The 113,412-nt window shown below is 39.6% G+C and overlaps 8 protein-coding genes across 14 annotated transcripts in view; 6 read left to right on the forward strand and 2 right to left on the reverse strand.

Moving 5' to 3' along the window:
* LOC117431245 (decapping and exoribonuclease protein) overlaps nt 1–6,304 on the forward strand; it is a 7,651-nt gene extending 1,347 nt beyond the window's left edge. Inside the window, exons 1-7 of one of the 3 annotated variants that reach the window (XM_034051997.3) lie at nt 1–111; nt 760–1,206; nt 1,663–1,889; nt 2,293–2,512; nt 3,043–3,178; nt 3,289–3,383; nt 3,500–6,304. The exon at nt 1–111 is cut by the window's left edge and continues 14 nt beyond it. In XM_034051997.3, the coding sequence (XP_033907888.2) occupies nt 785–1,206; nt 1,663–1,889; nt 2,293–2,512; nt 3,043–3,178; nt 3,289–3,383; nt 3,500–3,620 (1,221 nt within the window). In that variant the 5' untranslated portion in view covers nt 1–111; nt 760–784 and the 3' untranslated portion in view covers nt 3,621–6,304. Of the gene's footprint in view, nt 112–215; nt 357–759; nt 1,207–1,662; nt 1,890–2,292; nt 2,513–3,042; nt 3,179–3,288; nt 3,384–3,499 lie in introns of those variants that run through there. The other 2 variants (XM_058995890.1, XM_058995891.1) reach the window with 2 other exon arrangements.
* Nucleotides 6,305–9,063: 2,759 nt separating this feature from the next.
* On the forward strand, nt 9,064–14,166 carry anks4b (ankyrin repeat and sterile alpha motif domain containing 4B). Its single transcript, XM_034052096.3, has 2 exons — nt 9,064–9,380; nt 11,588–14,166. The coding sequence occupies exons 1-2, from the start codon at nt 9,217–9,219 to the stop codon at nt 12,732–12,734; spliced, it is 1,311 nt and encodes a 436-aa protein (XP_033907987.1). The 5' UTR covers nt 9,064–9,216; the 3' UTR covers nt 12,735–14,166.
* A 1,958-nt stretch (nt 14,167–16,124) lies between these two features.
* crym (crystallin, mu) lies at nt 16,125–20,634 on the reverse strand. Its single transcript, XM_034052158.3, has 9 exons — nt 20,565–20,634; nt 20,197–20,385; nt 19,356–19,506; nt 19,206–19,268; nt 18,037–18,138; nt 17,724–17,907; nt 17,357–17,478; nt 16,808–16,892; nt 16,125–16,596 (listed from the first exon to the last, which is right to left on the reverse strand). The coding sequence occupies exons 2-9, from the start codon at nt 20,355–20,357 to the stop codon at nt 16,532–16,534; spliced, it is 933 nt and encodes a 310-aa protein (XP_033908049.1). The 5' UTR covers nt 20,358–20,385; nt 20,565–20,634; the 3' UTR covers nt 16,125–16,531.
* A 13,532-nt stretch (nt 20,635–34,166) lies between these two features.
* Nucleotides 34,167–42,270, forward strand: si:ch211-256e16.3 (kelch-like protein diablo). 3 transcript variants are annotated; one of them, XM_034052396.3, is made up of 9 exons: nt 34,168–34,387; nt 35,533–36,282; nt 37,344–37,530; nt 37,865–38,011; nt 38,431–38,559; nt 38,696–38,872; nt 39,015–39,161; nt 39,425–39,590; nt 39,873–42,270. In XM_034052396.3, exons 1-9 carry the CDS (start codon nt 34,202–34,204, stop codon nt 40,033–40,035), a joined length of 2,052 nt encoding a protein of 683 aa, XP_033908287.2. In that variant the 5' UTR covers nt 34,168–34,201; the 3' UTR covers nt 40,036–42,270. The 3 variants fall into 3 exon arrangements, with proteins under 3 accessions (XP_033908288.2, XP_033908287.2, XP_033908286.2); XM_034052395.2 differs by having other exon boundaries at nt 34,168–34,336; XM_034052397.3 differs by lacking the exon at nt 37,865–38,011 and having other exon boundaries at nt 34,167–34,387.
* Nucleotides 42,271–42,651: 381 nt separating this feature from the next.
* On the reverse strand, nt 42,652–44,364 carry LOC117431470 (NHP2-like protein 1). Its single transcript, XM_034052400.3, has 3 exons — nt 44,217–44,364; nt 43,519–43,639; nt 42,652–43,148 (listed from the first exon to the last, which is right to left on the reverse strand). The coding sequence occupies exons 1-3, from the start codon at nt 44,217–44,219 to the stop codon at nt 42,886–42,888; spliced, it is 387 nt and encodes a 128-aa protein (XP_033908291.1). The 5' UTR covers nt 44,220–44,364; the 3' UTR covers nt 42,652–42,885.
* A 385-nt stretch (nt 44,365–44,749) lies between these two features.
* LOC117431469 (cytochrome b-c1 complex subunit 2, mitochondrial) lies at nt 44,750–50,384 on the forward strand. Of its 2 annotated transcripts, none has more exons than XM_034052399.3 (14): nt 44,750–44,877; nt 45,789–45,875; nt 46,478–46,627; nt 46,806–46,870; nt 47,088–47,144; nt 47,611–47,735; nt 48,175–48,272; nt 48,381–48,438; nt 48,586–48,681; nt 48,901–49,100; nt 49,189–49,269; nt 49,521–49,597; nt 49,770–49,923; nt 50,056–50,384. In XM_034052399.3, the coding sequence occupies exons 1-14, from the start codon at nt 44,845–44,847 to the stop codon at nt 50,137–50,139; spliced, it is 1,365 nt and encodes a 454-aa protein (XP_033908290.1). In that variant the 5' UTR covers nt 44,750–44,844; the 3' UTR covers nt 50,140–50,384. The 2 variants fall into 2 exon arrangements, with proteins under 2 accessions (XP_033908290.1, XP_033908289.2); XM_034052398.3 differs by lacking the exon at nt 45,789–45,875 and adding an exon at nt 45,910–46,008 and having other exon boundaries at nt 44,790–44,877.
* A 2,843-nt stretch (nt 50,385–53,227) lies between these two features.
* Nucleotides 53,228–73,915, forward strand: LOC117431495 (uncharacterized protein C16orf52 homolog B-like). Its single transcript, XM_034052450.3, has 3 exons — nt 53,228–54,218; nt 67,860–68,072; nt 73,518–73,915. The coding sequence occupies exons 1-3, from the start codon at nt 54,113–54,115 to the stop codon at nt 73,700–73,702; spliced, it is 504 nt and encodes a 167-aa protein (XP_033908341.1). The 5' UTR covers nt 53,228–54,112; the 3' UTR covers nt 73,703–73,915.
* A 9,021-nt stretch (nt 73,916–82,936) lies between these two features.
* Nucleotides 82,937–109,718, forward strand: vwa3a (von Willebrand factor A domain containing 3A). Of its 2 annotated transcripts, XM_058995893.1 has the most exons (34): nt 82,938–83,406; nt 84,846–84,958; nt 85,272–85,398; nt 91,842–91,966; nt 92,883–92,960; nt 93,490–93,544; nt 94,919–95,020; nt 95,139–95,245; nt 95,830–95,955; nt 96,274–96,382; nt 96,761–96,826; nt 97,508–97,639; nt 97,951–98,089; nt 98,590–98,693; nt 99,110–99,190; nt 99,475–99,569; nt 100,382–100,501; nt 101,423–101,497; nt 101,750–101,891; nt 101,973–102,168; nt 102,361–102,431; nt 102,576–102,737; nt 103,723–103,810; nt 103,956–104,060; nt 104,143–104,240; nt 104,461–104,613; nt 104,930–105,038; nt 106,311–106,455; nt 106,857–107,001; nt 107,170–107,321; nt 107,762–107,888; nt 108,222–108,319; nt 108,497–108,567; nt 109,337–109,718. In XM_058995893.1, the coding sequence occupies exons 2-34, from the start codon at nt 84,891–84,893 to the stop codon at nt 109,381–109,383; spliced, it is 3,618 nt and encodes a 1,205-aa protein (XP_058851876.1). In that variant the 5' UTR covers nt 82,938–83,406; nt 84,846–84,890; the 3' UTR covers nt 109,384–109,718. The 2 variants fall into 2 exon arrangements, with proteins under 2 accessions (XP_058851877.1, XP_058851876.1); XM_058995894.1 differs by lacking the exon at nt 108,497–108,567 and having other exon boundaries at nt 82,937–83,406.
* The last annotated feature ends 3,694 nt before the right edge of the window (nt 109,719–113,412 follow it).

The following is a 113,412-nucleotide window of genomic DNA, read 5'->3' on the forward strand; positions in this document are numbered from 1 at the left end:
TGTGTCGACGGTATTTGACGTCATATATTTACTCTGTCGCCAAAATGTTGTGCTTCCGGGTGTCCTAAATGCAGTCGGGGATAATCTGACCACAAGCAGCGTCAATCTGAGGTGTGTAATGATGTACATAACTGAACGAATAATAATATTTTAGAGTTGTTGTTGTTTGTTTTTTTGTCTTTTAGACTGAGTCAGTGCAGTGCTGAGTCACTGAGTCACGGATCTCGTTTGTATATGGCGCTCTGGGCTTGCAAAATGTTGATCAGTTTCCAGTTAGTGGAGTATATCTTGCTCAGACAGATCTCTGTGCAGGTCGGCGGTAAACAGACATACACTCGCTGTCTGTCCGAAGCTCAGTTAAGTACTGTATGTGTCTCCAATGTTTGTGTGAGAGTCTGCGTGTATATCTTTGCAATCTCTTTGGCCCTGGAGTTTCTTCTTTCTTTCTTTTTTTCTTATGGGTTAATTTGATTCAGATTTGAAGTTTGCACGTTGCAAGTTATATGTAGAGAATGCAGGTAGGGGCCAGACAGCACAATATATACGTAAAAGTCAAACTCACCAAAGAGATGAAGGTGGGGAATTAACCTGTTTTATACCATTGTGAAATGTGAAAAAAAAAAAAAAAAAACATGCCACATATTAGCAGGTTCATTTTCTGAGTCCCTTTTCCCCAGTACTTGTTGTTTGATGCTGGTAGTTTTGCCTTTTATATTTTTTCTTTGCTAACATATCGTTTCCTTGGTTTATTTTTTATAGATTGTTGAACTGATTCAGGAGGGAAATGGATCGTCATTCCAGATTTACAGGTCAGCCTCCATATAAAAGAAAAAAGGAAGGAAAGTACGTCAGGTCAAATTGTTCCAGTGATGTGTCTTCCAGTGTTGCCTTTTTACATTCTCCAGTGTTAAGTGTGAGGAGACACCTTTACGACATGGATTTTCCACTTTATAAGCAACCTGTAGAGGTAGGGTACTTTTCCCTGGACTCCAGCCGCAGGTTTTTCAATGACGCCAGAATGCTGAGGCATTACGTTGAAGCAGATCAGTGCCCCAACTTTAACCTGAGAGATGGCTACACTGACCGTTTCATAAAGCGGGACGATGGCATTAAGGAAAGACTGGATCATTTGCTGAGGTGGATTTTAGAAAACAGATCTAAACTTCAGAGGACACCTGTGGATGGCGATGCATCTGGCTCTTCATGGTATTAATACTTTTGAATGGTCTACTGTTTAGACGAATTTCTTTGTGTTTCCTAAGCTGTGACATAGATTGAGTAGAATTTTACACATTTCAATGGGTACCTACCTTCTCCAGCTAACTCCCCTATGTAAGACCATTTTATCTGTCCAAGTAAGATTACCCTCCGGCCATTGACTCCTCGATGGAAGTCCATCGAGCATTGGAATTTTGAAGATCGGGTCAGCCCTCTGATATGTACTCCATGTAATCACAATGTGCCTCAATGCCTGGCTTGTGATCATGGCAGTCAGTGGTCAATAAGCAGACAATATGATCTCAGAGGTTACAAATATAGGCAAAGGGTATTTTAGGAGAATCGTCTAACTGATGATGCAGTTGAATGTCCAAGTAGTCAAGGGTATGGAATTACTTTTACAGGGTTTGATTAATTATATTTCTTATTGTTATTATTATTCAGTCGGCTGAGTGCAGACTTTGTCACGTGGCGTGGACATCTGACCAAGCTCCTCACAACTCCCTATGAGACCCAGGAGGGCTGGCTGTTGGCAGTGACCCTGTTCAATGGGACCTATTACATCAGTGAGGTGGAGACTGAAGCAGCCAGGAGGAACAGGGAGAACCGCACCGAGAGGCATGCTGAAATGATGTACTGGGGATACAAGTTTGAGCAGTACATGTGTGCAGGTATACAAAGGGGGAGGTGGAGGGGGAGGAGGGCTGGGAATGTACATGTCATTGAATTAGTTGCCCACTGCTAACTAGTTCAAAGATGCAAGCAGAGGGCATTCTTGTTACTGTTACCTTTATGAACTGTATGCTTTTGTTTTCTGTATTATTCTGCAACATTAAGGGCCAAATTCTCAGAGCTATTTACTCCAAATTGTCATAAGCATGTTTTTTTCAGATAGCAAAAACACACACAATAAAATGTGAGTAGTCTAAAGCTGTATATTATTAATTTTAGAATTGTAAATGGTGGGGTGGGGGTTTCAGACAAAAATTGTGCTAATCACAATTTGGAGTAAATAGCTTTGGGAATCGAGCTCTAAGAGTCCTGTTTGAACGGTGTCGGTTTAATTGTTTTCAGATGAGCCCAGTGGCCTGCCAGATCCCAGTGGGGTGGTGAACACCAATGAAGCTTTCTGTACGGTTGTGCAGACCAAGCTGACTGATCACTCCCTGTTGTTTTCTGGAGAGGTTGACTGCAGAGACGACAGTTCCCGATTCAAGGCTGCGCCGGGTTATTACGTAGAGTTGAAAACATCTGCTGAAATCTGCACCCCAAAGCAACGCAGTAACTTGCACAGGTCAGCAGCCTCCTAGCCCTACGTCTGCACGTCTGCGGTGGAGCATTTCAATTTAAACCAGCTTTAGAAAGATGGAAAACAACAATACAAAAGTGTAGATCCAGAATACGTTTCCGTTCAGCTGCCATGGAGGCTTTTAAAAATTTGAATCCTTTCCCAACGAAGCAGGATAGTTCTTAAATAATATTTAAGGTAATAAAACCTGAGTCTTGCTGTCCTGTTTTCTATGAGGCAATAACATAGAATTGTCCCCACAGCTTTCCTGTAATCAGAACCTGTGAAATCCATTCCATGAGCAGAGTGTACTGGCAGCTGAATGTGACTTATGGTTTGGATTTTAGCCCATGGTCATGGGAATATGCGTATGACCAGAGGCTATTAACATTTACCTTCAGCTACATGTTGGAGGCAAAACTGTTAAAAACAAATATTGTTACAACAAAACTGTTTTAAGTTATTGTTGTAAACAGTTGTTCCTTCCAGTTTCTTTTAATATTAACAGCCTGTAAACGATTGCTTTTTCCTGTTAGGTACAAGCTATTGAAATGGTGGGCACAGTCCTTCCTACCTGGTGTGCCCCGAATCATTGCTGGCTTCAGAGATAACGATGGGCTTGTGGTCTCGCTTGAGACTTTTGAAACTGCCAAGATTTCTCAATTGATAAAGGTTAGTAGAGTTTGATCCATCAGCTTTGACTCGGTTCTTTCCATTTTGTGTGATGACTCTTAATATTGTTATGCTAAAACATTGGTTAACTGTCTATTTTTTCCATGCAGCATGAGCAAAATTGTTGGAAACCAAACGTTTGTATGAATCTCTGCAACGCCTTTCTGTCCTTTGTAAAGAAGGTTGTTACTCAGGATGATTACAGGTAAGGAATTACAGGAGTTCACAATGTGTTCCTATGATCATTCATCCATGCCGTTTCTCACTGGTTAGTATGTCCTGTGCCTTCTGATGCTAATGCTTATTATTTGTTGTCTTTAGGGTGGTGTATCTTTTCTCTTGGGAACCTTATAAGGATGTCTCTTATTCAGTTCACAAGGACTCTGAATATACTTTCTTGCATGATTGGTATGTGAGGGAAATGACAAAGCAGGGTTCCTGATTTCCAACAGTCTTTCTTTAGTAAAGTCACAGTTTGTACAGTAAGGTGTGCATTATTTTAATGTCCTGGAATTCCTAACAATTAAAAAAGCATTTTGTCTGGTATTTTTTGTCCACGTTTTTAATGTATTTCATTATTTGCTATTACTGTTGAATTGTGAACTTAAGGTGGTTTTACCTCACTTCAGGTGTGTGTGGAATAGAAGCAGGTATTCACAACCCCAGTTTATTTTATATGAATATTCAACAAGCCCTATACATACCAATCATGGTCAGTCTCATAGGCAAACACCACACATAGATATGCGCATGCTTCAGCGGTTCATTACTTACGCTATTATTAATATATTTTAAAAATGTGAACTTTCTGTATTATAAATGAGACGCAGTTTTAAAACATCAAAACGCTCAAAATAATGCAAAATTCAGTATGACACATGATATACAATTTTCATATCATTGCCCCCCCCCCCCCCAATGTATATTGCATACATTGGCTGTACAATAGTGTATTTTTGCAGGAACATCTACAGACCTCATTGTGCTCTTACATGTTACCATTTGTTTCATAAAGGCTGTTTGGTCAAAATCTGTAAAACCATTTTTGTAATTATTTTAATATGCAAAAAGAACCATCCGAACTGCATCATAATTAGCATGGGGAATATCGAGAATAAAATATACAAAGAAATCCAAGATACATATCTAGACTCGACGCAGTTTATTGTTACAGGGTAGGCACACAACTGAAACAATGCTCGCTTTACAATAAACTCCCCTCACTGTCCACCAACAGAAACACAAGGATGAAAAAATACTAGTTTAAAAACGTATTGTACGAGGAAATAACAATACTACCAGTACTAATACAAACATTAGAAGCGTGCTGTATTAACATTGGGAAAGCATTTGAATAATATCACAGTGTAAAATGACTGTGGTCATTTGTATAAAGGCTACAAGTTTAAACGTTTAATAAAATATACTTTTATTAACGATAATTTCCCTATAAACTTTGGTGTTTTACATAGAGAATAAAGTATAAGCTACTGTACATAACCACATTGTAAAAAGCCACCAAGGAGTTCCATGACATCACAAGGACGAGTCTCTGTAAGTCACCTTGGATAAAAGCGTCTGCTAAATAAACAAATAATAATAAAAATCACAAGTCAAACAAAAAATACATTTTATTAATAATTTGTTGCTGTCAGAATCAACTATAATTGTGTAGTTGCACATATAAATTGTGCCAGAATAGAGTCCAACTCGACGTGAGGGATCGTTTCCACCGGTAGCGGTTCATTGATCTCTGCCAAGTATGATCTGAGGATTATTATTATTATTTATTTCTTAGCAGACGCCCTTATCCAGGGCGACTTACAATCGCAAGCAAATACATTCAAGTGTTACAATACAAGTAATACAATAAGAGCAAGAAATACAATAATTTTAACAGAGATGGTCTTCCTCATAGTGTTGGCAATTTGCTGTGTGCTATGAAGTTCTGCATTGCCTATTTGAAACCGTCAAAGCACTTTGAAACCAGCAGATATTTCAAAGAAAATGCTGAAAATTCTCATTCCACTGACATCAGTAGTAGCCTGTAATCAGAGAATTAAACACAGGATTGTATAGGGAAATATCAGTCACTGGTATTATAGTAATAAATACTACATTTACTCCAATATATCTGATATGTTCTTTGCACCCCCATACATACAGCTGTTTACAGATGTGTCAGATTTGTATTATAATTGTCTTTAAAAAAAAAAACAGTAAAATAATAATAATAATGTGATATCTGTATAATGTGATATCTGTATAATGTGATATCTTGTAACTATTGTAAGTCACCCTGGATAAGGGTGTCTGCTAATAATAATAATAATAATAATAATAATAATAATAATAATAGGATGGTTGTAGTACTTCTTGTGTTTTATTTTATATGTGTTTGTATTGTTTTAACAAAGAAACTTGAGTTAATACATTAATGAAATTACAAACAAAAAAAAATTGAACAAAACAGCAGGCAACATTATGAGGGTTTAAGTGGGCAGCAGTGTGGAGTAGTGGTTAGGGCTCTGGGCTCTTGACTGGAGGGTCGTGGGTTCAATCCCAGGTGGGAGAGAGTGCTCCAGTAAAAACTCAACTGTATAAATGGGTAAGTGTGTGTAAAAAAATAATGTGATATCTGTATAATGTGATATCTTGTAACTATTGTAAGTCGCCCTGGATAAGGGCGTTTGCTAATAAATATAATAATAGGATGGTTGTAGTACTTCTTGTGTTTTATTTTATATGTGTTTGTATTGTTTTAACAAAGAAACTTGAGTTAATACATTAATGAAATTACAAAAAAAAAAATGGACAATACAGCAGGCAACATTATGAGGGTTTAAGTGGGCAGCAGTGTGGAGTAGTGGTTAGGGCTCTGGGCTCTTGACTGGAGGGTCGTGGCTTCAATCCCAGGTTGGAGAGATTGCTCCAGTAAAAACTCAACTGTATAAATGGTTAAGTGTGTGTAAAAAATAATGTGATATCTTGTAACAATTGTAAGTCGCCCTGGATAAGGGCGTCTGTTCAGAAATAAATGACGAGATAAACTGTTGTGCACTAACTGTAAGGCAGCTTTACAAATGTTTCTGCTAAAATAAATGTGTATATTGTGTTTTACTTTGACTATTCTCTGTTGGCCTGGTCATGTTTTATTTTGAGAAATAGCGTCTTGTTTCTGATTGGTTGCATCATGTTACTGGATCCCAGCTCAAGACTTTATAAACCGCAGAATATTGTGGATATCGCTTATTGAAATTCAAGCGTCGGACAAGACAGCATGGTAACCTTTAGCACAGAGGAGCGTGCCGCCATCACGTCTACATGGACCGATGTGAACCTCGAAGAATTGGGCCAACAGGGCTTGGCAAGGTAAAACATTGGATACTAAGATTTAAGAATTGGGTAGCGAGTAGCAAAATGTAGAAAAAGTAAACGAATGATGTGTACAAAGCATAGAAATGGTATGAGAAACCATAGGATGCGATGAGGGGGCCCAGGGATGTAGAGAGAGATATAGGGTGTAGAGAGAGAACAGGAGAGGACCCAAGACTGACCCTTGGGGGACTCCTGTTAAGAGGGTGAGGTGTGGAGGTTGCTCCACACCAGGTTACCTGGTAAGTGCGGTTGGAGAGGTAGGAGGAGAACCAGGCCAGAGCAGTGCCAGAGATCCCCAGGTCAGCGAGAGATGATAGTAGAATAGAGTGATCAACAGTGTCAAAGGCAGCAGAGAGGTCGAGGAGAATTAGGACAGAGGAGAGAGAGGCAGGGGAGACCGGGGACAGTTGTAACATTTTGACCTCTCTCTCCATTACACATAGATGATTTGAGCTAGTTTGACCAGACTTTGATACAAACAACTTACATCTGTTATCTACCAATCCCCATCATTATCCTGTTTTACGAGCGGATATACATATGGCAAGAGGGCTTGAAATGTAAGGTGTCCGATGTTACAATTGACCCCATGGCCAGGGTCAGTTGTAACATTCTGTGATAATAATTAAATAAATAACAACACCTTTCATTTAACTCAAGAATTGAATGTTTTATCAAATAAAATCAATATTGACATAAAGCAGATATGTTTGTTTGTATTTAACTCAAAAACAAAACATCTCTATTGAAAAATAAAAATGTTCACATAAGGTTTGTTAAAACATCCCTAAAATTATAGACCGTATCAAGCAAAAATATGTCACTCTGAGTCACAATTGTGATATATGAACATGTTGTTTCTTTCAGTGCAAGATTAATGTGCCCAAATATAGTTCAGCTAATGGGACCATATGAATATCCGCTCTTAATACAGGATAACGATGGGGATTGGTAGAGGACAGATGTAAGTTGTTTGTATCAAAGTCTGGTCAAACTATCTCAAATCATCTGTGCGTAATGGAGCGAAAGGTAAAAAAATGCCTTGTCTCCACTATTACCCCATGCTTTGTTTAACTACACATCTGGTGCACTTCTTTGATGTATTTGTTTTTTAAAGAGGAGGTTGTCCTTTGTGCTGTGCCGTGGAATTAAGGGCTGATGAATTATTGCATATTTTATTGCCCTGCCAGCTGAGCAGGAGCGGCTAGAGGGCTATTAAAATGGCCTTGTGGGTAATTTAATGTCATAAATATAAAACGACATCATTTAAATTGCATTGTAAAAAAAAAAAAAAAAAGGAATTGCATTGTAAAAGTTATATTTCAGTATTATCGGATTTTTTTTTGTATATGCTATGGACGAAAAGCAATTATAAATAATTCAGAGAGCTTCTGATTGTATTCTCTTGTAGGTTGGCAGCTATTGGCATTATGTGCTAATCCAATTAACAGCCATCTATTTTCTAAAAAGCAGTAACGGTTTCTTGTTAAAGAGAGTAGTAGGCTAAATGTGCATCTGGGATTCGGGTCTTTTGCTTGTTAAGAGTATAATGAACCAAACACAATTCTTCTTTAAAAAATAAAACCCCGACTCTCACCATGTCTATTATTTCAATCTACAGATGATCAATATATTTCATATGTATCTTTGTTCTTTCGGGTATCCTGAGTTGAAAGTATTTGATTCATGTAATTGATATGTCGTTCAATGACATACATATTGTCTGCAACAGTTTTACAGTCTAATATCGACCAATCTAAATGCAATCCTTTGTAGTTTCTTGACAGTACGCCCCTCCCTACGTTTTCAATCAATTCAAGGGTCTGGTTTCACAATGTCGTACCAGGCTATTACGACGTCGGGATCACAAATCTATATATAGGGCCTATAGTATGGTAACCCCATGGCTTCCAGATCCCTCGTCATTCTCATTTGAAATCCTGCAACACGTAAATGGAACCCATTGCTTATTTACAGTGCAGAATAACAGGAACATATTTACAATAGCCGTCATAAAACTATAACTGAACCAAGGCTGGAAAGCATTACCCAACCTCATTTAAGGCAGTCCTTATACACTATTAAAAAAATGACCGCGTAAAAAGAAAAAGACACCTAACTTTGGTTAACTGTGCACAAGTTTTCTACAGCAAAGGTAAGAACCTATGCAAACATGTACAGTTAGACGACACTTTTTTTTCCTGGGTATGGGTTCTGTCTAAATCTTTAATTCGCTCTATTCAAAATTGTTAATATAAAGTGAATGTAATGTGTTGAAAAAATAACCTATAGTTCATTGGCAAACATGACAAGTTCATTGGCTTTAAGTGCATTCACTTATACATGTCATTATTTAAAGTTTGTATTAAACCTTTTAGTCTACGTATTCAAGTGTTTCCTCCATTGAGGTATTTCTGAGCCACCTTAAATGAATTGGCGAGTTGAAGATGGACTTTGCCTCTAGACTGTTCCACCCAGCTCAGGGTGACGTCTCGTGTCATCTCGTCCCCATCTTCAGTGCAGGGACGTGTTCCACGTTTTCCATTTTGGAAAGGCGGTTATGCACATCAAGCTACAGAAGGGAAGGTGCTTCAGCTTCACAAGAGGGAGATAACACCACAGTATAAATATTATTAGAAACAACAACCGTAATAGTAATAATGTCAACCAGGTATCACAAAGCTGCCATTGATGGCTACCTGGAACTGTTAAAAGACGGTACCAGGAAAGACCTGAATACCCCAGATGAAGACGGCATGACCCCCACTCTCTGGGCGGCTTATCACGGGCACGCAGAGGCGCTTCAGCTCATCTGCAGCAGAGGGTGGGTATGGAATCAAAGCCTGATGACCTGTTAACTATATATGTAATAATATGCATCATTTCTTTAAATGTTTGCATTTGTTGCCAAGTTAAAATAATATAGAAACAATGTTGCCTTGTCTTTTATTCTAAATGTTTCTCTTCTTGTTGAAATAGTAACGAAGACAGTACTTATTTTCTGTTCATATATATATATATATATATATATATATATATATATATATATATATATATATATATATAATACAACAATGTATTGCTTTGCTTTTAATCAATTAAATTATACGTCTAAACTGCTACAATGTAAATGTAAAACAAACTTAACCAAATATTAATGTGTCTATGGTTGTATTTAACAAGCATATACATACACAGCATAATATTACAATGTTGGTATAACTGGAGCTGTTTTATTAAAGGAAGAGGAGTCTCCCGTGCAGCAATATAATATCACACACCCCACCCCTGAGCGTTTCATTACGTTTCCATTACAGTCGTTGCGTTGCAGTATTTGTGATGATTTTCAATAGTGGTTGAGTTAAATCTCCAAGAAAATCTACTCGTAATGTGTTGGGAACGCAACGGAATGCATGATGCTGTTATCCGAAATAAACCGAGACCTACAATACTGTGGTCTTATGAAGTACTGTATTATAAAACAACTTAAAAGTTATGCTAGCTCTACTCCCGATCTTTGACCTGAGGTGCGTTTGGCATTCCACAACCTTATAAAGCAATAATTGACCTTTACACGGCCGAATGAAATGCCTTCAGTTAATGTACTTTGTTATTGTAAGCGTAATGTGAACGTGTGCCCCCCCTCCCCGTTTTATTGTTGGATATAAACATCTACATATCTGAAAAGCATGCAAATATTCAAAAGATGTTGAACAAAAAAAAAGAACTCTTTATAAAGTTGTTAATGCAGGCAGGAAATTGATTTGAATGGATTTTAAAGCCTTATTTAGCATTCCTTTAAGTGTGAGTACAAAATCTGTTTGTAGGTTTTTAGAACTGATGCCAAATATTTAATCAGGCAAAGAAATTATGTAAATGCAAAACAATAAGTTATTTGTTGCCACAGAAATATGCACACAATTGCCCTGAATTTTGATGCCAGTGCATATTTGGCAGGACTGAGAGGGCTAAATTGCATCTTTGTTATTTTTTTATATATATATATATATATATATATATATATATATATATATATATATATATATATATATATATATATATATAGATAGATAGATAGATAGATAGATAGATAGCTAGCACAGCAGTGTGGCGTAGTGGTTAGCGCTCTGGACTCTTGACCGGGTCGTGGGTTCAATCCCAGGTGGGGGACACTGCTGCTGTACCCTTTGTACCCTTGAGCAAGGTACTAGACTGCTCCAGTAAAAACCCAACTGTATAAATGGGTAATTGTTTGTAAAAAAATAATGTGATATACTGTAAGTTGCCCTGGATAAGGGCATCTGCTAAGAAATAAATAATTATATATATATATTTTTTTTCTTTGAAAGACTAAAGACCATTTGGCAAGCTTCTGTCAAACCCTTGGCAACACATCTCAAACGTTATCTGAAGGGGTTTCCTTCACAATTTAATAACAAACTTTTCTGTAGCAACCAAAGCTGTATTTGTTATTATTTTTTTATTATTTGTTTATTTAGCAGACGCCTTTATCCAAGGCAACTTACAGAGACTAGGGTGTGTGAACTATGCATCAGCTGCAGAGTCACTTACAACTACATCTCACCCGAAAGACGGAGCACAAGGAGGTGAACTGACTTGCTAAGGGTCACACAATGAGTCAGTGGTTGAGGTGGGATTTGAACCGGGGACCTCCTGGTTATAAGCCCTTTTCTTTAACCACTGGACCACACAACCTCCTCCTAGTTACAACCGCACACCAAAAAGTGAGGACTTAATTCTTAACTAATTATACATTGTTACACAGAGAGTAACAGGCCTCCATGCATATCAACAGTGAGCCCTTTATATTCTGTACATATTTAACATTTACATATTTAATTATCACTACAGGGAGTTTTTGGCTATGACAATTACGCCAGAGTTTGATCAATCTTTGTAGATCACACAACAGGGTCATTTAATTTGATATAATGCTTTCTATTTGTTATTTATAGTGTTTACATTTTCTCTAAGGCAACTTTAATTGAATGCAATGTGTTTTGTTTCTAGTGGGGACCCTGACAGAAGTGACATTTGGGGGAACTCTCCTTTGCACCATGCTGCAGCTAATGGGCACATGCACATCATCACTTTCCTGGTGAACTTCGGCGCCAACATCTTCTCCCTGGACAATGACTTTCACACCCCGATGGACGTGGCCGCATCCAAGGACCGCATGGAGTGTGTTCGTTTTCTAGATGCCGCAGCAACCAAGCAGACTGCCCACAACCCCAAGAAGGTGGCCAAGCAGAAGGAACAGGCCAGCAAGGAGGCAACGAAGAAGGTCAAGATCTGTGAGAAGGTCCAGCAGAAGCACGAGAGCAAAATGAACAAGATCTACCATCGGGAACATCAATTGTCCCACTCTGGGTCCGTGAGGTCTTCCATTGAGACAGGGACGATAAACAGCATGGACGAGCAGTTCTCCAAACTCATCGCCGCCGATGCCTCTGGCACTTTGACCTCCAGGATCAAGGGGACCCTGCAGAAGAAGCTTGGGAAGAAGGGGAAGAACACAGTGGAGCGGCAGGTGGGAGACAACGTCATCTTCTTGAAGCAGGAGAACGGCACCCTGGGGCGGACCAACGTCATGGATGTCTTTAATGAGCTTGAAGAGAATGAAGCAGAGCAGGAAGGAGGATTCTCTGACCAGGACGGAGAGGATGACTCTCAGAACAGCACCACGGGGCACAAAGATTCAATTTTCAACCGACCTGGCTTGGGACACATGGTGTTCAGAAGAAACTTCACCATGGGTTTGACGGCACAGCACGAAGAGATTTCCTACAACACTGAGAATGAAGACATCGGCTTTCGGATACGGGATGAGCTCTTTCAGTCGGAAGCCAGAGGGGAAGCCGATGAGGGTTATGAAGAGAAGGACACAAACCTGCCCTGGAACGAGGACGAGATCGGACTGGAAGACGAGGAGGAGACATCCAACCTGGCTGCCTTCCTGGCCTCGCTCAACCTGGTGGAGTTCTCCCCTATCTTCAACCGGGAGCAACTGGACCTGGAGGCCCTCATGCTCTGCTCCGACGAGGATCTCAGGAGCATCCACATCCAGCTCGGGCCACGCAAGAAGATCTTGGAGGCAGCCGGGCGTAGGAAGAGAGCCCTGACCCAGCCCAGCACAATGGTGGACAGTCTGCTCTGAGGTGCGGAAATCACAGCTATCTCATTGATGGCACTCCACTCGGGGTGGTGTAGTCTAAATCAGGGATGGGCAACTCTGGCACTCCCAGATCCAGTATATGTTCCAACTATTTTTTATAATTGTTTAATCGAACCAATTAAACCTCCATCCACGTCTTGAAGCAGTTAATGATTCCTTTATACCTGTTAAAACTAGTCTAGCTGTGCTCTAGGCAGTGATAAGATAGCAAAGCTTCAAGCCTTGAAGAGGAAGAGGAGTAAAGGTGGAAGAGCATGCTTTTTTTCAAACTCCCAAGCTTGGCCACTCAGCTTCTGTCTTACCCTAGACAGTCCTTGTTTTAGCAGTAAGACTATGATGACTAAAGTGACTAAATTTGACAATTTGTTCTTTTGTAACATAGTAACACACCTTAAAAAAGAATCCAGGGCGACTTAACTTTATATTACCCATACTGATAAATAATTTACATTGTTATATTTAAATAGGTGGTTGTTGCAATCCAGGTGGGTTTGCTTGGTGCTGTAAAATGCTCTTAAAAACCCAGCAGTGTCTTTTCCCAAGATATATTCTGCAAGTTGTTCTATGGCATTTAGTTTCAATTTCTGAATTAGTTCCTCAGACACACAAAGCATAGGGTTGCCATGGCTAACGAGAAGGATCGTCATTCGTTTTATGCAGACTGCACATTAGACTTTGACCGGTTTAACTGCAGGTACTCATTTACAGTTGAATCACATTAGGATAGCAATTAACTGTATACTCCCATCTCAATCTTTCACAAAACTGTGACTAGAAAGCCACCCATAACTTTGTTTTGTAATGATCTGTTTTATATCAAGTATTTCTCCAACCTGTAACCTCAGTAATGAGTCACCTATACAAGGAAACAATGGGCCACATTCACCCCAAAGCAAAGTTTACAACCCTATTTGCAAAAAAGAAAATATGTTGCATACGTTACTTGACTAGCAAAAGAAAACTAATGATGTGTAAGGAACTTTACCTTAAAATATAAGGTTATTTATTTTGCAACAGAATTTTTCTTTTATAAAACAAAACAAACAAATGCCACACTGGAGCAAATGCTAAATCAACCAGGCTTAAAATACAGGTTTCCTGGTCACACACTTTTTACATCATTTTAATAAAAATATCAAGGGGAATTGTGTCTTTAGAAGCATCTTTTTAATAGTCATCTACAGCTTCTTTAGAAGGCTTCAGATAAAATGCATTTTATTCTCTTCTGTAGAATACTTCACAAATAATTTCCTCGCTATATGTAGTGTTCAAGTAATTCCTGTGTATTCACTGTTAGCAGTACTGTAAAGTCATTTAATTTGTTCCAATTGTTGTGTTTGGTACGTAAATGTGTAAACTTCTTTCAGTTGTGTATTGTCCGCAGGATTTAAAATAAAAGAAATTCTACAACTTCTATCATCAATTGCTTTATTTATTGCTGATTCACTTAATAAACGTGACAAATGTAGTTTATGAGAACATGTCTGATAATCTATGAAAAGATGAAAGTTAATCGAAAGCTAATTTACAAAGTTAATTTACATATAATAAACAGTAAACACAATAAGTTTAAACACCATAAATAAGATTTTTTTTTAAATGTCATGGTATTATATAACTTGATTCTAATGTAAAAGAATGTTAAAAACAAAGAGTTCTACAGTGCAATATTGATATATGAGAAACAAACAGTATGAGGTGTGTGATTAATTATTTGATTAAGGGGATAATGTTTCCTGTGCATACCTACAGCTGTAGGGTTAGCGAGGACTTGGAAGGATGTTTAAAGACCTTTAATAACCCTAAACAGAGAAGTGGGTGATGAGAGAGAGCTGACTGTTAACAAAAGGAGGAGTCACAGTCAAGGGCGTAGGTTTGGTTTGAACATTGGTGGGGACACAATTTTTTAGGGGGGCGGAGTCACGGTCGCTAGGGGGGTTCGGGGGCATGCCCCCCCCCCCGGGAAGAAATTTTTTAGGAGACAGCTGTTAAATGGTAACTTCTGGTGGCTTGAAATGAATGCTGGACATGAATCGAGGACAATCTGATTGACATGAAGTTGGCTGGTATACACTTAAAACACTAGGATAAAGTGGCCGTCCTGGAAGCTGGTTTGACATCCCTGCTATAGAATTACTAATAACCTGAATTATAACCTTACTGTAAGCTACCAATACCCCTGCCGCTACAAGCATGCGCACATGCACGCTCACGTGCTCTGCCTGTCTCTCCTGTGTCTGTGCTGCTGCTCCTACCTGGGTGCACTGCTTCATTCACCTGATAAAATAATAAATTAATGCATGCCATATAGAGAGAAAATATATGGCTATGCTAACTTTATTTGCTGAGTATTACTATACAGCATTAGCCTACTATCATATCACAATGTGCCTCAAACAATAATATATCTCAAAACTGAGTCTAACACTTTCCCTGTTATAATCACTAAGCCATTACAGACCTCACCTGCAACCCTGTTGCAGGTTGCACTGCTTCACTCGCCTGATAAAATGATAAATTGATGCATGCTGTTTAGAGAGAAAGTATGACTCTGCTAACTTCATTAGTAAATTATTTTTACATTTGCTATGAGAATCATTATCAATTGTGTTTATTACTTTAATAACATCTTCCTACTTACACTTTGACCTTATGTCCATCTTTCTTTTTTTGGCTGCTATTATGCTTTAGTCACCTAAAGCCAAATTAAAGTGATTAGCTAACGTTAGTTGGTTGACGATATCAAAACATGCTCACGCACACTCACACTCTCTCTCTGTCACACACACACACACATAATGATTAGCTGTGAAACAAGCTAGCTAGCCACCAAGGACGTTGGGTTAGCAGCTAGCAATGGGTTGCTAACGTAATAAACCTACTTACCTACCCATTAGGTAGGTAGGTAGGTAGGTTTATTCACTCAAACTATGTTGCTGACGAGCTGACAATACCTTCAGCCCCGGCACCTGGCTTTCATTCAGTCAGTGGCTCACACTTATATCAGACTGACCGGCAAGTGGCAACTTCAGATGAGCGTCTTTCCAGAGTCCAGCCCAAGCCAGCGGGTATCAACCTTTTTTTACTCACGCCCCACTGAAATTTATTTGTATATCTGTCGTGGTCCCCCCCCCCCCCCCCCCGTTTAATTAGACTTTTTTATATATATTTGTATTACTGCATACATAATATAGTGCATTTATTTAGCCGCCTGGATAGTCACACTGTCCGTTCAATCAAATATATAGTTCGTGTTCGCTTTATACACACACGATACAAAAATATCAAGCAAGGAGTAAGTTAGTTACAAAGGGAGGAAGGAGGAGGATAGAAATAATGTGACAACGCATTAACCAACAAACACAAACTAAATATCGAATTACACTGATTATATTTATTCTTATTTTTTAAAATAAATGTGAAAATTGTGGCACAATATACACCATTTAAGAATGACTAGAATTTTTTTTATTTTAAACCCGGATATTTACCTTTCAAATTAGCGGGGGTTTTTTTGTTTGTTTTTTGGAGGAGGGAGGAGTAACAAGGGGAGCGTGAGAGAGTTAACCCTTTGTGGAGCGGATAAAATGACTTGACAAAAGACGTTTCAGATTTATCAAAATTATTGGTAGGGACAATTCAACTGTCCCTTGACATTGGTAGGGACATGTCCCTACCGTCCCTAGCTAAAACTACGCCGGTGGTCACAGTCCTTCGGATGGGACGACCTCCAGGCAGGCCAGCAGGTGTACCCCTCCACCATTCACCAGCTTAGATCTTCACTGCTGAGCGTTCCAGGAGTCAAACACCAGTTTTGCAGCAACAGCATCTTGAATACCCATTCCTACAACACACAAACAACAGTAACTGCATGGTCAATACAGTAACATATTTGAGCCCTCTAAGCCAATACAGTTTTGCTATTTAATATAATGTACTCAAGCGCATCAACACTGGCCCTCAGAAGTGCCAGTGCTGGTGGTGCGAGCAGTGTGACAGAGCTGAGTTCTTTGTGCTCTCGTTAGAGCTGCTCACAAGAGTCTGATTGTTCTTACCCAGTGATTTAAACACCGTGGTTTTCTCATGCAGGGCAGGTTTGTCTCCATTCACCACCTCCCCCAGCTCAGCAAATATCTCTGCCTGGGAAACAACGGTTTGTTAGCACCGCCCCATAATTAGATGAACAGTAACAAATCACAGGATCATGACTCGGTGCAAGAGTTTCATCATTGTGTTGCCCGGGATCTGCAGACACTGAAATCACAAGAGCACTAATGAAATAAATAAACAAGCTAATCTCCTTTTTAATCTATGGTTGAGCTTGCAGATTACTTGAATAACTGCTTTTGCTAGCACTGTAGTAGAAGCAGGCCTCATTGGATCACAGAGTGACACAGAGGAGCGTAGTTTCAGGAGGCAGCTTAAAAAGTAAGTAGCAGGGTTCTGAAAATATAACGTAACATGTCCCCATGTGTTGCTACAGCTGTTTACGTTTTTCAGCACTCCACTACTTAATCTTTAAAACCTACAGCATTTTTTTAAATGAATTACAATAACCTGCATCATTATGACTGCGAGAGTGAACAGAAATAAGGCCCAAATACCCCCGAGAGAATGACATCCCCAGACTCCTTCATGGCTCCTTCTCGAGTGTCCACATACAGGACAGCGCTCTTCATCAGCGTATCGTCCAGCTCCCTCCAGTCCGGCCGACACGCCCCCACCGCTGGAAACGGAAGCCAACACAAAAGTCATTGTGGTCTTTTCCAGCTCACTCCCTAAATACTTTCCCATCTGTTTGTAACACCCCAGCAAAAAAGTGTCTAGAATTGTCATGCCAAGATTTGAGTTAACCGGTACTAGCATTGCAATTAATGTTCTGTTCAACAAAGAAAAATCCTTATGCACTTGAATAGTAACACTGAGGAGAGGGGCTCCTCTATAGCACCTGGAGTCCCTTATAGCACACACCATTAATATGTGCGCCAGGCTTCACCCATTCGGCAAACAGCACGGGTTCGGTTGCCATGGTGACTGTGACGATGACGTCAGCTCCCAACACTGCCTCTTTTACTGATGAGCAAACCCGGACTGGGCCTCGGACAGTTCGAGCAAACCTGTCGACATTTTCCTTCGTCCTGCCCCACACTCTTACCTAGAAAAACAAGAGATACCTACTGGTTATTATTCTTACAAGAAGAGCAAGCTAGCATAAGCACTGCTGGTTACCTGCATCCGTTCTGCAATAGCAGAGATGTTAGCTGTTCCATGTGACAGAGGTTACCTCTTTAAACGAGAACATCTCAGTGAAGATCTTGTAGTGGCTGACAGCTTGAGCTCCAGATCCCAGGATGCACAGCACATCTGCCTGGACAGGCTTTAGGAACTTAGTGGAAACAAATGCAAAGAGAAGGAAACTTTATTATTCCTTCTAGTCAAGTATTGCTAGACATGACATCTGATGGATTGAAATTATGGCGGTGCCATAAAACAAAAGTAAAGCAATGGCAGCGCCATAAACCTTGATTGAATTCAGACCCCATAGCCACATGAGATTATACTGCAGAAAGCAGGAACATTAAACCCTACAAAAAAATTTAAATAACGTGTTAAAAAAGCTATGAAATAGAAATGGAAATTGGAAAGTTGTATACAAAAAATAGGTTTTCTAATATATTGCAATATACAGTAGAACGTTTACCCATGCGCTTGGGGGGACACAGGATCCACAGATGTGTGGGATAAATTAGGTATTATTGTGTGTGACTTGAATGCATGGATAAAATACAGAAACTAGTAATGTAAACCAAATTAGCATTTACTGGAAATGTAAGCAATACAATATATTATAAGACTGAAGAATGTTTTAAAATTAGTTTATTTTGACAGTGATACTAAATCTTTTCAAAATGCAATACACCTCCAACATAATTTCCCTAGCTTCTTCTGTTACCAAATATATATATATATATATATATATATTATATATATATATATATATACTGTACTAATAAAAAACTAATATACTACAAAAAAATACTACAAAGCTACAAGATCATAATCCATTTTATGACAGGAAGAAGCTATTCAGTCCATCAGAGCACACAATGTTCCTGTAAACTAAGTAACTGCCTCAGGAGCACTAATGTTACAGAATCCTTCTGCTGTCATTTGTGTAAAAATATATATTTGACAATATCTAAGTTTTCTAATATATTTTTACAAAATATACTGTAAATATATTTTATATTATTATTATTATTATTATTATTATTATGTATTTCTTAGCAGACGCCCTTATCCAGGACGACTTACAGTTGTTACAAGATATCACTTTTTATTTATTTATTTATTTAATTTCCATAGAGGAGTGCTCCACTGGCTCACACAAGCGTTCCTTTTATTCGGATGTATCTGTGATCCACTGAAGCAGAATTATTTACCGTGTCTTACCTTCGTTGCAATCGCAGAGACGGCTGCAGTCCGTTTCTCAGTAATCACTGTGCCATCCATAACCTGGTCGTAAGAAACATACATTACATGATGGCATGTTTATCTCAATGGAGCAGCATGCTTTCTATAGAGACCACAGTGGCAACTCACAGCCTTCAGGGTGCCGTGCTCTGGGTCGAAGAGTAGGACACTGGCCTGATGCGCCGGGATAGAGGAAGGCTGATCCCGCTGGTAGAACGCAACTATCTTTGTAGCTAAAACGTCATCATGTGCACTGTAGGCAGGCATGACACCTAAGTAGCTTGGGGGAAGAAAAAGACAAGGAACGATTTGATTTATTATTTATTTATTTTGTCTTGATGGCTCAAAGTGGTCTTACGGCATATTTTACTAATATGTGTCTTCGTTATTTATTCTTTTTATAGGAAATACATCTGCTATTTATTTAGATAGTAATAGCTTACTAGCTGTATCAGTATCACTAACTCATATTGTCTCTGTAGTAATAGATAAATATTGTTAAGATAGATTAAAAATTAAATTTACAGCAAACCAGCCACCACAAACAAACTCGTTAAATTAACAAGTTACAAATGGCTATAAATGCTGTAAACAAACAAACAAAAACGGTCATATTTGCATGTGCACCTCAATTTAAAAGAAAAATGTAGTTATTTATACACCTTGAAGCTTTAAACACCTACTTCAATGTGACTAACGCGGAGGCCCGGGCCTGTAACACCATTGTGAGGTTAGGTAACCCTTACATCATCAAGCAGTTGTGCAATACACACGTGTGTGTGTGTGTTTCATGTGTCAACACATTTGTAATACTCTACATTTGTTTTTCTATTGCATTCTCCATTTACATGACACATATACACGATGTGGTTACTTTAGTACGAGTCGCTTGGACTTGTTAAAACATAACATACTGCGCTTCAGTGAGATCCGCTGTAGCATAAGGCGCAGGGCTATGCATGTATCTTACCCATTGTATTTCTCTATAGCAAGCACGGATCGGACAGGCTGCACAATTTCTCCTTTTCCACTGGAAAACTTTCCTAAGGCGACTTCCAAGCGGGGAACCAACTCCCCGTACCGTAGAAGCTTCTCCACCGTCTCAGCGCTGATCAACACCGGCATAGCCATACTGAAAGAAGCGATCAAACTCCAACCTCTGTGCCGTAAAAAAGAAAAAAAAAAACATTTTTCCCCAAGTTGAAAACAATACGTGCCTTACTTTCTGAGCATGCTGCTCCGCCCAGGCTACAGCGTGTTATATTAACCAGCAATTAAAAACCAGGGCTTATGCATTAGAAAACAGCTAATGTTTTTTTTTCAATCAGAACTGCTTACTGTTATTCAGAAGAGATCATGTGCTGTCATGGCAAATTTCGCCCCCCTGCCAAATTTGTCCCCCCCTGAGTCATGTGACATATTAGCGTACGAGTCACGTGACGATTAAGCTTCGCGATGCGAAGAGAGGATAGGGTAAAACATCTCCGCATTTTACTTACTGAAAGTTACGTTTGCTTTTTTATTGGCATTTATTCGTATTATATTTATTTTTATATTTATATTTATCAATGTTTTTTGTATCATAAAATTACGTTTGCGTGTTTTTTTACATTTATTCGTATTATTATTAGATTTATTTTTTAATATTTAACAATGTTTTTTGTATCATAAATGGTTGTATTGCATTTGATTGCTCTTCACGTGATTACATAATAGCTTTTACAGTAAATATAAAATACATTAAATATTGTTTAATTACATATATATGCTAATAAATAATAATAATAAAGTAGAACAGCTTAAATGATCACAACTGTAACGCAAACGTTATATTAAAATTGTAACTTTTCAAATAAACAAAATGTTTATAACAAACAATAAGTTAGAAGTATAGTCTGGTAATAATTTCTACACATTTGTGGGTAGTCATGTTGATGTTTAGTCTTGCTATACTTATGGATCACAATCAGGGAGTTGTCATGATTACATACAGTTGCAGACAAAATTATTGACACCCTTAACTAAAGATCATTCAAGACGCTTTTTATTTTTTTATTTGAATTGTTGTCAAATGTGGTTACCATTAAGGTCGCGTATAAGCCTTTTGTGTTTAGATGACTTTGTATAGTTATTTCATACACTGCTATACCAGATGTTTCTTTAAATCCTTGGCTGTTAATGGTGGATTTTTGCGAGCTGCTCGAACAATTCTTTATGCTATAGTCGTAATTTTCCTGAGACGTCCACTTCTTTCCATCGTTTCAGTTGAATTAGTCTTCAAATACTTCTTGATTATTGTAGATTTTTGTATTACGATTTTTTTTATCCACAACGCTCTTTATCGATTCCCCTTCTGCTGTAGTAGTTACTGTAACAAGTGGTTTTCTCACATCTAGAGCCAACTCCTTTGTTTTGACCATGCTGTGCTAAGTGCACAAACTATTTTGCTTCAGTTTCTGTGCATGTTTTACAGCTAATGTTTTTTTTTTTTTTTAATAATATTGCTAAATTGATAAGTAGCGGTTTCTAATTGATTAATAGTGACTAACTCAATTAAGACTAACCTTAACTTACAGACTTTAATTGAAAATGTGCCAATAAGTTTGTGATCAACAAATATTGTTATTTACTCCAATAAGGCAGTATGATTAATATAGGTTATACAGTAGCTTCAGTGTATATTGTGAGAAATATTTAGGGAATGTTAAAAATTAAAGGAATTAACAGGTCAAAAGGTTTAATATTTAGCATTATTCATGCATGGTCTTGCACTAAATCTGCAAACAAATTTCTCTTAGTTTAACCATATAACTTGTCATAAAAAAATGAAGTAATACACCCTCATTGTATGTGTTGCCACTTCCAAAGTGTTTGTCAGATCATTGGCATCATCTTGGAATGGAGCCTATCATTTCTCAAAGCAGGTCTGCAGATTGGTTGTTGTTCCTTTGTTATGAGTAATACTGTATATGCATTTGTTAAATATGTATGAAGCCAAATTATATCATATGCTATAAAATAAGAATGTTTCTTCCATCACTTCGAACACTCAAAAGTACAAATTTGGAACTAGAAGCAATGTGATTGTTAACCACTACATATTGTCCCTGACTTTAGTGTCTATAATTCAGGCTCTTAACTAATGAAGCATAGAGGATGTCAGATTTGTGTAAATGCTAGAGTAGAAGTCAGTCTAGATCCGAGTTGTCCAATCTTAGTGCTGGTGAACCCTTAACAGAGCACTGCATGGCGAGCAGAAATCTGAACTCAATCATTTAGTGAGTTGTGTATCAGGTGTAGTATTCAGAACCAGAAAGACATTCACAAAAAAGGCACAACATGTTGAAAAATGTAACAAACTTTATTTTCTGTATTCTTCACAATAAAACATGATCAGTACATGATCAGATTGGATATTTCCATTGTAAAGTGCTATCCAGGACTTAATGCGTAAGCAGTGGTGAAAAAAAAAAAAAAAAAAGCTATACTGTAGGTCAACTTTGGTAAAAAGCCCACTCACCACGTCAAGGTCCTGACCTATGGAGTGGGGTGTTAGGAGCAGGTTTAACAGAACTTTAAAATGCCTTCTCACATAACCCACAAAAAAAGAAAGACTTTAAAGAGGCTGTCTGTCTAAAAATGACATTTCATACTGTTAACTTGTATAGTATGTAATTGTCTAATATCATTTAATAGGAATGGAAATCGAATTTGAAATTGAAGCATTACATGTACTGTCTGAAACATGTACATGTAAAATGTGAAGTTGTTTATTACTTCAGAATTACATTTACTGTACTTTTATATCATATTCACTTCAATACAGTGAATCAACCCCTCCCCCAGCTGGTTCACAATAACTACATTAAACAAGGTGGGTATTAGAACTGACATCCAGTTTACTTTGGATATCTCTGCCCTGGAAATTGTGATAGAAGAATGATAGAATAATCGCACGAAGAGTTCTAATCTAATATGTTGGGGTGATCTCTGTGATTTGTATAACCTGAATAATGATATTATATGAAGTTTGATGTTAACAAAGTATTAGATTTACAATGTTGAACTAACACACTGGAATGTGGCCAAGGGTCAGCAGCCCTGTTTTCAGAGAAGTGCATGAGTCAGCGACATGAGAATAGGACACTGTCTCAAATGATAATATTTTGAGACAGCGATAGTTCCTCTTTTCTCCCCAGTCACTTAGCTAATATTCTTGTATTAGGGGAATCAACTTTGTGGGACCTGACAGACACTCTCTCCCTAGCAACTAGAAAAATCAACCAATCAGAAAAGTCGGTAGGCAACAGTGTCAAGAATACCACAAGGTTGGTTTGAGCTGACTGAGGAGGATAGGAATTACCACAAGTCATGAACTCTGTGCAAAAACTGATTATATAAGGAACTGTTTGACTTAGTGTATTTTGAGCTTTCTTTGCGGTTGCTTGCAGAGTCTGTGTTACTTTGTTGAATGCTCCAGTCTGCAGACTAATAAAATGTGAGTTGCTCCGACTTGTCTCTGTCTCAATCGTTCTCTCGGTACGGGACCGGTGCCTGCTCGGTTGTATGCAGAAAATTCCACCACATATATGGCGACGAGGATGGGATCCTAAACTCCGTCCGCTGATCGTCCCGGGAAACGGAGTAAATCACCGGTGAGACCTAATCCTTAAACTTGGGTCAGGACGCCCGCAACTAAGAGGGTTGGTGGAGTCCGCTCCGAATCTGGCTGGGGGCGTCAGTGAGGCGGATAAAGGATCCCGAACAAAACAGCCCTGCTGAGGCGGTGAGTAGAGACAATCTGGACCAGCGATTTGATTAGGAAAAGCCCCCAGAGAACTACAAGGCTGACCCTGTGAGTAGCATGGTTTATGGAAACTATTGCTCACACTACACAGGAGACCAAGTAGTCAGGGCAGGCCCCCAGAGAACTACAAGGCTGACCCTGTGCGATACACAGGAGACCGAGTGGTCAGGGCAGACCCCAGAGAACTACAAGGCTGACCCTGTGTGATACACGGGAGACCAAGTAGTCAGGGCAGGCCCCCAGAGAACTACAAGGCTGACCCTGTGTGATACACAGGAGACCGAGTGGTCAGGGCAGACCCCAGAGAACTACAAGGCTGACCCTGTGAGTAGCATAGTTTATGGAAACTATTGCTCACACTACACAGGAGACCAAGTAGTCAGGGCAGGCCCCCAGAGAACTACAAGGCTGACCCTGTGCGATACACAGGAGACCGAGTGGTCAGGGCAGACCCCAGAGAACTACAAGGCTGACCCTGTGAGCAGAGCAGTTTACGGAAGCTGTTGCTGGCACTACACAGGAGACCAAGTAGTCAGAGCACTGTGAGGCTGTGATCATTAACCCCCGTGACGGTGAGGCAGATTATGAGAGAACTGTCATAGCACTGCACGGGAGCGCGGGTTGTGATCTAACGAAGAAAGCCACAGTGGCTTGTACTAGTACAGGGTAGGGAACCAAAATTAAATAGACGTCTTATTGTGGAGTGCTCGGGATGATGATGAGATCTTGAGTGTTTCGCGTGTTTGTCTGAAAAGTTTTCGTATTAAGTGGACTAGAATGAATGGTAGATTCTTGTTTTAAAGGAAAATATTACAATAAATGGGCGATTTATATTGAGTTTGGAGGATTTGGTGCTACGTAAAATGCCAGGACAAGTTTCTCCTTGAGAGGAACATTAAGTGCAAGTAACGTAGCTCATATAGAAACGGACGGGGAGTTCTGTGTAAGGTAAATGGTTATTGAAATCCCAGGAATGATTATCGTTCATGAAGTGAATTGAAGTAATAACTTGTTCCTAAAAAAAGCTACTGAACTAATAGTCCATCTTTTGTGTTTGTTCCTTTCTGTTTGTTTATCTGTTTATGTGCACATGTGGTTTATATTGAGTGCGAATGTCAGAATTGTATTTTGAATGCACTTGCTGACTTCCTTCGCGCTGCGTATTAAAAGTTTATAAGATTGGCGCTACTGGCTGTCACGTTGAGTCCTTCCAAAAGACCCCACTACAGATTTAACATAATAAACAATTTGCAATTAATTGTCGCGCTGACTTGTCTGTTATTGACTGTCCAAGGAGGATGAGTATGTTTTAATTACCATCCCCAATATTTAGTGGATCCAGTCGCTAACAGTTGAGTTTGTACTTCGACTAAGCATTTAAAGCACTAGTGGGTGTTTGCTGGACCAAGACTTGAGACTTGACAGAGGGTAAATTAAGTCCTGGTAGACGGGCATGTAAGGTCTAGTGTTTTGCCGATTGCGGCATTGTTGTGTAACTGGAATTCCTTGTGAGATGTGATTGAGTGACCCGGGTCTGGTTGAGTGTGTGTGTGTGGATGTAAAAAGAAGGGGTATGGCTCAGAGGGAAAAAGTGCGATTGTAGAGACTAGGGTCCCTTAGCTAAAACGACCTGTAGTGTGAGAAGCCGAGTTTTCCTCTGAGCGACATATTAAGTATAAATAATTTGGAAACTGTTAGAGAAGAATAAATGGGGAACAGTCTGTGCAGTTTACCCAGATGCATGGGCGTCACATAAACAAGACAGTGGTTTACTGCAGCAGGAACCGATTGAAATTATACTGTAGAAAAAATAAAATAAAGTTGCAACATTAGTAAGACGCCGTGAGAAGCACAATGGGGAAAAGGAAATGACGGTTTATGCATTAACGGTGTTAGAAAAGCAGTCATTAGGAGCATGCCTGCCAAAGATTAAATGCAAAAATGCAACTAAAGATTATCTGACTAAGGTAGAGCAACAGGAAGGAAGTGTTGACCAAATGAGTCAGATCAAGTGTTTGTACAGGTATTAATTAGTGGACTGGGTCCACATTTGCAGAAGGCAATTGAGCTGGGGGTAAACTAAACCCAGGGAACGCATACGAAAGAGTAATGAATTGGGCAGTAGCAGTTGTAAACAGACAAAAGGAATATAAAAATGAAAATAAGTGCTGTACGATTTGATGGAGCATGTCAGAGCTGTGGTAAAGTGGGACATAAAAGGTCAGATTGCAAACAGGGGCAGAAGCCTAAATGTGACAATTGTGGTAATCTCGGGCATAGGCGCGGTGATTGTTTCGTTATAGGACCAAGTAAAAGAACTGGACAATCCACACAGTCAGCTAAAGTGAAAGCACACAGTCAAGGAACAGATTTTTTGTCTTTAGGCAACGAAAAAGTGAACAAGCCAGCTAAGGAAGCAGTGCGGTTTCCTGTTAACCACAAAACAGCAGCTGTGTCAGTAGATATATTTTGTTATACTTGCACAGATAGAAACGGAATGCATTGATAAAAAAAAAAAAAAAAAAAAAAAAAAAGGACAGACGAAAAAACAGGTTGAGTGCCGACGGGTCTATTAAGGATCCGGGCAAGAAACAGCAGTCTATTATAGACACACAAAATAGACACAAGGAGGGAAAAGAGATGTCAATGGTTTGGTTAATACATAGTGCTGATGGTGACACAAACTAGTGTAGCAGTGAAGCTCCTACATGGGGTTAAGTGAGTACATTGGACACAGACCAAACGGTACCATCGCGTGGATACATCTCAGTTTGAATTTGCTGACACTGAATGTCCTGAAACTAATGGTATATCTCTTTCCACAGACAGCGGGAGCAGCAACGGACAGTAACATGATTTGTGTTCCAGGTATTATGTCATTCCAGAGTCGGAGAGGATTCCACACCTCTGGGCGTGGAACGAGGCTGTACAGAGAGACAAGCTTTGGGGGCCCCCTGGAAGAACTGGACGTGAATCCTTAGACAACGACAGGGTAATGGATGGAAACAAAGACCACTTCCCTTCGAGAGTGACATAGAGGGAACGTGGCAACCTGTGCGTTTGATAAGCCAGAATAATGCAATGACTCCAGCACAGTTTGAACAATGTCCTACTTGTCCTACTTGTGATATAACAGTGGGAGGGGTCCAGTATGAGTCAATATGCAACTGAACTGTAAGCAGTAACGCGTCATTGGAGGTGGACTGTCTCTGGACGTGTGCCAAACAGTGACAACAGGAACAAACTAATGCAACAAGCAATTGGACATGTGTTAATGTGCACACAGTGTGTGTGATGGTACTTGTGAAAATACATGGTGTATGGGAGGTATGAGGCCACAGTTCCACTCCACTCAATGTCCCCCGTTAACGCCCTCTCCCCCAGACAGGTTGCTAGCTGTGGGGAGGGCAAAACCATTTGTGATGGGAGTAACCTGGTTGTAAACGTTGGTAAGAATAAACATTGAAGATATCAAACGACAATACACCAAAAGGTGTGGTGAGTTTAGACTATTAACTAAAATATTGAATAAAACCTTTAATCGTGAATTGGATACTTGCCAACGTAACACAGGTGGCCGTCAAAGGAGGGGTCTGATTGACGACATTGCTGGGTGGTTCGGGGCTGTGAATTCAGGCCTCAATTCCATATATAATATACAGCAGGACAATGAAAACCATGGCCAGTTTCTGAAACAGGCGATGCCATTCAGAGATTGGCCATGGCTGAACAAATGACTGGTGAAAGACGGTTGACGCAATAATTGAAGATGTAAATTTGACAGCTTGGAGAGAACAGATGTTACGTGGAATAGCTAAGACCGGATACCCAGCATATCCAGAGTTTCAGGATAATATGGTGATATGTACTGAACGCTGTGACAGAGATATTTGTTTTATTTTAATAGTGCCACATGCCACCAGTCGGGTCCACCACAGTACCGGGATAAATGTCAGTAACCTAGGGGTAGTAATTGGAACATGGGTTATCGTCCCACAAATAGACATGGGTTGGTCAGTGTGCCCAAAATGCCACCCTGCACTTCAAGGCCACTGAGTGTATTGAATTTGGTGATGCTGTTCTGTGTGACCATGCTGGCAGCCTTGACCTGTTAATGTAAATGATGGAAGCAATGGTACACCCAAAGCTAGGGTATGAAAGATGCACTCAGATGAGGAATGGAACATGGTGTGTAATCACCTCAAGCATGGGGGTGGGAAGTAGCGGCCAGGTAAGCCTCATGTCGCCGGCTGTGTGTTTTCACCCACAGGGTGTTGTGACTGTGGGACACCTGAGCATGCACCCCACTCCACCTATTAATATCACAGGCATTATTGAAGATGCTGAAGAATGGATGAAGACAATTAATCATACAGGTATGCTGATGGCATTGGCACACATTAAAGCAGCTTATGGACGTTCACTCAAGGGTTAGTAGAGTGCAGGCGTCGCTGGCGGGCAACGCTGGTCAACTGATATTAGCAGATGCCTGATCACATGGGTGGGGTATCCTATGTGGATTAGCTGGAGAAAGTGCTGGAGTGGACTGGGCTGACTAGTGGAATGTGGTGGGACATGCGTCCTCGCTTATTTCATTATTGGTACTGCTTATTGCTATGTTATTGTCTGTTATTTGAAATATGTGTTTAAAGAAACAAGAGATCACTTACAGGGCTAGCCAATGTTGTTTGTAATATGCATCAAGAAACTGTGCACCAAAGCATTGGACACCATCTAACTATGCCACTGCTTACTACTGAGAACCTGTGCAATGAAGATAATAACCCTTTCAGTGATATGGCTGACGATGTTGTATAATTATTCTATCTAACAATAGTTGTAATAATATTTACAAAAGGAGGGAATGTGATAGAAGAATGATAGAATAATCGCACGAAGAGTTCTAATCTAATATGTTGGGGTGATCTCTGTGATTTGTATAACCTGAATAATGATATTATATGAAGTTTGATGTTAACAAAGTATTAGATTTACAATGTTGAACTAACACACTGGAATGTGGCCAAGGGTCAGCAGCCCTGTTTTCAGAGAAGTGCATGAGTCAGCGACATGAGAATAGGACACTGTCTCAAATGATAATATTTTGAGACAGCGATAGTTCCTCTTTTCTCCCCAGTCACTCAGCTAATATTCTTGTATTGGGAGCAAGCAACTAGAAAAATCAACCAATCAGAAAAGTCGGTAGACAACAGTATCAAGAATACCACAAGGTTGGTTTGAGCTGACTGAGGAGGATAGGAATTACCACAAGTCATGAACTCTGTGCAAAAACTGATTATATAAGGAACTGTTTGACTTAGTGTATTTTGAGCTTTCTTTGCGGTTGCTTGCAGAGTCTGTGTTACTTTGTTGAATGCTTCAGTCTGCAGACTAATAAAATGTGAGTTGCTCCGACTTGTCTCTGTCTCAATCGTTCTCTCGGTACGGGACCGGTGCCTGCTCGGTTGTATGCAGAAAATTCCACCACAAAATACTCAAGTCAGGCAATAATTCAGTAGCTCAGAAACTAAGACTACCATACCAATTAAAAATGAAAGTGCAAAAGCATCTGCAATATTTCCCCAAATAAAAACGTCTCAATACAGAATCAAGGTCTCCTGAAAAAAAAAAGTCTTCAAAATAAGTAGTTGTGTGCTCATGAAAAATAAACACTGAAGACAATGAGCCTTATTAACAATGCCCTACTGTACATATGTAAATAGCTATAAATTATGGTAAAGTTGTTTGACAGGCATTACCAAATTTTAGTGTTAGTATAATATACTAAGCTGGAATGCTTAGTATAAAATGTTCAAAAAAACATATAGTAAAAAACAAAATAATAAATCTGTTTCACCTTTACTTACATGCTTACCCATGTGTGTAACTCTGCAAATGGAGCAAATATACTCCTCCATACTTATGAGGTCATCTGGCTGTAGATCTTCACACTGGCCATGGAGCCATTCGCCACACCTCCTGCATTCCACCATCAGCTCCAGTCCAATCCTGTATGGTCTCCTGCATGTGCAGTAGACCTCCACATCACAGAAATGTACCTCTGGGAGGGGAGTTCTCTCACAGCTCGGGAAAGGAGTAAGAGATCCAGCTACAAAACAAGAAAAAAGATGATCACGCATTTGCTTTTGATCATAACATAACTTACCTGGATCTCCACCCATGCAGAGTGTGAGGCTGTTTGCGATGGTAAACAGTCCACAGTCACTACATCCCTGCTGCTGCTGTACATGTGGCCACCCGATCCAAACTGTCTTTCCACTGTACTGCAGCAGTGATACGACCTGGGAACGGAAATCATGGTTATTATTAATTCCCAAAGAGTCAAACACATTTAAATGGGGCACCCTTTTTTTTTTTTTGGGCAGTCATTGTTGTCAATGGGTGTTGCATCTTTTTGTACTAGAAATTGTCCTGATGCACCTATCTGTACAAAACATAGCAGATTTCCACCCCCTGTGGATGACACATTAATCACATTACAGATGGATGTCATGTGACAATGTGACACTTGCTCTAATTAGTCTGTAAACTGCAACCTGTTGTCAAATGATGTTTTGCGAGCACATGCTTACAATCTGTTTAACTGGCTATCAAGAAAGTTTGTTACCAGACTAAGCTCTTAGTTTTCTACATACTACAGACTACATTTAAATTACGTATGTTCTTCCATTCTTTGTCTGACCTCACTATAAAAGTTTAATGATGTAATACTCACCGATCATGTACCATGGAGAAACAACTTTGATTGGCTTCAGTTCTGGGGCAACAGTCTTCACCCTCTCAAATCTCTGGCATGCTTCACAATTCAGGATCTTAAGGGAAACAGTAATGATGAAACAAGTAATACTTAAATCATGAATGGAAAAGCGACAAAAAGCCAAAAAATTAGGTTTTTAAAAAATAAAAAAGTACCCATTGCTCCACGTCCTTTATAATCCCTTTCCAGTAAAATCGTTGAATGATTTTCCCCATCATTCTCTTGATCCCAAAGTGTCCTGCGTGAACTTCATTGAGAATGGCAGTCTTCTCCTCTTCATCGGTCACAACCCTACAGAGACACTCTCCATTCTTCTCAAGGACATACAGGTACTTACCTGACAGATAAAACAAAAGGAAAGATAATACTACAGTAAATACTTTAATGAGTGGAGGTTTTTAAATGAATGTTTTTAAAAAGAATGAGCTAAAACCTATTCAAAAGAATGGTACTCACATTTCTGCTATTAGTTATATAGAGAGAGATGTTTTAATCTTTTTAACCTTTTCTTTCATATATAACACACACGTTTATCATTTATTTAAATGTCTATGTACATCTTCAAAAATACAGGACGGCTTCAATAACTTATAATGTATTAATATTAATTTTCGATATTTATTTATTTATTTTACCTTTCAAAACGAATGTACTGGCTTTCTTTCTGATACCCCTCTTCTCTTCTTTGGTGGCTTTTTCAGGATACTCACCTGTGCTGAGGTAGCGATATACCGCTCTTAAGTGATCCATATCGATTGATAAATGTAGTTTTCTGAGGGGGAAAAACACACACTATTACAAATTTGTACTGTAAAAAGAAAAATGATTTGATTACAATTGTATGACGGCACCAACGAACTCCAACTGTCAGTGTCAAGACCTGTGGAGCAAAAGCAGTGACGCGCATAGCAACAGAACGCTGACATGTCACATGACTCAGGGGGGGACAAATTTGGCAGGGGGGCAAAATTTGCCATGACACCCGCCAGTAAATTGAACTTGAAGCTTTTAACAAATTGTATGGCAAAGAATGAGCGCGGAGAAGCCAAATTTGGGTGTGATACCTTCGTCATCTTGTAACACTATAGAAGACTGTTGAAACATTTCTTACCATTTCATGTCATGTGTGTCCGAAGAAGTAAATAACTGTAGAACTTAAACAAATACATAGTTTTTAGCGTATCACTTTCTAACATTACACGGGTCACGTTTTGGTACGCATGCCACATTGTGACGATGTACCACTTATAAGACTACACCGGTGGTTAAAAATGTATCTACAAAGTGTTACCATTTATTTAATATAGCGTTGACAATGCTGCTCACCCATCTGTGCATAAAGATAACTTGTCATTCCCCTCCACTAACAAGGGGGCAGAAGTAGTTTTAGTAGCTATTTGAATTACAATTGGCAGGTCACTCGTGATCTCTGCATCGTCTCTTTGGTTCACAGCCGCAGCCAGCCTCCCGCAGCTACTTTTCAAACCTGCGCTGTTCTGGACCTGCACAGATTTCTGAGTGTGGAGCTTCGTGACGTCACGCAGCATCCCTCGCAGAACGGGATTCTGTGCAGGACTGCAGAAATCTGAGCAACAAGAACGCACCCTGTATCACAAGCACTGCGCCCACTGATCACAAGCACCTTTTGTTTAACACTTTGTTCTACTGCAAGCACTAAGATTCATTATTATGCTTTTCTACTTTTGTTTCGTTTCGCTGTTCAATTCTATTTATTGTAATTCTGCCACTTATATGCTTTGGTTCCCCATACTGTATTGTTTGCTTCATTTGTAAACTACTGCATTAGGTACTTAGTGTTGCACTGTGTGATTTATTTACAGTTACCTGTGAGTTTACAATGTTCCATTGTACGTAATGCAATTATATACAGAGTCAGAGTGGTCAGTATGCATGTTGCTACCTGCTAGCTTTCGTATATATATATATATATATATATATATATATATATATATATATATATATATATATATATATATATATATATATACACATATACATATATATATACACATATACATATATATACAGTACCAGTCAAAAGTTTGAGTACACCTGCTTGAAACCAGGTTTTTCATGATTATCTATGCTTTTAACTGTATAAACTTGTCTATAAACACTTAATATTTCATTATATGATACGTGTACTTATATAAGCTGATAATCATAAGTGAATTGCACTTGAAAAGCTCAGCTAAATGCTACTAGAAGTACAGATGTTTCAACATCAACTGTTCCGAGGAGATTGCGTGAAGCTGGCCTAACTGGAAGAATTGCTGCAAAGAAACAATTGTTAAGAGTGCAGAATAAGAGGAAGAGACTTGCCTGGGCTAAAAAACACAGAAACTGGACGTTTGAGGAGTGGAAGTCGGTCTAATGGACCGATGAGTCAAAATTTGAAATATTTGCTGGTGACAGAGTTGGTGATCTTTACCAAGTCCATGGCAAGCTCAACCAGCATGGCTATCATAGCATTCTTCAGAGGCATGCCATTCCATCAGGAGTACGGCTAGTTGGACAGTCCTTCATTCTTCAACAAAATAATGACCCGAAACACACCTCAATGTTGTGCAAGAACTATCTGGCGAAGAAGGAAAGTGAAGGACAACTCAATCTAATGACCTGGCCTGCCCAGTCTCCAGACCTCAATCCCATAGAACTTGTATGGGACAAACTGGACAGAAGAGTCAAAGTAAAGCTACCCACAAGTGCCCTACATCTCTGGGAATTGCTGCAGAAGAGCTGGGAAGACATGTCGGGTGATTTCCTGCTGAAACTTGTTAACCAAATGCCTCGTGTTTGTGAGGCTGTTATTAAGGCAAAGGGTGGCTATTTTGAGGAATCCAAGATTTAGAGATAATGTTCAATTTTCTTGAACATTGCTTTTATACTCCTTATGTTATGTTTTGTATATTGTAACATGTGTTTTCATTTTCAAGTATTTACAGAAACGTATACGACGTAAAACATTGTCAATTATGAAAAAAACCTAGTTTCCAGCAAGTGTACCCAAACTTTTGACTGGTATATATATATATGCCAACAGTCCCTATATGGTCGGGACAGTCCCGATTTCATAGCAAATGTCCCATGTCCCGATATTTACCCATAGAATAAAATGTATTGATTTTGCACAATTTAAGTTTTATTTTGTACTGTTATTTCCGTATGAATGTTAAATGTATCTAAACAAATGCAATTAATCACATGTGTTTGATTTTTTATTATTATTATTATTATTATTTTAATACACAGCATTTACAAACACTATATTTTCAAGACTTGTTGCTCCATCCTTTCTGTATAATCCACATGCAGCGTGGCTATTGATTCCTTATAGATGCGCTGACCATTCCCACGCAGCAGAGGGCGATGTCTCTCTTTCATCGCAGTTTTGCCCATCCATTTCAGAGAAAGAGGGGTCCTGGGACATGGCGTCATGATTGTGGATTCTGGAATAACGTTTACAAGAAAATTAAGAAGGCAATAACCAGAGAAAAACACCAGGTAACCCCGCTACATTATTTAGACACTACGGAGAGTGCACTTTACAAAGAGGTAAGCAGTCTGTGAAAAAGCACTCGACAGTGCGGCATTATGCGCATTATTTAGTATCAAAACCAGCACAGGTTTTGTAGTACTACTGCAAAATAAATCTCTGTCAGAATTGTAACGGTTGCGCGTATCCTCAAGTTGAATCGATCGAGGTTTAATTTACATCGTTTTTGTAAATCGTTGAATATTGTGGCGTGTGTATGTAGGCCTAGCCTGCAGTAACTGGTGCGTTATATTTCAAAACCCTGTGTGTACATTTTCAAAGTAGTCTAGCCATGGGGAATATAATATACACGTTTTGCAAATATTCTAGAAACAAATAAAATGTATTTGTGGGCTAGAGCTTGTTTACTAGTCCCAGTTTTGTGAGAGTGTTCTGTTTAATTGACAGGTACTAGACTAGATTATTATCACACGGTGAATAATAGTGGTAGTTCTGCGGTACTGTTTACTACTGTTTCCAGATAGGTTTTTCAGTGTTTGGTTCCAATTTTTGTTGAAGCAGTCTCTTGGAATTTTTAAATTTGGTATTCATTTGCAATTTCCAATAGACGCACCCAACAGTCTCTAGCTCAAATAGCTTGAATGAAAGATAGATTCGAGATTGGGGGTCCAAAATCCACCAACGTTTGACCTCTTGAGCCTTATTTCCATCATTGCAAATGGACATGGAATAAAGTGTCAGTGCAAAGCTGTCTATTTAAACACTTAAGATATGTAATGGTCTTGAAAGGGTAAGTGGGTTCATTTTATTTGCATGTTTACCTTTCCTTTTTCTTTTGGGACGTTTACAATCATGTTTACACAGTTGGCCCTGAGAAGATGGGCCTAGCAGAGTTGAAAGGTCACCATCATGTCATTTCTTTGGAATCACAAAGTACACCTGGCAACTAGAATTTTACAGGCATAGATTATCACAGGAGGATTCTGATACAGAGGGAAAAAAAAAATCAAAATAAATGTTGGAGTAACTCAGAACTACTCTTTTTAAATGATTGAACATCATACAATTGTTAGAAGAAAGGCTAAAATGATCAATAAAATGCATTTAACAAATGTGGGCGTGATTGTATGTAAAATAACTGAAACAAGAGTGTTCTTTTGTTTTTTGTGTGACTTGACCCGTTTCCCTTGTGTCCACTGCCCAGACTGCAGATGCCTTAGACAAGTGCTATGGGAAGATGGATCCGATGGCTGTTGCTGTTTCTGCTACCACCACCATCGAGCCAGAAGAAGCAGGGTTCCCACGGGGCACCCTGGACAGTGAGGACTATGTGTTTGTGGAGTCGAGGCACTGCAACAAAGTGCTGGCGGGTCTGAACAGCCTGAGGCTGAACAATGCCTTCTGTGACGTGATCCTGTGCTGCGGGGGCCAGGAGTTCCCCTGCCACCGGATAGTGCTGGCCTCTTTCAGCTCCTACTTCCAGGCCATGTTCTCCACGGACCTCATGGAGTCCAGGCAGGAGAGGGTGGCCATCAACGGGGTGGAGCCCCAGATGATCGGCATGCTGGTGAGCTACGCCTACACTGCCGAGGTGGTCATCACCAAGGCCAACGTCCAAGCGCTACTGGCTGCCGCCAACCTGCTGGACATCATGGCAGTGCGGGAGGCCTGCTGCAGGTTCATGGAGCGGCAGATGGACGAGATGAACTGCGTGGGGATCCACTGCTTTGCAGAGGCGCACTCCTGCGGGGAGCTGGAGCACCGGAGCATGGAGTTCATCCTACAGCACTTCAGCACGGTATGCAAGCAGGAGGAGTTCTTGTCTCTGTGCGCGGATAAGCTGACCGAGATAATCGCCAGCGACGAGCTCAACGTGCCCAAGGAGGAGACGGTGTTCGAGGCCGTCCTCCTGTGGCTGCAGAAGAGCGCCGCCCGCAAGCATGTCTTTGAAAAGGTAAAATACTGACCTGTGTATAGTAGTGGGATGTAGCTATGTTGCCACCATGGATTGAATTGTGAAACACACCACTATGTGACAAAAGCTTCTCAGTATCTCAAATGTTTTAACTTTGCTTATTTTGTTTTACATCCTGACTCCATTTTCCCATTGACTAAGAGGAAGATCACTTATCCTGCCAAAAACTTTACTTCCTCCCATTCACTTTCGGAGTTCCTGGATGACTCCTATAACCTTTTACAGATAAAGTGAACTTGTAGCATTGTGGTAAAAAAATGACGAAAATGCAACAAAAACAAAGCAAACGAGACAAGCTACGGTAATGTGAAAGTTAATCATTAAACAGTTTTAGATACAGTGACGCATTTTTTTTTTAAATCTGTGATCTTTTGCTAATTGCATTGCCTTTTACATTTTACGCAGTTCTGTGCATGGGTAACATTTTGATTTCATTTTGCTGTTGGGTTGTTAATGGGGAGTTTTACATACTGCTACAATACGTACCGGATTTAAAAGTATGTACTGTATTACAGTCCATGTCCACAGTCGTCTCTTTTGGCAAGTGATATTTTCAGAATCATATAGTTTTGAATTAAAATATTACTTCTGTTGGAAATATAGTACTGTATCAGCAAAACCAATACAGTACATCTAAGCGGAAGCCTACTTATTTTAAAACACAGTCCTTTCAGCTTTGGTTTTTGTTTTAACCAAGTCAAGATTAACATGTGTTCCAGGTCTTTAGCCACTGATGATGTAAAGACACCTATAAAACCTGCAGGATTGGGCCGGTTTGAGACCCTTGTCCTAATGCAGGGGTGTCCAAAGTTGGCTCTTCCTCTCCTGTTCTTTGTTCCAAACCTGTTCTAAATTGTTTAACTGGACCAATTAAGCCTTCCTCTAGACCTTGAAACAGTCAATGGTCTAATTTGACCTGTTACCTCTGGAGTGGCATGGCCCTCCAGGACTGTTGATTAGACACATAATACTCTGTAGCCATATAGCTGGCCTGTGTAATTTTAAAACCATGCAGTGGCTCTCATTTTGCACTGCCTTAGGTGTTGGAGCATATCCGCTTGCCTTTAATCAGCCCCTATTACATCCACGATGTCATTGAGTCGCAGTCCGTCATTCAGGAGTCCCTTCAGTGCCAAAGGCTCATCTCGGAGGCAAAGGATTACCTGCTGCTTCAGGATCGCCGAGGAGAGCTCTTCGGGCCTCGGACACGCCCCCGCAGGGCAACAGGTACGTCTCCATGGCAACAGCAACGCAGAGAAGTGAAAATAAGACCTTTCCCTGCAGATAACACTGGTCTAGTCTTCATGAATGTATCTTACATCTCATTGTTTTTAAGACATTGAAAAAGCCTTCTGATCAAAACATTATAATTGAGTGTTTAATATTTACGGATGGCATAATACTAACCTACCATTCAAATGAAATGAGTCGTTCGTCCCCCCCACCCCCTCCCCACCCAATAAAACATTTCAAATGAAATGAGGACCCAGGTAAAAGTATTTTTATTATGCTTTTCTCCCATTTGAAGATAACGTCTCTCTTCCCCCCTTGTTGTTCCCAGGAACTGCGGCAGTGATTGTCACTGTCGGGGGTGAAGATGATAAGGTTGTTCTGCGCAGTGTGGAGAGTTTTGACCCCATAACCACCCAGTGGAAGTCACTAGCATGCCTTCCCTTTGCAGTCAGTAAACATGGGCTTGTGGTTTCAGGTATGAGATTTACATCTCATGAAGTACTTGCGGGTAGGAGCCTAATTTGAATTCAGCGAAAGAATCAACATAGACTATGATCTATAATAATATCATTATGGAAGAATTGCGTTCTGTGTCCTTTCCCCGTCATCCTTAGCCTTGATGATCATCAGTGGCACATGGTTTCTACTGTGAGTGTGTATATATACTTAAAAACCCCGGAACCCAGAACAAATTACAGGACAAAATGAGAACGGAATGTTCAGAATGCCAGATGTGATGTTTGCACAATGTCCTAGCTGATAGGAATCAAAGAATTGCATATGCCAGGTTAATGGCTCAATTCAGATCTGATCTGTGATGACGATAAAAAAGCAACTGTGCTCTGGCTGGTGGTTCTAAGTGGAGTGCTTTCTTCTGTGTCTTCTCCCGCTCAGGGTCCACGCTGTACTTGGCTGGGGGGGAGTTTCCAGATGGCTCGGCCAGCAGGGAGATGTGGCGCTATGACCCCTGCTTTGACAGCTGGCTGGAGATGGCTCCCATGAACGTTGCACGCTCTGAGCTAGGTACGTGTCCCACAGAACAGAACATCGAGCACCCTGCCAAGACCGCTGAGGAGGGGGGTTCATATCCCTCTTGGTTTATAGTGTGGTTGAGGGAGGTTGCCTGCATGTTACTAAGGTGTGCTGTTCTGTACCGAAGGGCTGGCAATGCTGGATGGGTTTGTGTTCGCTGTGGGTGGCTGGGAAGGCCATTCCAGGCTCGATTCTGTGGAGTGCTATAACCCCCACACCAACAGCTGGCAGTTCGTGGAGCCTATGAAGATGGCGGTGACGAGCCCGGCCGTGGTCGCACTGGACGGATTGTTATACGTAACAGGTAAGTGGTCTGTACATGTGAGATTGTTGCTGTAGCTTGGAATAGCGCAAGCTGCTGTGAAATAGGAATCTTCTTTTGGTCATACTGGAATCATATGCACTCTCATTTAAAACTTGGGTTTCTTTTTGTATGTCTATTGTAGGCGGTGCTGTTCTGGAAGACGGTGATGGAATGGATCTTGCACAAGTTTACAACCCCAAAGCCTGCATGTGGACTGAAGTGGCTCCCATGCAGATTGCACGATCAGGCTCCGCTGCCTGCATACTCAAGGGAAAGATTTACGTTATCGGTAAAAAAAATTCTAAATTTTACTGAGGGATAAGCAAACTGACCAAGTGGTTTGGATTGCTTGGGATGGGGGTGTAAGGTTCTTTACCAAGCATGAAAAGAAAAAGTGTTAAGATGTAAAGAGCATTCTGCTATAACAAACAAGCTCAGCTGGGTGGCAGATGATTGCGAGCCTTGGGGACAGAGTAATAAAATCTAACATTTAACTCTTACCAAAAGAACTCTGGAACCACTCAAAGATGTGACTTTTTCCTCACTGGGCAGGTGGCTGGCACGCCTCAACAGAGAACACAGACAAGGTGGAGTGCTTCAACCCCAAGACGAACAAGTGGACGATGTGCGCCACCATGAAGGAACGTCGCTACCGGCCAGGCGTGGCTGTGGTGGATGGGAAAATCTACGTGCTGGGAGGGGAGGAAGGCTGGGACAGGTAGGGTTGAAGACCTATGTGCTGGGAGGGGAGGAAGGCTGAGACATGGAAGGTTGAAGATCTTTGTGCTGGGAGGGAAGGCTGTGACAGGCAGGGTTTGAAGATCTATGTGCTGGGAGGGGAGGAAGGCTGAGACAGGGAGGGTTGAAGATCTTTGTGCTGGGAGGGAAGGCTGAGACAGGGAGGGTTGAAGATCTATGTGCTAGGAGGAGAGGAAGGCTGAGACAGGCAGGGTTTGAAGATCTACTTCCCAGTCTTGACTGTGGGCTGCTTCCCCTGCAGGTACCACGACACCATCGAGCGGTATTGCGACGAGACGGACAGCTGGGAGATCATCGGGGAGATGCCCACGAGCCGCAGCTGGCTGAGCTGTGTGTCGCTGCAGGTGAGGAAGGATTCCCGCAGCAGCCACCCGGGCACTGACCAGGAGTACCCCGTGGACTGAGCTTCAAGCCTGGCACCGTCCACTACCCCACCGGTGTCTGCACAGGACTGCTCTGGAGAGGCTGTGTTAGCAGTGGCAATCGAGGAGTTGATATCTGATACTTGGTGGGGGGGGGGGGGGGCCTGAGGAGAGATCAGAGGTCCCATTAACAGGCTGTAAGGGTTTGGGGTCTGTGACTTTCATTTGGGATCTTAAGCTGGAGGAACATTGGAATCCTGTTTTCATGTTGGTGGACAAAGAAAAGGACAAAGCTGTATTGATTGGTTTTCAAATATCCACTGAAGATACCCTTCGATTTCTGAGGACCATAAGGACAAGGTTATGATCACTAAAATAATGGACTGGAGTCGGGGATGTAGTGGGACTGGAGTGTGACTCTGGTATTTTTTTTTTTTGTGGTGGGGTGCTGATCCACCACATATTTATTACCTAAAGGCAATATTTTATTTTGATATTTGCATTTACTAAGTACAGACACTTTTCATGGCTCCCGGACACTTTGAAGGGTGCGGAGCCTAATATTAACTGCTGTCAGTGTATGACAGCTCCCCGTGCATACACCTCCGTCACACAGCACAGGTGTCTGAGTGATGTAAATGAATGGCAGTTGAACAATAAAGTTTCCTTCTCTCTTGATTCCTATGAGGAGTTGTAGCTGCATGTCTGTGTAATTATATGTGTTCATACACATCCGCTCATTAAGAAAACAAATCAAACCGTTTTTAATATGCCCAAAGGCAGTGAAAAAAACCTTGTTTTGTTTTTACCTAAAAATAGCCTACAATCTGGAGAATTGTTTAACATTTCAGTTTCCACCGTCTTACTGTGTCACAGCTGGTGGGATAGCGACCCATAATTCATTGTATGTACTGTTAACACAGACTTACAAACGCAGGAGTACTTTAATATACATTGAAAAAAAAGCTGTTTTCCTGGTACTCTCCAATGAGGGCATTTGTATTTTACAATCTGACCAGAAAGAAATCTTGAGAGGCTATCGTTTGCTTTTGTACACGCATTGCATTAACTCTAGGATTTCTTTTGAAAAGTCTAAAACAGTAAATGTCCTTTCAAGTAACTGATTTAACTGTGCCACGTAAGTGAGTGTGAATATATATTTAGGCTATAGCTTGATTTTAATAATTGAACGTAACCCTTTAGTAAAGGTGAACTGTTTATAATGTGCCGTTATTGATTTTAGGACATATCCTACATCCTTGACTGTAATGTTGGTAAGGTTTTTAAGTTGCTGCTGGACATGCATTGAGCCCTCACTACAGACTATCATGCATATTACACACCCCTTTATACGTGTGTGTGTGTGAGTCACGGTTTGGGAGTGCAGTATTTCAGAGTAAACTGTAATAGCTTGGTAACTGTAATAATTAAGAAGCCGTTGCTTCTTGATGTGAATACCTTGCAAGATAATGCCATTATATATTTTATTCATTTCATTTAGTGTAGGTTAACATAATGTAACCCTGCTGCTGTTTTACATTTTTGTAATGGTGTTTGTTTTACAATTGAAAGTTGAACTGAATGTCTTTACTTTAATATTATGCAATACTGCATAGTACTACGTCTCGTCACACTTTTTTTAAACGCTTTAGAAATTTTCTATATCTAATTGCCTTGCTTATCAGTAAGAGCAGATTTGAAATGTGCTATTTTTAGTGCTGTATTTGATGCTCAATTTCCGCTGGTTTGATTTATTTCACGCAAGCTCTGGACAGTCTTTTCATTACAGCATTTTTATAAGCCAAAGTACGCATCAGTTAACAGCCAAAATCCCCTGGAGCTTATACCACTGGTGATGGCAAATGTAGAAGCAGGGATCTAATGCCTAACAACCTGTGTGTTGATATTCTTAATCAGAAATCTGTGCACTGGCCTTGTCTATCCATCTAGAAATCTAACCAGCAACTCTCCTCTGGTCTGCTGCTTTCTTGATTGGTTTAGTTGAACTTTTAAATATATGCCTTTGCTGAAAAGTTAACTTTGTCAAACATGACATCGCTATCCATTGCAAACATTTGTATTGAACTTTGTTTCAGTGTGTTTAATGAAGGAATTGTCTACTGACGGATAATGTGCTAAATACAAAAAAGGCTGTTCAGTGTGATTCATACTTTCTGCTGTGCCTGGTTGATTGATATTGAGTACTAAAAACAGAGTAATTGTTAACTATTAGATGTACTTATGTGTTCAAATAAAGTTTGTAATAAGTAAAATAAATTGCTCTTAATGTCATATGTACAGTTAATCAAGAGACTGAAACGATACTTTCCTTTGAAATAGTCTTAAGATTCTCACTAAAGGGTACCTCCATGACCAGTATCTTCATTTAGTGCATGTAAAAGTTAAGTAAAACACATACCCTACCTACCTAAATGCACTATCACTAAGCATAAAAGCCACACAATTACCATTGTGTCATTGCTCACTGCACATTATTTAAATTTCCTTTGACTTGGGTATTAGTTTACACTACAATGCCTTCAATGTTTCTTTATCACTCATCTTTTTAAATGAACTTTAGGCTGAGGAATAATGCAACACTTACATTCTGGAGTGCCTTAAACCATTGTACATTTAAACACTGCACCAGAAGAATGATTGAGAAACACAAATTAAACTTGTTTTAATAAAAAAAATTGAATGCTGAGCAATATGCAAAGAAATACATATTTGTACAGTGGAATGGGCATTGATCTATTCTGTGCAGGCAACTAAAACAAAGAAAATGGAAGAGAACAATAAGGATGAATTCAGACAAAAAGTCCTTTCTCAGTACTTGCCCAGGTAACTAAATTAATCTTATGCCTGCAGTTTTTTTTTTTTTTTTTTTTTTTAGACGAGCAGTCGTTCAATAGCCAGCTGAACGGACTGAATCTGCGGCTTCAGCTGAGATCCCTCCTTAATGGTGACCGACGTAGCGATGACAGGCCGGGACACCCCACACGCACGCCCAAGAGCCTGCTTGGAGCGCACGAACACGTAGGGCACGTTCTTATCTTCACAGAGTAGCGGGAGGTGCAGGATGATCTCCAGGGGCTCAGCATCAGCAGCCATCACAATGAACTCTGCAATTCCTCTGTTGAGTGTCTTAGTGGCTAGGAAAAAAGGTAATGTGGAATGTAGCACGTGTTTAGTTGCAATGCATGTACACACAACTCCTCCATGACTATTACAGTTTAATAGCAGAGATCACTACATATTGTTTATTACCAATTATCATGAGGTACTTTTAATCTCTAATGTACCAAATATTTTTTTCTTGGGAGAAAAATAATAAAATCAGAACACCAGCTGTATGTAATTGACACATTCTAAATCAAATATATCTTTGCAGATATTTACATTTAGACGTAACTTTTCGGCTTAATTTAAGTAAGCGGTCATAAGAGAAAAAGAGAAATCTTAACAAGTAGATGCCTGTCTTCAAGTGAGGACAATGGACCTTACGTGTTAAGCGAGCCTCACCTTCATTTGCACCTTTCCTGAGCTGCTTGTAGTTGGACGCTTGCTGGACCAGGTCCATTATGGTTTTGGTCAGCGTAGCATCGGCCAGGGGGTAAGCCTTGGGGTTCACTTCTGCATCAGTCTAAATAAAAAGAGATCACAGTACAGTTACCCGCATTAGCCACGTCGCTGCTAAACAAAACTACATATATACTGAGCATTACAAACTGTGCTGTACGCATCATTCACACGGCTAAAACACGTGGGCATTGAGAAAATGAATTTTTTTTTTTTTTTACTAACATTTTTACCTATCTAATTTAAAATTTCAAAAAACAAACCATGTGGTAGTGTATTTCAATCTTTCCATTCATTGCATGCATCCCTACCTACCAACAACACAGCGCACACGTGGTCGTGGTCTGAACGTGACATTTTGCGTGTTTAAGTCCCCTTTTCATCTTGCTGTTCATATAACGTATAATACTTACTGTTTACTACAAAACACGACATTCAACTAGAATCATTTCGTTATACAATATGGAGCTTTTTGCTTTGACAAGACTGGGTTACCGCAAGCGCCATTCCTACACAGTAAAAACGTTCAATGTACGACACAGAGTGGGGGAAGGGCAATCAACATTTGAAAAATTCCTTCAGCATTAATTTTACATATATTCCGTACTCATGTCATAAAAGGACCTGCTTTAATCACTCACCATGGTTCGGCTGTATGTCAAAAAGCAGTCCTCTCGGCGTGTGCTTCACGGAGGAACAATCAAATACTTGTTCACTCAATCAGCGTTGCAGCGAGTCTGAAAGCAAAACGCAACTATCTTCACCCACAATGCAACTAAAACATGTGCCTCTCCCCAAGAGGAAGTTACCTGTAGCGGAAACACACTTGTGAACTGGGAACTGAGTGCAACACCGAAAAAAAACATTAGTTCCAATCATTTGTAAATAGCAATACTACCCAGGGTTTTTTAATATTATATCTTTTTTATATATATTTTTAGGAGTTGTTTTTTGTAATATTTGGTACTGTTTTTGCCTTTTATTATACCGTTATTGATTAGCTCGGGGAAAGCGGATACAGAACCAAATGAAAGTAATGTCATTTTGGCTCCAGCGAAAAGTGAAGGTCGCGTAGTTACCCATACTGTATTTTGAGCCAAGATTGCGAACATGTGGCTGCAGTTTCACAGCAATCTGTAATCAGCCATGCTTTCCTCCGAAATGTCTTGCGTTTATCTGATTGGTCAAGGAGCGCGTTGCAGTCTGGGTAGGACGTCCGACGGCCATATTGTCTTCCGTCCTGCTGGTGGTTGAAGGAGAGAGGTGATCATGAAAGGGATGCGGAACATTAGTTACCTCTCTGTAAGTTCATAATAACAGCAGCTCGTGTGGTGTGGTTTGTAGATTTAATAATAATAATAATAATATTAAAACGCATATTTAATAAGCGGTTGATAGTGCCGAGTCTTGCTGGTTGTGTTGTAAGGCCTCGCTAAAGAGAATTCCTAGTGTCAACTTTAGTTTCGTTAATATCTGACCGAGAAGCATCTGAGAATTTAACAAGATAGAGACATCGTTCATTTGTGATACAGCAGTTGATGACGAAAACTAGGCTTGCCCTGGTTATTTACTTTATTTTAAGCGTTCATTACGATGTTATACAGTTTGCGATAGGAAACAGTAGTACAATGTTTTCCTAAGCAAGAGCACTAGCTGTGAAGGTCATTGTGTTTACTTGTGCATTCCTGAATTATCACGGAGCTTGCTTTATTCTCGAAAACACCGTAGACCGTCAGCATGAAGATGACATTTTGTGATCTTAATGGTTTAATTGACAGACAGATAGGCAAGCAAGCAATTAGCACGCCCCTGTATTGACGTAATTTGAACTATATCAAAACGATTGTGTGCAAATGTATCAACGGTAATACTGAGTAAACAAGTAAGAAGCATTTTTTGTTTTTTTGGTCAGAAGTCTGTTTTACTTCCAGTATAGGTTTGCAATGATTTATTTTTATTTTTTTTTTTTTTGAAAGAAATCAATTCAAGAGCGTTCTATACCAGGCCGATTACTTGATCTTTGATTTTTATTATTGTTGTATTGCATAATTGTTTAAATGTCTGTTGCCAGTTCGTTCTGTAGTAGCAGGAGTTATGTCAAATTATTTCATGGGAGTTGGAGGTGGAAATCAGTCTTGTCAAATTATTTTGTCTTACCGCTGTAATAAACCTGCTATATGTTAAACCTGTCTCTCCTTTGTTCTGATTTGCAGAGGAGGCTTTATTCAGCCCAAGCTGCCCCTAAGTTTGAAGCTGTGGCAGCTGCAGAGCGAGTAAGGCTTCCTGCGCAGGATCCCCAGGTCAGTGTGCACTAACTTATGTTTGTTTCTGCAGAGACGGTTATATGCAGTCAAGAGCAATCCTCCTTTGAGTGAACCGCTCAGTGGCTTCAAGGCCCCTCCTTGTGCAAGCCGTCCTCCGCAAGATGTCCACGTATGTGTTTTTTGTTGTAATTGGGAAGCTGACCTGCACTGGTGGCGTGTGTCCGTACACATGCATGCATTCTACAACTAAAAGTATGCAGTAAGCAGCATAACGCTTGCAGTGTTAGGCATGGGACACGTTATGCCTTGTAACCCAAGGGATGTGCCTCAGTGTTCTTGTCCCACAGTTTATGCTTATTCCAATGACAGTTTCCTTTGCTTCAGCCCTTGGGTGGTCATCTAGCACTGTGTGTCACTTAAAGGTTCCATTTCCACATTCTTGACATTTTGGCTTGTGTGGATTAGTTCTATATAATATTTGTCCCATCTTTTTCTCATTTGGTACAGTTAGGATTTCTTGCTGATAACCATTCACTTTTCTTCTCCCCAAGTATGTAGCATGTTGCTTCAATTACTAACTGTGTTTTACAGCATATTTCTTTACAGTGGGTTCTGATTGGTTTCTGATTTCTTTTTAGATCACCAAGCTGCCCAATGGGCTGGTTATTGCCTCCTTGGAGAACTACTCTCCTTCCTCCAAGATCGGTCTGTTTGTGAGGGCAGGCAGCAGGTACGAGAATGTGGGCAACCTCGGAGTCACCCATCTCCTCCGACTTGCGGCAAACCTGGTACGTGGTGCCATGCTCACGTATGTATAACAACTAGATTTGGCAAAAAAAAAAAATATATGTTTTAGAATGAAGTAAGTTTTGTCCTCTTATGACAACAGCACTGATTTCTGTTTTGCTGTTTTCCTCATTTCTAACTGTTTTTGTTTGCTTGTTTTTTCATCTCCCCACACCCCAGACTACAAAAGGAGCTTCTGCATTTAGGATCACTCGAGGTGTTGAAGCTGTTGGTGGTGGTCTGAGGTCAGTGAAAGTTTAGTTCCTCTAAATAAGAAAATAGTTTAAAATAACATTTTGTTCTCACGTGTGTTAAAATAACCAACTGAACATATTGGAGAATAAGAATTTGAAATGTTAGTTTTATTTATTGTTGTGTTTGTAATTTGATAAACAAATTATATCTTTTAAAATGGTCTTTTTGCATGATTATTTATTCATATGTTCACTGTTTTATTTTCAGTGTGACGTCTACCAAAGAGAATATGGTTTACTCTGTGGAATGCATGCGTGACTATGTGTGAGTATTGATTTAAATACTTCCGTAATGCTATTGAGGGATTACATTTATGTTTGCCACAGGGAGAGACAGCTTCATCGTTTAGCCTTTTTCATTGGCTTTGTTGGCTGAGAGATAATGGTTTTCATTCTACAAGTCCATAAATTCCATTATGTTTGATTCTTGGTTATGTATTTGAAAGCAATATTTGTAAAAATGACTTAATAGAGCCCTAAAGAGCATAACAATCGCTTGTTGCTTTCAGAGGCTGCAGGAAGAGTACATGGTCACATTATTTGTTTGCAGTAGCCTTTGGAACTTGCTTCCAGTATCTGATGTGATTATACAGCTCTCTCTGGTTTACTAGTTGGTGGAGTCATGACAAAGTTTCCTGTTGCTGTAAACTGATAATAGAACTTAAGAATTTGAGACAAGCATAGCAAAAACACTGCGTCCAAGGAATTAAAGTGTTCTGTTTGTTTTGCAGTGACACAGTAATGGAGTACCTGATCAATGTAACCACTGCACCTGAATTCAGGCATTGGGAGGTGGCTGACCTCACACCCAGGATAAATGTGGACAAAGCGCTTGCTTTCCAGAACCCTCAGATAAGTATGTTATCAATAACTCTCAAGAAAAGTACCCCACTTCACCAGCCCCAGCACTGAAGGGATTCGTTCTTTGCATGCTTTTGCAAAAAGAAACTCTGCTTGTGTACAGAATCCTTTTGAAGGAATTCCTAAGTAGGGGACTGCTTTAAGTTGGGCGATACACACATTTAGGGCATGTATGTAAAGTAATTGATCAGCATAGAGGGATAAATCAAGTGTTCATATGCCAGATGTTTTGTGATAAGTGATTTCACAGTCCAAGGCACAGCAGTATTTACATAACTTTCATTAATCGTGCAGAGTGCTTTTGAAATATTTAATCTGAATATCATTATGTAGTTAAATAAAACAATGTTGTTGTTTTTTTTAGTTTTCGGGATGAGAGATTCTTGATTGTTCTAAACCATTCTGAGAGCTGCTTTAACCTTTTATTTTTCTAGGTGTTCTTGAAAATCTGCACACTGCAGCCTATAAAAGTGCCCTCTGCAACGCACTCTACTGTCCAGATTATATGGTTGGCAAGATCACTTCAGAGCAGGTGAGAGGGAAAATGTTTACTGTAGTTTATAATATATCCTTTGAATAAAATGTAGTCATTTTTTAATCAATGCCTTTTTTCTTTTGAAATATGTTTTTTTTTGTACAGCTGCATGCGTTTGTCCAAAACAATTTTACAAGTGCAAGAATGGCATTGGTTGGACTAGGTAAGTGTTCATTTTAATATATAATATATATTTATTTATTTAGTAGATATTTAGTTTGCACATTTTTTGAATCAGGTAGAAGTAGAGCTGATTTAATCAAAAAAAGATTTTATGTCTAACAGTGAAACTCTTCATTTCTGCTCTCAGGGGTTGACCATGCTGTTCTGAAGCAAGTGGGAGAGCACTTTCTCAATATCAGGAGTGGACAGGGTGCTGCTGGAGCCAAGACAGTCTATCGCGGGGGTAACTATAGTCCTACAATATTACATTTTGAAGAATGGTAAATAACATAGCATCCTTGTCACGTAGCTCGGATTTATTTTAAATTGTTAGTAACTATATGAATGAGCATTTTTAATATTCTAATTTAGACCTGCAGCTAATTCTGGAATGCATTGAAGTCACATAGTAATTTGCTGTTGGGGTCCAGAGTTGAGCAGTGTCTGTTCGTGGGTGTTTCAGGTGAGGTCAGAGAGCAGAATGCAGACAGCCTAGTCCACGCTGCTGTGGTAGCTGAGGGGGCAGCAGCAGGAAGTGCTGAGGCCAACGCGTTTGCTGTCCTTCAGCACATGCTGGGGGCTGGGCCTTACATCAAGAGGGGAACCAACGTGACGAGCAAGCTCAGCCAGGGAGTAGCCAAGGCCACAACCCAGCCATTTGACGTGAGCGTTACTTTCAAATTGAGCTCAAATATGAAGCATAAAGTACTCTGAAAATCTCTTACTTGAATTGTTCTTCTCTGTTTCACAGACCACAGCATTCAACGTGAGTTACTCTGATTCTGGGCTGTTTGGTTTTTACACGATTTCCCAGGCGGGTGTAGCTGGTGATGTAAGTAGTACATTTTTCAAAACAGGTTTTCATTTAAAACTTGTTTGCATGACTATAAAATGATTCAGTAGGTTCATATAACATTTTATTACGTTCTTGGGGAATTCTCCTCTTTATTTTAAGTATTCTGTGCTTTTATTGTATTTTTTTCTGTGAATGTGTTTTGGGGCAGAGACTAAACCTTGTTCTGTTTGGTAAAAACCTTTTGGGTTTAATTCCTGATCCATTTTTTTTTTTTTTTTAACATGCAGGTCATCAAGGCAGCTATGGCCCAGATTAAAGCAGTTGCACAGGGAGGTGTCACTGCAGCTGATGTGACAAGAGCAAAGTACGTTTTTCACTTCATTCAGTACAAGTGCATTATAAATGTGATTACAAAGCAAAAAGTACTGGAATGCTGTATTTGCTTGGCACTTCATTTAAAGTAATAACAGACTAAAGCTAAACAAGTATTGCTGTTTTGTGACTGCATAATAAACCATTAATATTATAAACCACAGGAACCAGCTGAAGGCTAGATATCTGATGTCGATGGAAAGCACTGATGGGTTGTTGGATGAGATTGGTGCCCAAGCGCTTGCAAGTGGCACTTGTGTACAGCCAGAGTCTGCAGCCCAGAAAATTGATTCTGTGTCTGCGAATGATATTGTAAATGTAAGTGCAATTATACTGCTAGGACAATTCTCTGGGTGTTTTCTGTATTACACTATTCTTTTCATTCTTTTGTTTTTTTCAAACTTTGTTAAATAGCTTTTGTACAATAACCCTGTTTTATTATTTTCTTAGGCTGCCAAGAAGTTTGTTGCTGGCAAGAAGTCTATGGCAGCAAGTGGGAACTTGGGAAACACTCCCTTTGTGGATGAATTATAAAAGATAGACAAGAATATTTTATTTAGAACTTAAAGGAAAGTGTTTATTGCTGCTGATTTCAAGAATATTTGGATGGCCCAAATTAAATTTAATATTCTGTCCACACAACTTATTGGGTTCATTTCACTGGTTAATATTTATCGTTTAGAAGAATGTTTTCGTAATAAGAGTCAGGCTAAAAAGATTTTACTTTTGCCAGTTCCCTGTACATCGGATGTAAATTCATTAAAGCCTCTCTGTCTGGATATTTTGTGGGTTTTTTATTATTTATTTATATATACCTCCTAAGAGAACACCCTTGTGGTGAAACTGATTTTTCCCATTGTAAATGCTCGGCCTAAAGGAACAGGAAATTCACTTAAAAGAACACCTTTTTGGCACTGCTAGCAATTCATTAAAAACTGATACAGTACTGTTTTGTAACCTGATAACATCATCATAAAACTTAAATTCAGAGACATGGATGGTTTAGCAAAGACAGAAGAAAGGGATTGAGCAGGGAGAAAAGAGAATGGTAAAGTTAAGGATTGAGAAGGTACAAAGGAAAGTTTTGCAGGTAGAGAATTACTACACTAAAATGAAAGGGGTGAGAATTGGCCTACGGTAAATTCATGGGGTTAAAAGTTAGCCGGTGGTGAGCGTTAGGCAGTGACACCAGCACTACCCGTGTTACACAATATCAATTTGTATTTAATCAATATCAATAAATTAAATATTGCTTTTGCAAGTACTGTATTTATAACCATGTGTATAAGACATTGAGCTACGGAATTGTCTTAATCAGGTTTTTCATAAATTTGCAGTTTTCATAAATAAAAAAAGGGATTGTCTGGGCTCGCTGTCCTCTCCCACCCCCTCAGCGTGATTCCCAGTTTCCACATTTCCAGTTTTGATGAGAATGTCACCTGTGTGTCAAATTGTCATGAATGTCACTGTGTTTTAAACGTGTTTACAGGTGTCGTGAATATGTTCTATTCATTTGAAGGTTTTGGCAGACAGTATTGGTAGTAGAATGTATGACGTACTGTACTAATGATTAACTTAAAATAAACTTTACTGACCATATTATTAATTTACTTGTTAGTGTCTGGGATTATTCGTGCAGATTGTATCCAAGAGACACTTATTTTAAATGGTTGTATGTGTTATGCATAGGTTACCATAACTGTTGTTATTGTACATTGAATATAATCTTTGAACTAGAATCAGAGACGGGTATTAAGGGCGTTACCTTCAGTAGCGGCCTTCAGCTCAATCCATGTACCCACAAGAATTTCAAATGTAAACGTACCGATAGAATCCCAACAGAAGAAGACATCAGCTCAACATTTTTTATTTATTTTAAGTCGGCGGCGCGTTTCCTGTGAAATGAGCAGGGAACCGATGTCAGACAAATTAACACATTTATCTGTCCGGTAAACAAACAAAACCCAGCACATTTGTAATACAGGGTTAGGGTTTTATTGATTCAATAACTGCAGAACAGGGTCTGTTTTTTTTTTAAATGGTTTGTTTTCTTAAAACGAGGCTCACAGTTCCCGAATGATGGTGATTTGTACTGTAGTAAGCCCGTGCACTCCCGCACTGGTAGAAAACTTGTATAGACTTGTGATGTCTGCATTCATGTTTCAAGTATAGTCTGCAGAATGCTGAAAACGAAAACTAGAAATAACTATGCAATACATAACAGAATACGTTCGGTATATCGTTTGTTTAACCAATCAGGGTATTGCGTGTACCACATTTGACCTCCAGATGGTGCTGGATCACTGCGACACCACAAGTACTCCTTATGAATAATGGTTCATATAGGACCGAAATCTCTTTTTGTCATGTGATTTGTTCATCTGATGAACAGCAGACGACGCCGCCTCCACCCGACCGTCACACACAGACACCACTTTTGCAGTATAATTGTGTAGTTGCTCTGATAACATACAAGATAAATACAAGATATGTTAAATACAAGACTTACAACTTTTGGCCTGAGCTGTAAACTGTAATGACTAGGATTGCCTCACGTGACATTCCGGAATGAGGCAATCAGTTGGCAAGCATTCTACTGTGTTTGGTCAGATAATTTAGCTATAATTAGGAAGACTTATTGCTTCATACAAGGGAAAGGTAAAAAAAAAAAAAAAAAAAAGAGCCATACATAAGGTGCAATTTCAAGCCATTACTCTTTCCCATTGTTTTATGTAACAGAACAACGGTGGCGCGGTCCCCTGGCGGGGTGATGTTGTGTGCTGAGTGTTTGTGATGATTGCTTTCCATTGATCCCAGCAGGCTGGCACAGTTCAAAGAGGATTCCCCCAGCTGGCTGCAACAACCCTTGATCTCCTGTTGGAGATTCAATAGGGGAGAGGGGAGAGGGGAGGGGGGTTTGCTGCAGTGTTACCAGGTTTTACACTCTTCGTGGCTTGCTGGAAACAGACTGACCTGAACAGGACAAGGGTATGGGAATGTGGGGGTGGGGGTCTATTGTATTCTCATTTGTAAGTGTGAGATTTTAACAAAGGGAATTCACACCTGGGTGCACAAGAGTGACTTTAACACACAGCAACACTGGTTCTACAGCAAAATGCACCAGGTCATCTAGTGTGTTACTGAGGTTATCAATACACAATGCAGGGTACATCTTTAACCGTTTATTTTTAAAATGAAAACTACCGCCCGTAACTTTATCACACATGCAATATTGCTACATTTAGATGTGGCTCATTCTATACTCGTTTTCAGTTACAGAGTGACTCTGTCAATGCCGTCAGTTTATATACCCAGGAGAATTAACCATCCAGTTCGTGTAATGTACAGAGCATCAGCAAAAGTCTCACAAAAGCTAAAAAGCTGGTTTAACAGAAATAACCACATTCAAAATTTGTATTCAGACCAACTATACGACACGCGATTTCGATTGTCTTCCTCCTGGTTTTAGCTTTATTAACATCGGAAGAATAACTTTTATTTGGGGAGTAAAAAAAGTTCAGCCACACCACAATGGGCTACTTAGGAGCAGTATCCCATGTTATGAAACTTGGGTAGCACACCACAGTGGCTCCATAAGAGGGTTTTGCAGTCAGTACTTTTGGGGGACCAAAACAGCTAACTTTCCCATTCTCAGGCAAGAGTTTCTGAACCTCAGTTTATTCCCCCTCCCCCGCTCTCGCGATAGCAGATGTCCCCGGACGGAATGTTGCTTGGGCTGCTGCTCCGGCTGCTTGTGGTAGTAGCTGATGTCAATGAGCTCGTTCAAGGATAGAGTGTGGAATGGAGAAGGGACCAGCTCCAAAAGCAATAACTGCGATTATTTATTTTATTAAAAATGCATATATTCGAAAATATATAAAGCAATATTCGTAATCAACCCATTTTTGTCTACCACCAAAAATATCCGAGCGTCAAGCGAAAGGAGAGGGTGGTGGATAATTACAAAAAAAAAAAAAAAAAAACAGCAAGAAGGATAGCTACGGACAGTTTTAAAAAAAAAGACTAGGAATTACGAATATATATATATATTGATCGCTTTTGTTCATATGCGAATTATCCGGTGTTGACGGTCGCCAGAGCTACGGTTTGAGACTAATAGTAACGGCTGTTTAAATGGTGCTGCTGTGGGCTCGCTGGAGAGGGAGCCTGGCAGAGTTGGTACTATTAGCAGGCCCCTGCGTTAAATAACAAATTCGGGACTGCTGCCGTCGCCTGAGGGGAACGGAAGGAAATGTGAACACAACCCCACAGTTGTTGCATGTTCGCTCTCGAAATGGATCTCAAGGTTCTTGTTGCGGCAGTGTATATGAAATGAGCGAGAGCACCAAATGGAAGGAGTGATCCTTCCTTCTTGAGTCTCCGATTGGGGGGGATATCTGTGGTAGATTAAAAAAAGAAGAGCACACCCACTCCTTCCCTGGTTATCAGTATTATTGCTAGTTTATGTATCTCCCCTCGTTTAAAGCCGTATGGTTTTGACTGAGATATGGATAAATTGACTATCATTTCAGGATGTCTATTCCTGGCTGCTGATATATTCGCCATCGCCAGCATTGCAAACCCGGACTGGGTCAACACAGGGGAATCTGCAGGTAAGGAAATCCCAGTGCTGTCCTGCAACATGTATTATTATTATTATTATTATTATTATTATTATTATTATTATTATTATTATGCAAAACACGTACTGTACTTTACAGAGGACGGATAAATCGTGTGCCTGAATTTTTCATAGAAATGACCTTTGATTCGGTTATTTAACATCACACTAAAAAGTGTCACATTTTCGACCTTTTATTTTGCATGTTAGCTTTAGTAATGTTAAGCAAATGCGGATTGCTGGTCATAGCCTACTGTAACTAAATACTACAAATTGGAAACAAATGGAGCAATACTTAGCTTCCAGTTTAGCAAACAGAGCGTATAGTTGCACAATACGAGTCAAGTGTTGCTGCAGTGAAAACAGACATCTGTTGTACAGTTATCATTCTTGATTTAGGTTTGTAATCCAATATCGCTGTATAACATTTACCAGTTGAAAAATACGAATTCATAAAAAAAATAAAAAATAACAACAACCATGATACATTTTTTTTCAATTTTTCTTTTAGTAGCAGGCGTCTTTGGTAACTCTTTCCTTCATCTTCGCACATTTAAAAATAAATAAATAAATAAATAAATAAATAGATAAATAAAAGCATTCTAGTAACATACTGTACAGATCGAAAACCTCACAGCTCAGCGAATGAGGATATGAACGCTTCCCGTTCTAAACTCAAGTGCCGGATCGTGTGAATCGCCTGTTTTAAAAATAAAGACGAATTTTACTAAATTGTGATGGGACATTCTCCCATAGATAGCGTTTAGAAATTGATTAGTAGGACTTAATTTAAGGTATGTAGACAAACGTTAGGGCTACTGCCTTCATAATAATACAACAAAAAAACAACTGAAAAATATGACAGTAGCTTCTAAAGGTCTAACCTCAAATGTTTTGGATATGAAAAAATACACATAGGCATTTAATCTGTTAATATTGAGTTGACTTTCTGATACAGGCTGTAAAAGTGCCATAAACCTAAGTGCACTAATATACTAGCACGCTGTGCCTGCTTTAGACTAAACAAGATTACAGTGATGTGTGGATTATCAGACTGCTGCACATGCATTGTAAACGTTGGCGCTTCCATTCAGCACGATTCTTCTCTGTTAATCTTTATTCCTCTAAAGAGATACTGTAGATCTAATTGCTCAAACAATAGCCAGCTGTATACAGCAATAGGGTGATCATTGAATAATGTTTTGTTTCACTCGTTCTGATTCATTTGCAACACCCCCAGACTGTCATCCCATCACCAGTTGATAACGATGCGTCATTAGTAGGTGTAATGCAGTAGATTTATTGCTTGTTATGGTTATAGAAGTACTGAAAGCAGTTAATAATACAGTTATCTTCTTTATCAATTTGCTTTGGAAATGCAGATTCAGCAGGAGGACAAAAAACCTAAATGGTAATACAAGAAACGCCATTTGAGAATTTAAAAGAGTGTGATTAGGATCAGGTGACGTTTTTACAGCCACGGGCAGTTGCTGACTTGTGCTGCTGCATCCCCACTCTGAGAACCACAGAGAGCCTGTGAGCCTGGTCTTTTCCATAAGTGTTTAAGAGGCTGTAACGCCAAGTTTCACAGAGTGTAATACATTGATAAACTGATTAAATAATTGGATCTGTTCTGTAGATGTTTACTGTTCAAAATTTCTGCTGATTCAGTCACGCAGATCTGTGTCTCTTAAAGGAACAGTTAATTTTTGTCTTCGCGGCATGGCTTATACAGCCCGCTATAGTTTTATTAAAATCCATTCCTTATAGTAGATGCGTAATGTGAAATAATTAAGACATCAGATTATCCATAGAGAGATGAGTTACTTTTACCACTAGTGCCTTGAACTACAAATGTGTTAATCATTTTAAATCTAAATAACTCTAACCACTTTAAATTAGAATAATGGACGAAAATATATATATATATACACACATTAGGCAGAAGTAATGATTTTGTAAACAAAATTGTAGTCTTCCTGTCATTTTAAAGTCAGTTGTTAGCGTTTTGGTTTCAGACACAGTGATTAGTCAGGTTTTAAACTCTGATTTAGTTTCCTGTCTCTTAGGGTTTCTGCTAGATACATACATCACTTAAATAGCTTTAAGTGCAAGGGGGAGATCATTAATTGACCAGCCCTACCCACAGTGTCTGTAATATAAAAAGGCAGTGCTTGGCACTGCAGTTCAGTGTTATGTATAAAAAGTGCTGCACAATGATTTCATAATACTTGCTGCTTAAAACACTTCAGTCTGTTTGTTTTATATCTTATTGCCAGAGAATAGCTTTTCAGATTTAATTGGCTTGGGTTTCTACTTGAAATTAATTAAAACAAAGCCCTCTCTGTTTAATGTCTGTATCTATAAATGTTTTGATGTCCAATAATGTATTTGGTAGTTGGTAGTTTCAAAGTATTGCTTTGGTTAGTGTAGGCCAAACAGCGCAGTTAATGTTGCTGTAAATCTGTCCATTTTTTATTTATTTTTTCAGTATGAAGACACAAGCTATTTACTATTTCAGATTTTATTTCTGTTTAGTTCCTTCGTGCTGAAAGAGTTCAAATCTGTCCCATTGATCGGACAGACCTTCTTTATTCCATGTGTTGAAACCTGGACCACAAGCGCTAGGCTTAATGTTCTTGGGTAACGTTGCTTTTCTTTTTTTAATTGAGCAGTCTTGCATAAAAGTTTGCATCATTTACAAAATAAACTTTGGTCTGCGTTTGATGGTTAAACCAGTTTAGCATGTGTAAGCAAAGAGTTGACTGAAACCAAGTACAGTACCTTCATTAATCTGCAGGAAATGGATCCTTTTCTGAGTGCTGTAAGAAGTGTTTTGTGTGAATCTATACCACACTCAAAATGTAGTGACTTTTTAGTCTTACCCAGGTTATTTCCCTGTTTTCTGGAGCAAGGGTTACTGTATGGTTTGAACTTGCAGTGGTGTATCGTTTATGTGTATAACCTTGGAATATAATGAATATTGTTCATGTTGAATAGTCAATGAGGGAAAGCTGGCAAAGAGATTGTGCGTTAGTGCTGAGGGGGAGCTTTCCTTTCTCCAAGCCTATCACTGTGCTTTAAATCTTTCAAAGTGCGTGTTTTCTGTTACTCAATTGGCAGGTACAGTAGGTGGGTGTTTCAAGTTGCAATTTCTGTCTGAAACGATTCCTTTCCTCCTAAAGCCCTCTCGGCAGATTCACCGGTCACTGTGGAAGAAAAATCTCTGCTCCTGCCAGTCCGAGTTTAGCGGGCAGGTTTTTGTTTGGTTTAGGCGTTTGGTTCTCTGGAAGAACACAGCCTTTGACAATGCTGTTTTGTGAGTATTGTACCTTTATTTTAAGGGTAATTGATTAAGCTATTGTAATGTTACATGTACCAACCTATCTGTACTTAAAACTGGCAGTCCTTTTTCTGTTCTTGAATCTCTTACTGCATTCTCTTAACTTTCAGTCCCGTGTGTGTGCAGTTGTCTTGCTATTCAGTGTTAAACAGAGCAAGTTCAATTCAGAAGCATCTAACCAAGGAGCCAAATTATTTTCCCATTATAAGCATGACATTTTAACCCTCAAAGCAAATACGTCATATTCCAGTTGCATACGAAAGAAGGAATTCCTCTCTTGAAGCAAATAGTCAAGTAAGTTATGCTAGTGGCTATGCTTTTATCTGATCAAAAAAGAGACCCAGAGTCTCTGTCCAGGCTTTGAAGAATAAATATTTACAGCATGTTGTACTACTTTAACAGCTGCAGCTACCGTATGCAATAACAAAACACTGAGTGCAGTCTCATTATTCAAAGGTAAAAAGCCATGTATACAGTTAAGCATTGTTACTTTTTAATGGCAGTCGAATTAGGGCATTTTCAGAGAAGTATTTCAGTGTCAAGTAAAGTGTAGGACTGAACTTCTTAAAAGGCAATGTTCCCTGTTTACAACACAAATTCCTTGTATTGAAATGCACAAGCCTTTTATATTGTCCAGACTAAGATGAGAGGCCAGTTCAGCGTTTACAGTCGATACAATAATAAAACCCTTATTAGAGCTAGATGGATATAAGATTTTATGAAGTAAAACTAATGTACATGATTTATTGCAAATATACCCAATATATATATATATATTTTTGAGAACTGAAAAAATCAACTGCAGTCCTTGAAATTCAAAATATATGTTTTTTGGTGTTTTTTTTCTTCTCCAAGGTGAAGTTTTTTTGGTGCTGTGGGCCTGGAATGAGAGGCATCTTGCATTCTAGATAACAGCGTGATTTAAACATTGAATATTTCACATTGATTTAATGGAGCTGAGAAGGCTTAAGTGATTTTTTTCCTAGAAGGTAATTTACAGTGTTTACACAATATTCCAGTACAGTACGGCTTTACAAAGCACACATGTCCACACTACTGAATTAAAGAGAACAAAACAAGATGTTTGCGAAGTGGAAAGTGTGAATGTGTTGCACTGTGTACACTACAGTTTATACAAATTCATTCTCCTGTGTACATATCTACAGATACTCTGATGGTATTGGTTTGCCCAGAGATTAGCCCTCAATCTATTTCTAAGTCTCAATTGCATATGTTGAATATAGTCACGATAAGAAACACAAAATAAATCGGCATATGCCTTTAAACAAATCTGCCACACACGTATGGATAGCAGGCTTCTCCTAACCTTTGTAATGAATGAATCTTGAAAGGTGCTTTGAACTGTTAAACTACTCAGGTAAGGTTTTTTCATTGACATTGGATCAGCTCGTGATAGCCTTGACCAGTCCTATCAGAATGAGCTGTGCTGAGACTTGCCTCACCTATCAACGGATTATGACGGTTCCAGTTTAACTGTGTTTAATTTCTATGCAGTTTCCCATCTCTAAATAGGTATTAAAGTAATGTTATAGAAAGGTAAACCTCTGCAGACTGTTGAGTCTTTGTGTTTACTGTAAGTTTGCACTAAACGGTGCTTGTTTTGAGATAAGATAAGAAGCCATAGATAATGGTCACAACCACTAAACAATGTCTAAGTCACAGGTAAGACGTCGTGGCACTTCTTATCCGAGGTAACTGATGAAACAAGGCGGCTTGTTGTTTTTTTGTTTTATTGTTGTTGCAAGCTGACTCGTAACTTTTTTTTTTTTCTTCAAAACCAACTTTTGTTCCAGCTTTCAGCCGGTAGGGTTATCAGGGGGTTAAATGATGTTTTTAGATCCTGCGTTTTCACGAATATGCAGTGGTCAGAAACCAAAAACTATTCAGCACATTAAAAACTAGCAGGACATCAAGTGAGGTGGAAAGAGATGGACAATCCTTTCTGAAAGGATTTGCAAAGCACGACCATAAGCTCTATCAGCCATAGCTATTATAGACTCGGTAGTGCTGAGTTTAGAAATACGAAAAGAAGCTCAAATGCAGTGCCAAACGTTTAAACTTTAACGCGTTCTATACTATTTAAATCTGATTGCCATCGGTAAACAAAATACAGTATAACTTGTTTTCTTTTAATTATAGACTTGCATGGTTAGGTTTTAATAAAGAAAGGGTGCTTTACTGTTAGAAAATACTAAAATCGAAATGTTTCAGTACGACTTCCGTAGTAAGTGTAGCCGTTTCTTTCACTACCGATGTGATACGATGTAAAACACACCATTGAGTCACTTTATACATACAAACAAGGAGGCTGTGTGGTCCAGTGGTTAAAGAAAAGGGCTTGTAACCAGGAGGTCCCCGGTTCAAATCCCACCTCAGCTACTGACTCATTGTGTGACCCTGTGCAAGTCACTTCACCTCCTTGTGCTCCGTCTTTCGGGTGAGATGTAGTTGTAAGAGACTCTGCAGCTGATGCATAGTTCACACACCCTAGTCTCTGTAAGTCGCCTTGGATAAAGGCGTCTGCTAAATAAATTAATAATAATAAAATAATAATAAACAAGCAGTTCAAGATAACATCTGGCAAAGCAGGAACTACATGCTCTCAAGCCTCAATATTAATATGCTAATCTTTTTGTGATTGTCTCCGTCCTGTGATGGATACATCTTCAGTTTAAAATTCTAATTCAAATAGAAGTGAAAAAAATCATAATCCTAAATGGCTTTTTCATAGTAACTGATGGGCTACATATTTTGGATTAAGCGGGATAAATTAATTTGGGTGGAGGGGAGGGATTCAATTTTCATGATCTGTTTTGAAGTTACATTTTTTTTAAACTAATTTACAATTGTCTATGCATGACTGGTCTTCAGTGGGGGAGGTTAGACTCTGCATGGGCAGCACATCTGGGTTCTACCAGCTAGGATTTTGGGACCACTGCTTCTCAGGCAAGCACAAGGTCAGTAAGTCCTATCTCTTCTTGATCATAGTCCGCTTTATTTTTTTAAATTTTGTTTATGAAATCTTAGAAAATGCCATGACACCACTGGATAAGGAGTCAATACAGGGGGCATTGAGCCAAGAAAGTTTGGGACTCCTGCTTTGCTGTAGCTCAGTACAGTGTCTTCTGAGATCAAATGAATCATAACTATAAAAAGCTCTCTGATACTCGGGGCTCTGAAGTACTGAAAGGATATCAGTTTACAGATTAGCCCTGCAAAGTTAAACATGGTTTGCAGATGGAGGGGACGAAAGCACAAGAGGAAAGGTTAAGTACAGAACAGCTGTCCATATTTCAACATGTCTGTGTAACTGTATGAAAAACTACACTGCTGACAGCGAGCCAAAGAAAAATCAAAACCCAGTCTACTGAGGCTTCTTTATCCCCACAGTAGTCATGTAATAAATTCTCACACAAGCTTACTTTTACATTGTCTGTTTATTGTAATACACTCACGTGTTGTGTTTTTAATGATAGCTTGACTTCTTTTGCTGAAGGCCCAGTTAGTCCAGATTTAGCATGATGTAGCACCTAAATGTAGTCTGCTATTCGACTGGTGGTCTAAAAGTCCAGTATGTGAAAAATGAGTTGGCTGTGCATCTGTGGAACGTTTAAATGAGTCCAGCACTCTGTTTTTGTAATCTGAACTTTCACTTGATGCCTGCTTTTGTTTGTTGGAGAAAGCGATGCTCATGGGAGTTATTAGGTAAGAATGTTTAATTGACATTTCCTAATTGTCAGGTAACCAGGGAGCTAATTGGGAACAAGCAGCAGCTGCCGTGGAGCACTTTAATTCTGCAAGGAAACCATCTTTGTATAAACTGCTCACTTGAGATTAAGTGTGAGAATTGCTCTGTATGTTTCTGTGTCTTGTGATTATGACTGTAGATTTGTATTTTTTTTTTGCTGTACTGTAGAAAAACGGATTATGCTGAGCACTTGTTTTCTAATGTAGCTGATGGATTGGGCCAGTGTTCTGTTGGTTTCCTTTTGGGAAAACACATCCAGGTGTTTCAGATCAGAAAAGGTTTTTGCCATTTCAAAGTGGAACTACTGTACAGTATTTAATCATGTTGGGAATGTACTGTGTGCTTTGTTTACACTAGGTATCTTGAAGCCCTGTGACGTCATGGTTTTAATAGACAATGATCATGAACAGACAATTTGCAGTGGAAAGTGCAGAAAATATTGCATTATTATTATTTATTTCTTAGCAGACGCCCTTATCCAGGGCGACTTACAATTGTTATAAGATATCACATTATACACATTATACATTATTTCACATTATTCTTTACATACAATTACCCATTTATACAGTTGGGTTTTTACTGGAGCAATTTAGGTAAAGTACCTTGCTCAAGGGTACAGCAGCAGTGTCCCCCACCTGGGATTGAACCCACAACCCTCCGGTCAAGAGTCCGAGCCCTAACCATTACTCCACACTGCTGCCCCAGTAGCGGTAGTTGCATTTAAACTAGTGCTTGTATAAACAGCAGTTGATCTGTGTGGATTTGTTTTAAATTACGCCATCCTTAATCACTTAATTTGCATCACGGTTCTTCTGTTTAGACCCAAGAGTTACAGTACCAATCTGGAAATTCAATTACAGAAAATGTATACTCAAGCGCAGTACTGTAGCTACGTAATATCTTCCCTGCCCCCACCCTTCCGCTAGCTGGTATACAGTAGGTGCCAGTAGTAAATTATGTTCTTGTTCCTAAGAACTTGTTTTTAAAGTAATTTGGCTTTAACAGTTGCTAAGAAATGGGGCAAAGTGAAGAACTGTCCTTGTAACAGTGCAGCGCCTGCCAGTATCACTTCTTTGTTCTCCAGCAAATGATTTAAGTAAATCAGGCATGCTGATTTGCTTGTGCTTTTAGTGAGTGTTCCCAAAGCGTTTATCTTGTTGCGCAGTTTGTGAGGTCAGCCTAGCACACAGCTCCTCACAAGGCTTTGCAAAGTTCATGAGAGTGTGCCTGCTTGTCGTAACATCGGTATTCTGTTGTTGAACTTGTGAGCAGCAGGGGACTGACTGGTGTTGGGAAATACAGACATTAGCCTCTGTTAAACCCTGAAAACTTTGAGAGTCTAAAATGCTTTGGCTATTGTACACTCTTCTCCATCACATAGCAATTAGTTGTACAGCTGGTAAATAGCCTTGGGTGTAAACAATGTGATCTCTTTATTCATGGCATTGGGCACACAGCTGATAAAAGGTTACACACACACACACACACACACACACACACAAATTGCCTCCTGTTTATTTGGGGTAAAGACTAGGCCTACATTTTAAAAATAGAATTCACTATGGGTTCTGTAATTTGTAATCTAAATACTAACCTGCAGTACAGTATTTGTTGGCCCAGTGCTCCTTGCCATGCATTTTAAATCTTATTATTATAAAAAAATAAAAATAAAAGATTGAAGCATGAGTTTAACAGATGATGTCATTTATGTTTTAAAATGACCTCTTTTTCCGCTACACCTCCGATTGACGATGGGCTAGCAGCGCTGGCATGGTATGGCACCAGAAAAGCCTGGTACTGTTTCCACTGCAGAGCTTCATGACCGACATGAGTTACTACTATGGTATGTCAAGAACACACAGCACTGTTCGACGTAATGCATCAATATGGAAAGTTGACGACTGAATGGGACCTGACCAAAGGTCCATTCATTAAACTACATGGCAGGATACAGTACTAACAAAATATTTTGGAAGTCCAAGGGATGTTTATTCAGGACCAGGGTGTATAGTTTGTAGTAATGTTAGCTTTTTTCTTTCGACAGACTCCTCAGTGCTTACTGTGGGTACTTTTATTGCAATAGTGTCATAAACGGTCATGTTTCAGATTATTATTCTTTGCCACCTCTTATCAAACAACAGTTTTATGTTGTCTTTTATCAATGTTTTCTGTTATTTTCACATAGACCACAACTTTGGTCTGATATAGCCTTGTAAAAAGGTCGGTTAAAATATACTGCACCCTTGAGAGGAAATGCGATAAAGGATTTCCCTTTAACAGCCCAAGGCATTCTATTGTAGGGAACATGCTGTTTGAGAAGTGCCAAATGAACGCTCTCAGGCTGATAGCATTACAGCAACGCTTGCTTCCTTCTGAGGCCTGTTTGCAACAGCCTGAGTTACAGAGCTAGTGTTTAATTGCATGTTTACCTACTCCAGATGCAGGTGGTAAGAAGCTGAAATGATACAATTATTGTAATGCCTTCATTTCTCACATGTATCATTTTACAGCAGTCAGTCGTTTTTGAAAAGATCTACTGTACAATCGGTACACCGATGCTTTACACACAGAATCGCTTCTTGAAGGCTGCAAGCAGTAACAAGTGGCAATGATTTCCACTTTTAAATTTTATTTTCAGATTAACCCTTAAGGTACAAGGGGCATGTTTGTCCCACAAATAAAAATGATGCTAACTTCTTAGTTTTTGCAATGAGGTGCACAAAACAGGGTTTCAAATTTAGACAGGTTGGATCTGGTCCTCCCAAAAGGTCAGTTTTCTCGTATTTTAAGAAGAGACTGCACCTTGTGCACATTAAGGGGTTAAAACACTGCACAGTAAGCGTATATCTGGAGACAATCATTCCAAATACTAATAATCCTCCCACGAGTTCAGGTCATTATTATGTATTGGGGATGACTGCCATTGTATTACGTTTCCCCAGATTTTTTTTATTTGACCTCCAAAAAAACATTCTTGTTTCTGTTAAACTAAGTGTAAGCACTGGACAGGCTGGTGGTCTGTTTCTGGAAGTCAGGCTGGTGTCCTCCATGTTAATGTGAAGAGGTGCCCCTGAAACGCAGGAGGTGAACTGGGATCAGTACATCACATTGTTTAAAGGATTGCCTTGCCTTTGTATCAAGGAGGATGTTTGGCAGGTGTTCTTTTTGAGAGCTTGCTCTTTTCTTTCAAAGATTGTTTGTTTGGACTTCCTCCAGGATTCTCTGAATTTAATTTATTTAAGACTTTATTATTATTATTTTTTCACCTCCATCAAACCTGTGTGATGAACTACAAAAGATAGGTTGGTACAGGCTCTCTTGTTTACAAGGAAAAGGAACGAACCTGTCCAGCAAGATAAGCAGTGTCGGCAAGACCAGAACATCAAGGGAAGACTGAAACTAATAGCAATAATTCCACTGGGTAGTTGAAAAGCACTCGCAAACACAACGTCACAGAATTCCCAGTTGTGCTAACAATGTAAAACAAAATTGTTTTCTACAAATGTGGTGTTTTAGTTCCTAACAAACTTAATGGGTAAGGGCGTCTGCTAAGAAATAAATAATAATGTTGTTATTGTTGTGGAAAAAGTGAGTCATGGTATTAAACTTGGGGTTAAATGGGTTAAACTTTGTTCTCTTACTTCACTGAGCACTCTTTCCTCAGCTGCACCTTGTCCACATACTCCCCATGCTGGATAATTTACATTTTACACACATACACTTGTCTGATTGTTTGTATGAAGCCTGGCTTAAGGAATGGTGGGTGAGCAGCTTCCTGTACGGAAGATCTGGGTCACAGCAGTAGGTTTGTTATTTCTTTTCATTTAAAACATTTTCATAAATGACCATGAACCACAAGTTAATACTGGTTCCCTTTAAAATAATGTGCCTCCTGTTAAAGTAATTTATGGACATATTTGTGGTACAGGAGTAGGATATTGGGCTGTACCCAATCTATTTATTCTGCAAGTTAAGGATTTATAAAAAAACCAAAAAGTCTTGCTAGAAATGTAGCTCCATTTTTTTTTTAAATATTAGCTATTGCTGTTATAGATTGAGCTGTACCATTTTTAACCTAAATGTTTGTTTTTTACATTAAATTATACCCAACATTTGTAATTTTCTACTTTTATTTATGTCTATTTAAAATGTGAGTTTTTTCTGGTTCCACTGCAAGTCAAATGTGATACAGTAATACTCCCAACATTACGGCATCGACAAATAGGGTTGAGCGAGACAATAACAAACAGCCACGCCTGGGGGAAGGTTTCACTTCCACAAGGAACATTTCTGTTTATTCTGTTTAGCCAGAATTTTGTTGATTGAGACACAGCATGAGCCAGATTGCAGCAGGGATGTAGAAACATTTACTCTAATCAACATTTGGACCGACGACGGTTCAATCCAGAGATGCTTGGATGGAAGCGTCTGTAACAAGCTGCTTCCGGGGCATTGATATGCGTATTGTGTACTTTCATCTGTCACCCAGGTCAACCCCATGCGACTGTCCTTGGTAGAGGAATTATTAGGTACTATTACTGTACTAATAACTGTTATTTGCTCATTCAGCATGCAGCCCATTGTATTTACATATGATACATAGTGAAAACTAGTTAAAGGTTACATGTAAGCATGTGAGGTTAATCTTTTGGAACAGGGATGAACAAATCTGCCCACCAGCAGCAAATAGAACCTTAGACATAGTCAGAACATTGAATATGTCCAGAGGCCACCATTATTTATATTGTAATAGTAAATATGCTTTTACAGTATTTTCTTTGTTTCATATCAGGGATGGAACAAAAGCTACCATTGAATAGCAGTTTGATCCATTTTTACATGGTGCAAAGCAATGGAAGTATGTTTAATTACTTTTGTTTTTGGAATAAAGATGATGAACTGATTCCTAGAATAGTACTGCGTGGGTAAAACGTGAACCGAAGAGAAGTGATAAATCTGGCAGTTATGATAAACAGTATTATATATAAATTAAAAAAAAACACATTATGATATCTCTAAAAAGAGAAATGTGTCCTAGATTCATTGTCAGGAAAGAAACGCACACAGGCCGTTTTTGTAATCTCATGCCAATCAATTAAAAAAAACAAAAAAAAACAAAGAGGACTGTGTACAGAGAGGGGAGGGGAATAAACCTGGGTCTGGAATTTATTATTATATATATATATATTTTTTTAAATCCCTCATGTTATCTGGATCTGTCAAATTTGCAGTGATGGAATCCTTCCTGGGACAGTATCTTAAAACATACAGAAATTGAAACTGACAAGAAACTTAAGTAGACACAAGCTTTGGCAGGTGCCTTCATCAGTGTATAGTGAATAGTGTAATAGCCTATAGTCTAAACTTTTGTCACAGAAATCAAAGAATAGTTTTGCATAGAACCAGTACTGAGAATGAAAGCCAGTCTGACCAGGTTTCTGACCCTCACTATATAATAAGCAAGGTGGTTGAGTTTATCTTTTAGAAGTTCCTAGTCATCTATCAATGTAAATTCACCCAGGTTGATTGTAGGTGTTGGATTACGTCAATTGGAAGGGAGCACTCCTGATGGGATTCGAAAGCCGTTTGTTAATCCCACCTGGGATTCAGTGTGAATCATGAAGTATTAATCACTGGATCCGTAAGGACCAAATATAGTAGTTAATACCACATGTTGTGTTGTAGCTGCTTATGCTAATTACGTGTTACGTACGAGCCAAATGTTACCTTAATCCATATCCATGTGTTACCTTTTTTACAATCAATAACAAATGTAAGAAAGCTTAAAAAGACTAGATTCTGTGCTTTTAAATGAGTCGCCCCCCCCCCCCCCCCAGCAGGGGAGAATAGTGTGCTAACAAGGGACAAACTTTGATTGGCCGACGGGTCTTTTCTCGTTTCCAAACTTTTCTATGCTCTTAAGAATAGAAAATAACCTTTTTTGTTTTTTGTATTGGATAAATTGTGCGTTTGCCTGTTTTTATTTTTTGTGTAAAGTTACTAAACTCAGGGGCTCCCGAGTGGCACATCCAGTAAAGGCACTCTGCCCAGAGGGCAGGATGCGCCCTATAGTTCGATTCCAGGCTATGCCACTGCCGACCGTGGCCGGGAGTTCCCAGGGGGTGGCACACAATTGGCCAAGAGCTGCCGGGGGGGTGGGGGTGGGGGTGGGGAGGGTTTAGGACAGCTGGGGAGTCCTTGGCTCACTGCGCACCAGTGACCCCTGTGGCTGGCCGGGCGCCTGCAGGCCTGCCTGTGTGTAATTCAGAACTGCGTGGTCCTTCTCCGCTGTAGTTCTGTAATGGCTTCACAGTGAGCTTGCAGTGCGAAAAAAAGCGGACGGCTGACGGCACACGTTTCGGAGGACGCGTCTCTCCCGTGTTAGTGCGGGGGTTGCAGCAGTGAGCCGGGTTGAATAATTGGGCATTAGTTGTAACACCTACCAGGGTGTGGATGTGAGCTGGGAAATAATTCTACAAACAATACAATCACGCTTACTTATTCTTTTGTGATTCCAGGTGCACTCACGGTGGGTCTCGTTCGTCAGTGTCAGACCCTCCACGGACGCGACCGGACGTGTATCCCGCCCCGGCTTCCCCCAGAATGGGTCACAACACTTTTTTTTATCATCATGGGGATCATATCATTGACTGTCACATGTGGCTTGCTCGTGGCTTCACATTGGCGAAGGGAAGCCACAAAGTATGCACGTTGGATAGCATTCACTGGAAGTAAGTCTTATTGGTTCACATAATAACTGATGCTAGACTGACTTTTCACAGATCATGTGTTTCTTGACCCTCTGCTATGTAGAAGAATGTTTAGTGGGATATAAAAAGAATTAACATTAATTAAAGGGCAAATGTGCTGTATGCAGTTGATGCTGTGGTGTGGTAATATCAACTGGGTTAACCCTTTCGATACAGTCAACATTCTACCTGTTTGAGGTCTGACTGACATAACTGTCATCACCTACCTAAAAACTGTAACAGTATCCGTGGTAGCCGAAAACTCTCGGGAAGCAGGATCAGAAAGAATTTTATAAATACTGTGTCTGGTTTTCATTTTTCACCAAATTGTTTGACCCAAGATACTGAAATGCTGGATCTCTATTGGCCTGGGGCTTTAGTGAAATGCATTTTGATTAGAGAGTCATCCCTGAAGTTTATCCTATGAATATTTCACTACAGTTAATATTTTGTTTATTTATTTTTGGGTTTATAAACATTTTTGATGATTTTGTTTGATTTCTTGTGATCTCCGAAACTCCAGACAAAAAACAAAAACTCACTCATCTAGCTTTCTGTCTGTCTAACTTTACTTTCATTTTGAAAGTATATAAAACCATCCCTGACTGGTTGTTGGGGCCTTTGGAGATATCATTCATTTGGTAAGCAACCAGTTGTTGTTTAAAAAGGCTTAACTTCAGCATTACACCATTGCTCATATATGAACGATTTCTAGAGGCGCCACAACGAAAGGGTTAATGTAATTTGATTTTGCGTGAAGAAGGCAATATTGACTATTATTTGTGACAAGTGTTCCTTTTTAGAAATGTTTCGCTTTGGTTCTGCTCGCATTTACGATTAATTGAAACATGGTCTTTGGCCTTTTCATAAAAAAAAAAAAATCTGCTGTAGCACCCTTCAGAGTTTTTCCCTTATTTTCCATTGAGGGTTATCAATACCAACACTTCAGATTTACACAAATAGATTCCGTATACATATCCCTGTAGGGGAATATTACTGCTGGATTACATTATTTATTTATTTTGAAACAGGGGAACTTCTGTAGTACTGTACATCATCTTATTTTTAGTCGCTCTAACTAAAGTTCAACTGCTGCAATACATAATCCAAATCAGCCGAATTGTCTACAGGCAGGTAACATAAACGTTAATCAAGTCTTGACCTTTCCTGGTAAATTGATCCTCTCATAGTAGCCTGCACTGGTGCCCTACAAGGGTTTCCCATAATGGAGACTATTATACAATCAATCTTCTGTATTGAATAACTGTAGCTATGTGAGGCTGGATATGAATTTCCAAAGACAAAACACACAAATAAAATAAATAAATATGCTGATAGCAACCCAATACCCAGTTTAGGATTGCATTGTGCATGACTATTTTTCTTATTACCAAGAAAAATCAGATAATGAGCACAAAACCACTACTGCTTTTTTTTATGCCCATAAACATAGTGGGCAATAACAGTCTGGGGCAATAAGATGAAAGTAGTGGTATCTGTAGAAAACCACACACTACACCTCCAGATGAAAAGTTAGTTACAGTGTCCTAGCAATGTGATAAAATAGTTGATACGAGTAACAGATACCATGAGTCACCTCATTTTCATTTTTTTTTTCTTCTTGTGGGGGTGAGTGGTGCAATCATAAAGTAGGTCATACATTGTTTTAATTTTTGTTCATTTTGAGGATGTATGCACTATTCAGTACATCTTGTACGTTGTAAGCTTAAAGGTAACATAACATGCACCATGTAGTAAGTGTCTAGTTAACAATAAACTCTTAGATATAGGCTTAGGCTGTATATCATATCAAAACTAAAGCTTGTAGATTTCAAAAATACATTCAGGATAACACTTTCTAAATGTCATGTCATTTCAAACAACCTTATCATACATATATAAATATAGAACTACGCTTATTTTTGAGTAGCAGTTTCTAATAAGAGGTATTTTTCTGTATGAAATTGCAGTGAATTTGCTGCTTTTTAAACAGGGATTGGGAAGAGGTTGCTTGGCTAGCGGCCATGGTATATGAAAGGGGGCTCTGTGCCACGATGATAAGACCTCACTGTCCACAGGAGTGATACCCAGGCTACTGAACAGGTTCCTTATGCCTGTTCCAGGTGCCATTAGGCCACAGAACTGTAGCTCAGCGTGCTGCAACAGATGGCTTCTCAGCAGGACCAGACCATAATATTCGTTGCTGTCTGGATAGCTTGGTGGGCTAGCCAGACCACTTAAATCCAGCGGGCTTGAGGAGCACAATGGAGGATCACCTGGTGGGCTATTAAAATACAAAAGCCTTTGTGGCAGCACCTAGTGTGTATGGTGCAGGAGAAGGGCCGCTGGTCCAAATTTTGATGTACAGCCAAAGATCTGTGAATCTCTTCAAAATACAAGCTTCAGTGCTGTGTTCTTCATGGCCCAGACATATACAACAGCCACTACTTTTTGTATTTGTAGAAATTGGGCCCTTTTAGAATAAGTAAATATGTCTGACCTAGATAGTGCTGTGATGTAGTTTTCATGTAGGAAGTCCCCAAGCTGTTTTCTAGGCCATATCTGTGTACCATCCTACAGCAGGATGGACTGCAGAAGCTGCTGCTGCTGCTGCTGGTTGTAAAACAAAGGTTCAGTTGTTGTCCAGACAACAGTTTTACTACAGGTACTTTTTAAAGTACCAAAACACTTCAGGTTTGATCCAAACTTGGCTCATATTTGAAAGTAAACAGACTTGTTTCACAAAAATAAAATTAAAGTAAACTTTCAGTTTATTTGTCACTGGTTTGTCATGCAAGTACGCAGTTGCTGGGATGAATTTAGACACAGAGTCATTTAAAATTCCTGATACAGCGAAGTTATATTCCACACCTGTAAAAGGTTTGTCATCACGCTGGGTCGGAGACTGCCACAACATTCTTAATTAACAGGGTCTGCTTGTGTTACACACCATGCTAGTCTGACAGCTGACTGTGCTGAGCCAATTAACTTACTGGCATGTCTGGAAATATGTAGAGCCACCTGTTTTCCTGTCAAGTATTTGTAGCTATCTTGCTTGTTTTAAAAGACCTTGATAAAGTGATGAAACCCAAATTGTCAGATTTATTTAGACACCTGCCCGGGGACAGGTGCTTTAAGATCAAAGTTGGCGTAAAAAATAATAATTGGGATTTCACATTTAAAATAAGATATAAATGTTCTCAAGATTCCAGTTTAACAGATACTAGACTGTAGGCATTAGCCATGGTTTTTTTGCGGGTGTGCCGCCAAGCCATATTATTGCTTTGTTGTCTTTAATTTGGTAGGAGACTTGATACCCATTCTTTCAGTGCATACCATTTGTTTCCTTTTAATAGAAACACTTAAGCAACCAAAAAACAGATACTGTTTTGGATGGATGACTGTAATATCATTTGAGTACCGTATTTGGATAGCTGCCAAACAAGATATAGATAGATATATCAAAATATACAGCCGGAATACTATCCCTTCTGCTGATATTTTATATTTAAAAAGCCTTACAAGTCTTACAATTGCAGTTTGGAATCTCCTTTAAACACTCTCAGTGGGTTTCAAATGGCTTCATCTTATAGGTCAATGTGTGTTGGTAACATATGCAGTACTTTTATTTTTGATCGACACATTTAAGTTGAGATAGCAATAGAACAGTTTGCTGAATCTACACTTGTGATTGTTTGTGCTGCAGTTAAATGATTTTGCACTTGAGTATATTCACTTATCCCGCATTTATTGTACTGGCTGATTTAGAAATGCCCTACACCAAAGTCTCTAGTAGCTCCCATTGAGAAAGGCTGAGCCTGAATAATTAACGCTCATTGGTTTTTAAAGACCTGAACTGCGATTCTGTCTCCTGGTTTCATCTTACTTTTACAGCTGGGTGAGGTGGAAGATGAACGGATTACCTACCAGGCATGATGCTGCTTCTAAGTGTCAGAGCTGGGATTTGAAAATCTCCTAGTCTGTCAGCTCTTATCATCAAGGCTGCACACCCACTGACTTCTAGACTCTGTAAAGTAGAATGATAGGCATGCCAGTTTCACCTCTGCCAGTCCTGCGGTCACCATGTCCAAACCACAGGATTTGCTGTGTCTGCTCAGCTGGTCTAACCCATGGCAGATCTACATGAACAGGTTGATGTTTGATTTTTGTAGAATTGGATCACCAGATTTAATGGTAAATGGCGGCTGTATTTGCATATGCCCCTGTTTTAGGTCAATTGATCAGTCTCATTTCAGCGCCACCCTTTTGCTCTTTTGAATTTTTGTGGAGGGCAGCCTCTTGTCGAGTCTCACGTGTGTTATTGTGTTTGCATCTATGGTAGTTGCACTTGAGAGAAAAAAGAAAAAGCTTTCATACACTGAGCTGTTACATCAAGCCCTAACCCTACAAGCCTTATTCATGCTGTCCCAGTCGTGGTTCTGTTTTACTGCTGCTTGTTGGGTAGTTGTTTTTATCACAGAAGGGTTGACCGCTCTTGCTGTAAGCAAAGATGCATTTAGCTCGGTGACTAGCAAAACCAATTACAGTGTGCCCTCGTTATGAGACAGTCTGTTATTAGGCTGTCTCTGATATAAGGCTACTGCTACTTGGGTTCCAATTTAGTCTTATTAGGCAACACATAAAGGCAGCAGTGTGGAGTAGTGGTTAGGGCTCTGGACTCTTGACTGGAGGGTTGTGGGTTCAATCCCAGGTGGGGACACTGCTGCTGTACCCTTGAGCAAGGTACTTTACCTAGATTGCTCCAGTAAAAACCCAACTGTATAAATGGGTAATTGTATGTAAAAATAATGTGATAACTTGTAACAATTGTAAGTCGCCCTGGGTAAGGGCGTCTGCTAAGAAATAAATAATAATACTAATAATTATAACAGGAACCTTGGTATAATGCACACAGCATTGTAGCAGGAATATGCTACATAGAAAATGTTTGTGTTTTTAATAAATAAAAGAAATGCTGTTCTACTTGCACAAGCCAGAGCTGGGAAACAACATGCATATTAAACATTATGATTACTGTAAAGCCATATATATTTGCGACCAAAATATTTGGCCAATCATACCCATAAAACCTATTTTACGCAAACAACACACAATAAAAGGCTTGCAAATATTTATGGCTTTACAGTATTTTCTGTACCTTCACATTTTAGGTTGTTCTATTATTTATGAACTACAGCATATAACATGAAGTGATTGGGAAGACTGTGATTTAAATTGACTCCCTGTAAAAACTCTTGCAGCAAGTTGCACCTTTTATTCTGTGGAGTCTCTGTTTTTGACACAGATAAGGAGGCTGAACTTGAATAGTTAACCATGCAGATACCCAAGCTCCATTTGTGACAATCGCTGCTCGTACAGAGAATAATGAGCTTAAAAATGTCTCTTGTTTTTGTTTCCTCTCCACAGTGATCCTCTTCTGCTTGGCAGCCCTTATATTTCCAATAGGATTTTACATCAATGAAGTGGGAGGACAGCCATATAAGTTACCAAACAACACTGTAGTTGGGTCTTCATATGTACTGTTTGTCTTGTCCATATTCTTCACAATAGTGGGGCTACTGTTTGCTGGTAAAGTCTGCTTGCCTGGCTGACTCGCAATCCTGCTTCCTCTTCGTAAACTTGACATCAAAACAAAGTGCATCCTGCAGTTGGGTACAGTACTTGAAGAAAAAAAAGGGACTAATAATAATAAGCTATCTGCGCAAGGGAATTAAAAAAAAAAAAATAATAATTAAAACTTTTTCTCACTGTGCACTTTGGATGGAGAATTGAAGAGCCTTTTCCACAAACTAAACACAGGGCAGCATCATCCTGGACCTACTGATGCAGTTGCATCTGCACTGTGACACAAAACTGTTTGGAAAGACTGAAGAAAAGAACATCACCCTTTACTGTACCTGTTGCCCTTTTATCATGACGATGATGATTTATTATTATTGTTATATTTTTTATTTGTATTTTGTTCCTTTTATGAGCAGTGGACTTTCAAAAGTATTTAAAAAAAAAAAAAAAAAAAAAAAACTAAGCAAGAGGCTTGCAGGGCAAGTCGGAGTGGGGCTGGCCTCGTTCTTGAGAAGGTTAGCATGCTGTGAAAAAAACCATTTCCCAAATAGTGAAGTTTATTTCCTTTTAAAAAAAATGCACCAAATGGAGAACTCATTATGTAGTATATACATACAATACTAGAAATATTCTGGTTGCTTTGCTAGGGAAATCACTGTGGCGTGTACAAACAAAACAGGCCTCTTGTAGAAAAAACATTATTCTGAAGACGTCTTCAGTTACCTCATTCTTTCTAGTAGCCCCCTAACTAACAACATGTACCCCACAAGCTGGTACCCTTTCTCTGTGCAATTTTAGGTAAAAGAAAAATGTCCACTGTACGGTAACTTATTTGTGTATTAAGGGATGAAGAGAGATTATGTCATTTTATGTTCACTCCAGAAATATGAAGCTTAACCCCTTCAGTGTCACTGCATGTAGCAGCTGTGTCCTTGAAAGGTGCTTCCTAGTGCCACGTATGCCCACTTCAAAAATGTCTATTTTAAAGAAAGTCATGAACCCACTAACCTTTAACTGGGAGGTTATTATAAATGGCTCTGTTTCCACTGTTGTCATTCTAATATATTCTAAACCTTATGGAACAAAACGATGTGATCATTCATTTCCAGGAATGGACCGCTGTCCGTCCCAACCAACCACTGGAGTAGTCATACGGTTGTCTGTGATACAAAACATGCAGATGTGTGTTTTGTTGTGTGTTTTCCAATTTTGAATATAATATTTTGAGCATGATTTTCTTCGTTACAGAGTAGCAACGGCAACAGACAACACACCACACTGTCTAAAGTCTACCCCTAGTCATTTACTTTCTCTAAAAGCTGTGATCTAAGTTATATAGCACCCTCAATAATAATTGATGTAGCCAGCAGGTTAATATAGAACAGGTACCATAGCCTAAATCCCATCTGACCTCGCTCTGTACCTGAAGAAGAAACAGGGCTGTGTCTGTCTTTCTTTCTTGCTGCTGTAACGCACTGTTTATGTAGGTGGCTCAGCTAGGCTGCGTACAACTTGGCAAACGTGTGCAAGCCTTCATTGTGGTTATCGTTGGCATAGATCACCTCAATTCGGGAAAGCGTTTCCTAACAGTGCCAGAAGCTGCCATTTAGTAATGACGTTTTAATATATATTTTCAGTTTATAATGGCTTTATTACTGGATTATAACCAATAAGCAACTGCTGTACAGGCTTCTAACTTGATAAATTCTGCTGTCGAATGTGTAAGCATGCCCTATGTGTAGATGAATAGTACAGCAGCACCTTTCGAAAAGTGAGACAACAAGTATGATATGCATCTGCAATTGAAAAAAAATGTAGGTTCTCAAAACAATTTGTCACAGCTGGGGTTCTTTTTTTTTTGATGCATGAAGTGGAATCATTCGTTTTTATTTGATCTTAATACCTGAAATATTGAAGGATACTATTCTTGGTTTCATATAGAGTTTTGGGAACAGTATACAGAATCTTCTTTATGCTCATCCAATATGTCCAGGCTGTTTACAAATTACACTTATTTATTACAAGGTGGCTTTTGGTTCAGTGGTCAAAAAAAGTGTAGAAGGGGCAGCGTAGTAAAACAACACACCAGTTTCTGCAATCTGGAAATGCTGATGGAATGAGAGATCATGCAGTTTGTCATACGCATAATTTGTGTCATACCTGGTGTTTTGGGTAATGGAATTTTCAATTTTAAACTTAGTTTCTTAAGAATTCTCATTTTTTATCTGTAGTATTAATCTACAAGACTGTGGAAAGACTTCAATGATTAACCTTTTGAGCTCCGTTTTAATAAGAATTGCTGTTTCTAAAATACTGATATTTTGGATGCTTAAATTAGTTATTTTAAAGATGATATCATAACACTGTAGAGACATTAACAAGATCTTAAGAAGTGGCACGCCAGCTTTTCCAAAGTGAACGGATCCCAAGTCGTTTCAGGATCTGATAGACCAAATATTGTTACTGAGCCACCTTTTGAATTACTACAAGTAGAAATGCCTCTTGCGTTTTATACAGCATATGTCTCTTTAAATCTTGAAATATTTTGCTATTTATAGTTTCTATACGCAAATGATGTATATGATTAAATTGCTTCAAAACTAGATGTTTTGTTTTAAATACTCAATCCTTGGATCAAATTTTATGTTACACAATCCTGGAAGTATTAAACTCCTAACTTGTAAATTCAAGAACAAATGCCAAACGTTTAAGACCGTCTGCTACCAATTTTGTGGCTAGTTGTTGCCCTTTGTACCTAAGAAACCGACTGCAGCAGTTTCATTATGAAACATCATCATGCTTGAACATTCATTTAACACTTTGGACAGGACGTAGAAATGTCTGGAGTTTACCAGCAGACACACTCAAACCGGCAATTAAGTATGTCCAGAGAGTTTTGGGAATCGCGTGACATTGTGTCTTTTAGCGTGTATATAACTATGTGTTGTATGGTGCAATAACGTCTTTTACTTTAATTGGTGTTTCCCTTACATAACAAAGTGTGTAACTACAAAATAAGCAAAACATTTACTCGTAATCCAGTTTTGAAAAAATAATTAAAATCCGTCTGCATTAAAATAAACAAACAAACAGAAAAAAGATGTGTGTTGTCAACATTTCTACAGTTTGCACATGCAGATTAACACTACAGACTGCCTTGCTCCAGTTAGCTTTACACAAATGTGGTGATCCTTATTCTTTATTATTTGGATATCAATGTTTACATAATATGCTTCTGTGTAAATTAGCAACTGTCATTTAAAAGGTCATATAAAAAGCACTATCCTGGCTTCAGTTTCTCTCATTTCTCAATTTTGACGATACAGCTGTTTCTTGCAAAACCCACTTCAAAGAACCAAGGGTACTGTTGTCCCCCCCTAACTTCCTGGCAAGTTATCAAGCAATGAAATCCGGACATGTGGCCTCCTGGGTTATCCCCACCAGTTGAAGAATTAATTAAATTCACCTGCCATACCTTCACATCACGTAACTGTTCATACTTTCTTTTCCTGCTAAATGCTACTCGCTGTTGACTAAATCTTACATGCAATGTGTTAAAACCCAACTGCTGCCTTAAAATCAAATCTGTTTTTTTTTCTTTTGTCAAACATGTTTTAGAAATACAGTCTTCACAATTATTTATTAATCAGTTCTGTGTTTTTCTTTGAATGCAGCTTTTGTTTCGTAGCAGTGCAGTATTTATCCAAGTGGATATACCATAGATGTCATGTCTGTGCTAAGATTGAAATTGAACTCTGTTCCGCTCTTCTCTTTATAGTGAGATTTGTGATTCATTTTGGGGAGGCAGGGATCATGCCAATCTGCATATGAACAGCATCAGCAAATTGACCAATTGTATCCATTTAAACTTTGAAGCTGGCTGCATTAAAAAAAAATATCAAGAAAAAAAAATCCCAGCAGTTGTATGCTACAGTTAAATTAATTTAGACATTCATGTAAGAAAAAACAGTGTGTTGTTTTTGCTGAACAAGTAGTTTATTCCCTGAGCTTAGACAGTCTTACCTGATCTTCTGTCCAGTGACCTTTTTTGTAAGATACCAGCAACTCAGATAAAAATGCGATGATCCTTCAAAATAAAATATGGGTAAAAGTGAAGGATCTCGGTTTCTTTAAATGATTGGCATTTCTTACAAGAAATATGAACTAGTTATTATATAACCACATGTAAGGAATTATATGGTTTTGTGGCATGGCCTGTACAATATCCCAGGCTATATTATTGATGTTTTCTATCGGTTGTGACATTTTTAATCCAGTTATTTCGAAACTGAATTTATTGATATAACTGTACAAAATGAACATAATTTTTTCTTCACCTGTATTTTTGTTATTGAGCAACGTTACCAAAATAAATCGTCTACTATATGACTGAAAGACTCCTTTGTTTAAATACATTCGCGTTCGAATTCCTGAATGTGTCCCAGAAGTGAATGTTTTCTTTTGAAGGCATTTTACCAGCAAATTACACATTGCTTACAGATTGGTCTTAAATATCCCTAAATGCAGGTGCATTAACAAAATGAAAAAGTGAAAAGCACTGCATCGTTTGAATCACTACAGCAGGAAAACTGCAGAAACATGTGTTCTGTTATGTGTCTGTTTGTGATGCAAAGCTGTGTATGCTGTGCTGATTTTCTGTTTTGTTTTCATCCCAGCAAATGTTATCTTCTAATATTTCATTGTTTGAAGGCATAGCAAGGTTATTGATATCTTAGTCAATGTGCTTCCCTGCATTTTGGAACATTTGACACCACATTACCTTATCAGAGTACACTTTTTTGTATATGTATGTATTGTTCACTACTCTTGCTAAATCCATGAGTGTCTATGCATACTTGTTATTGAGTATTATCCTCTGTAACCATTGTAAAGAAAGGTACATTTTAAGAATGTGCATGTTTTAGATGTTGTTTTTCATGGCAATCAACATTTAAAACAAAAAATAACCTTATTTTATAAATAATCGTCCAACACTAGTAAAATGACAGACTGCAGTGGAAAAGGTAGCAATACTAATACACAAAACTGATTTGTGTGTCAATACGTCGTTTTCTACACAGTCTTGCCAGTTCTGATCACTGCGTTTACCTGTTGGTGGCCAGTGCATTTCCCTTAAAAAATAAAATAAGCACAATCTGTCAATATTTTAAAACAAAACCTCTTCTACTGGAGACCTTTTAAATATGTTTAATACCAAATCAGGTAAACTAACTGTGGAGGGTCATTTAAATGGTTAACCTTCGTTAAACTTGATTTTTGCTAAGTGTTTGCACATTTTATATATTGGTTTGTTGCTGTTCTACTGCTTCCTGGTGTGAGATCTTGAAGGATGCCAGTGAAAATGAGACAGATCTCCACAATGAGGTTCTGCTGGTGAAACACTGCGTTTAATTGCAAGAATAAATAAAACTGTCAGTAAGAATAATCTAGCCACCACTACAATGACCTTGCAAAGCCTGTTGCTGTGAATAATGGTCCTGATAGGAAACCATGTCTTGATAACAGCAGTAGAGAGTGTGTGTGCACAGCATCAAGTAGGCCCTACTGTATTTCTCTGTGTTGATAAACCCCCAGCACCTGCTTTCTATCCTCTTGAAAATCAATTGACAAAGTACTTATTGACAGTCTGTCAAATATAATAATCTGTTGTTACCCATCCCCCACCCCAGTCTGTCTAAAACTCCGCCTGAGATGAAAGCCGTGGGCCATGTTTGTGGCCATTAGACTAATGCAGTGGAGTTCATGGGTTATAAATCACTAGTAGTTTCAAACAAAAGACTTGCTCTAAAGTTAAGAGATGAAAAGGATTTGCAAAAAAAAAAAGCAGTGTTGTGGTGAAAATCAAGTTAAGAAATGCAAATACCAGAGTATTCAGAGTAAACAGGATTACGCTATTTTTTTTTCTCCATTTGATACATCAGTGTTCAAGGGGCTAGATTACAGACATTGAAAGGCTTTTAGTTTTGTTTCAATTTAGGAATTTATTTTCTTTGAAGTGTGATGATGATCACCAAGTAAACATAGCAATACTATTTAAATATACAGGTTGATTTGTGAACAATGTACCGTGTGAAAATAAACATTTTCACAGAACATATTCATATGGAGCTTCATTATCTGCTCGGCCCATGATAATTTGTGTACAGATTGCACTCTATATATTTAGGGGGTGATGTAAGTATAGGCGCAGTGCAAATAACTGCGGATGCAAAACTCAAGTCGCATTGCGGACAGTAAATTATTTTGCACTGTGCCCTAGTTTAAGAGCAATGCAAATTGCTCAAAACACACAAATAATAATCCACAATTATGATAATGAGGGTCTCAATGAGCGCATCGGTCTATTTAGCGGCCACACTTGCAGAGTTAGGATTACAGAGGGCAGTAGGCGCTGTATGACATTTGTGGAGCATGAGAATACAAACCAAAAAAAAAATGTCAAAGGAAAGGCAGCAAAGTCCTCTTGGCACACAGAAAATAGAAGAAAAGTTTTCTGAGAAGGAGCTGAGAGTCCTTACAGCTGAGGCCACTCAGCATGAAACTGAGTTGTTTGGAAAAGCCTCAGCCAACATCAGTTATGTTAGTATCCTTAGGAAATGATATGTATTGGCCTGCCCTTTTAAGCATAACAGCCAGAAATGTGCCTAGCACTGTGGAGGTGGATTGGGCTATCCCTCCAGACATTCCAACTGTGGTCTGAAAGGAACCAGAGGGTAAGTAGTGCAGAGAACACAGCAGTTTCACATGTGCAGGGATAGCGGCCCCTAGATTGACACTGGGGTCTAGCTTATCCCTCAATTCTGTTAGGTCTAGGATGACCTGCTGAGTGAGACAATAACACTTTAACACCACATCCTCCGGGATCCCAAACAAAGTGACTCTGGTATTGAATATGCAGGGTCTTCTTCATCTTGCCCTTCTCCCCCGAACGTGTTCCTGTCTCTCCTCAACAATAGCAAAGTGTCGCCGCATGAGGAAGTGTACTACAGCAGTCATCCTGAAGCCAATGGCAGGTCTCTGCAGGTGTGTGCTTTTATACAGCTCTTAATTACCTGCTTCTACAATGGTTTGCACCTTGTAAGAAGAGGTGTAACGTTTTTGGAGGGTCAGCAATTGCCTAAGTGTAAGGCAAAATCCTTACATCTCATTATAATGTTTGCGCCCACTTAGTATTTCAGATCCCCGCCCAATTCCATGAGCTTTCTTGAATGCATTTAAATATAATGGATTACTGATGGCAAAGTGAAAATTTGATAGCGGGTGCAGAACGCCAGATGAACACCATTCTTTACATACACCGCATTTTAGCACTGCTAAACATGGTTTTGCAGTATTATGGGGGATTTACACCAATAAATCACTTTGCGTGTATCCTTACATCACCCCCTAAATGTATAACATCAGGTGTATATCCACAACTCCAAACATAATCAGGTAGACTTTGCTTTTAAACGGATGCTTTTTATACAGTATTGTATTATCCAGTTGGACTCATGTATTTCAAAGGGGGCATGATCTTCCTCTCACCCTGAGAAAAGTGGCAACTTTATCCCAACTCATTTCCGGGATTAATTAATAAAAATAAATCTTAAATTGTTACATTTATATACAAATTTATATACACATTTATGTAACATTTATATACACAACTATATACAAATATAATACAACATTAAAAATATTATCTATAACAACTGGAGAGCCTTGTTTTTAAATAAAGAAAGAATTTTAATGGCAGTGTTTGCACTTCCCTCACTTTTCCGGAAAGCACCCCCTATGAGCAATAACACGCTGTAATGCTGAGAGCAGTGGTAATCAATTCAGTGTATCTAATTTACCAGGTCTATAACTAATACGATCCTGGCACCTAAGGGTGGCTTGACAGGATATGCGTTCTGATGTGCATTACAATCAATACATACTGTCCAGTTAAGAAATGTCATTACACAATACTTTTTTTATCATAACTATTCTAGCACAGAATTTTTGGAGGGCCGGTATAAATGGCAACATCATTCTGTCACCCAGGCCTTTTTGCGTTGTCTGTTTCTGCTGTGAATATAATAATAACAACACAAAATCAATAGGGAATTTTGGCTTTTTAATATCAGTTTGAGTGCATGGGCTGTATGTTGGGTCGAAGAAACTTGCTATGCAATCCATCATGGCCTTAAGTGAAATAAAACAAGATCAGAAAATGTAATTAAAAAAAAGCATTTTAAGACGCCTTGATCCTTTTTCCATTTTTGCCCCAGCCCTTTCCCATCTTGTCAGGGAGCCTCTGACACAATGATCTTGGTTCTCTCTGGCTGCAGTGGGGGCTTTTGCTGCAGTGACTGCCTTGCTTCTCTAGCAAGCTGAATGAACAGATCTACCAGCAGCATCCTCCTACAGTGACTCACCAATTAGCACTGTATTGTGCTGCAAACCCCAGCATCCAATTGCGTTGTTTATTCGTTATACAGTCTATTTGCTGACGTGTTGAGACCTAAAGAAAGAAAGAAAAAAAAACAAGATGAAGGCGTTCAATTTGTAAGAGTGCCAGTAATGTGATTTACTCACAGCTCTTGGAGGAGCAAATTGAAAAGTTACAAAACAACTTAGAAAACCACGTGCAGCTAAACATTCCCAGTTGTTTGCCTGCAGCTTACAAGTAAAACTTTGTGATGCTTGTCCCCATAAAGGCACGTTTATCAGAACCTTTACAGATATATACAGTGCAGGTTTTACAGTAAAACGTTTTTCAATCCGTGCTGTAATGGCTGAAGTCGACAACATCATCTTGAATGAAACACGAATTCTTTGAATTCCAGACATTACAAATGACATTTTCTTTTCTGTTCAAAGTAATTACATGTGACATGTTCTTACTGAGACCGAAATGGCCCTCCCCAGACATAGCATTGCTTCTGCACCTCTGATTAATCGAACCGGTGTCCCTCTTTTTTGTAATAAAAAATAAACTGCTACTATTTTACTTTATAATTCAATTAATATTCAGTGGCAATATTTGTGAGTTTAGTACATATCTGGTCAATTGTGTGTGTGTGTGTGTATATATATATATATATATATATATATATATATATATATATATATATATATATATATATATATATATATATATATATATATATATATATTTAAAAATGAACACATTTACTTAAACAGTGTTTGTTTTGCAAAGTATGACGGTATTAGTTTACCACAATGCACCAAGACAGGGGAAACGGCGCTAATGAGATAACTCGTTGTGAAAAACAAGGAAGCTATTCACAGCCCTTGTTTGCACAGGCAGTACCATTGCTAGAACTTTATAAATTACATTTGCTTTACATTTGCACGGTCGCTAGCTCAGAAAACAAGTGTGTTTTGCAATTATTGAGCAAAAAAAGAACGTGAAATGTTGCTTTTCAGTGTGTCTCTGAGCTTTTATGTTTGTATTTGAAGTGGACTCTTCCGTAACCTTGGAGACAGACACACGCGAACTGAGACGCTGTGTAGGTGTAGAGAGTGGGACAATATACCACGGCTTTTACTTTTCAGAAAAAAACTTTAATAAACACTCAACTTCAGCAAATAAAAACGGGAAAATCCTACATTTGAAAGATACAGGAGCAGAGAATGAATGCTAAAGAGGCAACGCATGGACTTTAACGTAGCACCTAACAAACATGCAAAGTTCTGAGCACAGTTAATAACGGACAACCGGGTAAGTAAATGTAGTGCTTTATATAACTGTTACAATACACATGTAATGTAATTGTTTTAGCATCCCTTAACAAGATAACGACAAGGGTTATCAATAGTGGTAGCTATTTGAATCATATTGAGGTGTTGTGAGTGTTGTGTGTTGCTGAACATGCACTTTTTGTCGTGTCTCCTCATCAGCCTGGGAAGTATTGTTTTATAGTGTATTATATATTCATAAGGTCTTTCTACAAACCAGAAAATCTAATAATGTTGTGCTGAAACTGCAGTTTTGAGTCAGCTACGCTTTCCATCATGTTGCAGCAGTGGTACCCATTAACTGGACATGCAGTTCCAGCGGTTCAGAAAGGAGTGCTGTGGTTGTTATGATGTCATAGTGATAGACAGTACATTAAGAGCCTGTTTTCAAAGTGTTTGCGTTACTACAATGCTCCTTGGAGCCTTAAAAACACGTATTTGTAAACATGATCCATTTTGAGGTCAGACAAAAATAAATAAATAAATAAAATGAAATAAAAAATTGCACATTTTTAACTGGGCCAAAGGTATAAACAGCAACAACCGAAAACTGTTAGAGTGGTAATCTAAGTCTGACGCATTGATTTCACCCGTGTGAGTGCACTGCACACCAAAGAAGATAACCATTTATCACAACAGCGATTGAATATTTTAAAAACCAAGCAGTCGTAGTAGAACAGAAAGAGCGAATGCCTGGTTATCCCCTTGTAGCCTGCTGACCCGCAGCATCGATTTTTACTTGTGATAACACAACGTAAAGAGCCCTAACCAATGCTGCAGTTCTCGGTAGGTGTCCCAGGCTGTTCGCATGTGCAACCCGGTTAAAACGCAACCTTGATGGAGTGCAGTAATTAGCAACACAAAACAGTAGCCTGACAGTCATTCCAGGCCAGAGTTATCAACTGATATTTCATATACTATAAGAACACAAACAGCGAAAGCTGCTATTCAAGGCTGGCGATGTCAGCAAAGCCATTTATAAGTCTCTATGAAATGGCACTACCGCTTTGTTTTTTACAATGCCTCCCATGAATTGATCATGCTGTATTTTTAGCGTTTAACCATGTTATATAAACTGCAATAAGGGACAAAAGTGTGCTGAAGAAATACCAGCTGTGCATGCCTTGCATCAGTCGTGGATAAGGGATTTAACCTAGTTTAAAACTATTCAAGGCATCCTCCAGGATTTGAGGTTTTTTTCCGTGACATCGCTACTGTTTAAAGATCTTTAAAACCTCATATAATTTAGAACCGAATCTGAAACTTCCCTAGCCAGTTTTCTAAACCTCTGGCTACTGATCAGGAGCTGACCGATCACTGTCGGGTTGCCATTACTCTTTATAAATCAATAAATATTCATTACACAAGCAATAAGTCGATAACCCGCTCTCGTTTTTCCTTCTTCCATGTTCTTCTCTCCAGTTTGAATACCAAATAGGAACGAGGAAGTCGACAGCGTTGTCCACAATGAGCGGGCACAGCAACGCTAGAATCGCTCAGATTCTTGACAATGAGCAGTTATCTGCAACAGAAACGTAAGTACTGTAGATATAGAGTGGTGCACATCACATCCCCCTGAGTAGCACACAACATAATGTTGATTTTGATTGAACGATTTGACACTGTTGTGGAAACACCAAGCTTCATGGTAAGTAGCCCAGACTCCAGTACTGAGCAGATTCTTTAAGTATTGAAAACTGATCAGAGCAGGAGAGTGACCAGATGTAAACCTCCACACTTACACCCGTGATAAATTCAAAGGAGTCTCGTAATTACAGGACCAGTTTCAATGCCAGTTGAATTTTGTAGTTTTTTTCTTTTCTGTGAATGTTCTTGTATCCTTTCCAGGTCAGACCCAGATTCTGCAGGAGTTGCAGTGAGAAGCAAGCCCTTGTGGCAGGATGAGACCGTCTTGAACCTGGAACCAGACACCGGCTTGCTGGTGACACACGTCAATCAAACCCAAGATCTGCTGGTAATGCTTTACAACACAACCCCGTCATTACAGTGTAGGGAGGTCAAATACCCAATGCATCGCAAGAGGCATTCATTAGGCAGCCAGTCACTCACTGCTACTTACCGGAATAATTATTATTATTATTATTATTTATTTCTTAGCAGACGCCCTTATCCAGGGCGACTTACAATCGCAAGCAAATACATTCAAGTGTTACAATATAAGTCATACAATAAGAACAAGAAATACAATAATTCTCAAGTGTGACAAACCACAATTCAATAATACAGCAGATAATAGTGAAAGTTACATCAGGATATGATTAAGTAGTGATAGTTACATCAGGATATGATTAAGTACAAAATACTACAGATTAAACACTTGGGAGATTACAATATTCTGAGGTACAGGATTAAATGCAGTAAAATAGGGGGCAGATAAGAGCAAAATAAAGCATATTTAAATGAAGGGTGATAGTGTCCCAGGATACAACAGAGGAGTTCTACAGGTGCTGTTTGAAGAGGTGAGTCTTAAGGAGGCGCCGGAATGTGGTCAGGGACTGGGCAGTCCTGACATCTGTAGGAAGGTCGTTCCACCACTGCGGAGCAAGGGTGGAGAAGGAGCGGGCTCGGGAGGCAGGGGAGCGTAGCGGAGGTAGAGCCAGTCTTCTAGTGCAGGCGGAGCGGAGAGGTCGAGTGGGGGTGTAGGGAGAGATGAGGGTCTGGAGGTAGCTGGGTGCAGTCTGATCAAGGCATCTGTAGGCTAGTACAAGAGTCTTGAACTGGATGCGAGCGGTGATCGGGAGCCAGTGGAGCGAGCGGAGTAGTGGAGTAGCGTGGGCGAAGCGAGGTAGAGAGAACACCAGGCGAGCAGCAGAGTTCTGGATGAGCTGGAGCGGACGGGTGGCGGACGCAGGGAGGCCAGCCAGGAGGGAGTTGCAGTAGTCTAGGCGGGAGAGTACCAGGGCCTGGACCAGGAGCTGGGTAGCATAGTTGGTGAGGAAGGGTCGGATTCTTCGGATGTTGCTCAGGAAGAATCTGCAAGTGCGTGCCAGAGTGGAGATGTGCTGGGAATAAGAGAGGCAGGGGTCCAGGGTGACTCCAAGGTTTTTAGCTGAGGAAGAGGGAGAGAGTGTGGTAGATTCCAGAGGAACAGAGATAGAGAGATCAGAGGAGGGGGAGGAGGAGGGAAAGAAAAGGAGGTCAGATTTAGAGAGGTTGAGTTTGAGGTGATGCGAGTGCATCCAGGAGGAAATAGCAGACAGACAGGTAGAGATACGGGAGGAGATGGTGGAGTCAGAGGTGGGGAAGGAGAGGAAAATCTGAGCATCATCAGCATAGAAATGGTATGAGAAACCATAGGATGCGATGAGGGGGCCCAGGGAGCGGGTGTAGAGAGAGAACAGGAGAGGACCCAAGACTGACCCTTGGGGGACTCCAGTCAAGAGAGGGTGAGGTGTGGAGGTTGCTCCACGCCAGGTTACCTGGTAAGTGCGGTTGGAGAGGTAGGAGGAGAACCAGGCCAGAGCAGTGCCAGAGATCCCCAGGTCAGCAAGAGATGATAGTAGAATAGAGTGATCAACAGTGTCAAAGGCAGCAGAGAGGTCGAGGAGAATTAGGACAGAGGAGAGAGAGGCAGCTCGGGCACACTTAAGTGAGTTGGTGACAGAGAGAAGGGCGGTTTCAGTGGAGTGAGCAGAGCGGAAGCCAGATTGGAGAGGGTCAAGCAGAGAGTGGTTGGACAGGAAAGCAGAGAGCTGGCGGTGTACAGTCCGCTCGAGGGTTTTGGAGAGGAAGGGTAGGAGGGAGACAGGACGGTAGCTCTGGAGGGAGGTGGGGTCGAGGGTAGGTTTTTTGAGGAGGGGAGTGATAGAGGCTTTTTTGAAGGCAGAGGGGAAGATGCCAGAAAGTAGAGAGGTGTTGAGGAGGGAGGAGATGAAGGGGAGTAGAGCAGGAGCAGCAGCTTGAAAGAGGTGAGTGGGGAGGGGGTCCAAGGCACACGTGGTGGGTTTGTGACCCTGGAGCAGGGAGGAGAGGTCAGAGTCTGAGAGGGGCAAGAAGGTGGAGAGGGAGGGCGAGTTAGTAGGGGATGTAGTGGGTGTAGGGGTTGGAGCAGGAGGGGGTGCGGGGGAGGGAGAGGTGTTAAAGAGTTTGCGGATATCTGAGATTTTAGAAGAGAAGAAGGAGGCAAAGTCGTCAGGGGAGATAGAGGAGGGAGGAGGAGGGGGGGGAGGGTTTAGGAGGGAGGAGAAGGTAGAGAATAGTTTACGTGGGTTGTTAGTGGAGGCTTGGATTACAGATTGGAAATAAGCACATTTAGCAGAGGAGAGAGTAGAGGAGAAGGAGGAGAGAAGAGTGCGGTAAAGGTCTAGGGCAGCAGGGAGTTTGGTTCTCTTCCATTTCTTTTCAGCAGATCGCAGTGTGATTCTTGCCGAGCGGAGCACAGAGGAGAGCCAGGGATGGGGAGGGGAGGGGCGAGCGGGTCGGGAGGTGAGGGGACAGAGGGAGTCGAGGGAGGAGGTGAGTGAGGAGAAGAGGGTGGAGGTAGCAGAGTCTACGGAGAGTTGTGAAAAGGAGTCGATAGGAGGGAGGTGAGAGAGAGCAGTGGAGGCAAGGACAGAGGGGGAGAGAGAGCGGAGGTTACGGCGAGAGGTGACAGTGGGGGTAGGAGGAGCAGGGAGAGGGGGGAGAGACAGAGAAAAAGAGATGAAATAGTGATCAGAGAGGTCCAGGGGGGTGACAGAGAGGTTGGAGGGGCAGCAGGCCCTGGAGAAGGTGAGGTCCAGTTGACGGCCAGCTTTGTGGGTAGGAGGGGACGGAGAGAGACAGAAGTCGAAGGAGTGAAGGAGAGGGAGGAATCCAGCAGAGTGGCTGGGGTTGGAGAGATGGATGTTGAAGTCACCCAACAGGACAGTCGGGGTAGACAGAGAGGGGAGGGAGGAGAGTAGATAGTCGAGTTCATCCAGAAAGTGAGTGAGAGGCCCAGGGGGGCGGTACAAAACAATGAGCAGGAGTTGACAGGGAGAGGTTAGTTGGACTGCATGAAATTCAAAGGTAGTGACAGAGAGGGAGGTGAGATCAGAGGGGACAGAAAAGAGTAAGGAGGGAGAGAGGAGAAGACCCGTCCCACCTCCCCGTCCGGTGAGACGCGGGGTATGGGACAGGACGTAGAGAGAGGACAGGGCAGCAGGAGTAACAGTGTTATCAGGGGACAGCCAGGTTTCAGTGAGAGCAAGGAAATCGAGCGAGAGGTGGGAGGCAAAGGCAGATATGAAATCAGCTTTGTTAGCAGAAGAGTGACAGTTCCAGAGTGCACCAGAGAGTGTGCGGGAGGGGGGGAGAGGCAGAGAAATGAGGTTAGAGGGGTTGGAGGAGCAACAGCGGAGGGAGGGCAGAGGACGAGGACGGGAGGACAGAACAGGGATGTGAGAGACAGTCATAGCAGGACAAGCAAGACAAAAGGCACAGTAGGAGCAGTGGGGTGGAGGATACAGACCTGACTAGTAGATGGCTTCTTCCAGAGCGCTGGTAGGTTCGGATCTAGTCGAACAGCGTCTCAGCGCAGGCCTCCCCTCGCTGGACTCCCACAGCTAGACTCCCGGCTCTTTTGTTGAGGCGCTTCTGTTGGCTGGCGCTTCGTGCTGGCGCTAAAATAAGCTGCTTGAATAAATGTTGTTACCCCTGCTTGGCAAAAGAACCAACTAAACTGTGTGGAAACCAATCAAATAGCAAAATCAACTGCTAATCAATTTAGCCACTCACCTGGTACTAATCACACACAAACTCAGCCAATTCAAACACCACCTTACAATGTCACCAAATGTAGTAGTTACAATTACAAAAAGCAGGAACTTATCTATCTGCCTCTCTCCCTGGTTCCCTGAAGACTGAACTAATTACCAGATGCCCACTCTTAAATAACTCCCTTCACTTAGCAAGGGAACTAGCTGCTAACTGCTCTGGAGACAATAGTTTCACACACTTTGATGGGATCACACAACTGCAGGAGCTGTGTGGAGACCAATTCAAATGCAAACTGCTCTAATCAAGTTAACCCACCCTGATTCAAATTTACAAATTACAAATTAAGTACTCAAAATAAGCACACTGCCTGGGATAAAATCACACACTCCTCCCCAATTAGAAACACCAGGTAATACTATATAGTTAATGGAAAAATTACTAGGAGCAGGATCAAATACCTATCTTGCTTCAAATGCTGGTTACCTGGTTACCTGTCGACTCCCACAGCTAGACTCCCGGCTCTTTTGTTGAGGCGCTTCTGTTGGCTGGCGCTTCGTGCTGGCGCTAAAATAAGCTGCTTGAATAAATGTTGTTACCCCTGCTTGGCAAAAGAACCAACTAAACTGTGTGGAAACCAATCAAATAGCAAAATCAACTGCTAATCAATTTAGCCACTCACCTGGTACTAATCACACACAAACTCAGCCAATTCAAACACCACCTTACAATGTCACCAAATGTAGTAGTTACAATTACAAAAAGCAGGAACTTATCTATCTGCCTCTCTCCCTGGTTCCCTGAAGACTGAACTAATTACCAGATGCCCACTCTTAAATAACTCCCTTCACTTAGCAAGGGAACTAGCTGCTAACTGCTCTGGAGACAATAGTTTCACACACTTTGATGGGATCACACAACTGCAGGAGCTGTGTGGAGACCAATTCAAATGCAAACTGCTCTAATCAAGTTAACCCACCCTGATTCAAATTTACAAATTACAAATTAAGTACTCAAAATAAGCACACTGCCTGGGATAAAATCACACACTCCTCCCCAATTAGAAACACCAGGTAATACTATATAGTTAATGGAAAAATTACTAGGAGCAGGATCAAATACCTATCTTGCTTCAAATGCTGGTTACCTGGTTACCTGTCGACTCCCACAGCTAGACTCCCGGCTCTTTTGTTGAGGCTCTTCTGTTGGCTGGCGCTTCGTGCTGGCGCTAAAATAAGCTGCTTGAATAAATGTTGTTACCCCTGCTTGGCAAAAGAACCAACTAAACTGTGTGGAAACCAATCAAATAGCAAAATCAACTGCTAATCAATTTAGCCACTCACCTGGTACTAATCACACACAAACTCAGCCAATTCAAACACCACCTTACAATGTCACCAAATGTAGTAGTTACAATTACAAAAAGCAGGAACTTATCTATCTGCCTCTCTCCCTGGTTCCCTGAAGACTGAACTAATTACCAGATGCCCACTCTTAAATAACTCCCTTCACTTAGCAAGGGAACTAGCTGCTAACTGCTCTGGAGACAATAGTTTCACACACTTTGATGGGATCACACAACTGCAGGAGCTGTGTGGAGACCAATTCAAATGCAAACTGCTCTAATCAAGTTAACCCACCCTGATTCAAATTTACAAATTACAAATTAAGTACTCAAAATAAGCACACTGCCTGGGATAAAATCACACACTCCTCCCCAATTAGAAACACCAGGTAATACTATATAGTTAATGGAAAAATTACTAGGAGCAGGATCAAATACCTATCTTGCTTCAAATGCTGGTTACCTGGTTACCTGTCGACTCCCACAGCTAGACTCCCGGCTCTTTTGTTGAGGCGCTTCTGTTGGCTGGCGCTTCGTGCTGGCGCTAAAATAAGCTGCTTGAATAAATGTTGTTACCCCTGCTTGGCAAAAGAACCAACTAAACTGTGTGGAAACCAATCAAATAGCAAAATCAACTGCTAATCAATTTAGCCACTCACCTGGTACTAATCACACACAAACTCAGCCAATTCAAACACCACCTTACAATGTCACCAAATGTAGTAGTTACAATTACAAAAAGCAGGAACTTATCTATCTGCCTCTCTCCCTGGTTCCCTGAAGAACAGGTTAAGTGGTTAAGAATTAACAGGTTAAGTGGCCTGGATCAGGTTCTAAATTTAATAAGCTTTTGTTGCAACAATTATGATTCAAGAGGGAAACAATCCTGTTAAATCCATTGATGGTGCATTGGATTTTTAAATAAATATACAATTGAATTATTATTATTGGTAGTAGTACACTAGTAGCAATAGTAGTAGTAATAGTTTTGTTGCTGTTTTTCCTTTAAAATAATATTCAGTGTCAAAGCCAATAAATCTGGGCAAAGACATTTTTAGAAAAATATTAGTCCATGCAATAAGCATCAAAGCTGTTTGTGGAGGTGTGTTTATAATAATAAGCAATAATACTGTAAATGCACTACAGTCACTGTTATTGTATTTAAATTGGTGTTTCCATGGAACAGTTTTCACAGCTCACATCTAACAGTTTTGTTGCTAGGTTATAGCAGGCAGTGTTGTATTGTCATTTCTGTTAGATAGGATTTCTGTTGTAATTGAAACCGCTGCAGAGAAACACGTTATATACAGAGTGTAACTGAGTTTACAGGCCAAGGCAAGGCATCATTACAGCGTCTCGTTTCATTGGCTGTCCAGAGAATCCAAGGCCAGAACGCGAGCGCCAGTGACAGCCAGACCTCAGAAGAGTGGCTCGGCAACCACAGCTTGGATTCCATGAAGCTGTCAATCACACACCTCCTCAGTCAAGGCAGGGTCGTTATGTAAGTGTTCACCGACGTGTTCCCATTATACAAAGGGTTATATACTGTACATGTTTAATATAAAAGTTATACAAAGTTCCTCGAAGTGAACAGTGGGCCTTATTTACAAAACATGTACCCTGTTTAAGGGACTCTACTGTGCATAAAGCCTGGTTTGCTGCAATGTAGAGGATTTGCTATTCAGTAAGCTCTTCTCAACCGTTTTGGCTGTATTTTTGTACTATGTAACCTTAGAGAACAGTTTTGAAATATGGTCAAGCTATGCAAATGAAGTCAACTGCACATGCCATTCATAAGCAGAGAAACACATTGAGCTGTGTTTATATTGGTGTAGAAAACACAACATACAAGTTACAGGCATGATTAGGCCACGGTGACGGTACATTTTACATGTAGTATGCTTTACTGTGTAATGGTCCTTCGCTAATCCTCTACCCTCAATATTTCACTGTTTTTTATGAGTAGGTCAGATAGCAAAATAATAAGGGGGCCCTGTACTGGTAACATGATTGCCGTAACCTCATGATTGCAGTAACCTGTTCATGATAGAATAACGATTGCGTGGTAAAAACTTACTCCACACAAGTGTGCCTATTTTGAGAGGAAGAATGCAAACAACTGTTTTAGAATGAAGGAAAGACGACACATACAATCCAACACAACGTGAGATCCCAGTAGTGGTTTTCCTCTGGTTCATATGTTTGTACTGGACTGCAAGTGCTCTACCACCACGAAAAGATTCAATGATCGTTTCAGTGAATTCAAATGTCAATGCTGTTTTGTGGCTTAGGATGGTAACCAATCACACTTCCAAGCAATTGTGCTCACTGTAATTACGTGGTTGGGCTGTGTTTGCATTCTAGGGGAGCTGATGGAGTCGTAATAAGTATCATATCTGTTAATTTGTTCTTTACAGGGCCAAAGGAGACTGTATGAGGAAAGAAATGGAGTTCAGTGCTGATACGGTTAACGCATTTGAATCAAGACTTTATGAGTGAGTATCATAGCATCCATGGTTATACAGTACGGTCTGTACGATGGTCCAGTTTAGTAGTTTTGCCTGTACCAGTATATCCAGTACAGGAGGCGAGCCACTGGTTTGTATGCTGATTGTAAATCAATAACTAAGACTTCAAATTTCCATTTTCTCACCTCTGTGTATCACAGGATAACAGCAGTCTAGTCCTTTTGTTCCTGGACTTGAATGTAATGCTTAGTCAAGTGAATTGCTTCATCCTGCTATGGCGCTACAAGGCATATCTTTGAACCAGGGGTACAAACATTTGTAATGGTATAAAACTAAAAAGAAGAACAATTAAATCATTGCTCTTGTTAGTTTTGCACCATGAAAATGGTTTTATTCTGAACCCACTTAATTTCCTCAGACATCACATAGAAACAGGTGAAGCCTCAGGTGGAATACAGAACAGACTGTTTTGCTGGGTTTTTTTTGTTTTTTTGTTTGTTTTTTTACCAGTAATTCTTCTGGTATTTCAAGATCTTATTCTCTGAATGAATTTCAGAATCCTTGAACTTTATCACCGGCGGATAAGGTGGCTCATGGAAGGGAGCAGGAAGGTATTTTATTTTATTTTGCTTGAAACACATTTGGTATTTTTCCATATAAGATTGTGTCCTTTGCATTCAGTTTACAGTTTTATACTGTTTTTAACCAAAAAAAAAAAATCCCTGTGTGATTCAGTTAAGACTTCCAGAAATACTGTAACTGTAAAAGATAAACTATAAAGCAAAGCAAAGGCTTTCCAAACGATGCAACTTTATTAGAAAAACAGCACTTAAAAATTAATTAAGCTATTTTATTTGGCAATCCCTGGATCACTTGGCAAAAAAAAAAAACATGAAGAAACACATGTTCATTAATGCTTTTAGTTGACCTCAGTTTGATTGATGAAATCTGATGCACTCAATAAAAAGCTGAGAGGCAGGATTTGCCTAATGCACTGAAGACAGAGGCAGGACTTTCATGTTTCTGCAGTGTATTGCAGCATGGAGCAGACCTAGGGACAGGAATACTGAAGCCCTGACAGGCTGCTAGCCACATCACTTTCTTCTGTCTCTCTGAACTTCACTAAGTGTTTCTCTTAGCCCATAATATCATGGTCATTAAAAGACAGAGGCAGAAAGGCTGTGTCTCCAGGACTCACCCAGGCATGGTAATGACAGAAATAAAAACTATGCAACCATACTCAGTACAACAAAATAATGTGTACATTACATTTTTGTATGCCATTAAATATTTTCTTATTTAAATTACAAATTGCGCAGCGCCATTTTTCCCCCCCAAACTAAACCATTATGGAAAAACTAATTTATAAATATATACAGATGAACCCGTTTTATATCACCTCGCTTAATATCGTACCTCGTTTTATTATTACAATTTTTCAAAAACCGCTCGCCATGCACCATAGGTTCTTTGAGAAATTACCTCTTAATTATTATTATTTATTTCTTAGCAGACGCCCTTATCCAGGGCGACTTACAATTGTTACAAGATATCACATTATACATTATTTCACATTATATAGATATCACATTATACATTATTTCACATTATACAGATATCACATTATTTTTACATACAATTACCCATTTATACAGTTTTTACTGGAGCAATCTAGGTAAAGTACCTTGCTCAAGGATACAACAGCAGTGTCCCCCACTGGGGATTGAACCCACAACCCTTGGTCAAGAGTCCAGAGCCCTAACAACTACTCCACACTGCTGCCCTAATATCACCTCACAAACCCACTTATTGTCACGTTTTATGCTGCTTGGCTGGGCTTTACAGGATATAATTAATTTCCAACACAACTAACAAATAATCATCTCTTTTACTTTTGTTTTCCCATGAAAGAAAAAACACATGGCAGGTAATTTATAACGTTTACTGCATATTTTTGTCAGTAGCAAGTGCTCATTTATTTGCAGATGTTTGGGCTGGTTAAAGGGACCAGAGTGGGACTTGCTATCGATGCTTCTGATGCTAACTTCGAAGCTGGACGATCAGATGGTTTTCAAAGAAGCCTCTTGGTAAGTGATTAAAAACACAAGAAGTTAACCTCATCTCATCACACAGTCTGTTACACTAAGCAGTAGCAGCATTAGGATTGTGTGCCTCCTCGAATCATGTTCATTGGTGTCGTTCCAGTATCTGCTAGATGAACAGTTGTGTTACAAGAAGCAGCTTTATTTGATGTCCATCGGCACTGATGACTCACCACTGTGGAGAACACTCAGAGACGTGAACATTCGCACGTGAGCGGCTTAAAAATATATATATTTTATCCCTGATTTTCTTCACTTTAGAATGTCTAATTATGTTCAATCACTGCAGCAATTCCCCACAATAGCTCAGGAGAACTGAAGGTTCAGCGGGCGCCTTCCAAACCCACAACCAAGCCAATTTCACACCCAAGAGCTCAAGAACGGCCCCTGGAGGACAAAGTCCAGCCCTGCGGGTGTCTGCCTTAGCTCACCAGGTGCCTGGCCAGTAGGGTACCCTGTAACGCAGTGAAAAGAAATAGTCCCTGGTGGTTTTGCCTCCTCGACCCACAGGCGGACCGGAGCCAACAAAAAATCCAGTCAGATAAAAAAACATTATAATAATGTACACATTTCAAACCGGGTTAGGGAGCATATGCACGCAGATTGTTTTTTAACATATATATATGTGTGTGTTTGTGTGTGTGTGTGTGTGTGTGTGTGTGTGTGTGTGTGTGTGGAGGTAGCAAACACCCTATAGTGCCTCTCCTAAATCTGATAACAGAAGACTTGAAGCATAGTGCTCATCTGCTATAATAACAAACCAATAAAACCAGTTCTCATTCTCTTTCCTTCAGCCTGCATGAAGCCAGGCAGTGGGTTCAGCAGCTGCGGCCCAGTGGAGGCTGCAACGTGCTGCAAGCCATGAAGAAGATGCTTGCAGTGAAGGAGCTGAACTCACTGGTTATCATCCTGGGAAGCTGGTAATATGATTCTCTTCACTGAGCAGTGGCCATGAAGGAAAGGAAGAAGCCAGGCAGACGCACAGCACAAGAGGATAGAATTTGGGAATAGGGATTACTGAATTGAACATTACAACTGGATTCTCTAGTATTCCTGTCTAACTTTTCCTGTTTCTAATCTGTGATTCAGCAAAAAGCTTGACCCAATAAGCAGTTAAATATTTGCTTGTTATTTAGCATATTTTTCTATATACAGTATTTATTCAAATATAAAATCTGGGTGTCCATGTAGAAAATTCTGCACATACAATGAAATCAATTTTGCTTTTAATTTTCCAGCCCTGATCAGACTTCGGATGTTTTGTTTGACTATATTGCACAGTGCATGATAGGAAGGAATTTACCTGTACACACTGTAGCATATGACTGCAGCAATCCCATGACCCATGTAAGTGCTGATTTTAATTATGCCTATGTATGTACGTATGTATATATGTATGTATGTATGTAAAGAAGAAACTATGTATGACTTTAAGTAAGTGAAGATTTTCAATCACAGCTCCAGTGTCATACTGTCTCCATTGAGAGTTTGTGCTGATGGAGGTGAAATTCAAGAGCTCACATGAAATGAGATCAAACAGAACAACAAAAAGACAGTTAAAAGTCTATTACTGTAACTAAAAACAGGAAGAGATTTTTAAGAATTTCCAGTATGTTGAAACAGACTTGTAGAATCCAGGGACTAAAGATGCTTGCTCGCTGTGTTGAGTCATGAAGTTCTGCCTCGTGCAGGAAGTAACCACCCTGTAATTCCTTCTCATCCCAGACTGCACTGAAGAAACTAGCCAAGGCCTCCGGGGGACGTTTCCACTGCTACAGCTCAGATAGCCAGGTGATTAGCCTGACTTCTCGTCACTACACAGTGAAAACTACACAGCCTCAAGAGGTGGATGAGGGAGAATACACTCAGTAACACTGGGATCCAGAGACCTGCAGTGAATTCATGTCCTGTAATCCCCTCTTCTCCCCAGTGTTTTCATCCTATGCACAACATGCCATTAGAAAATGGTGTGAATTAAAGGGTTCCATTGTACTTGATACCTTGTGGGTGCCCAAAATGCCATTGTTCAGTGGCTCAGAGGCTTTCTTCATTGCAACATTGAAGTTATATGTCAGAATAATAGTTCAGTTATGGTATTCAGCCACCAAGTTGTGATAAGCACCTAGGGGTGGGGGTGGAAGTCAGTCAAAAAATACTGCATATGCATTATTTGCTTGTCCTAAAAACACTATACACATATTGTAAATGACGCCTATAGCATGTAGTCTGTATTACAATCTATATTCTACTGTTGGTACATTAGTATAAAGGCTAATCTAATGGCCTCTAGATAAGTATGGCAGGTGTGTGTACAGTAGCTTCTGATGCTCTTCCTGCTTTGTGCTATTAACAGAGGCACTTAGTCTCCAGTGCTGTCTATCCAGCCCCTTGCTTGCATGTCAGATTGAGCACAGTTAAAAGATCAGCCCTGCATTTAATGCTGTATTATTTATCAATCTCCTGGTGACTCAGGATCTGACTTACAGCAGCTGTGATGTTCACCTCCTGTGGAGAGAGTCCCAGAGAGCGGTGGATCTGCTGAACAAGATAAAAGGAATGCGTCAGGGGATGATGGGGGACGCACTTATCAGTATTATGCAAGAGGTAACGGAAACAATTATACACAAGGTTAACATGATACACTGAAAGCTCTTACATAAGAAGACAAATCAGGATGTCTTGACAATCCAGTTTGTGAATTTTGTCACATTCCTTTTTTGCTTGACACTCAAAAGGACAAAGTGTTATTGTCAATGCAACTGAAAGTACAGACTGTTATGCAGAATACATTAACCACACACCCACAAGACCAATGCAAGACACATCCTTTGGCATTACCTATTACATTTTGAATAAGGCTATGAGAGATAATCTGTTTGTTTTTTATAAATGCTTTTTGGCGTACTGTTTTATAGATTTCTACTGAAGTAGCAAAGTTACCACCGACTCGCTTTCTCCCGAGACCTCCTAATCACGACAGACCCCTTTGTATTGAAATGCCAAACTTCTTACCTAAAACTTCTGGAGAGTGGATTAAGAGCAACGGGCTAAAAGGTACTCTAGTATAATCATTAATAGTTTTAGGAGAATAATAATAATAATAATAATAATAATAATAATGATAATGATAATGATAATAATAATAATAGGGTTAACCCTAACCCTAACCCAGATATTTCCCTGCTCATTCCTGTTTATAGAATGGTGTTACCTTTGCATTTTTATGAAATTAATAATTGGTGTATGCATATACTGTTGGCATAATAATGAGGTGTGATTACTACAATAGTTCCAGAAAATTTAGTAGGAATAGGTAGTGAGGAACTGTTGCCTTAGTGAGCCATTTAATTAGTTTGCAAATCACATATGGACTCCTTATCAGAACCGTGATTATAACAACTAATAACTGTGCTTCTGGGTAGGGGGTTTATTTTTGTTTCTAGTTTGAATTAAATGGTAAATGAAAACACAACTGCATATCCCTCTATCCCATTTTAAAAGAATCATTTAAGGAAAGCTTCTGTACAATATTAAAACTGCATTTATATTTACAGCAAAGAGACTCAGCCTGTACCAGGTACTTGCCCCCAATGCCTTCTCCCTGGTAGAGGAGTTTGTGCCCATTCTCAGAAAGACTGTGTGTTCGACTCTACACGAGGTACAAGTGAAAACAGGATTTTTTTTTTTATTGTCCTTCTCCTTTGACTTCCTGTTGCACGCCTTCCAGTTGAATGCTAATGTTTGTTTTTAGCAGGGAGGATGGAAACCCTTCCTTCTTCAAATCAAAGTTAGTTACTGTTGTTCAACTATGCTGGAAAGCATTTTAAAGTTTGTTTGTAAAAATATTAGTATTAACGGTGGTTCTGAAAAATGGTACAATTACCCCCATTTCGTTCCAGCACATTTATGACCCACCTCATCAGCTAAAAATTTAAGACAGGCCTCTATGTGCACACTTCCCTGAGCACATCCTGTGGTATGAATGATTCATACCAAGTTTGTGTGTACAGTCTCGCTAGTACGCCAGATTTAAAAGACATGTATTCTAATTGTCGTTGTTTTTCATCTCAATAGAAAGCTATGATGCAGTTTGAGTGGCACGATGGGACGGTAAAAAATATCCACGTGGATCCACCCTTATTATACAACTACCAGGTACTTTTGTTTTTAATTAAATATAAAAAATATGAAACCTTAGAATAGATAGATTACATGTTAAAGGACAACTTTAAATATCAGCGTTTGCATACTATTTAAGGGTGGAAAGGGGGTCATTTTAGACTGCCCTCATTAAGAAATGACCTCGCTCCAGTAAAAAGTAAAATGTAGTGTTGACTTTATTAACCATGCTAAACATCCATCAGTGCTGAAACAGTAATAAATTATGATTAAGAACAACGTTGACCTACTAAGTGATGTTCGCTTTGTACTTGATACAGAAACAGCTCGGTCAAACTGTGAAGATGTATGAGAGGAGAGTTGAGTGGCTTACCAGCGGCAGTAGGCAGATATGGGGAACGGTCTGTGAGCAGAGGCAAGTAGACCCTATGCTCTTTTGCCCTCATAATTATAGGGTGTGATAAACCACCATAGCAAGCTGAATCCCCACTATAACACAACGCTTTCCCATAAAACCCTGATAAAAACCTCCCTCACAAGAAAGGGGTCGGACATTTTTTCATGCATCAGTTTGTTTCAGTGTAATGTGGGCCGATTTAGGACTAAATGTATTCGTTCCCAGTATGGGGTTTAAATTTCAAAATTTTAATCAATTAGGTGAAGAAGATTGTGCTGGAAATAAGCACTTGGGGTGGGAAAAAAAAAGCAGGTAGAAGGAAGGTCAATATGAAAGCAAGGCTGGGGGTCTCAGAGTGGCTCACCTGTTAGAAGCGCAGCACGTGGTGCGCAGGGTGAGTCGTACAGCGCAGGTTCCCGGCTGTGCGAGGTAGGCCGGTCTTTGTTGTGATGCTTGCTTGCCCACCCATTCCTTTAATAATAGGGCAGCAGTGTGGAGTAGTGGTTAGGGCTCTGGACTCTTGACCGGAGGGTCGTGGGTTCAATCCCCAGTGGGGGACACTGCTGTTGTACCCTTGAGCAAGGTACTTTACCTAGATTGCTCCAGTAAAAACCCAACTGTATAAATGGGTAATTGTATGTAAAGTAATGTGATGTCTGTATAATGTGAAATAATGTATAATGTGATATCTTGTAACAATTGTAAGTCGCCCTGGATAAGGGCGTCTGCTAAGAAATAAATAATAATAATAATAATAATAATAATAATAATAAGACTCATAGCTAGTAATTAGCCCATTGTAAATTACACCTCCTTCCCTCTCTCTCCAGGGTGATAATACTGGTGGACGTGTCTGAGACTAACTCCATGTACATCATCCACATCCAGCATTCCCTGCGGCTGCTCCTGGAGCAGCAGATGACCAATAAGGAGTGCTTCAACATCATAGCGTAGGTTTGGGACCCGCAGTACAACCATCTATTCTTGTTATTTATTACTCCAGACCCCTGATGCTGGCTCCGCTGCTGTATTATCACGTGTATAAGCGTGTGCGCCTTTTCCCAAGATTATTTTCTGCTGGTTTTTGTTCACAGATTTGCACATAAGCTGAATTTTTTTTTAATGCTTTTGTATGTTTTCTACACATGCGCATATATCATCACATGAATGCACCCTCTATAACAGACACATGAGATTATATTCACCATAATCCTGGATTTATTATTTTGCAATAGAAATAAAGATGTAGAATGAAAGTTGTAGCTACTCCAGTTTTTATTTTATTTATTTATTTATTTATTTTACCAAAGATAAATACACTCTACCAAAGCTGCATACTTCTCACAAAAATAACCTTGAGAAGCTGACATTACAGTATAGTCTATAAAAAAAAGCTAATAAATCCTGATCAAGCAGGGTAGATACTGGATCTGTGGGGTTTTTTTTTCTATTCCTAGCTTGGAACAATCTATTCTTAGCTCTGCTGATCAGTACATTAATCAGCAATTTAAAGAAACCCAGCTACTGTATGTAATGTAGAATTACCAGTAGATAAATGACATCTTTATCTAGAATAACTCAACTGTGCTTGAAATTTGTTACAGCACCTCATATCATGCTAGTAAGTAAACAGGGATCATATAACCAGGGAGGTACTTTGGAAACATAGAAATGACAGAACTTATAACATAAATAAATAAATGCTGTATAACTAACAGTGCCTTTTGCACTGTTTTCTTATAACCAAATGCATACATCAACATATGACCAGCCAAAAGAGGTACTTTACTTGTGCACTAGTTTTGGTGACTTATGTTTTGTTAGTTCTAAAACTTATTTAGTAAATGTTGATATTTTGCCATTTTTGACAGTTATGGCTCAGAAATGAAACCCTGGAACACGGAAATGGTTCCCCCAACTCCTGAGAACCTGCAAGATGCCTGGAAGTAAGATCAGTATCCTAACTCAAAAGAAAACATCTGTTAATCTATCACAATGAATAGAAAATGATTGAAAAAGAGACTTCTAAAGAGGATAAATAACACTTTATAGATATGAATTATGTAGACAGTGCAATTCGCTCATAGCATTAGTGGTTAAAGCTTTTACCGGTTCCCATCTGGATGTTATTTTTCGCAATACCCTGTTTATCAGATATGATAACTGGAGAGCACTGTATCAACAATGTCTGTTTCTAGATGGGTTCAGAGCTTGCAGTGTGAAGGGAGCCGGAATTTGATGGGTGCCCTTAAACACGCCCTAGAGGTGGATCTACTGGATGAACAGATTGGCTGTCAGGGGATTTACCTGTTCACCAGCGGAGTGCCAGATCAGGACGGGGTGTGTAACAGCTGTGTTTTAATCAATCTGGAGGGCTGCAGTGTACTGCTGAAAGGTCATGCTAAGGTGTCTCTGTTTCAGGCCCTGGTGAGCAGCTACGTAGCTGAGCGGTGTGGCGGGTGTGACCTGCGGCTGCACGTCTGTCTCTTCAGTTTGGACAAGTTTGACCTGCAGGGCTCCATCCCTGCCCGCTTCGCCACGGCCAGCGACACCGCCAATTTGCTCAGGGACCTGGCGCTAAGCGGCATGGGCCGCTTCCACTGGTTTAAGGAGACCGGTAATACAAAAATGGGGTTCCATTCTGTGCACACGGAAAGGAATGCTTATCATCCATAACTTTTTGTCCAAGTTTATCTGCTGAGATGCAACCACCACAGGGCAGCAGCAGGCAGCCCAGCGTACTAAATAGTACATTATAGTGATTCAGGCGCTACCAACATAATGGTTCTAATTTGCACATCTTTTATAGGCATCATAGAAAGTGATGACATTAACATCATAATGGCAGAAATGGAAAAAGCAGTCAATTACTCTCAGAAGGTGAGTTTATTTTTGAAATGCATTTCATTGTGGCCCATTATACAAACACGCAGGGCAATTATACTGCAGATTCCTCGTTTGCACTCCTTCAGTAGCTGTGTTGCCTGTTAACACCTGTCGGATATCTCTGTCTACCTTGTGCAGTGTGCCATGCTGGTGAAGTCTCTTAAGCAGAGGTCTGATAATAAGCAGCCGGACGACGACCCAGAAAGCGAAGAGAGCCAGAGAGCGCAGATTAAGAGAGAGAAGCGCAACCCGCTGAAACTGTCTGCACCGAAACCCACAGCGCTCACGCTGGCCAGGATGGTTAGAGGCGCTTTTAATTTTAATTTAAACGTGCTAGATAGACTCGCTGCAAACATGTTGACTTCCATTTAGTATCATTTTCATTCCTGTTATGTATAGGCTTTACCAGGGGTGGCCAACCCTGGTCCTGGAGAGCCACAGGGTCTTCTGGTTTTCGTTCCACCTGAGCTCTTAATTACTTAATTGAACCAATTGTTTTCTTAATTGGTCAATGCTAACATGTTTCCTAGCTCTTTGGCCATTGAGGATATAAAGAGACCCAGAAAACCTGCACGATTGTGGCTCTGCAGGACCAGGGTTGGCCACCCCTGGCCTATATCATATAGATCTCAAAATGCTTCATTTAGACCACTGCACAATAATTCTAGCTAACTACATTTGGCATTATACAAATATGCTTAATACCTGCATTACTTTGCACAATATTAGTTTTTCATACATAAACAGGTAGTTACAGCAATATGATCATATTAAGGATGAAAAAAACGTTTACATTTTTGCTCAGGAGGCAAGAACTGGAGCCCTGAGGCATGCATATGCAAAAAGTTCAAATCATTATTAGCTGTGTAATTACAGGGCTTGACCTGTAGAAAGGACCAAGATTTCGGTTTAACAAAAAGAAAGTCCCCTACAATCTTCTGTCGAGGTTAGTTAGGGTTTATGTCAGCATGAAAAGATGATATTGATGATGATGTGTTATTTTAATTAGCAGTGCAATATGCATGATTATGCTGCTGGTTCAGTACCGCTGAGAAGAAGGTCAGTGATGCTGTTTGAGCCGAGTCCTTTTGTGGAGACACACGTAATGTAATTGAAATATAATTTTGTGCCACTCCTACTGTAAGGCTTATGAAAGGTGTTGCATCTTCTGTGTAAATTTAGATGAGTGCTCTACTAATTTATGTATGTTTTCTGTTATTATTGTACAAACGGTTATTAAGAATGTGCTCATGAAGAGGGGATGAAATGTGGTTTGCCTTTGCAGCAAGCTAGAGAAGACAGCCTGGAGGACAGTCCACCTTCCAGAGCTTTGACCTGGCGTCCAAGCAGTGTTAAAGCCAGTATTCCTCCAGGTGAGAAGATTTAGCCACATCTTTCCCATGGAATTCTATAATATTTAGATGCAGTGTTTGGGATACACATAACTTGCGGAACACAGATCTGAAAGTCAGTGGGTCTTTTACAGTAATAAAGTTACAGTCCTGTGGTTTAATGCAGCACAACCCATGAAGAGCTGGAGCCCGAGTGAAAACGAAGTCAAACAGAAGAAAAAAATCGAAGTCTCTCAGTCTGTGTTTTATACAGAAGAAGGGAACAGCGTGGGTAAGAGAATTACATTTTATTGTATTAGCTTCTCTTAAAACATATGTTCTGGTCATTTTTATATGTGTTTTCATTGCCATAGGTTTGGTGTTTAAAAAGTACCCAAAAGCAAAAAGTGTAAGAAAATCCATTCCCTTTGCTGCGCTGCCAAAAGAAGAGGCGATCAGTTCAACTAAACAGGTGACGTACTTTAACACAAGCGTAAACATTTTCAACTGAGATGGAACCATTTAAAATAAAATATTTCCTGCATTGATTAGTACAGTGCCAGTTAGACGATTATTTGTAACTGAATGTATCATTTTGTTTTACCGGAAATTATTTAAACAAGCAATTAAAAACTACACATACCGTATGTGTTGTAATTTTTATAATTCTTTCTCCCCCTGCTTGTGAGCAGTGGCTAAAAAAGTTCAGCATTAAAAGGTTAAAGTTAGATCTTCACCGACTCCTGTCTGGCCCAGACTGCACCCACCAGAAGAAGCTGGTGCCTGCCATGCAAAAGAAAGTATCTGCAAAATACTGCACCATCTTCCCCAGTGTCGAAGTGAATGTAAGTGTGATTTAATCTGTGTTACAGATGGCTACAAAAGCATATGACAAGTATACACAATGAAGTGTGCATGTGAATATAAAGCATACATGATTGTTTCAAAAGCACCACAGAGGATGGAGCTGGTTCTAGATAAATGGTCTCTTTAATGTTTTGATTGCCCATGGAAACAGGTGAAACTCTGTTCAACAGGCGTGATCCTTTCCGTTGAGTTTATTCAAAACTATTAGGATGTATTTTCAGTGTACACTGTGCATTGTCCCTACTTAACAAGAAGCACAACTGAAAATAATAACACGGTGTTTGCTGTTTTCAGGGTGTTGTGAAGCACTTGCAGTTTCAGCCCCCTGAACTGGAGGAGTACATCGATCAGACAGAGAGAGTGCTTCGCCGCTACATACAGAGGATGCAGTGGCTGCTCTCAGGTCGGTCTGTCTCTCATTCACACAATGTAATACAGGCAGTGTGTAGGGGTCTCTTACTGTGTAAGAACTGCGAAGCCCAGCTATCACGGTTTAGATCAATTTAATAGACGCCACTGCCTTCTTCTGAGCCAATACATTTCATGCAGAATATAATTAGGTTTCCCAGGAGCCTTGCACTGACGTCTCTTAAAATTAAGTTACTGCTACTAGTGACTGGAGAAGGAGAAGAGTGTGCTTTAAAATGAAGGAAAAATTAATACCACCTGCCATTCTGTCATATAACAGCTAAGAATAAGATGCAAAGGGTCTAAAAAGGCAGATGTATGTTAGATTACAGTACACAGCTATGGCCAAAAGTTTGCATGACGTAGAATTTTAGGATTGAGATGTGCTTAAAAAAAAACAAAAAAAAAAAACTATATGGACATAATTTAGATCTTTTACTTAACATCATGTAATCATATAAACTACTAAATGATCTTGCCAGAATAGAAGTACAGAATTTCATTTTAGATTTCGAACTGTCACCGTTATTTTTTTGTCAGTTTTTTCGTTAAGTAGATGGAAAACCACAAATCATTATGTAATTCAACATGTTAACGTAACATTTTCCAGCAAGTTTCTTTTGTTAATTCTATAGGGTGGTGCAAAACTTTTGTATATTTCAATCAAGTTCAATCTAATTTGGTAATGTCACTCGGCTCCCAGTTTATAACATTTACATAGTTTTGAATGAAACATCTGTGTAAATCTTTTTGTACAAATCTGTCACGTACAGCAATGAGGGCAATGGATTTGATTTCCCCTATTTGCCTTCATTAAGTCATGTTCATTTCTCTTGTCATTAGAGCCTCAAGCATCTTCAAAGGGTGACCAGAACACTGCAGTGTATTAGGCTGTGTTCACACTGGGTCCGTTTAGAGGGTTTGGTCCACACTGTGGTTCGATACGTTTGGTGTGATGTGTGAACAACAAAGTCCACTTGTAAAATAAACCGTACTCAGCCATGCTATAAACAACTGGAGCAATATTTCATAGCTGCCATCTTTCAAGATATCTTGCAGGATATTGTAAACATATGGGTCACAGACCATATAAACGAACTGCATCTTGGGATACATTCATCTGTAATTTCAAAATGTGTTTGAAATCAACAGCATATCAGATTGCTGTCCGCAAGACCTATGTGAGGACTGGTGACTATAGACTAACAGACACAATCAACCCTAAAAATATCAGGATTTGCATATGTTTATGTTTCTTTCTACATAGGCAGTAGACGCTTGTTTGGAACAGTACTGGAAAAGAGTGTCTGTATTCTTCTGGATACTTCAGGCTCCATGGATCCCTACCTATCAGAAGTTAAAAAGGAAATGACTTCCCTGATATGGGAACAGCTACATAAGAACGGTGTAAGGTGGGTGCTGAAGTTGCTGTATCCATTGAAATGTTGAAAATAACATATAATTCCAGAAAACCAAATGTACCAGCAGGGATTTCTGTCCAAATCACAAGCATCATAATGAACTATACCTTGGGAGTTGGTTATGGTAAAACAATTTACCCAGCACACCAGCAATTTACTGAAGGGTCCACATACCATATCCCTCATTAGTAAATGTCTGTAATCAGATAGCTTTGAGTTATTGTACAGCATGTATTTCAGTGATATGCAATACGCTTTTGTCCAGTACAGCATGCAGACACTTCACACTCATGAAAGCCACCTGCAGGCGATTCTGTTGGGTTTTGACAAAAGTTGACCTCGGACTTGAACCGTACATCTCCTCTCATGTGAGAGACTGCTTCTGTTCACAGCTTCAACCTGCTGAGCTTCTCGGACAGCGTGCAGGTCTGGAAGGACAGGCTGATGGATGCCACGGAGGAAGCCTGTCACGAGGCAGTTCAGTGGGTGTCGATGGTCAAAGCCCACGGCAGCACCTGCACTCTGGAAGCCTTACAGGTGAGACTCATAAACACTGAACATTAAGGGTAACAGCAGCCTAGCGAAGTGAACTGTTTAATTGAGTTAGTATTGAAATGATGGTTCTCTCACCTAACTGTGAGGGAAGGTGCCAGGGCTTAAACTCCAGTTGCCGTACCACGTGTATTATTCTGTGTTTTTTCACAGGCTGCCTTTCAGTTTGAGGATGCTCAGGGCTTCTATCTGCTCACAGATGGGAAACCAGATACCAGCTGCAACTTCGTTCTGAAGGAAACAGAGAAGTTGATGCAAGGGAAGCAAATAGCAGTTCATGCGATTTCCTTTAACTGTTCGGACAGGTATTGAAAAAGACTGTGAACTCTGAAGAGGAAAGATAGACACATACAATGCCTGTCCAGTACTGGCACAGTTCATGTTGGAGGGTATAGATTGCTGTATGTGTATTTTACGCTGTGAAGATTTGATTTGCAGGCTATATTCATTAAGCATTTCACTAAATGTACGGGATTGGCAGAAGAAAGGCAAATGATATTCTACAAATGATCTAAGACATTTTACAAAATATCTTCCTTTACCTACTCTATATATAGAATCAAAAGCAACAATAAATGGCATTAAAGTCTTGTAACACTGCCTAACCCTTTTTAACAATTGATTTCAGTGTGGGATTAAATAATTTTGTGAACAGAGCATTCGGTCTCTGTCTTGAGCGTTGGTATGTGAATGTGCATTATTTGTATTTATCGGATGCATGTGGTGCTGCCCTCCTTCTTCACAGCACTGCGAATGAGTTCCTGAAGAAGCTGGCATCCCAGACAGGTGGCCGTTATCATCGCTGCCACGGAGAACTGGACGGACATTTGGTGGCACACAGGATGTTGACTGAAGGGTTTACAGATGAAGATGTATGTCCTTAATTAAGGTTTTTATGTTTGCCCTGACGATGTAAAGTATACCAGTGAACAAGAGTTACTGAAATATTACTAACCTGGAAAGTACTACAGTACCTCTCATTTAGAGATAAATAACCCGGTGTTGCAACTTTAGGTATTAAAAATGTCCTGCATTTTTTTTTTGTTTAGTTTTTACACAGGAATGTAGTTTCAGAAACCACTAATATAACTGCAGTATGCAAACTAACAAGCTGCTCCCTCATGATTTAATTGTATTTGGGATTAGAAAAATAACCACAATAAATCAGCAAATTGGGTTGATGTGAAGAATATTTTTTTCCATAGGATCCTGTTCTTCCAGCTTTTGAAGGGGATGATTTAAGGAGACTTGCTTTGGAAATTGGGAAAGCCAGACGCTTCTTAACACAAGCCAGGACTTTTCGGTCAGTATATTTATAAGCAATTGTGTATTTGTGATAAAACTTATAATAATTCTACTACTACTACGGTAATAATGTTCATACAATACACTGCAAAAAGACAATGCAATCATTTCAGCATATTACGTGCTTCATTTTGAATCTTGTTTCTTGTCAAAATCCGTTTTGTTCTCTAAACAGAGCACTGCTTTTGGACAAACAGATGAAATCCAATAAACTGGATGCATTTTCTACAAGCCCTGTGTACTCAGGTAATCAAACCAAGAAGCATCTTAAAGGACTATTTTATACTCTCTGAATCTACAAAGGTGAAACTCACTGTTTCAGAGGGGAGATGGGGGGGTGGAGATAAGAACATAAGAAAGTTTACAAACGAGAGGAGGCCATTCAGCCCATCTTGCTCGTTTGGTTGTTAGTGGCTTATTGATCCCAGAATATCATCAAGCAGCTTCTTGAAGGATCCCAGGGTGTCGGCTTCAACAACATTACTGGGGAGTTGGTTCCAGACCCTCACAATTCTCTGTGTAAAAAAGTGCCTGTTCTTTTCTGTTCTGAATACCCCTTTATCTAATCTCCATTTGTGCACACCACATGTAGTCATTTTTATACTGGCCACATTAAAGAAATTCTACCTTGCTCAGATATGCCAAATATGATGATTATGGACACATATTAAGGGATAATAAGCAGATGCAAGAATATATTATTACTTTAAATGTTGTTGATATATGGCGGGTTTCACAGAAAATGATTAGCACTAGTCTTGGGCTGCCTTGTCTAAGGTAACATTAGGTAGTCCAAGATTAGTGTTAATCAGGGTATGTGAATCCAGTCTTAGTGGTGTAAGTGGGTTATAAGTGGACCTGCATTAGGCTGAATCTGGATCAAGGCAGGTCTGACCTCTTACCTAGATGTCTTGCTGTAATCCTTCATGCAATATTGTAGTGGCTGTTTTCTGCCAGCTGTGCAGCCACAGCTTTTTAACTTGTTTTTCTGTTTTTTTTTGTTTGTTTTTTCCAGAAAAGTCAAAGTCGAATCTTCCTGTATCCAAAAGCACAATAAGCTGAAGAACTAAAGCCAGTAATATACTGTATATAGAATATCTATAGAGTGCTGTACGATACCAGCTAATATTCACCCCACAAGAGGCGAGAGAGCCAGCCCATAAGTGACTTAGCCACCTAATACAAAGACATTTCAGATGGCTGTGTCATCAATATCAGGGTCTACTTTATAGAATATGTCTATGCATAAACCAATACACTATTACTATATACTTTACATATCTTTTGTACTGTTTATTTTTTATTTGCTTTTTAATCAGTCGCTTTGATAATGTCAATTAAAACAAGACGTGTATTTTTCTGTTCATTAAAATATATATGTAAAAAAAAAAAAAAAATGTTCACAGTGTTTGGAGAAGTTTGAAACATTTCCAAGGGATTCTTAATGCAGACAGGCAAGTTTTTTTTTTTTAATTTGTTTTGTCACATTGAAATGAAGATGAAACTAACCAGGGCAGCAGTGTGGTGTATCGGTTAGGGCTCTGGACTCTTGACCGGAGGGTTGTGGTTTCAATCCCCAGTGGAGGACACTGCTGTTGTACCCTTGAGCAAGGTACTTTACCTAGATTGCTCCAGTAAAAACCCAACTGTATAAATGGGTAATTGTATGTAAAAATAATGTGATATCTGTATAATGTGAAATAATGTATAATGTGATATCTTGTAACAATTGTAAGTCGCCCTGGATAAGGGCGTCTGCTAAGAAATAAATAATAATAATAATAATAATAATAACCAGGACTGGAGACCGTCTTAACAAGAATACTTGATATTCTGTTAAATAGAAATCCATCAGACACGTCAAGGTTCAGTATGAATTAGGCATGAATGAATAAAAAGCAATACTTATACAGAATAAAAGAAAATAATAACCTTTAGCGGATGTAAAATGATAATAAAATGTATTTCAGATACATCCGACCTACAAACACTTTAAACAGGATATAAAATGCATACCTCAATAAATTTTCAAAAGTTTACAGTTGAAAAATTCCTGTGGTCATCGCTGAAGTTGTAATTGCTTTAGAAGTCCTTATTGTATAGTGGCAAATATTACTGAAATAGGCAGAACTAGCAAATAAAGCGGTTTTGCGTGCCATCTGTTACATGTGTTTGTAGGCGTAGGTGTGAATGTGTCTGGATGCTGTGTACCATGCTAGTGTGCTGCTGTACCCTCTTGACGCAGGTGTAACATTTAAATGCGTATCAAGTAAGTTACCAAAATTCTGTTTTCCTTTTTTTATTACAATGAATTTCATGATTTTAAATTTCATTTTTAGAACATTTTAAAAACTGTTCATGTGAGCTGTATGAGATACGAGAAGTTGCCTTTGAAGACATATATGCATTAAAAAAGTATGCAAAAACAGAACACTATACATAAATGATGGGTCCATGACAGTGCATCCCCTTTGCAGTTTGTCCCCACGACAATTTATAGAGTCTGTGACGGGGTAGAACACGTTTTCCATGTCGCCTCTTATGGCATGTCATGGCCAGAGCAGGTTAATTCATGTTTCTTTTTTTAATTTTTTTTATAAAATCAAGTTAAGCTACAGACCAAAAATACCATCATCTCATCAATCCCTAATGTTCTGCTGAAGATCAGGTCCCAGTAGACAACAGTGTCTCACACCTGGAGTTGGACTGCCACCTTTTTCACATGGTCAGTTTAGAGCTTTAGCAGCAGGAGTTAAACCTTATTACTGTAAATTAGGTGTCACTGAGGTACATTGACTTTGTATTTTTCTTTTATGTGCTATTCCATAGAACAGCCAAGACCATGTCTATTTTTTTATATTACAGCTGGACTGTATCTAAAATAGGAAATACAAATGCAGCTATGTGTCTCAGTGCTATTTAAATAAGGAGAGCATTGTTATGTGTGTAATTTACATAGTTTTATTTGGTTTCTTAAGAAAGCGCAGATTGAATCTGTGAACGTTGGTGGGACTGACAATGTCATTGGAGGTAAGAGCTTTGCGATCCCTTTGCAGCTCACACTAACTTGTATATCAGGACCATACTCTGTTTGACACTGATCCCAAAACATAATGTGTTACCTGTATTGACTAATCTCCCTGCCTGGTACTTCAGAGAAGACTAATCTATCATGAAGAACATGTGCAATACTTGGCTAACCCTGTGTAACCCAGAAAGATCACTACACTAATATATTCTATATATATATAATCATAGCCAACCCCCAGCAGCCTTGTTAAGAGTGGAAACATCTCTGTTAACAGTACAACACAGCTAATACTCATTAAGACGCTTTTTGATTATCATTTGTCCATGCAGCCTAGTATAAGAATAGGTGGCTGAGTGCTCAGAGCACAGTCAGTATTTCCTTAAGACTTGTATTCAGTATTACTGTGTTCATGTGAACAAACCATTGTTGTTTTATTTGTAGTGCAGAAAAAATGACCTTATGTTCTATGTTGCCATGGAATTTAAACACCATATTGAGAAAAAGACATCTTTGTAATCTTCATGTACATACATAGGTATGTGCAGAAAAACTATTCCTCTAAAATGATATACCTATTAGTTACTCTATTTGAATCACTTTGCCTCCCTGCAGTGTGCACACAGCAATATTGCCAGATTGATATACACAAGTACTGTCAATGTAGTGTTTGGAGCAGGTCCTGTTGAACAAGGGGATGAAAAATGATGCATCAAACATATCACTTGTAAAGTCTGATATAAAGAAATAAAGTGGTGAGGAATGGAAACACATAGGAAATGAAAGTGTCAGTGTTCGAAAGGTCCAGTATAAGAATAAAGTGATGCATGCTTTTATTTTATAATAGTTGTCTTTTTCTTACAGAGAGGTGGTGCCTACCAGTGGAACACAAATGAGCCTGAATACAACTCAATACAACAGGACCCTGTGACACTGGTTTATATTTAGCTCTAGACAGTATAATGAATCCCTACAGTATATCAACTTGACACCAGCGTGCACATTCAGAACAATGGGAATATATGTGCAGATGTCAGTCCCTAATGGGATGGTTGCATGAACAGCGAGAGAGCAAATTGAACTGCTTTGTGGCGATCAGTTACATGTATAGACCTTAGTACAGAAACATGCCATTATTATGAATATTATTTATTTGGCAGACCCCTTTATCCGTTGCACATTGTACATTGCCACTGAAGATTATTCAGTAAGCATTTTTGTTCTGTAGAGCTTGATTCTGATGTTGGGATGTTTTAATGGGATAAAGCATCATATCACAAATGATTTTATTGGCTTTCCCTAACTATGTGCTTGCCTGTGTTGCCTTTCCCCCTGTCTGACTGCTAGGGACGATAGCTTTCTGCCCACGATGATGGCCTGTCCTGTTTCAACTAATGGCAGTTCTAGCTTGTGCTTGAAGTCACAGTTACAGCCACAGGGCCATCTGCTATACAGAAATGTAAAGTAATGCTCAACTGCTTCCATTACATTGATTTGCCTTGCAACAAAATGTTGGCACAGATAAGAAGGTTGTCATTATCCACTGGTTTTATAATGTGAAAGGTCAAATACGATGGGCTGTATTTTCAAACCATTTACTCCAGTCTTGAATGAACTTCAAGTACTTTTATGACACCTGTTACTTTTACAAACCTAGAACTAAACATCTAAGTCATAAATGTGAAGTCCTCTCCAGCTCTTTCAAGGTGTTTTTTTTTATTATTTTGTAACCTTACCATGTTTTCTTCTCCTTTCAAAAAATCGGAGTTTATTAAGAATGGCACGCTTTGAAACTAAGACCCGCTAAGTTAAGAAAGTGCTGATTTGCACTTTTCATATAGCTGTATGTATCACCATAAGAGATTTTAATCAATGAGATAATTCCGTTTTAAAACAACAATATGCACCAAACTATCTGAATTACAGTATGCGACTTGTCAACAGCTCATTATCTTGCAGCCAGTAACCCTGCTTCACTTTGATGCAGGGTGTTACTACAGTGCAAGCTGCTAAGAGGCTCTTCTAGATTCATATCAGAAACTGACTTGACCTAATTCAAGGTA

This window comes from Acipenser ruthenus, chromosome 22 (assembly GCF_902713425.1).
Source record: "Acipenser ruthenus chromosome 22, fAciRut3.2 maternal haplotype, whole genome shotgun sequence".
Lineage (NCBI taxonomy): Eukaryota > Metazoa > Chordata > Actinopteri > Acipenseriformes > Acipenseridae > Acipenser > Acipenser ruthenus.

What these genes read in the sequence shown, in the direction of transcription:
- si:ch211-256e16.3 (XM_034052396.3), top strand. Translation starts at nt 34,202, where the DNA reads ATGTCTCTCTTTCATCGCAGTTTTGCCCATCCATTTCAGAGAAAGAGG. An exon ending in GCAAGCATGTCTTTGAAAAG is followed by an intron (nt 36,283 to 37,343) that starts GTAAAATACTGA and finishes GCACTGCCTTAG; the next exon opens with GTGTTGGAGCATATCCGCTT. An exon ending in ACGCCCCCGCAGGGCAACAG is followed by an intron (nt 37,531 to 37,864) that starts GTACGTCTCCAT and finishes TGTTGTTCCCAG; the next exon opens with GAACTGCGGCAGTGATTGTC.
- LOC117431470 (XM_034052400.3), bottom strand. An exon ending in CAGGAAAGGTGCAAATGAAG is followed by an intron (nt 43,149 to 43,518) that starts GTGAGGCTCGCT and finishes CTTTTTTCCTAG; the next exon opens with CCACTAAGACACTCAACAGA.
- LOC117431469 (XM_034052398.3), top strand. Translation starts at nt 44,845, where the DNA reads ATGAAAGGGATGCGGAACATTAGTTACCTCTCT. An exon ending in TTTCCAGAACCCTCAGATAA is followed by an intron (nt 47,736 to 48,174) that starts GTATGTTATCAA and finishes TTATTTTTCTAG; the next exon opens with GTGTTCTTGAAAATCTGCAC. An exon ending in CCACAACCCAGCCATTTGAC is followed by an intron (nt 49,101 to 49,188) that starts GTGAGCGTTACT and finishes TCTGTTTCACAG; the next exon opens with ACCACAGCATTCAACGTGAG.
- LOC117431495 (XM_034052450.3), top strand. Translation starts at nt 54,113, where the DNA reads ATGGATAAATTGACTATCATTTCAGGATGTCTATTCCTGGCTGCTGAT. An exon ending in CAACACAGGGGAATCTGCAG is followed by an intron (nt 54,219 to 67,859) that starts GTAAGGAAATCC and finishes TTGTGATTCCAG; the next exon opens with GTGCACTCACGGTGGGTCTC. An exon ending in TTGGATAGCATTCACTGGAA is followed by an intron (nt 68,073 to 73,517) that starts GTAAGTCTTATT and finishes TCCTCTCCACAG; the next exon opens with TGATCCTCTTCTGCTTGGCA.
- anks4b (XM_034052096.3), top strand. Translation starts at nt 9,217, where the DNA reads ATGTCAACCAGGTATCACAAAGCTGCCATTGATGGCTACCTGGAACTG. An exon ending in CAGCTCATCTGCAGCAGAGG is followed by an intron (nt 9,381 to 11,587) that starts GTGGGTATGGAA and finishes TTTTGTTTCTAG; the next exon opens with TGGGGACCCTGACAGAAGTG.
- vwa3a (XM_058995893.1), top strand. Translation starts at nt 84,891, where the DNA reads ATGAGCGGGCACAGCAACGCTAGAATCGCTCAGATTCTTGACAATGAG. An exon ending in CAGTTATCTGCAACAGAAAC is followed by an intron (nt 84,959 to 85,271) that starts GTAAGTACTGTA and finishes TATCCTTTCCAG; the next exon opens with GTCAGACCCAGATTCTGCAG. An exon ending in TAAGAGCAACGGGCTAAAAG is followed by an intron (nt 98,090 to 98,589) that starts GTACTCTAGTAT and finishes TTATATTTACAG; the next exon opens with CAAAGAGACTCAGCCTGTAC.
- crym (XM_034052158.3), bottom strand. Translation starts at nt 20,357, where the DNA reads ATGGCTATGCCGGTGTTGATCAGCGCTGAGACGGTGGAGAAGCTTCTA. An exon ending in AGCACGGCACCCTGAAGGCT is followed by an intron (nt 19,269 to 19,355) that starts GTGAGTTGCCAC and finishes TCTTACGACCAG; the next exon opens with GTTATGGATGGCACAGTGAT. An exon ending in CACGGTGTTTAAATCACTGG is followed by an intron (nt 16,597 to 16,807) that starts GTAAGAACAATC and finishes TGTGTGTTGTAG; the next exon opens with GAATGGGTATTCAAGATGCT.